The sequence below is a fragment of the Chinchilla lanigera genome, unplaced genomic scaffold (assembly GCF_000276665.1).
Source record: "Chinchilla lanigera isolate Chin_1 unplaced genomic scaffold, ChiLan1.0 scaffold00103, whole genome shotgun sequence".
NCBI classification, from domain to species: domain Eukaryota; kingdom Metazoa; phylum Chordata; class Mammalia; order Rodentia; family Chinchillidae; genus Chinchilla; species Chinchilla lanigera.
The window spans coordinates 3,905,538-4,035,139 of record NW_004955504.1 but is presented as its reverse complement, the minus strand read 5'-3'; the positions used below and the strand labels follow the sequence as shown (position 1 = coordinate 4,035,139).

Below are 129,602 nucleotides of genomic sequence, written 5' to 3'. Positions count from 1 at the left end.
TCCTCTCCTTTCCTTCCTTTCCCTTTTTTTTTCTCTTTGTACTGGGGACTGAACCCCGGGTCTTTGCACTGAGCTACATCACCAGCTTCTCTTTCTTTTATTTTGAGACAGGCTCTCTCTCACTAAGTCCCTAAGCTGTCCAGGGTGGGCTTGAACTTGCAATCCTCCTGCCTCCTCCCTCAGTGGTGGTGCTGTAGGTGTGCATTACTGAGCCTAGCCTCTTTTGTAGGGCAAAGGCAAGGACCTGCCTCCGGTGGATGCTTCTTGGCTACTGCAAACGCTGCGTCCTTGTGCCCACAGCGGTGCTGAAGAAGGGCCAGACAGCTCTGAGGGTGGGGAGGCAGCATCAGTGCCGCAGACTGATCGATGCTCACTTTGGCCGCTAAGGAAACAGCATCCAATGAACACAAAAGAGTTAACCGCAGCTCCACAGATGGACAGGCACACGTGTATGTTGCTTTGAAATATGTGAATGGGTTGGGAGGTTTCAAGGTGGTGTTAGAGAGGAGAGAACAGGGTCACACAAAGGCATGAGGTTGGGGACTCTAAGATGCCTCCCAGCTCTGGGAGTCTTTAGGAGGAGAGTCGGGACCAGAATTCTGGGTGCGATTTGGCTCTCTCAACCTTGCAACTCAGAGCAGGTCGTCATTATCATTTACCCCAATCAAGCAAGTTAGAATTTCTACCTTCTTTCCATGTTGAACAAAGGCTTCCTTTTCAACTCAAAATATTTAATGCAAGCCATGCGCTAATCTTTCTTACTTCCGATAATGACTAAAAACAGAAATATATTCTGATAGATCCCTGCATTTTCAAAAACCACTTGTATTGCCAGCAAAGAACATATTCCCCAGCCCCTGCACTCTGATAAAGAAATCATCACTGATTCGTCCTTGAACTATTTCAGTTAATTAAAGAACGTGGGGGAAGCCTATCTCTCTGGCTTGGTATTGTTAATTACAAAGATATTCAATATGCCACTGCAAATGGCGTTCTGCTAGTGCTTAATTAAAATAAATACAAAAATTTAAAGGAATTAAACAGATTTTGGCACCGGCCTGTGGTTGCAGGGCCAAGCTCGATGTGTGGATATAATGTGAGCATAGGAATAAATCATTCCCCTCTGCTCCTAATGGACTGGCATCGGGCCAGAAGCAGGGAAGGAGCCTGAGTCTGCGGAAAGAGCACCGCCCACGCTCCTTGCACCCCAAGCCCTCCATCTCTCTACCCAGGGGTGGCAAGAGGTAAAACAGCCCCAACCCCAGGGGAGGAGTGAGAGCTTCTTCCCCGAAGCCATCCTTCTTCTGATAATTCACAATGTACAGAGCAACATATTGTATTTATTCACCACGTTTCATCACAGGGCTCTGAGACATTTTTGAGATATGAGCTCATTAATCTTGCCCACTCCTTGCAATGTCGGGCGTTGGAAAGCAGGATGTTCCAGACAGACTGGCTAGCAGAGGGAAGGAGGGTGCTGTGACGGCTCCCTCACCTGGAGCTCCCACCTGGGGTAACGGGTGCTGGTGGCTAAAGCCTGACCTTTGCACCCTCGGTGATGGCCTTGCTATTAAACAGTTCAGTGGTGCAAAGTGAGTGGAGTGTTTTCACAGAAATCAAGTGGAATACCTCTTTTTTTTCCCACAGATTTCTGAGTGATTCAGGGCTGCTGTTTATACTTGTGACTTTACCCAAGTGGGACCTCCTTCCTGGGACTTCCGGTTCGCAGAAGTGTGCCAAAGTAACAGCCGAGGCTTTCATCACTGTGAGAATCGCAACTGCATTTCTTCGAAAACAACTATAATTAAATTTGATTTTAAAAATAAAGTGAGTTCCTCCAAATAGGAAAGGACTTGTTTGGTTAAAAGTTGTAGAAACCCACCTCGGCCAGCTCTCGCAGGGCAGAGGCAGTCGCTGGAAGGAGGGCTCTGGTGTCTCAGGGACGCGGAGCAGTGAGAGGACAAGGACGAGCCAAGCTGGGCTCCCAGGACTCCGGCAGCCCCAGCCCTCCCTCCATCTCCCCGTGGCATGTTTCTCTCTCTGCATTCCTGTTTCCCTACTTCTTCCCTTTCTTCTTTCCCTGATGGGGGGTCCCATGTTTTCCTGGAGTCCCATGTGAGGATTAAATATCTGGTGAGGGGTTTGCCCTTGAGCTCAGTAAGCAGTTGAAATCAGACTGAGGCCCCAAAATCATAGATCAATAGGATGCTTTGGGGCATCTATGGAAATGGAGGAGAAATTGGAAGATGCTTCTGTCTTGTCCCATAGGTACTGACACCAAGCAGGAAATCACACAGTTCCGAGGTAGACCAGCAGCCCTGTCTTCCCCTTGTCACCCCTGCTCCTGGGCTGGCGGGAGAGCACACGACAGCATCCACTTCCCTGGGGCCTAAAGTGCCCAGAATGTCTGGGCGGGAAGAGTCAGGTGCTGTCACTCACAGGGTGGCGCAGGGCTCTGTGCAGCCAGGAGGGCAGGGTCCAGGGGACACTGACACTGATGTAAGTCCAAGGGTTAAGACTAGGATGTGAGGATCGGGTGCAGTTGGGGAGAGGCCCCTGCTGGGATGAGGGATGAGGCCAGATGGAGCCCTCAGAGGCTGCAGGAGCGGGACTCCAGGGACACCAGCATCCTCATTGGCCAGTTCTTGGGGAGCCAGGATCTGCTCTGAGCAGTGGCAGAGGCCGGGCATGTGCAAGCAGCTGCCATGCAACCAGGGCATTGCTGTTGACCGTGTTTCTCCAGGGGAGCGGGAGCCCTCCCTGTGAAACACTGTTCCTCGCTCCCTCCCCGGCCCCTCCTTTCTTCTCTCCCGCCCTCCTCTTCCCTCTGCAGCTCCTTCAAGCTCCCACACCTTACCTGACCATGAGGAGAGGCGCTTCTCTCGAACAGATGGAAGCAACAATTGTTTATGGCCTGATCAGTGCAAGGCTGCAGTAAACCAGATCCCTGTTTCAGAGGGACGGGTAATTAGTGTCAGTTTTACGGCAACTTCTTAGCGCTGATTAAAAGCACCAGAGGCGAAGTGTGGATGATCAAGGCTTCACCGTGCGTTCTCCCAGAGCTGCTCATTAGAGGGGTGGGCAGACCCGGCTGCTGTCAGCATCCTTGCTGGAGGACGCACAAACGGGGGCCACTGAGACTCCTGGCTGCTCCCCTGCTGGCAGGGAAGCAACGAGGCTGGCATTGGGCATCTCCAGATGTGCTCTGCGGCTTCCTTGCGGGCACCCCGGGGCCTCGGATGGCCTGGCCCGGGCCGGCCTCTCCAATGAGCTGCTTGTTTCCCTTCCATTCCTTCCCCTCTTAGGTGCTGTGCGTTTTCTGAGCTTTCCTTCTAAAAACACTGGAATCAGTTGTGTCCTTCTGGGGAGCGAACTGTTTAGTGCTACTGAAATACCTATGCGTGGCTGTAAAAACTACAGAAATTAGGGCTGAAACCTGCAATTCGAATAGAAGGCAGACGCTCATGTGACCCAAGTAAATATGAGTTCTAAAAGATGTCCAGGATCTACATCAGAAAAGGAAGGTGGGGTCTTTGCCCACGCTTTTGCTCAGCTGGCTGAGAAGCCCTCACTGCAGAGCTGCTGCGTACACCTGACTGGTGAGAGCCCATCTTCACAGGGCGCCCAGGAGGACACTTGGGGACCCAAGACTGTCACTGCCACAGGGTCCTGTGGGCAGCAGCCGACTCAGTTCAGCACTGTGGCCACCAGTGGGGGCCTTCTGGCTTTAGGGGCCTGGGCAGGGGCCAGGAGAGGGACGTTTTTGCCAGGAGATGGTGCAGAAAGTGACACTACACTCTGCACCCAGGCAGTCTGTGACACTGGCCGGCCTGGGAATAGACTCTCTTGGGATAGAGGGCCGGCATTAAGCAGGGGACCAGAGGTGGAAAAGGGAGGCCCTGGGGTTCAGGCACTGGGGTCTGACAGTGGGCAGCAGGGGGCATGAAGGGAAAGAGGTGGGTGCCCGAATTTCAAGGGGGAGACCATAGCGCACCCTTGAGATTGGATTTGTACCAGAAGCTCAGAGCTGCCGGAGCCACTGTTACTGGAGCCACCTTCAGCCTTCTCGCCGCCGGCATGAGTGTGTCTCAGAAGGCTCCGTCTCCCTGGCTTTCCTCTCTATAGCCGTGCGGCTGACCCCTTGGGCTGTTTCCCTTGGATCCTAGAACACTATTCGCGGTGAGTTTTACGTGTGAGCATGGCCGGGCCAGGCTGTGTGTTGACGGCCTTTATGAGATGTGTTTTGGTTCAGTGATGAGGTATGATCAGCAAATACCATGAATGTTTAAATTAAGAAAATATTGCACTAAAGGACACATTGTTGTGAAACCCTGTCCTTTGAACACACCCTCCCATCTTCCGAAGCAGCTCTGAAGTCCTCCTTTGTGAGTGTCTTTAGTTGGGCTGTTGTGACCGCCCGCATGCCCTGCACTGATTAGAAACATTTACCTTCCATGGTCATTTTGACTTTGGAGCAGAGCCTGAAGCCACACAGTGCCAAATCCAGTGAATGAAGTGGATGAGGACACAGCGTCATGTTTTTATGAGCCTGGCTTTTCATCGGATGGCACTGGATAGTGGTGTTCACCGAGTTTTTTATCACAACTTGTTAAGACACTCAGGAGAGAGGACTTCTAGAATGGCTTCAGCATGTGGCATGAGCAAGATGAACATGTTCAGATCAAGGGACAGGGTTCCAAAGGGGTTAATGGCAGTGTGTCTTTTGTGAAGTAATTTAAAAATTTTTAAAATATTCTTGATATTTTGATCACACCACATATTCCTTTTAACTCAGATCAGTCTTAAGTTACCACATTATTACTTTTGGTTCTCAACTGACTTTTACTTCAATGAATAGACATTTTTTTTAGAGCACTTTTAGGTAGAGAAACAATGAACTCAATGTTCGAAGTTCCCATACAGCCCTCCCCTGCACCCATAACCCCTCCTGTCGTTAGTGTCTTCAATGGGTGTGGTGTATTTGTTGCAACTGATAAACCCATATTGATACATTATTACTAAAGTCTGTAGTTTACAGTAGGGTTTACTGTGTTGTGTAGTTCTGAGTTTTATCTTTCAAACGCATAGTATCAGACAGAATCCTTTCACTGCCTTCAGTTTTTCTTTTAAAAAAAAGACAATCTAATTCTTCAACTTTTGGAAGTATTTCTTGATGTCTGAGTTGTGTGCTGTATTACAAATTTCTTCCCCTTTCCTCTCAACTTTTATAAGTGTTTTATTTTCTTGTTGTCAAGGTTGAGAACATTTATAGTCTGTGCTGAAGTCAAGTATTATTTTTGCATATTTTGTCAATTTATATAAAAATCTGCAAATCTTTTCAGGAGACTTATATGATTATGATTCCCTGAGCACTGGGTCCTGAGGAGCCAGATATTATACTAATCCTACATTTACTTCTTAACAGATTTAGGGTCACGACCATGGTGTGATCCTACACATACCCTGTCACTCAATGGAGAATGTTCTACCATCTGTGATAGATGGATTATATTTTCTTATATTTCATTTAATTGCTTACAGTTGTGCTGTTTCATTTGCTTCCTATTTTGATCTTGATTTTGCTTTTTGTATATATCCTGCTTGTCATTCTTTTTCTGTTGCTGTTAACAAACTTTTACATTGTGTCTCTAATTTCACACATTCTGTTTTCCTAAAAGACTTATTTTGAGCGCAATATGCTCGATGCTAGTTTAGATGGACACCTTCCCACATCAGCTGTAATATGTTCTGCAGTTTCCTCATGAAATTAGATTCTGTTTTTGAACTTGATATCTTTCCCTTTCCTTGTTTGACTGGAGTGTATCCTTGAGTAACTTTCTGAAACAGGGAATTAAAACTTTCTGAGTTTTGACATTTCAGACCTGTGTTTATTTTCCTTTAAACTCCAGGGGCAAGGTGATTGGAATTAGAATTCTATGTTCAAAGGAAATTACCAGGGGTTAGTGCTGAGAAATCTGAGGACAGTCTCATTCTGTGCTTGGTGCAGAAACTGCTCTCTCTCTAGCAGCTGATAGACTAAATATTTGGTGTGTTTGAAGATACCTTAAAAAGATTATCTTTATGCTTCTTAGTAGATTCCTTTAGTGTGATGGTTTAGGCATAGTCACAGCATGGAACACATGTCTAGTCATCTTAGGATAAATTGTAAAGGATTTGTCCATCTACCTATTTCTTTAAACATTCACATAGCATAGTACTGTCTGCATATTCATAACGGTGCCCCTTAGATGAACATTTGGATCACCTCCAGTATTGTACTGTGATAAGAAATCCTTGATAGTTATCTCTGAGTACTGATTTTTTGACATTTATGTGTGTGTAACATTTCAAAGATAATTTTATAGTATATATTCAAACCTTCTTTCAACACCTAGTATGTACCTTATAACATCGTGTTGAAAGGATTAACAACAATTCTTTCAACCAAATCTCTTTTGCACACTGAAATGTGTGTGGGGTGTTCCCCAAACCAAGAAATTCTCCAGTGGACATGAATTGGGTATCCCATGAGTCTACTTAATTAAGACAGTAATGGATTTCCTGTGGACCCCACAGGTACAGGGCGTGGTCTCTGGAGCTGTCCCCACTTCTGAGACCGGTGGAAAATCCCAGGTTGTCATGTGTCCTTGTGGCCCAGGAGCTATAACTGGAGTTCCCACAATGCCTTTTAAATTTGTTGACTTTCATAGACTCTTCACTGATTTATTCTGCTCTAGGATATTAATAATGGATATGATGAAAGATGCAGTTGGAGAGCGAGACAGAAGGTATGCATGGGGTGAGGCAGGAAAAGGCACAGAGGTTCCCTGCCCTCTCTGGGGTCCCCCTGCAGGTACTTCTCTGTGTCCTCACCTTGGAAGCTCTCTAAACCCCACACTTGCAGAATTTTTATGATGACTTCATCATGCAGGCACAATGACTAAATATTGACTCCTCCAAGCTCCGTATTCCAGAGAACGGGGAGGTGGTGGAGGTCCTGAGCTCCTAACCATGCCTTGGACTTTCTGGTGACCCGTGCTGACCAGGAGCCGTCTCATGAGTACTAACCTCACCCAAAACACCACACAGGTCTGAGGACCTGTGTCCAGAACTAGGACCCAAGTTCAAACATTGGAGCAGAAGGCCACCATGGCTTCCATATTACTTAGGAAATAACAAGAGCTGTAGGCCCTCTGTACATGTGTATGGATTGCTTAGGGTGAATGTGGTCTTTTAGAGGTGCGCAGACCTCAGGGGTCCCATAGGAATAACGACTGTGGGGTTATCAGCGGGTCCAGGAGCCTGGGTAGGAAAGCCCATGTGTTGATTACCCAGAGGTAGCTCCGGAAGAGCAGGGCTCAGCACTTGGCCAGGTGGTAGAGCATGCAAAGTGGATTTTACGCTTGTCTCCCTCTCACCAGTGAGTCCACACAGCTAGAGCCCACCACCAGCCCTCAGCCTCAGATGCCAACCAATAGCCTTCGAGTGGAAAGGCCGGGGATTACTAGCATGCATGGTGCGATTCCTCAGTAGGTGAGAACTTCCACTTTCTCCCAGCCAGCTTGGAGTCCAGCACTGCCCCCTTCAGAGCGAGCGTCACCTCTCACCCTGAGCCGGGTTTCTGCCCTCCCACTCCTGCAGCCCTTGCACTGTGTTGCTCCATCCACCCTGCTATGGAGAGGGGCACCGTGGCTTTGCAGTGACTGCTGGGATTGTACCATCTGACGCTTCAGCCTCGCCTCAGATTCATAGAACCTGAATGTTAACAGCTTTTGCAGACAGCCTTGGCCACCACATGTAAGTGCCCGATTCCAGGTTTCTAATGGGCTGTGGCAGAATGCTGTCCTGAATGTAATCCCCTGGTTAAACAGAGAGAGCCTGACTGCACAAGGAAATCCCCATGAGAGTGGGAGCTCTGTCCATAGGAGTAGAAAGATCAGCCCTCTGCAGAGGGACGTCTCCTGCCCAGCCAGCTTCCTGTTCGGTCTACCTTGGGATGCAGTGCTGGACTCAGCTCTTGCCCAAAGACCATGCTGGGCACTGGCCTGGGGCCAACAGCTACTCAAGCTCTGTTTTCCATGAGGTGGGTTCAGGGCTGGTGTAGAGACACAGATGTAGGAGGTGCCGGCCAACAGATCAAGAACAGGAGACCTGAATGTCGTCACTGCTCTGCTCCAGGGGAGGAGGACCAAGGGGTAACAGAAGAAAGGAGGGGAACAGGCACGCCCTGCCCTCAGCAAGGGGAGGAGGGGAGGCAGGGCTGGCGGTGGGTCACTCTGGACAGGGCAGAGGGCAGCCAGAGACAGCTGGCCTGGAGCTGCCTCCTAGATCAGCTGGGTGTTCACCTCCTGTGTCCTGCTGAGGGAGGTGGGATGGAGCTGGGGTCCTTTGTTTCTATAGGATATAGAGTTCACCCCTGCTTCTCCCTGGCTCGGTCATCTTAAATTGCAAATTGCAGATTGGGCATTATTAATAGTAAACCACTCAAATATGTCCCTGGGAAGAGTTAATGTCAAGGTCTGAGAATCACCTTGTGGACGACACTGTAGAAGTCACCAGGGCTGCTTGTGCAGGCACCCCCCCCCCCCCGTGACATCCTACTGCACACCAACCAGATCCAGAAGGAAAAGCTTTGCCTGCAACAGCAGCTCTCATCTGTCTACACAGAAGAATCCCCTGGACGTTCCAAAGCCTGCAGTCCCTCTCCTCATGAAACCCCATCCTGGGGGTGGACTTTCAGCGCATCCTCAAGCCAGAGCAGTGATTTGACAATAGGCCGGACTGGAAGATCATATAATCTTCTCTGACTGTGACCTTCCCTCTAATGGCTCAAGCTCCCTTTGACAATAGTGATTGAGAGGTGTGGGCAGATTTGGAGACAGCCAGACCGAGGATGTGTCAGAGTGAGAAGGTAGCCAGGGCCTGTGCCCTCTGGAGCGTTTACTAGGTCTGCTTTCTGGGTAACCCGTGACCTGCCAACTGCATTCACAACATCTTTTATGGCACAGGAGACCAGTGACTGATGGCCAGACACCATCGTGTGGACACTGCTGCAAACTGGATCCTGATTAAACCCAGACAGAACCCATGGCCACACGACACCGGTTAGCTGTCAAGGAGCAGTTCTGCTCCCCTCTCTGCACCTCCCCGGGTCAGGCTTTCCTCAGGGGACCTTTGTTCTGGCCGGACTGGAAGATCATATAATCTTCTCCGACTGTGACCTTCCCTCTAATGGTTCAAGCTCCCTTTGACAATAGGATTCAAAAGAGAACGGATGGTTTCAAATGGATTTACCCAGACCCAATAAGGGGCCATGACAGCACATTAATTCTAAGCCCTTTTCCACCTGTGTCGGGAGGCATTCATCTTCTTTGGCAGCGGGGCTGGGCCTCACTCTCACCAGCGCCATTATCCTCCAGCCCTGCCCAGGGCACTGTTCTTCCACGTGGCAGCCGCTGTCGCCATCAGGACCCACTTCCCCTGGCCGTGTCCTCCCGTGGTTACCCACCCCAGGTCTTCTCTGCTGTGCATCTGTCCATTTCTGGAATACAGATTTGTCTATGTCCATACTGAGAGATCGCCCTTGTCAAAGTTGTTGGGAATGGTTTGGGGGGATCGTGGAAATGGAGGACCGCTGCAGAGGCCTGCCGGCCTCCACGGTGAGGCTGCACATGTCCCAGAGAAGGTCCCCTGCTGCACTAGGCGCGATGGCCCTTGGTGTGGAGTGGACACAGACTGGGTCTGAGGACCCAGCATTTCCATCTGTTCACAGTTGAGGATCAGGCTTATTCTAATGATTCCTCCCCCTAACCCCACTATCCACGTTTCTCTTTCTTTCGTATCTTAAAATTACATACACAGAGGTCACCTTACATTTGTAAACCAATATGTTCTCAGGACTTGAGCCTCACAGCAGGGCAACTTGAGAGCAGACACCCCCTCACCCCCGCCCTCTAGCACTGAAGGGAGGCAGGTGTCGGGGTAGCAAAGCTCTTGCTTTCAGGGCCTTTTCTAGTCGACCCTCTTTGTTTTATTAGTGTGTGTTTGCCATGCAGAAGATTCCTTCTGACCCAGGCCTTCACACATCGTGACCGTTTTCAGTCCCTTCATGTCCCTGCTCCCTGACCTGCTTCTCTCTCCCGACCTCATTCCCCCTGCCCATGAGTCTGCCTTCGCATTCCCATCATCCCTCCTTAATGAATTAGTATGTGAGGCTTCCCACACAGGAGAAACCACGTGGCTTTCAGCTCCTTGTACCTGAAGCTGCTCTCGGAGCCTAATGATCTCCACCTGCTTCCCTCTTCCTGAGCAAGCGCTCCTCCTCTCTTACCTTGCAGGCCCCTGTGTTGTGGTTTTGGCCACATATCCATTCCGGTAGCATCTCCTCTCCCTGTGAGCGGTGTCTGAGAGGCTGCCATCCTGTGTCCCCAGGCCGCGATGCCCTGAGACACCAGCACCTCCCTGGCACACAGACTCATAGGACTCACCTCTTTGTACCAAACACGTGCACCCTCGTCACCGTGTTATTACGGCATGGAATCATTACTACAAAATAGAGTAAGCAGAAGGAAATGGACCCTTTAAACTAGAGGGAGTAGAGTGGAATAGACAGGAGGAAGAACTCTGCTGATGCATGACGTGGCCTACAGAAGCGCTGGGAAGGAAAGCCCCGATGTAACCATGCCCTTCCAGGTAGAGGACGCTGAGCGCACGCTGGACACCTGAAGACGGTCACAGTGTTGCCGTCACTCTCCTTCTGCGCCATAGACAGACCCCGAGCGGCTCTCTGTTGCTCCCCAACCTTCACAATCTGGAGTCTCAGCCCAGGCACTCCGTGTGACCTCCTGAAGGGTCTCTGGGGTTGGAGGAGATTTGTTGGATGAGCTCAGACAAAGCACTGGCTTTCTGAGCTCCAGGACCTCTTTGATGTCCTTCGAGCAGAGCGGGACATCACTCCATGGGTCCGGAAGTCGCCTGTGTGAGCAATCACCACCCTTTGTTTGCATGTGACGAGCTCCCCAGCTGTGCCCATCAGGTCAGAATCTGAACTTGATTGTGTCTGGCTCTGTGTCAGGAAACACTGCCCTCCCGTCTCCGCCTGATTCTCTTCATGGCGCTGGCTGAGGCTGTCAGGTGTCACAGCCGCAGGAAGGCACAGCACTACTGTCTGCCTCAAAGTTAGCCGGTAAGATCTTACCCTCTTCAGTTTCCTGGGTATGCCACAAGCATTCCTCTTGGGTATGTGTACCTCGTCAATGAAACGGTTATAAATGCAATCATCCTAATAAATCCACACATGTATCATTGCTTGCTGTGGGTCTAGCGATTCTTTACTATATATGTATTTTATCTCTATGATTAACATGCTAGGGGTTGGGGATTTAGCTCAGTGGCAAAGTGCCTGCCTGGCAAGCGCAAGGTCGTGAGTTCGGTTCCTAGCACCGGAGAAAAACCAAAACCAAAAAAAAAAAAAAAAAAAAATATGCTATATTTCCCAAAACAGGTTGACTTTGATACCGAAAGAATGATGCTATCCATGATCCCTTTGCGGTGCGTAAGTTTAGATCAGGCAGAGGTAGCCATAGCTGAAATGTTTGTCTGAAAAATAGCCTTAAACATGGTGGAGAGATAATCCTAAACCAGAGACATCTTGACTGATCATGTCAATAAAATGAAGCAGAAGTATGGATAATCCAAAGCAATGAATAATAAAAAAGATTTTATGCTTTGGATGGAAGTATTTATTTTGCATTTTGCAAGTGATGAGTGTCTCCTCTGCTTTCTAATGAGAGAGGCCTGCGACTGCAGGATGGCCCACGGAGCTGGGGCAAGGTGACTCAGTGGAGGGCTCGCTCGGCAAGTAATCTGTGGACCCTCCAGACCATGCTGCCATCTCACGTTAGACCAGGTGATCAGTGAGAACACTGTGGTCTGGCTCACCCCACTTTGGATGTCCGTTGGATTTTCCTTGGGTAGAGAAAATAGAGGCCATGATGTGGTCAAAGGCTTGAGATGCATGGTGTGACCAGGCTTGTCCCCGGCATTTCTGTTGTCACCAAGAGAAAAACATGCCAGGTTGGCCTTGATCTTACACAGGGGGTGAGACGTGTGGCCAAGCCCACCTGCGGACAAGGTGACTGGCACGATGCTCTCCTGCTGCGAAGAACACACAGTCCTGCAGGTTGGGCTCTGGGGACAGGGCCAGCTGCAACAAGCGAGCACTCAGGTGTTAAACAGGCATCATCCCAGTTCCACCTATTGGCTTGAGGACTTCACTCAATTACTTGATATTGTGAGCCCCAATTTTCTCATCTGTAAAACAGCTATAATTATACTAATCTTCCAGGGTTTTTGTGAACATTAACTGAGCCAAAGTATATGTGTGCAAAACCCCACCATGGTTCCTGGTCCTTGGAATATGCTCAACACGGCAGCTGGTCAGCAGTAACAGCAAGACAAACTGAGTGCTGCTGGAGGGAGACGGACAGGTAGAGCGTGACCACCTGCACACTGTGTGGGAAAGAAGGGGCTGTGGCATCCGCAGGGGCCGAGCCTTAGGAAGCTGAGCCATTTATGTCCCAATACTTCCTCCTCATCTGTGCATTGTGAATTCCCAAGGGTTTCATTGTGTGATACCAGAACCCCTGGAGAGATTCCTACGTAGATGAATTCTATAGTTACCTTTGACCCTGACAAACATAATATTTTGTCACAGGCTTCCAGCCCCAGCAAGCTTTTTCCTTCATTGTGACATACGTCATAGTTCTCTGGATGAGGCTATGATCCAGCCAAACTCTGCTCCTCAAGAAAAAAACCAAAAATGAACACCTATACAATACCTACTGCTCATCAGATGTGAACTTGGAAAAGGAGAGGAACATGACGTAGCCCATTTCTGGCTCGGCTTCTCCCTGAGGGCATCTTGCTCGTCTGTGTGTTCTGGCCTGGAGAAGGGGCTCAGTCTGCATTGGTTCATAGCATAGTCCTCCTTGGTCTGTTGCACAGGAAGTCCATGGAATCTTCCAGTTCTGAAGGCAGAAGCTGGCGCTGTAAGATGAGAAATTGGCCCTGAAGATGTTTCCTGACCTCCAGGAGCTTTCTACAGAGTTCTGGGTGCTGGGTATCATTGGCAGCCCATCCACTGTGAAGGGCCAGTGGGGGAAGGTTTTATGGAAGTGCTTCCAGGTCCACACCCACAGGGAGGTGAAGGCGGCAGGTCCAGCATTTGAGCTGTTGTGCAGTTCCAGTGAAGGTCTGGGTCAGACCTGGATCCTGGCAGGGCCTCTGGCACTGAGAACAGGTCCTCTTCAGCTGCCATCTGTTGAGGAGAGGAGATGTGGTCTTCATCCTGCCTCACTGACCAGTTATGCATGGAAACACTTGGGAATGAGGTCTGACTGGGTGTGGGGTCTCTCTCCAACCAAAACCTTGTCTCAGTGCTGGACTGAGCTTCGGGCTGCCAGCTCCGCACATTGCTGAGCTGAGGTCTGCACAGCGCCCAGGCCACGAAGGGCACACGAATGACATAGGGTCTGCTGGACGTGCTCCGCAGGATCTCCACACCAGAAGGGATCTACAGGAAAGGGTGAAGGAGAGGCAGCTCCAATGGGCTGAGGGGCCTGGGCACAGTTTGTGTGTCACTTCCCCTGGGCTGAAGAATCTACCTGAAGACAGAGATGTCTGTGAAAGCCCACAGAGCGAGTCTGGAGAGAGTAGGGAGCCATTCTGTCTGGCCAGGAGGTTGAGACCCGGCAGTGGAAGGAGTGAAAAACGATCATGACCAGGCCACTGAGGCCAGAGTAAGGAGTGATGTGGAAGGCAGGCTCCACCTGTGGGCTTTGTCTGCAAAACTATAGGTCCATTTCGTGATAAGAAGTGAAGGGGACAAGTGGCATGTCCAAGCAGTGCTGCCATGGCATGTGCAGTGGTGAGAGGTGGAGAGACTTGTGACCTGGTAGTTCTAGAAGACCAGGTGAGAACATACCAAGAAAAACTGAGCTGGACCCAATTGGAAAGCTGGAAGAGGGTGAGGAGGCAGAGCATCTCCAAAGCCAGACCTAGTGCTATGCAGCACTTTATCCCTGCAGGACAGCATCAAGCTTTCACAGCTGGAGGATGCAAGATAGTTTGGCCCCAGACTGTACTATGAGGCCAACCCTTGTCAAGATGGCAGTCAGGAAGCTCCAGCCACAACCATTTTGGAATGGACCAACACTTCTTAAGCCTCCACGGAGTGCCACAAGGGCACAAAGGGTGGTCACAGACCTGCCCTTGACAGCAAAGGCCACTTTATAGTGTTTTTATTCTGTCTTCTTTAGTCGTGAAGAATTATGAACAAAATAGGTGCAGAGTGCAGAAGGGTATTTCTGGTCGAAAGCAAATTGGCCGTGCGGACAGTCTGGTGAGTGATTAGCAGTGTCTGTTTTGGAAACTGTTGTGAGCTTTTTCCCACTTTGAGCCTGGAACAGAATAGGACAATACACAGTGAGATGGAAAGATGGGTTTCCCATTTAGCTGTAGACCAGTGTAGCCAGTATTGGTTACTGCCTCTAACTGGAATTAATCAATTAAACCATTAATTTAATTTCCCGATTCATCGGCAGTAAAAAGCATAACAATGTATATTTGCCAAAATGATTTGCAACCTCAAGTTAAAAACAGTAATTCAGCAATTAAATACAAAGGAGTTGCATTAATTTTATTGCTTTTATGTAGCAAAGCAGTTAATTACAAAGTAGAATCATTAGTCAGAAATTGATACTAATCAAAGTATGAGCAGCAGGGAGAAAATGCCCAAGGAAGGAGATGACAAAGTCATTGCCAAGAGGCAAATAGTTAATATTAATATTTAATATTTAATTCATCTACCCCTCAGCAGAACAACTTCTCTCAAGGGAACGCTAGAAAGAATAGGTTCTAGCAATCATTGAAAAGAATTGTACACCTGCAATTTTCTGTTGAAATATTTGAAGAACCAACAATAACTATTTATCGTATTTCAAATCAATGCATTAAGCCCGAGAAGAAGCTCCTGGTAGTACTGAAGAAATCAGAAGTATCACTTACATCCCTCTCCATTGTTCACACTGTACTGCTGTAAGCCCTGGGGCAGCAGTGGAGGAGACTGGGAGAGGCCGTGGGCTTTCTGTCCTGCCTGGTACCTGCACACGGGGTTCCCCTCACCCATCTGCAGGGAACTGGAATGAACCTTGGGCAAAATATGAAACTGGGGAGGATGTGAAGTGTGCAGGGAACAACTGGGAGGTGGGCGTTACGAGGAAGCTGCCTCCTTCCTGGGCTAAGCAGCCTGTGAGGATCCTGGTTCAGCCCGAGAGGAGATGCCCGCTCCTCCCAGCAGGCTGGAGACAGGGTGGGTTCGAAACCAATTACATATTTTTAAGATAAGACAAAAACTTTTGCTAAATCTAAGTATCTCATTTGCCAACTGAATAAAATGATGATTTTATTATCCCGTGTGATAAACGTTTTTATTTAGTGTGTCCCTGTGGGGAAGGAGCTAATCTCTCTCCAACCTAGAGAGGAAGAATCAAGGTACGGAGCGGTGGGTCATGGTTTGAGGCTGTGCAGCTATGGAGAGGCTGAGTTTAGGTGCAAACCCTCCCCAGGGGCTCTTGAGTCTGCACCAACCAGGACTCTATTTAAAATATATTAAGGGTTTTACAACTCCACTAACAAAGATAAACAAGTCCAAAGACAAAGTGCAAAAATTTACATAGCAAATGCAGAGAGGAGGAAAATCTAAATGATTCATAAATATGGAAAGATCAGCTTCACCAGCATCAGAGGAGTGCAAAGTAACATAAAAACAAGTGTTCCACACGGAGCTAACTGACACAGAAAAATGGAGACAGCCTGGTTTGTGTTTCTGGGGGGTGTGAGGTGGTGTTTCCCTCGGCCACAGCTGTCACAACTGGGGATGCCTGTGTGTGTCTCCCCACTCTCTCTCTCTGGGGAACCCATGTTCCAGACAAGAACCCTGGTGCGGTTTTGCAGGCATAGATGGAAAAGGTTATTGCAGTGATGTGGTGAAAACCAATGATCATTTAATCGCCCGTTGGTAAGGGACTTGCAGGGCTGTGGGGCTAAGTAACCTCAGCTGCCTCGGCTACACAGACTCCAGAGCAGTGGTGACAAAGACTGCACCCCAGGTGTCAGTGGAACAGGAAGACCGCTAGGAAGTGCTGCTGTGGTACAAAAGGAAGCTGCAGAGAAGCAGGCATAGCATCTTTTGTTCCTTTGCAGCCAGCTATGTGTGATTTGTGTTTGTGTGTGTGTGAGTGTGTAAGAACACACAGAATGTGGCAACATGGTTTTCTTAGGTGCAGTGTGGGCTGAGGTGTCCACGAGGCAGAGGGAGTAGGGTGCAGAAGCAACGAGGAAAGGCAAAGAAACATGAAAAGTCTTCACTGTGGATTAGCGCCACAGTCTACTCAAATCTGTGAGGCCATAAGGAAATGTGAAAAGAGGGAGTGCTATGTGCAGATGTACATCTACCCCTTTCCTTCCTGTGATGGACGGGGATGTCCCCAGTCATGAAACAAAGCCAGGCATGGACTAATGTGCGTACACTGCACATGAGGTGTGCCTGCCCACCCGCATGGAAGTCAGGCACCAAGCTGCTGGGTTGGTGGGCCCAGGAGAGGGCTGGACAGGTGGCAGGGAGAGGGCAGCTTTTCCCTCATTCACGGTGGCCTTATTGCCCTTGGAATATCCAAATACATCCTTTGTGTGACTCCAAGAATAATACAGCCATGATTTACATGTCTTCAGATAAGACCATTGTGAATGAGCAAACTTCTTGTCTCTTGATCAGACATCTCCTGTGGGTTTTTGATAACTCTGGGTGGAGCATACAGAACTCTCCCAACTATATGCCATGGTCACATATCATATTGTCTTTTCAAATTTTTCTTGCATTCCAGATGCCAGATCCCTTCTGCTCTCAAATAAACAGCTCCCCCTGCTCCATGGGGAAAACTGGCAGTGCTGTTGGTCTTATAGCGTGGACAGTGCTGGGCAGAGAAACTCCAGCGTGGGATGACTGGAGAAAGAATCCCCATGGTGCCCACAGCTCCTGGTGGATCCCTTGCTCAGGACCAACACCCATCCAGAGGAATGTTTTTCTCTCTCCTGCTGTGGCCAGAGAGGAGGGAGTGGGGGTCTCTCTTCCTTTGGCACGGTTGCCCCTTCGGATTTCCCAGGGTGTGTGGTATCAGCTGTCTGCTCTCTTACCTGTTTGCAGGGCTTCGACCTCTGAGATCAAGCCCGTGTGGAAACTTTCAATCAGGCATTGATTTTCAGTCTGAATATTAAATCTGTGTTGAAGAAGAAATTGTGCCGAATTAACAAGGTGTCTCCTCCTTCCCTCCCAGTTGACTGGGGTAATAAGGCCGCCTGATTTCCCAGGTTCAGCTTTCTGTGCTGATCAGCAGGCGTGGCAGTGTTCTCTAGTGGTTGATTCCACTGTCGTGCATGGAGGGCCAGGAAGAACGATGTGGCCGCAGGCACATGTTCATGCTCATATGTGTGGAGTATTTTCCTCAGTGACAAGAACTCAGGTTTTTATAACTCAGTTTTCTTTTCACTTGCCATGTATATTTCAACAGGTCACTTAACATACAGAAGGCTGATGGCCTTTGCACACATGACTCACACACGCTTCCCTTCGCTCTAATGCCAGTTCTGATTCTGGATACCATAATCTGATTCTAAACTGCCTATACGAATAGTGAGTTAATGATATCTAACTGACCTGCACTACTCTCCGCAAGAAATGACCAGAATAATCTGGTTTCCTCTGAAGAAACAGCAGTCTCTCGGAGCCTGGCCCCTTTGCCCTGTGTGGACAACTAGGTGAGCTGGAGCTGTGTAGATCAGGTGCAGCAGAAAGAGGCAGCGGTTCAGACTCTCCATTGCCCAGGATCAAGAAGCCTAGGAGCACTCCATCAGCTCCTTTCCATGTTGTATGCAGGCAACCTGAGGTCACATCATGGAGGTTTTGCCCCATTCTAAAGGCCGGTGAGGCCAGCGGGACCTCTGCTTTAGAGACAGAGAGACAAGCTGGCTGCCTTCATCTCCTTTGCTCTCCATTGGGGAGCTCTGATTTGCATTTCAGATGCAAATTCATGTAAATCGGCACTTCTTTTCAGACAGAATCCAACCACCAAGAGCAATCTGGAGTCACGTCCTAATGCGGGTGTGCATTTGGTCCCCATATAATTCCTCAGCATATGGATTGAGCCTACAGTAAAGGTGGTGCCATCAGAGTGGGTATGCTAGACAACTGACCCTTAGTTTTTCAGGAAGATGGGAAAATCTAATTACAGGCCTGTCTTGGCGTGGGAGACGAAACTGGGCTGCTTTCCAGCTCAGCCAACTGGCTGCAACATGGACCATCAAGGGCTGATCAGTTACATTCTACCAGCTGTTAGTCCAAAGAAAACACCTGTCCCTGACCACTATCTTATGTGCAAGGTCTTTGGTTTTGCTAAACAAGAGAATGCGTGAGAAACTGTCCACACAGCCACTCCTCATAGGCAGACGTTACCACCTAGCTGAGTTCTGGAGTGCTGGACATGCCACTCTGATGGCCACACCTGGGTTATTAAGACAGACCAGAGCAGAAGACATTAGGAAGGGAGGAATTGTCATGCTCTGGTCATTGGTAAAGTGGACGCTGGTGACACTGTGCCGGTTGATACGTTACTGTGCATGAAAGTGCACGAGGAAAAGAAAGAGAAGGCAGTTCTGGAGGCTCCGAAAGGTTCCAAGGACATGAGTTCAGTGTATGAGAAGTCCTGCCTGGGTTTAGGTCAACTTCAGGAAAAAGTCACTGAGTCAGAAATAAAACTGGGTGTCACTAGGAAAAGCTAAGTTCCAAGTGGGATGTAATTCTAGCATCAACGACGCTTCCTGAGGAATAGGTGACTGGGGCATCCTGAAGTGGATGCAGGTGGAAAGAGGGAACCATCCGCTATGGTCCAGGTGCCCCTCCGAGACCTGTGCTGAAGTTTAAAAGTTGTTGTATTAGGAGGTCGGGGCTTAGAGGTGACAAAGCTACAAACACAGTGGAGTAGGGGAGTTACAACGAGAGTGGGTTAGTTGTGCTGTAGAAAGGGAAAGGCTCTCTCCCTGTCCTTCATCTCCTCCCATTCTCCCCCTCCCCTGCCCTCCCCCTCCCTCTCTTCCTTTCCCTTTCTCTCGTTTCTCTCACCCTGTGCTGCCTGCTGCCATACTACGCTTGAGCAAGAGCAGCTATGGTCCATCGACCTTGGATTTCTAGTCCCTACAGACCGGAGTCCAGCACGCTGCCGTTGTTTATAATTTATCCACTCTGTGGTACTCCATCATAGAGCAGAAGCGGAGTAAGGACGGTCAGAGAGGGCCTGTGGGAGCCCTTCGGTGAGTTGTGGGATGAATGAGGTGAGCCAGGAGACATCTTTCTTGGTTCTTTGGGGAGCAAAGTCTTTAGAGAAGAGCACACACTCCCTCAGCAATAGCATGAGAAATAATTCAAATGACGGTGGCCAGAGCTGAGACTTTGTTTTTGCCTATTGCAACTCTTATATTTATTTAAAACAAAACTATTTTAAAAACAGGGATGGCTATTCCTGCTGGTGTATATATTATTTTCACTTTGGAAGTACAAGAGAGGTGAAGTGAAAAGTTTGCCATGTTGTTCTGCCTGGAGTCTCGGCGGACTGTCCTGTCCCTGGACAGCTCCCTCAGGCCAGAGCGGGCAGCCAGGAGAGCAGGTGGGCCATCAGCAAGGAGGAGGAGCCCCTCATTAGTGGCCTGGGGTGAGGGCTGTGTCTATCTAAGGAGGCAGCAGCCCCCCAGAGGAGAGGAAGGGGAATTAGTGAGGCTTGGAATTAAAATGCAGACTGAAAGGCTTTAGCTAAATCTTCATGCTCATTCCCATAATGAGAGGCTAATAAACAGAAGCGTCCCCTGGAGGAGCGGCCAGCTCTGAGCGAATGGGACATTTTGGGATGGGAGGTATCTGCAGGGCACTGCTTCAGGGCTTGAAAACCTGTGACTATGAGCAAGGGGGGATGGAGATGGATGATTTATTCCAGCGATGGAATAGACATTTTTAAGGATAGAAGCAGCTGATCTGCTGAGGAGGGCGGCAGCTGTCCCTTTTTCCAGTAACACTGGTGCAAAAGAAGGGGACTTGCAGGGCAGCAGGAGCTTTAGAGCTGGGGTGGACATCCGGCTCTGAATTTTGAGACCAGAGAGAGGGCCAGGCGGGACCTGCAATAGATCCCGCCTGTTCCGGAGGAGAGGGCCTGCCTCTAATGCTAGTAGCAGTGTGGGCTGGAGGGCCAGAGCTGCCCAAGGGCCTGGGCTGCCAGGCTCTGAGACTGCTTGGGCTGGGATGGTGCGGTCCACACACACTTCAGGTGGGGTTGGGCTTGAGGGGTGGATCAGCTGTGTGGTGGCCACTCCCTCTCTGGTCCCCATCCCAGAGGAGCCCCCCAGCACCTCGGAGAGGTCTCCTGTGTTTCTACCAGTTCCTGCCCCACACTGGGACAAACTCCAGCTCAGCCTGATTGGGCCCAGCCGTCTCTCAGCCCCAGGGTTCCAAGTCTGAACCGGAGAAAGATGAGCAGAACCACATCTTAGAATCACTCTGAAGTAAAAAAGACAGCATCTCAGATTGTAGGAGCCCTGGTTACTAATTGCATTAGGATAATCTGTCTCATATTTGGAGAATGGGACTGGAAATTTGGTTCAAGCAGTGCTACACAATCGTCTGCAAAAGGTCGCAATCAGCACTCAGCTTGTCCTTGGCCCACAATGCCTGTCATTTTCTGATGGTATTTTCCTATTCTGGTGCAATAGCATGAGAGAGGAAACTTCACTTATTGAACTTTTGCTGAGGACAGGCAGAGTAAATACAGCCGCCGATTATTTTTCTCCTCTAATCTTCGTGTGGATCTGAGTCATCTCTCCTGTAATTTCACACGCATTCCTCCCTGATCTCGCCAGGCCTGCTCTGTGATTAATTTTCTCGGCAGCTATCAGGCATGGTCATGCTTGCTTAACGGGGGAGCTGGGAGCAATCAATAGATTAATCACCGAGGCTGTGCAATTAGATGAGAGAAGCAACATCTCAGCTGACCAAACGCTCCTTTCACTTGGGATTAACTTGTTTGTTTATTTCAGTGGGAAAACTGCAGGCCTCGGGTGACGCAGGACAGGGAGAAGTGGCCAGGATGCTGTAAACTGACTCATATTTCTTGCTGGTCCAAGAGCCAAAAGGAAGTCTTGTGAGCATGTGCAAGTCTTCTCAGGACAAATGATTTGGTCAATTATCTTAAGATTTAATTCACGGACCATAAAATTCAGTTAAAACCATACATTGTAGTGGTCTTTAGTATATTCAGAAGGTTGCGCAAATGTAACAATTGTTTTAAGCCACCCAAATTTTCATCATTTCAAAAGAAATACTCTACCCTTTAGCGTTACCCTCTACCCCGGTTCCTCAGCCCCTGGCAACCACTAATTTATTTCTTGTCTTGCTAGGTATACTTATTCTGGGCTTTTCCTGTAAATGGAATCATACAATGTGTAATGCTTTGTGAGTGGCTTTTTTGATTTAGCATAGTATTATGTGAATTCATTTATGTTGTAACACATATCGATGCTTCATTCCCTTCAACGGCTGAATAATATTCCATGGCATAGGTACACCACATTCTGATCATTCATTCATTCATCCATGCAGGCATTTGGATTATTTCTGTTGCTTGGCTACTCTGAATAATATTGAATAATGCTTTGAACACCTATGTAAAAGTTTTTGCATTTCGATATTCTTCGGTATACACCTAGAAATCGATTTTGCTGGGGTGCATGGTGAGTCTCTGTCCAGTTTTAGAGGAACTGCCAAGTGCTTCCCACAGTGGGTGCGGCGTTTTACATTCCCATCGGCAGCAGTCACTAGGGCTCCCTTCCTTCCACCTGGCCTATGCTTGCTGTTTTCTCCTTCGCAGCTTAGAGCCACTGTACGTGTGTGTGTGTGTGTGTGTGTGTGTGTGTGTGTGTGTGTGTGTGTGTGTGTATGATGTGGTAGCTCATTGTGGTTTTGATTTTCATTTCTTGAATCACTGATGACGTTGCGTGCCTTTTGTGTATCTTTTAGCCATGGGTAGATCTTCTCCAAAGAAATGTCTGTTCAAGTCCTTTGCTCATATTTTAATTGAGTACTTGTGTTTTTATTTTTGAATTGCAAATGTTCTTTTTATATAGCATGCATTCAAGATCTATATTAAGTATATAAGGTGCAAATTTTTTGTGTGCTATCTAGATTGTCTTTTTGCTTCCTTAATAACATCAGTGGATGCATAAAAGTTTTTAATTTTGATGAAAGCTTTGGCCAACTTTTTCTAAATAGGCTATGTCAGCATTTCTCCATATGCTTTCATTATCACTCCCCTAAGGAGAAAGTTTTAATTTAATGAGTTAAATTAAATATTAAGGAATAGATTTTGTTGGTTAGCATTGAGCTCTGAAGAACCGCAGACCATTCATTGCAGTGCAGAGGATTTCTTTCCCTCTGCATATCCGCTTTACCTCCTGTGGGTGATGTTGCTTTCTCTCTTTCATTGAGAATATGTGAGTTGGGTCAAAGTTTTGCTCCTTACCTCAAGAGGGCAGAAGTGCGGAAAGTGATCTGTCCCTGTGCTCAAGGCCACAGTCCTAGCCCTGAGGCTCAGTGTCTTCTGTCCATGAACCCCTTACAAGCAGGAAGGAAGGGAGCTCACGGTTTTGTTCTTCTCACCCAGCACAGAGTCTAATCATTCCCCTGTGTGGTTTCACGGGCACAACTTGCCATTTCAGTAGATAGTATGGCCTGATATACCGGTGATTCTATCTGCTCGTCCTCCCACAGTTAATTTTTTGCTTGATGCACATTACTGACCCTGGACACATTCTTAGAATGCCCATGTAAATTTCACTCCTTTCAACTTGGTTTTCAAATTCATTGCCTCACCATGTCTTGAAGATCTTTTCTATTCCTTTGCGAATTCTAGGCTTGATTATGGTGCACGCAGTGTGATTTAATGCTTACTACCCATGCAAAATTTGTGTTTCCTTGTCAACAAGAAATGATTACAGTGCCTTGTTAGAGTAACTGTCTGATAGTTCTTTTGTGCTGAGTGTCACTAATCCTATAGGGATGAATACCCAGGGCCAAGGGCACCTACCTGCTGTATAGGGAACCTGGTCAGTTGGAGCAGGTTGATACAACAATGACACAGGTTTCACACACTGGGAGAGGGCTCTGGGCACCCAGACTGGAATCAGGATGTGTGTCTCCCAAAGCTACTGGAACCCACAGTAGTCTAGAGTTCAGTTAGCTTAGGAAGGGGAAACAGAGTTAGGAAAAATTATCTGTCATTATCAAGCTTATGGTTCTTTAGGAGGCTGAGGGCAGGAAGCCAGGGGAGGGATGAAGTCCCAGGGTCTCTGGTGTGGAAGCAGTAACAAGGCAGATTAGGGAGGTGTGGCAGCTCAGCCTGGTGACTGTTCTTATTGGGAGGTGACCAAAGAGATTTGAAGACACAGCCTGCTCCAAATGACTGCCTGCAGCAGTATGAGACGAAGCCAGGGCATATGAGCCACCCTGGGAGTGTGTTCAACCCCAGTCCTGGAGACATGGAAGCTGAAGTGACATGGAGTCCTGCAGCAGAGGGCTGTGCCGCAACCAGGTCTCTTTGATAGTCTCACCCAGGAAACTTCAGGAGAGAAGGCCGCGGGTACCCGTAACCTCTAGCTGAGGGCTGTTGAGCTACGTGGGTCTTCATAGTGTCCAGTTTTGATAATGGCACAGCTTCATTTTTCTTCTGAACTCACCCCAGATGCCCATGGGCAACTCTATGGCATGTCGTTCATGAGATCTGCCCTTATGGAACTTGATCCAAGGGTGGGGAGAAGGGGTTTCCCGAAGGGCAGGGCTCTGAGGCATGGTGCGCGAGCTGGCTCCTTTTACCTTCCTCAGAGATAGAATGCTCTTACTCTCCGTCTCTGTCTACATGTCCCTGTCCCTGTCTCTCTCTGTCTCTATGTGTGTTTCTCTCTGTCTCTGACTCCATCTCTCTGTCTTTGTGTCTCTCTCTGTCTCTGACTCCATCTTTCTCTCTCTGTGTGTCTCTCTGTATCTCTGTCTTTCTCTCTCTCCCTCTCTCTCTCTCTCCTGCCTCTTTGCTCCTTCTCTCATTAATAACTTCCATGGTCTCCAGTTTTGGGGTCACACTTGCTTCTCTGTGTCTTTTTTCATGTAGAAAGAGGGTGGTTGATTGAGTCAGTAGAAGAGAGATGGTGGCTGTCGTCATTCTCATACTTTGTAGATCAAGAGCCTGCAGAGGCATCTGATTCTTCTCATTGTTGTGTGCAGCTCTATTAGTGGTCCTAGTCACTGGGTAATAGAAGGAGGCTGAGATAAGAAAGATCCCCTTGGCTCTGTGAAGTGTCCTCCAAGGATGGGCATGGAACAGCTGCATTTGCTGGGGACCAGGTATGCTCTACCTTTTCTGCTCAGCCTGGGCCAGCTGGCCACAGTCCCTGGAGTCACACTCCACGGGCACGCATGGGACAGTTCTGACAAACCCAGAACACTAAAGAGATATGGATTTCCTCTGTCCAAGCTGCAGAGCATCTGACAGGAGATGCTAGGTTACTGACAAAGGAGTGGACTGTGCAGCCTACAGTGACCTCCTGAGGGAAGTCGGGAGGACCCTTCTCCATCATGAGCTCCAGGGTGTCTGGACCTTCCAGTCACAGAAGAGGTTTTCTTTACATGGGAAACAGTGTAGAGTATGGCTTAGCAAGTACATGGGGCTTCCCTGTGAAAAATTAAGGGAAATTTGAACTCTTCTAGAAGATTCTTGAGTGTTCTTAGAGATGTAAGAGCTTTCCCTCCTCAACTACTAAGAGGCAGTAGAGGTGCCTGAGATCCATTACTCAGCATTGGAGCCTGGACCTGAGACTAACCCACACGTGAACCAGCTTCTGGAAATGAAAGTGGATACATGCAGAGTCTTCCCCTGGGCATGGACACAGGGGGCTCTAGCATGAGAATCTTGACTTCTCTACCTGGTTTCTCTAACTGGGTAGGAAATACCTTCAGGTGTACCAGTGTTTGACTCCTATGCTAGGGAAGAGAGAGCAGGATGGGTGTTGCAAAGTGACAGCTGAGATGCTGCTAGGTCAGCTGAAATAGTGTTCTGGAGACTCCATGACTTCCTGTTGGCCTACAGCTCTCTGGCTGAGTCCCCAGGAAACTAGTCGTGGCCGCTCAGGTAGTCCGTCACTGTAAAACCTGCCATTGCAGGAAGCATTTTCTTTTCAAAGAAGAGACAGAAAGGGTGAATTAGATGTGGGGTATACTTATAATTCATTTCCCATGAGTTCTGCCTTTAGCTGTCTTCTCTTTTTGTTGGTTGCTACAAACGATGTCTTTCCTTATCTTACAAGCATGCATTATCTGCTGCCAGAGAAAATTGAATAACAATTGATTAACAGCCATTGTAGTTTATAATTTCTTGGACCTCTTAGCAATTTCTTTGACAGCAAATATCTCAATTATGGTGTTGTCTGTCCACATTGGGAAGAAGTTGAATTTTCTTGGATAATCTCTTAAAAGCTTGAGTTGTCTTGGGGAAGATATGTGCTCCTCAGTGAGATGTTTATATACAAGATATTAGACCTGGAATGGTAGTGCTTTTACTCCATTTTACTTAAGAGTTTTCTAGTGCTGGGCATGTTGGCATATGCCTGTAATCCCAGCACTTGGGAGATTAATGTAGGAGGATCACTGTGAGTTTGAGGCCAGCCTGAACTACATAGCAAGACCCTGTCTCAAAAAACAAAAAAAGAAAAAGGAATTTTCTGGTACAATGTGTTTCTAATTTACAATTAGTTTGTCAATTTATTTAGACCCACTCTATATTGTGAATTTTATTCCTTTATAACTTTTGAAACCCAATGTGGTTATTTGTATTAATTCACCTTTATTTCATTTCAGTCCTTTTGGTTAATTACACTTTAAATTTTTAAAATTAAATAGGTCTTTAATGAAGATCAATGAGGTAGGTTAAAAAAAAGATCACTTATTACTCATTAAAAAAAGTGAGATACTCTTAATCATCTCTACCTGAATCAACTGCAGTTTTCAGAAGGATTGATAACACATCTACACTTTGTTAAATAACTAGTTATCATACATCTTGTAGAGAATCCCCTGTTAATTGCCACAAGGGCTGTGCAGTTACATGACCTATAATTTCTGACCATGGACAGCTCACTATCTAGTGCAGTAGGGTTGAAACACACACACACACACACACACACACACACACACACACACACACACACACAAAAGCAGGCAGGTCACCCTGTAGGTGAATGATGTATGTGTGTTTTAGTTGAGAGCAATTTGAGCTGCTGTGAATTAGTGTAGAAGAGGATAAAAAAAAAAGTAGAATTTAAGAAAGCAGAAGTGAGGGAGAAAATTCCGGGGTAAATGTTATACCTTAAGGGTACACAGGCAGGAAAAGGAAGAGAGAGGAGTGAGTTATTTCTGACAGCAACAGATGCAACACAGGCTTTGGGTGCACGTGGGGGTGCAGGCAGACTCCCCTGAAAAGATTTTATGTTTGCTCTGGGCAGTGGTTGCCTTGGACATTTTAAGCACTAAAATGATACGTTACCAGAGAAATGGTGTGGCAGAGGACGAGCTGGAGCAGAGACGGTAGAAAACATCCCATTGTAATGATAGAGTGAAGGCACAGCTGTGCAGAGGGTGGGCCCTGGGAATGGAACAAAAACGTGGAGAATATGGACTGAACCATGACGGAGAAGTGTCCCTAGGCCTGGTGACTGAGTGACCATGGGTGGAGGTGGGAAAGGAGAGAGGAGAATCAAAGGTGAATCAGTGTGTTATGTCTACATGATTAGAAAAATCACTCCACGTGGGAGTGGGAGGGGGTCTGACTTGCAGGAAGATTAATTGTACTTCCAAATGAAGAGTTCCAGGGGGTACAGGTCTAATGAGCAGGGGCAGGTGATGTGTGCTGAGAGATGATGAATTCTAAACGGGACAAGCAGGGAGTTGCCTTCATGCTAGTGAAGAAAAAGGGAAAGAGAGGACCAGGCCATAGAGGAACAATGGTAAAGAATCACAGGAAGGAGCAACTTTGTTCTCCAAGGCACTGGACTCTCAGCCATGAGCTCTCACCCCATAAGATGTGGCTTCCTGTTGGGCATCTCTGACATTCTCAGTGTGTTCCTCCCAAGTCCATCAGTTCCTACTTGTTCTTCTCCTCTTCCTCACTATCTCTTCTCCCCCTTCCCCTCTGTAGTTTCAAGAACAACAAGCCAAGCCAGTAAACAGGGAAGTGGAAAACATCCTGAGCCCTCCACACTCTCCTAATCATGCCTTCTAGTACGCAATGCATGAATTTAATTTACTAGGGCTTGATAGCCAACACATTATGTTCTAATTAAAGAAAGCTTACTTTATCCCAAGGTCATGAAGGTGTTTGTTGGTGTAGTTGTCCATGTGCCGTATAATTTTTCTTTTCCTTTATGGTATAGATTTACCTGGAGGTGAAGTTTTACTATATGATATGTGAGGCAGAGCTCTGATTTTCTGTTTGTCCTTCCATATGGATCTGGTTATCCTAAAAGGATTTATCAAAGGTGATCATTTCTTCAGTGGTCTCAGATGCCACCCTGGGCTTGTGTGACAAGTGCATGTATGTATTGTGTATGTGTTTATACTCTCAACTTTTTCTCATCTGCCCCTTTTGTCTCTCCATAAGTCATACTGTCATACTGTCTCAGCCTCATCTGTAATAAGCCTTTAGACAGAGTGAGTTGTTTTTCCATTTCTTTGTTCTTCTTCAAGAGTAACTTGGATATTCAAATTTGTCTAAGTCCCTGATTCAGTCAGCTTTTCATCACCTGGGACGTGATCCACTTACAAAGACAGAAGATTTACTCTGCTCACAGTTTGGAGGTTTGACCTCATGATGAGGGGAGCCTGTGCGTGGGCTCTCAGACAAGGCTGCACATCATGGAGGACATATGTAACAGAGCAAACCACTCAACTCACAGCCAGACAGGCAAGCAAGAAAGGAGAAGAGGCCGGAGTCCCACAGTCCCTTGAAGGAGATGCCCCCAGTGGTGACGACCTTACAACGGAAAGCTTGCCACCTCCTCATAGCGCCCCCGTAGGAGACTTTAGCACAGGGACCCTGGGGGATGTTGGGCATCCAAGCCACTGCAATGCTGGTTAGGATTTCACTGACTCTGTAGATAAATTTAGAAAGAACTGGAACCCTTATAAAGTGGATTCTATCAACTTATGGTTTCTACAGAGTAATTTTTTTTATATCTTAATGATGTTTCATAATTTTTTTCCTATGAAAGTCTCATGTACTTTTTCATTAGGCTTTTATTCTAGATATTTCATTTTTTTGCTATTATAATTGATATTTTTATTGTTGTGCAGTCTTTTTTGTTGTCATGTGGAAATACAACTGATTTTTATCTGCTAGGTTTTAGTAAAGTTTCCATTTTGCTAATTTTTCCTATAATCTCTAATGAATTATTTATGGGTACCTTTCTATGTAGAAATTGCTCTCATCTCCAAAGGCATATCTGCTCCCTTTGCTGCTCTTTTTTTCTCTGACATGCCTGCCGCTTTGTGGTGGCTGGGCATCTGGTATATGTTGAAAGGAGTTTGTGATATAAAGTATCCTGGTTTTGTTCCTCATCTTAAAAAATAAATGTTTCAGCTTTTTACCCATTTCATATAGTGGTTGGTGTTTATTTTTGTAAATGTTCTTTATTAGACTGAGAAAATGCCTTTTATCCTAGTTTATTAGGCCATGTATCATTTCTTTCATGAAAAGTTTTTATCAAATATCAAATGCTATTGTGCAGCTGTGACGTATATTTCTTGTAATACTTGGGTGATGTTCTTCCATTCTCAATCTTCCATTGTGAAACTAAACTTAATGTACTCACAATGCGTTCTTTTGTTTACATGTATTCTGCTATTTTAGTGTTTCATTATGGAAAATTGTTTGTATTTAATGCCATTCTTGACGTACATGAGTCTAAATGTGACATTTTACTTACTGACTTGCATTTCTTCTATAGCTTTTTCTGTTCTGTAACTTTTCCTTTTTTGATTTATATTAACAGTATTTTAAAGTCATGGATTTGAAAGTTTTACATGTTTCTGTTCTTTTAACATTTACCTTATAAATTATAAGATAACTTCTGTACAAATTCAATATTTTTTCCTTTTTCAAACAATAAAAGAAATTTGTAATACTTGAACCCAACTTACCCCCTCTTACCTTATTTTCCATTGTTTTAATTTTTTGTTATGTTCTAATCCTCAAAAGACACTTTTGTTTTCTACAGTGTAAATTTTATTTAGATTTATGCAGATATTTCCACATTGTTTACTTTTACTTTCTTCTTGCATGTGGAACCCTCTATATAAGATAATTTTTTCTAATAGACTTATATCTTCAGGAATTTCTTTTAGTCTGCTGTTGTATGCATTCACAATTTTATTATTGTGCAAGATTTTTTCAGTGAGTATAGAATTTTACTAACCTGTGCCCCAGACTCCAAACAGATTGAATTATTGAAGATGTCAGTCCTGTCTTCTGGCTTACATGACGTTTGTGGAAAATGTCAGCTATTATTTTCTTTCTTCAAGATTCTGTCTGTATATAAAGATGTGTGTGTTTGTATGAATGTGCATGTGTACTTTCTCTGCCTGCTTTTAGGATTTTTATATTCTTTCCTTTCAGTGTTTGAAGTTTCATGATGTTCTGTCTTACAATGAGCTTATTCTTATGTTTCCTGCTTACAGTGGCTTGGACTTTAGAATGTGAATAGTTAGATAAATCATAACAAAGCAGTATATGAGACCAGAAAGAGATGAGGGAGACAATATCACAAAGAAACTACAGATTGAGGAGCTGTTGGACAAAAGTAGAAGAGGAAGGTTCACCATTAGAGTCAAGTGTTTAAGAAAGGACCAGTGTGGTGGAAGGAAAAGGCAGAATTGGTAGTCACACCTGCATGGAGGTCACACCTACATGGGACTCTTGGTGGTCACACCTGCATGAGACTCTTGGTAGTCACACCTGCACAGAGCTCTTGGTGGTCACACCTGAGTGGAACTCTTGGTGGTCACACCTGTGTGGAACTCTTGGTGGTCACACCTGCATGAGACTCTTGGTGGTCACACCTGTGTGGAACTCTTGGTGGTCACACCTGCACAGAGCTCTTGGTGGTCACACCTGCATGGAACTCTTGGTGTTCACAACTGTGTGGAACTCTTGGTAGTCACAACTGCATGGGATTCTTTGTGGTCACACCTACACAGAGCTCTTGGTGGTCACACCTGCCTGGAACTCTTGGTGTTCACACCTGCCTGGAACTCTTGGTGTTCACACCTGTGTGGGACTCTTGGTGGTCACACCTGCGTGGGACTGTTGGTGGTCATACCTGCAGGGAGCTCTTGGTGGTCACACCTGCATGGAGTTCTGGGTGGTTACACATGAATGGGACTCTTGGTGGTCACACCTGCATGGAGCTCTTGGAGTTCACACCTGTGTGGAACTCTTGGTGGTCACACCTGCAGGAGTTCTTGGTGGTCACACCTACATGGGACTCTTGGTGTTCACACCTGCATGGAACTCTCGGTGGTCACACCTGCATGGAGCTCTTTGTCACACCTGTATGAGACTCTTGGTGGTCACACTTGCATGGAGTTCTTGGTGGTCACACCTGTGTGGAACTCTTGGTGATCACACCTGCATGGAACTCAAAGGCTGGAATATAAATAAATTACCTCTTTTATCATCTCATTGAACTCCTGGCACAAAGTTCTATAAAGCAGAACCTAGTGACATGAGAGTTCCAGTATTAATTCTTGCAGTTTATAAGGATGTTGGGAACTGAAAAATAAGCCTGAACTGTGAGATCACACTATAGCTTGAACTTCTTATGAATTAAAAAGAATGTTGACTTTTCAGTTTTATCATCTAATTTGAGTACATATTTTGGAAATTAGTTTAAAAAATGAGGACCTCAAACAAAGGAAGTTTATTTTCTTCACCAGTAGAACATATTACATGAACTAGTTACCTTCAAAGCCTTAGAACTGTTAAATCTTGTTGAATTGCTTTTTGTAAGAGTACAAGTAATGAAAAGTGAGTTTCATTCCAGCAGTTCAATACCCTGATTAATTAATTATGTTTAAAGACAACTTGGCAGTGAAGTATAGTGACCATTGATCGCCAGGATGTATGTAAGGTAGAGAAAGCCTGTCCAAGAGGAGCAATTTTAATATATCAGCCCATCCAGCTCTCAGAGTTGAAGCTGATCTGTATCTGGCTGTCCACTGTGCTGGCATTCTGACCTGGCTTCCATTAGTCTGCCCTCTGGCCATGGTCTCCTGCGATGGTGTGCTTGTGTCTCTTGTAAAGTTCAGGTGTTGCCAATGGAACAGTTTTAAGAGCCGAGTATCTAAGAGGTGATTATACCACGGGAACTCCTCCCACATGAATAGGACTAGGTTGCCCTTCCTAAGGGGCTTGCTGGAAGAATTTTCTCCCTCCTGACCTTATCCCTTCCCTTCTGTGAGGACCCAGCATCCCTTCCCCTCTGGGGGCCCAGGAAGAAGATCTAAGCAACCCCCAAGGGCTAGTGCCTTGGTCTTGGATTTCCCACACTCCAGAAAAGGCAGAAATATATGTCTGCTCTTTGTAAGTTACCCAGCCTCAGTCTGTTTTAGGAGATCAAATGGACAACAACACCCTTCTTGTTTATGGCAGAAGAAATGAGAGACCTATTGGGCTCTTAGAGTCCATCAAGCTTCTTTCTGTCAAATGTCCTTGTCTCTTCATTTTCTTGTATTCCCCAGGACACTAAGACAAATACACACTTGGGTAGACCAATGTCCTCAAGCTTCACTGTCTGGCCCTAAACAGCTGCTAAGTGGTGCTCTCAGCCCAGGGGGCCCAACCAGTGTAGCCAGCCAGCCCCACAAGTCCATTTCCCCTTCCTCCTCAGCCTTCCTGGGCTGACATTTCTCCTCAGGCTGCACCTGCTCTCAGAGACAGTGTCCTGATATCGACAAAGGTCCCTGACATCAGCTAAGAAAGGGATTCTTTGTAGACCTGAAGCTCTCAGAAGTGATTCAGATACCCAGGATCTGCCCCTGGAGCTGATGAGTAATGATAAACCAGCTGTTTGAAACTCATAGCTGGCTCAGAGGATTCCGCCACAGGCAGAAAAAGTCTGGACCACCTTGGTCCTGGCCTTGCTACTGCACGGTTGGATGGTCCTGGCCACAGTTGTTTTACCACAAAAAAATTGAGATCATTCTCACCTTTCAGGGTCGCCATGGGAACAGAGTGAGATCACACATGCCCAGCCCTTGCTGAGCTCATGCCAACCAGTCCATCTGAAAGAGCTGCTCTCAGACACTCCAGTGGCACAATCGGTTAGCGAGACGAAGAAAGGAGCTGCTCCTCCTGGCTAGGAAATGATGATGATCTCCTAGATGGTCTGTAAATTTCTGGCTAGTGTTTAATATCTCAACTCTAACCCTCCTGAGTCAGGGTTTAGGTGTGCATAGTCACTCATGAACACACCCAGGTTTCCAAACCAACATTTCCTTTGGGAACTCACAGAAATGCCAACTATACCTTCCAAAGGTGCTCTCTCTCTCTCTCTCTCTCTCTATGACTGTGTTCATTCAGGAATACAAGTAACTCCATTGCTGAGCTGAGGAAGCTGTTAAATACCCACTGTGTGCAAGACAGCTACGTAAATCTCATTTAATCATATTTAAAATTCCCCAAGGTTGGAATCATCAATTTCTCGTTTGTTTTGCACACAAAAGAGGTCTCACAAGTAGAACACAATGAAGCAAGAACTGGGCCCTGTTCTGCCTGGTTCCAGAGCCTGCATTTCCTCTTCTCAAATGTGCTGTGGGCTAAGAGGAGCAGGAGGAGGTAGCAGTGGAAATCCTGTAGCTGGGGGCCCAGTGCCTGCTGAGATGGCCCTGATGGTAGCACGTGAGCCGGTAACAGTCAGAGCTTGTGAGATGGGTTAAAAACAAGCAGGAGTTGGACATCCGCAGAAAGTCAAGTGGAGGATTCACTGTGCTCAGAAGGTGGGGGATCAAACAAAGGGTGCTCTTCTCTGCCTTCCTCAGTTCCTGCTTCTCCTAGAGGCTGATCCTTTGTGTCTCCCCAAAGTTAACACGTGAAAGCCCTGTCCCCCATGTGGATGGATGTGCCAGCATCAGAAGCCAAGGTTTCTGGGAAGTAATTAGGGAGCAGAGCCCTCGGACCTGCTGTGCTTTGAATATGATTCCCCACAACTCAGATGAGGTTTGATTCCTCAGGGCCTCCATGTGGGGACCAGGGCTTAGTAGGAGGTGTTTGGGTTATGGGGCCAGAGTCTCAGGAATGGACTCAAGCCTTCCCTGTGTGAGTTCTCACTCCTTCGGGGCTGCGCTGGGGCACGTGGTTATAAAGTGCATCCATCCCTCCTGTTCTCACTCTTTCTCACATGTCCAGTTGTCTTTCTACTTTCTGCAGTGAGTTGATCTGGCAAAACGAGGCTCTCACCATATGTGGTCACCTGATCTTGAATGTCACAGCCACCAGAACTGTGAGCAAAACTGACCTTTTTTCTTTGTGTATTACTCAGTCTCAGGTATCCTGTAATAGCAACAGAAAACAAATGAAGATAGTCCTCTTATAAAAGAAGACCCTGAGCACCGCTTTGTTCCATCTATCACACCAGAACACAGCTCAAATTCACCATCTATAATTCAGAGAAAGGGCTCTCAGAAGACCTTGAATCTGCCTGAATCTAGAATGTCTACTCTCCAGCACACTGGGAAATGAACTTCTCTTGTCTATAAGCCATCCTGTTTATGGCATTTTGTCATAGTATCCTCAGTGAATGAGGATATCTTTTTCCCTCTTCATGTTTGCAAAAGTTATGGTAATTTTTATTTTGTGAATTATCAATAAATAAATGAGTGATAAGCTTCTGTATGACCTTGCAATATTAGCAAAGAAGGTTTAAATATCTCTGAAGATTATAAAATATAGAAAACAAAAAAGAATTGGGCCAATTATAGGAATGCCATGCTTCAAGACTGTATGGTAAATTAGAGTAAATAGTTCAGCTTTTTTTTTTTTTTAATCCATGCTTGTGCAGGGCATTAAAAATGTTGTGACTACCAGACTTCCATCACTAAGTAGAAAGGCCTACAGACAGAAGGGAGGTGTAAGCAAAACGTGATTTGATTTACAAACATTCAGCTAAAATATTTCAAGGTAATTTCTGTGAAAAGAGCAAAGGCATGGCAGTCCAAGAAAGATGCATGTGTTGCTGACATTGAGAAACTACTGCTACTTAGGAATGCTGACATTCCCTTGTTTCTTACCTAAGCGTTTTCTGTTGGCTTCCTATCACAAGAAACTTTCATCTGGTTCTAGATTAGTAACTCATTTTCACATGTTGCAATCCTCAATCCAATTGTTTCCGACCCTCATGTGATTGAAATAGATAATTCAACTCACTATGTTTCTATGCCATGTGCCTAAGATTCTCTACTAAAGCCCCTGGCCGTGTAGCCACCATTTCTTTGTTAGTTCATTTCTTTAGGAATCCCCAACATTGAATATAACCTGCATAAGGGAACAAAGTTGACCCTATTTAAGTTCTGAAGTTGTTTAATTAGACTCACCCCGAGGAAGACAGTTTTACCTTCATTGGTTAGAATAGACTGCCATTCTTCCACGGTTTACTCTTGAAATAGGGTGATTTTAGAATGAGTGCAGTACACTTTCACCTAGTTCTAAGTATCTATCTCAAGGAAGAGTAAGTCAAATAGCCGGTAGCTGAGTTTAGAGGTCAGAGTCTGACCTGGGTGAAATCCTAGCCTTGCCACTGTAGGCCGAGTTTTCTGACTCTCGTGAGCCTCTTATCCAGCTCCCATCTTGCAGCTTCAAACTCACCCTTCTGGCCTGTGCTTTCGGGCTGAGACCTAGTAGAGCTTTGCAAATGGCTTATCTGCTTTGCCAGTTGTGCCAGCCAGGCTCTGCCAACAAGGAGTGCTGGAGGGAGATCATCAGCCTAGCGGGCCATCAAGAAAGAACTCTCCATGTTTACTCATCCAAACTACATTTTAGTTCAAGTTTCTCCTTCTTACTCACATGCCCCAAATCAGCTCCAGTACTCTCAAAGATGCCGGTACTTGTAGGACAGCACCCCCACTTTGAGATTTAGGCTCCCACTTCCATAGCTCCAAAAGTGGCTGCACAAGTGGGTCTGATTTCTACACCTTCTCATCTACTCTTCTAAATTCTAATCATCTCAGGGTCTTCACTTGGTGCCCCTAAGTCCAGAGATGTATATGCTTTCTGCATGTTCTATCTCTATGTTATGAGCCTCTTGAACTCTTCCTATTTCATACTTACTTAACTGATTCCAAATATTACATTTTCTCTGTCATCATGACTAGAGAGATTTCTATTTCCCTAAGTGGACCTGGGCTGATACTCTCACTGCCTCTGTAAGAAGGTAAAATGGCAGCAAAAGACCTTTGGCTATGGGTTTAAATGCATTGCTGCCTCCCCTTCATGTGCTGGAATCCTAATCCTTAGTACCTAAGAATGTGAGCTTCTTTGGAAACAGAGTCACTGTAGATGCAGTGTGATAAAGATGCATTGTACTGCAGTAGAGTAGGCTCTGAATCCACTGACCACTCTCCTCATAAGAATATGAGACATGGCCATCTAATGACAAGAACTGAGACTGGAGTGAGGCCTGCACAAGCCAAGCAATGTTAAAAGTGGCCAGCTGTCACCCGAAGCTAGAGCAAGACATGGGAGAGAATCTGTCTTTGATTCCTCAGAAGGACTTAGCCCTGCTTAGACCTTGATTTCAGGTTTCTGGTCTCCAGAACTGTCAGAGAGTAAACATCTATGATTTCAAGCCACACAGTGGTAGCCCTTTGTTATAGGCAACTTAGGCAATTCCTTATAAGTTGATTGTGAGTGATGAGTGATTGTATAGTTGCAACAGCATGCAGGAACACCAAAACAACACCCAGGATTTGGAGGCAGATTTATTTATGTCAATGGGAACCAACTGGGGTCATTCCCAGAATATCAGTCCCTGATCTCTGGTGGTCTAGGGCTTACATGGGATAAGCAAGCAGGATGTATAGAAGCAGAATGGCTTCTCAGTTGGGGATGGGTTTATACAATGTGCATCATAGTGACCAGCTATGCATCATAGTGACCAGCCGTTTCTGAGAGATGGAAACAATCAGAACTGGAATAGGAATTATTACCTGTGCAGCTAACAAACCAAAGTATACTGGCTGGGGTGGGGTATTTTCTGCCACATTTCTCCCCTCCTTTAGTTTACCCAGCAAATTTTGCTGGACATATTACATGTGGTCTTCTGAGACAAGGCCCAACTAGAATTTAGGCCTGCCTGTTCTGTGACATTATTCTGGCAAGGTAGTGAGGGAGTTAATGTGATCAAAGGGGGTGTCCAGTGTGTCTTGGATGCTCATCAAACCTTGATCAAGTATGTGATTGATTGTTCTATTCTCTTGGGGCAACTGTCCATAAGGCAAAAACAGAAGAAAACAAAGAAAAAAACCCCAGCTAGCTGGGGACAAGGAAAGAAGGACCGAGGTAAGCAGCCTGAAAAGACACAAAAATCAGAAGGAGTAGGTATGCAGCAATCCTGTGAACGAGGTCATCAGGCTTCAGCCATGCATGGACTGGTCAGAGTCCAGAGTGACCAGAGCAGGGCTTTGGGTGCACTGTCTCTTCAGAGTAAGCTGTAGGAGGAGGAGTTGTCCAGGTAAATTTTTCAATAGATCTAATATGATTTCTGAAACTTGTAGTTAATATGTACCTGGGTTATATGTGTGTGCAAGAATGTCTACAGGTATAGCTGGTCTTTTAACTGTTTATAAGCTGTTTACATAGGGTTATATTTTATTTCTGTGCAATCTGTCTATATATCCTTAAATAGGGAGAGTCCACTATAATGCATGGGGTCAGGGAAAGTGACACAGATGCTAAAGTCTGAGTTGGCTGTAGGGGTGTGTGTGCCAGCACTGTGGCTTGAGCTTGCAGACCAAGCAGTGGGGGCAGGTCTTGATCTGATCTTCCAGGAATACCAAGTAAAGCTTTTCTGGCTGGGGTTGATATCTCAGTCAATTGGATCCCCAGAGGGGGCTTAGGCCTCTGGACACAATTATTTTGTGTCCTTGGTGGCAGGTTTTCCAACAGCAGCAGGGATCAGTTTGCTGTGCAGAGTATCCCTGCAGGAGAGTTTTGGTCAAAATAGCTTCATCCAAGGTGACCACAACATATCTGGACTGCAGGACTCCATAACAGAGCTACTTCTATCTGTAAACAGAGTGCACTCAGCATCTGTCAGGGGTTCCATGTTTTAGGACAGTTCACCCCAGTACAGCACGTGGCATCTGGACAGTTAGGTCTCAGTCTAAGGGGTGCTTGTCAGCTTTTTTGTTCAGAAGGACAGTGACTGTTAGTACATGGAGACAAAGAGGGGAGGCAGCCTTTAGTGATCAGATACAAGTATTTGCACAGGTGGGCCACTGGGTACTCCCAGAGGCTGACAGTTTGAATAAGTGCTATTACTTTTGTGAACTCAAGGATCCAGATTTTATAGAAACCAGCAGCTCCGAGAAATTTTTGAACCAGTTTCTGCCAGATATTGCAGCAGAGTTATTGTGTCTTTCCAGCAGGGAGCTTGGAAGTGTCATTAATCAGAAGTGCTTTTTAAAGAGGGAACAAGTTTTTGAACCTCTGGGAGCTTGAGTCCAGGTCAGTTGCAAGAAAGCCTGGCTGACAAGAGCCAATAGAAGGCAGAAAAGGGCATTTTTTATGGCCAGGCAGGTGTGCCAGCAGGTTGTGGATGGCAGAAGACTGAGACAATGTATATGGAGGGCAATCATGGAGGCATTGGCAGCCTGGAGATCTTGAACTGGCTTTACAGGTAGGAGAGGGGAATTTTTGCAATTTAGCAGTCTATACTGTTTTCTCAGGAGACCATGATGGAGTTAGAAGGGACAGAGAAACCTCAGAGAAAAGGCACTGATGGCTTGATTACATCTGTTGTTAGAGCTTCCCTGAAAACAGTGGGAGAATTTTTAACCCCTTATGGCAATTGAGTCCAAGAAAGTTGGCCTTTTGTCTCAGGATTTTCCCAGTTGAAGGGGTTTATGGGAGAGACTCACAAACAGAGGAAGGCATTCTTAAAATCTAGAGCAGTCCAGAAAGGGTGTATGGGCTGAGAACCACAGAGTGGAAGGTGATGGCTGTGTTGCCGATGGCATGGAGATCTTGCCCAAGACGATTAACTGTCTATCATGCTAATGTGTGGCTGGATGCCTGTTTGTGCTTCCGATGACATCTGACAGCAGTCGGGGGTAGTGAGGCAGTGAGGCAGCATGGTTGATGGCCAGGCCCAGAGGTAAGTTCTTAGATCATACCTCTTGGAGGAGGGTTTTCAGAACTTCAGGGTTGTGGTTGTCTGTCTCAGGCTGATGCAGGCATTGTCTTCCCCTTGGGGAACAGTCAAATTTGAAACGAGAGGGTTAAAGGAGAGGGAGGCTGACTAGCTTGGTGCAAAAGAGACAGTTGCTGCTAACTTGAAGAGGAGGTCTCTTCCCAGAAGCACTACAGGAATTGACTTACATAGGAATTCATGTTTTGTGAGATGGTCTCTTGGGCTGCAAGTTTGTACCTGGCAGAAGGAGTGAGAGGCAAGAGTGCCAGTTGCCCTGGTGATGGTAACTTTTGGACAGAGGGAACTTTTGAAGGCAGAGAGTTCTGTTCCATTGTCTCCCAGGAAAGTCACAGGTTTGCCCCCAACTTTTGCAGTGACCATGGGTTCCTAGGGGCCCAATTTGATAGAGCTTGGTTTGTTCAATCTCTTCAGGCTCCACAGGGCACAACTCATTTGTCAGGGCTGATGTCCAATTTTTCCTCAGTTAAAATGTGGAGCACAGAAGGAATTGTTGACAGCCATCTCAGATGGGGGTTAAATGATGCCATCTGACCAGGACAGGTGTAACCCTGAAGCAGAAGGTTTGCGGGCAGGATCTCTCTCTCTTTTTTTTTTTTTTTGGTATCGGGAATCAAACTCAGGACTTTGCGCTTGTATCCCTGGCTGCAGGGAGGATCTCTATGGCCAAGTACAGGCAATGACTAGCTGGAACTAACTCAATTGGCTGGAATTCTCAGGAAGAATGGGTCTCTTTTTCCTTTTCTTTGAGACACAGGGAGCAGTTTGGTTTCATTTTTAATTCTGTAAAAGCCCTTTTTCCAGCATTCAGGGGCTGTGGGTTTTGAGTAATTAATTCCCATCTTTGACTTCCTATGTGTGTGTTCTATACTCTTGAAGAATGGCACAACAGACAAAGGTTAGGTGCCCCTCAGAGAGAGACCATTCCGATGCCCACATGGCTGTGCCCCTCTTGGGGAATTAGGTATGACTTAGCTAAAGAAGTTGGGAGGCCTCCATTACGCAATATGCCTTGAGAGTGGTCCTGACTAACAAGAGTTGATCAGACTCCCCTTCTGCTCAAGCTGAGCAGGACAGAGACAGACTAACTGGGGTGCCCCTGTGGGTCTTACTGGAATCAGTCAGGCAGGAAGGCAGGCAGGCAGACAGACAGACAGGCAGACAGAGTGTGTCCTCCTTTTGGGATCCAACGTGAGCCACCTGAGCGGAAAGCCAAGAATCCTCCTCCAGACCTCTGAGAGGACTGACGAAATCTCGAAGGTGCACCTTCCCGCTGGGACCTGGAGAGGTCCTTGCTCCATCCACAAGGGCCATGACCAGTGAGCAAAGAGGTCAGCATGGTCAGTCTTCATGGACAATGCACCAGATGCTATGGCAAGCAGAATGACTTGATGAGTGACTGTATAGTTGCAACAGCAAGCAGGAACACCAAAATCTGGAGGATTAGGGTTAGGGTTAAGGATAGGGTTAGGGTTCCCTGGAGGAACACCCAGGATTTGGAGGCAGATTTATTTATGTACACAGGCACTGATTGGGGTCATACCCAGAATATCAGGCCCTGGTCTCCGGTGGTCTAGGGCTTATATGGCATAAGCAAACGTGAAGTACAGAGGTAGAATGGCTTGTCAGTTAGGCATTGGTGTATACAGTGTGCACCATAGTGACCAGCTATGCATCAGAGTGACCAGCCATTTCTAAGAGATGGAAGCAACCAGAACTAGAACAGGATCTATTGCTTAGGCAACCAAGAGCTGAAGTATCCTGGCTGGAGGCAGGAGGGCATTTTCTGCTACAGAGTGACCTGCATGGGACTGGACACCTGTAAGTTATAAATAAAGCAAGCTGTTACACAGATTATGCCTGATCTACACTTGGCCTCCTATTCAGCTGCCAGCAAATCTTGTGACAGAGTCACGCTCCATGTTTGACCGGGTGTCTGCTCCTGAATGGCTCATAAACAGAGCACTTGTCTCAAGCTCCCAAGTTTCTAAGGGGTTGGTGCTGGCTCTTGTGATGCTCAGGTCCCCAGTTCTCCTTCTTCCTTTGTGTGTCTGCTTCTCTTTTTTATCAGGGCTGTCCCCAACTACCTATACATGGGCATCTCTGAGTCGGGTCCTTCTGAGCCTGCTCTATGAGACTCTGTGGTAAATATAAAGCTTTGTGTTGGAGTTTTACAAAGCACAGTTTGCATACATATCAAACTGATAGGAAACCAGTGGAATCCATAAAAATTCTTGAGATTTAACATAATTATTATGTAACCTGCTGGCTCAACCTTATCAGGTATTCAGGGGAACAGGCTGATGGCCTCTTTTGTCTAGATGGCCCCATGTCAGAAGCAAGAAAAATTCTATTTGAGAAATGCAGCAGGTCCCCAGGTTAGGGTCTCTGGCTGGTTTAAATGTCACCTTCCTAGTCCTAGACCTCTCTGGCAGTGGTCTCAGGTCAAATGCAGTATTTACCAGTCTGAGAACCTATAACCCAAGGATGTTTTGATGCAATAAATGAAATAAATGTGGCTAGATGCCAAAAAGATGCTATTCTATCTAGACAGAACTCTCTGTTGATAGTGGAAGACAGTCAATTCTAAGTGTCAATTAAAACATCTGTGTGTTTGTTGCTTTGTAGGTTCCATTTATATGTTTCATTTTAAAGATGCATTTAAAGTCACTTGTGATGGGAACAAAGATTTGAATGCTTGGAGTTCCAGATTTCCTCTGTAATGAAATAATTACTTTCTCCTGCACATCCTGTGCTCATTTACACGGTAATTCACAGGTACAATACTGGCGCTCTCCTCACAAGTCAATACAGCAATCTCTACCCTTCAGGAGGAAGCGTCGGTGTTCACTGCTTACCGTACAGATGGGCTCTGGAGAGAGATGCACGGGATGTTCTACTTATCTTAGATTGAGGGGAGCAAGGGATTCTCGAAAATGTTCTTGTCTTTCTCCTAAATTTATCCAGCTTTTTGGAGAAAAGGAAGTTAGAAATGAGTAACTGTTAGGGGTGTGGTGCAGGAGAGTGGCTTCTGAGCATTTTCTGTGAACTTCATTTTGTAATATCAACCTGAATTCTTATGAGATGGTTGTACTTTTAATAAACACTAGTACATTACGATAAAAGGCATAAACTCACTAACACTTTGAAATGCTTTGGCATTACACTCTGTAATGTCTATATATTTTGGAAACATGGACCCCAGCATTGCCCTGCATTCTGAGGCCTGTGGTTGGCAAAGATGGAAGAAGGGGACCTGGTCTCCTGTCCTGCTGTTGCACTGACTGGCTGTGTGACCTTGGAGGACTCAGTCTTCTAGTGTTTCTGCTTCCTGTCTGTAAAACAGTGTGGGATTTAGATCTGCTCCTGTCAGTGTGTCCTCCCTAGAGTCTCCTCCAAGTTCTGGTGCCTGAACTTTTGCATGGAGCAATTCTCCAGCTCCAAAGCGTGGTTTCTACCTGCTGTGTGCATAAACTGCTTGTCCTCACCATCTCTGCCCGGGAACAGCTAATGGACAAATCAGCAGGGATTGTTTGCTCCTGCAAATGTTGAATTCACCAAGGAAGTTGCTGTTCATGTGGCAGTAGCAGCCAATATCTGACCCTTGGGGGGTCCCTCTGCCCACAGTTTCTAGGCTTGGCCGCTGGTCACTGGTGAGGCCATTAGTCATCCGTCCTGTGTCTGCTCTTCCTGGACCTCCTCTGGGAGCAGACTGTGTTTTTCTGTGATTTCCTCTCTGCTGCATGCACACATTTAAGTACCAAAATGAATTCCATTGCCTTCTTGGAATTCATGCTGTGACCCAATTTTTTTTACTGTGCAGTAGAGGCAGGTAACTCTTCTCCACCTGATTTCCTGCTGGAGGCAGCAGGTCCTGTATCAGGACCCAGTGGTACAGAGCCAGGATTATAAGACGGTTCCAACTGCATAGTCCACTCTAGGACGTTTGTTTGTTTTTTTTTTGGTTTTTCTCCGGTACCGGGAACTGAACTCATGACCTTGCGCTTGCCAGGCAGGCGCTTTTGCCGCTGAGCTAAATCCCCAGCCCCCACTCTAGGACGTTTGGATTTCGTGTCCAGGATAAGACCTGCTCATCTGCTTTTTAACAACACTGAAGACTCACAGAGCCATTCCAGAGCTTATATTCTCAAACCTTGACAAAATTCACATGTACTGACTTATGAAATGTTTTCATTCCTTATTGCCTTTTTTAACCATGTGTATTAGACTAAAGTTATTTTTATTTGCATAAATTGTTTTTCTTGAAAATTGTATGTTGATGATTCTGATGATCAGTAGCTTATTGTACACATGAAATTTACCTTCTTCCGCTGAGAATTATTGTTCTTGGCTGTATTTCCATCAAGTTCCCTTTTGTGTAGCTAACATTTTCTTCCTTTTTAACCTAGTATGTGTGTGTGACATACAATAAACACATTCATCGCAGGGTACCGGCACGTGTGCACATCAGACCTAATTTCTTTTGACTTCTCTTCTCTCTTTCTTCTCTTTTGTCTCACCGTCCCCAGGTGTACATCTAATTTTTTTGGACAAAGTTTTGATAACTTTGTAAATTACTTATTGATAATCTGTATCACATGAGTGTTTAGCCTTCATCATTCTTCCTAAATAGTAATGGCAGTCATAATGCTGGCAATGGTAATTTTAAACTGAATCTAATTAATTTCTAAAACACTGTATCATTCTTATTGTTTTTGCTTTGTTTTGTTTTTGTCTATGTTGTTGGCATTTTGCTATTGTTCATTTTTAAAATTCTTTTTAAAATAAAATATTAATTTTGAGGGAATTTTGCTAATTCACAGGAGACTTAAGGCATTTTTTCTAAGAGGTTACAGAGTTTCCTTATTAAGCAGGTTTGTTAATTTTGTTATTACTGTCTCATACTCTTTGAGTCCATCTAGAAAATTACTAAGGACATATAACATCATTTTAAATTGTATAGAATGCAATGAAATGCCTAGGGATAAATTTAGCAAACTGAATTTATTGTGTACCAAAGTTTCCAAATAACTTGCTGAGAGAAATAAAGAAGATAGAAACTATGCACATGGAGCAGAAAACTCAATATTGCTAGGGTGTTATTTTCCTCCAAACTGATCTATCATGTATCTATTTGAATAGTATAAAATTCTTACAGAATAGTATACATTCTTACATTTAGGGAGATTGTATAGATTGTCTAATCCATAATTATCTAAATGTTCTTTAAAATTTTCCTTAGTGATTTTGTGGTTTTCTGTATAGAGGTCCTATGTTTTGGTATTTTCAAAACTATTGTGAATAATATATTTAAATTTTTTCTTTTCTTTTTTTTTGGTACTAGGAATCGAACTCAGGATCTTGAGCTTATCAGACAAGTACTTGTGCTATTGAGCTATATCCGCAGTAATAAAATCTTTATTTTCTAGTCATCTATTTCTACTATAGTACCAGGCAAACTTGTTAAATATATTTGTTAATTTTGACATTGTTGTTTTAGATGCTTTTAAATTTAAAAAAAAATAACCATGTCTTGGAGTAATGAAAGGACAGCTTGGTTTTTTCTTCAGTCATTACACTTAAATTTTTTTTGTCTCTTTACTTAGTGATCTAAAATTAATGTCAAATATTTAACAGCTGTGGTGGTTATGATTCAGATCTAAAATATCCCCCAACAGCTAATTGTGCTGCAGGCTTGTTCCCTGATGCAGAGCTCTCAGTGGCTTAATACACTGACCCACTTAATCCATTGAATCTGTAGCTGTTAGAAGTGGGGCCTAGTTGAAGGGAGTTACGCATGGGGATATGGCCAAGGGAACTATATCAAATCCCCAGTCCCTTCTCCTCTGCTGTCTCACTGTCTGGCTCCTGGGTGATATGGGGTGAGCAGCTCTTTTCTGCCACATGCATCTGCCATGATGTTCATGTCTTACTATAGACCTGCAAGCAATGGAGCCAGCCAGCTATAGACTGATATAAATAAATATATATATAAAATATCAAAAATATATAAATATATAATAATATAACTATATAATAAATATATAAACATAAAGATATAATAATATAACTATATAATAACTATATAAAATATATATAAATATAAATATGTAAACTATATTCCACCAACTAGTAGTTTCATCATAAAATATTTTTAATTTTAACAAGTGCTCTTTGTAACTACTGAGATAAGCATATGTTTTTCCTCTTTTCTCTGCTAATCTTGTTAAATTCAAGGATTATGTTTTCTTAGGCTAAATGAATCCAGCATTTTTACTAAATGTTGTTGTGATATATTAAGTTTTTAATATATCTCTAGTATTTAGTTGTTCGATTTTATTTTGGATTTTTCCATTGATGATTAGAACAGAATTATAATTTTACTTTTTTTAATGTCGTGTCAGAATTTAATATCAAAGTCACATGGGTTTTCTAAAACAATTAGGTTTGTTGTCTCATTTTCTGGAACTGTTTATACAAGATTGTCAGTATTACTTTCTTTCCTTATTTTTTTATTTTAAAGAGAGAATTAAACAATAAAAAGAGGATGGTATTTGCAAAAATTAACTTGTGAAACTATATAAATCTGGAGAGTCCTTTAATAAATATATGTAGCTATTCAGATTTTCCTTTTTTTATGTCTTGTCTCTTGATTTTGGCAATATTTTTTATGAGAATTTTTGTGTTTTATCTGATTTTTCATATTTTGAAATGTTCTTTGAAATTTTCCATGATACCTTTATTTTTTAATGTGTGCAGGATCTTTATGGTCATCCTATTTTCCATTCTTGATATTAGTATTTATGTGTTTCTTCTTTTCTCTTTATTACTCTGGTGAGAAATTTAATTTGGCTTGTCTTCTAAAAAGATACAACCTGCTTTTGTGATTCTTCTTTTCCAGCTCACACTGCTATCTTAATCATTTTCTTCCTCTATTTTGGGGCTTTTGCCATGTTGTTCATTTTCGAACATTCTGGAGCTGGGAAAAAATGTAGCCTTCTCAAAAAATAGTGTGGACCAGCTTGACACCCACGTGGCAAGAAGTGAACCTGATCCCTGAGTCAGGTCTCATAGAAGATGAAAAATGAATTACATGTGATCAAACCCTAAAAGTGAAAGGTGAAATAAAATGCTTCAGAAAATAACAGAGAGAAAGATCTTTCTGTCTTTGGCACCTGCAACGTCTCCCAAGCATGACTCCCAAGCCTTCACCATCACACAAAAGATCAATAAATCGCAGTACATGGAGACCCAGAAAAGACAGTGCGCAGGAGCACAGAGGAAAGCCACAGCGTGGGAGGTGATATTTGCAAGCACTTTGTTCAAAATTTATGAACTCATCCTGCAAATTAATAAGCAAAGAGTCTGATAACCCGATATAAAAAAGGATACAAGCCTCAAAGTGGACTTTCTAAAGGGGTGACACCTAGATGACCGTTAAACTGATGAAAACATCACCAGGGAAATGGCACTTACACACAGCAGATGCTCCATACCACTCCCGAGATGGCCCCAGCCAGAGCGTGACACCCAGGGCGACCAAGGCTGGGGGCCTCGGACTCTCCTCAGGCACTGTGCTCACAGTAACATGTGTCACAAGAGCTTCGACCCTGATTATTTGGCAACGTCTTCCAAAGCTCTGCCTACACACACCTGAAACACCGAGCGCTAGGTGTGGGCCTGATAGGAACGGAAATGCTCAAGCATGAGGGAGATAAGGACGGATGTCCACAGGAGTGTTCATTATAATCTCCCCAGGTAAAAAAAACTCAGAAGTCCATCAACAACCACCGGGTAAGTTGGGGAATGTCTTGGTCACTTTTCTCATCTCTGGAACACGATATTCAACACCTGGAACTTAAGGAGGAAAGGTTTATTTTAGTCCATGGTCAAGAAGAAACAACATGGCAGAGAGGGACAGCAGAGGAAACTGCTCACATCACCCAGCCAGGAAGCAGAGAGCGAGGTGAGGAGCAGAGAGGGAGAGACTCTTCCAGGTCACAACTCTCCACCCCAATAACCAGCAATTCCGACCAGACTCCACCCCCTAGTAGCACTTTTAGCTATGGAACTCTCAGTGGACTAATCACCAATGAGAAGAGTGCCCCATGATCCGGTCTCCTCCTGAAAGCCCCACCTAGGGCACATGAGGTTTTGCAGGGACATCTAGACAGAAGCCACAACACGGCACATCCATTCAATGCACTTTGAAACAGCAACAGAAAGCCAAGTTCCATATATTTGATGACAAGCACCAGACAAGCCCACTGTATAATTCAATTTTTAAAAAGCCTGTAAAGCATATCCTACCATCAGAGAGGGTAAGGATATTATATAAGAGTGCATGCAGCTAGACACTTGCAACTGTACTTTACACTTCAATACAATATATGCAGACAGGCAAAAAATGGCATATACATAATGACGAGAATAGAAACAAGCAAAAATGCAGGAGCACTCACTTGCCGAAAGTCCTCCCAGGATATCCATGTGCCTTTGGCCCCTTCTCAAACAGGCTTCTCAACTGTCTGCCCCTGGGGCAGTTGGACAGGCTGGTGCCCAAATCTGCCATCTCTCTTTTCCATTGCTGTGTGGCTTCTGGCTGCCCAGCAGATCCTCAGGCCTCAGGATACCTATCACATCCTCAGAGAAGAATTTCATTGTTTCCTGCACTTCTTTCAAATCCCTATGTGTTTATTTCATAGCATCAAAAGAAAATGCTGGTGTGCACAGGGCAGGGCCTGGGCTGTACACCAAGCAGGGAACAGTGAGGGAACTGTCCCTGCGGTCTTCTGTGGAGCGGTCATCACCCTCACTTACACGCTGGCTGCTGCCTTGATTTACCTCTCCTGCATCTGTCAGAACAGTACCATGGAGAAGCGCTTTTGCACAGGACTCCTGAGACTTGGCAGCCGCGGATCCAGGTGGGGCAGGAAGTGGGAACAAAGAGAAAGGAGACAAGATCAGAGGCAGGGGTGCTTTTACGGGAACAGCTTTTGCAATTTTATACTGAATCTGGTTCACTGGACTCACACACAAAAAACACCTTAACCCTAAATGAAGACATAATCATTTCAGCCACTCATGGAGCAGTCACCAGCTCCTGGCCAAATCCTCTGTGATTTTTCAGGCCAGGCCACAGACAATGCCAGGCCCAGTCTGTCTGACCTCATGGGGTCCTGCTGCTTCTCTCCGGACCTGTCACAGCTGTTGTGCTGTGCACTCAGAAGGGATCACTCTTCCAGGCCTATGGAGCACAGCTTTCTGGACTCCACACTTGGGGGGTTGGAGTTGGGCCTTCATCCCACTGGAGTCTGCACAATTCAGAGTTGCTTCCCTAACTCTTGCCTGCCTGGCTGCGATGGTGAGACTGTTCTGGTTTTCCTTCATGTCCTAGGCACCCAGCGGGTGTCTGCAGAACTGCACAAGGAAAGCAAACCATTTCAGAGCCCTTTGGCACAACCCCTACACCAGGCTCCTGTCTGCAGGAGAAACGTCACTTGGGCACTGCAGAGAACCCTGAATACTATCACGTGCTTCTCAGAATGTAAAGTGGGGAAGAAAAGACAAGAGTAGGGATTCAGGATTAAGAATACCATGAGCAAAAACCAGTAACACAGTTTAAGTGTAAAACAAGAAAAGTGCTTCCTGCTTCCATTTCTGACTTCGAGAAGAAACCCAGCTCACTTCTCAGTAGGCTCAGACCCATCGGCTTTGTCTTGGTGGTTCTGCATTGTTTAAACATTTGTGTTTATGTATTTATTTATTTTGCCATGCTGGGCCTTGGGCATGACAGGCAGGCATCTGCCCCTGGGCTGCACACCAGATGCACAATGCTTTCGTGAACTTCCTCTGGCCTCTTCCAACTTGCCCCTTTACCTCCGCCTGCGGGGCCCCCAGTCCCAGGGCTTTTGCTCTTCAGGCCACACCTCCTTGGCTATTCCTAACAGCTAATGGGAGAGAAGATTGAATTCTTTGTGTCCTGTGTCCAACAAAGTGAAACTGTCCTACTTGTTTCAGGGAATCATGGTGTATCGTATTCTACTGTGACTCCCTTGCGAACATCCCCTACCACAAGGGCTTTTCAGCAGCAGCGTTCCTAGATCTTTGAATTCTTGGCTCTGGAAGGCACTTTTATAATCCTGGGGAGCTACTAGGATTCTCTGTCAGGTACCCATAGTTGTATAAGATGTTCTCTCCAGTCAGGCTTGTAGGAAAAAGAAAACTTACAAATCTATTGCCCACATTAATAAGAATAGAAAATTACACAGAAAGTCCCTGCCAATTCTTCCTGCCTGTAGGCAGGTTATTTCTTGAGCGGGTTCTCTTTGCCCCTAGACTTGGCATTTATACTGTGGCTTAGTGGATAGGATGTTTGCCTATTTGGAAACAGAAAATTACCACCATTAACTTCATTCAGGATAATATTTATTGAACACTTGGTGGGTGCTGTGCCCTAAACTATCTGCTGGAGGCACCTACCCTGGGGAGCTCTCAATCTACCTGAAAACCAAGCCAAACACGCCATAGCTATAGCTCAATGCAAGGTAATAAGAGCCATAGAGGGAAATGTGCAGAGTGCCAGAGAAGTTTCTTTGCTAAAGTTTAGGCAGAAAGACTGGAATGTGCAGGACGTTTTCACAAAACAAACAGGGACGCAGCACCACTGAGCAACCAGCAGCCTGCAGAGACCCAGTAAACCAGGGTACTTTGTACCCGTGAGAAGCTTTTTCCTCACTCCCTGTGTACTGAGGTACCACTGTCTACATGAACACACACACACACACACACACACACACACACACACAGAGCTTTAGTCTTGTGCAGAGTAGAGCCAGGGCTGTGATGCTAGAAGAGCTCGGAGGTCCCTGGGATCTGGCTTCTTCATTCCAGAGTGCGAGGCTGCCCGGGGCTCTTGTTCTCGTTGTCTTACATACACATGTAGGCCAGGGAGTCTGTCATTGCTTTTCAGAAATGGAACTGTCGTCCTTTGAATGTAGCTGTGTCACCATAGCATGAAGTGGCCTGCCATGTGCTTGTGACCCAGCCCAAGCAGGGGAGGCCACTCCAACTCCACTTTTAAAACAGTTGGAATTGAGTTGGCTGGAACTGTCCCTCCTGGGCGCGCTACCCACAGAGGAGTGAGAAGAAGCAAACGTGCACAGCAGCAAAGCTTAAAAAGCACGCCTCCTTGGTGCAAGGGAAAACTGTTCTTACGCATGTGAGGTTTCTCTGTTCACATGAGGGGAGCAGAGGCCTGGTCTCCCGGAAGCACCCTGTGCAGGGTGGGGCAGCTTCCCTTCCCTGTGGGCTGGCCAGGCCCCTGCTTAGCCATAGCAGTTGACCCTGAAAAAAAGAGATACACATCCCTTCTCCCTCTTGTAGATGTCTGCAGACCTGCATCTCCTGAGTGACGCTGTCCCTCCCTTTTTTCCTCCCTCTCTCCTTCCTCCCTCCCTCTCTCTCTCCTTCCCTCCCTCCTTTGTTTTTTCTCTCTCTCTTTCTCTCTTTCTTTTGCTCTCTCTCTTTTTGTCCTTTTTTTCCTGTTTTTGTTGTTGATGTAAACCTAGCTTTATATGTATTAATGAAACCATCTCAAAGTTTTCCTGAGGAGTATATTTACTAAGTCACACTTTACCCTTTTGAAAAAAGAGATCTCCTTGAAACTACTATTTTTTCTGGCTCATTAATTGGACAAGGTGGCTACAAATACTAGTGACTTTCAATCCAGGGATTCCTTCCTAGTCAAGATGTTGTTCTATAAAGAGAAATAGCCGACGGCTTGTTTTCTTTCGCAGGCCACGGGTGGGGAGGAACATGACACCTTGCTCTGGGAGCTCACCAGGGCTGGGTGTGTGACTCTGAGCAGTTGCTGGCCATGAATCAGCCACAGGGCTGCTTGAGGGATGATGTCCTGGATCTGAGCGTCATGCACACTTCCTCTACCCCTCTTCACGGAGTGTGTGTGCTGCGTGCACATACAGGGGCACGGAGATGTGCTGTTGCAGAGAACAGACTGGCACTGCACAACTGCCTGTCAAATCTCAGCCACTTATTTTGTGTACTAGCTGTGTGACTCTTGGCACTTACCTGCCTTCTCTGGTAGGAGCTGGGGACAGTGATGCCTCACTCCCAGGCCGCTGGCATATCACAGATGCTTAGCACTGTCTCCGTCCTTGTTCCTCTCTTGTGAGTTTTCTGACACGTGTACCCAGGACGTTTTGCCCTGACATTGTCCATGGAAGTCACTGTTTAATCCAACAGCTTCACAGGGTTTAGATATAAAAAGACCCAGCATCAGCAGGGACGCAGGAAGACCTTTCATATCTGGAGAGTTCACAGGGTGATGGAGCAGCCAGTTAGAAGGGGCTTTGCAGGGAGAAGCGATTTCTCTCTCCCCTTAGACAAAGTGGTGGTGAGAAGGTACCAGTGGAGGCAGTGTGGTGAATGAGGAGACTCAGAACCCTTGAGTTAAGCCCTCTTCAGTGACAGCAGATCAACACTGGGCTTTTGTGTCTTCATCCCCGGGCTTTGCCTGCACGGTGTGACGCGAACCAAGTGGACAGTTATGTACTGGGAATTGCTACCCTCATCTTTGATCTGAGCCTGTTAGCCTCAGAGTCCACTGCCTCAGTGTTTGCCACGTGAACCCTGTGCACTGAGGCGGGTCAGCAGTTCTTCGGGTGGGAAATGGGACGGGATGGGCTCCACAGCACCGACCAACTCACCCAGGGAGAAGGTCGAGGGGTCGGGAGGCAGAGCCTACTCTATCTAGCAGGTTTGAGTCCTGTGGGTCTCCAGCTGCTCTCTTTGGGGACCTGCTGGCCTCAGGTGTCCCCATACCTCACTCAGCTTCTTAGTCCTCGTGATTTGTTCTTTGAAAATATTCCCTGGTATATTCATCACTTTCCTGTCACTGGGACAAAATATGCAACACCCACAACTTAAAGGAGGAGAGGTTTACTTGAACAGTTTCCAGTGGGTTCAGTCCATGGTTGGCTGGCTGAAGGCGGAAATGGCATGGCGGAAGGCTGTGGTGGAGGGTAGCTGCTCTACCCACAGCAACCAGGAAGCAGAGACAGAGAGAAGCCAGGGAGCAGGACAGACCCTTCCAGGCTGTGCTTCCAGGGACCCCCCCTTTACCAGCCAGGCCCCACTTCCGAACAGCACATTCAGCTGTGAGCTCATCAGTGAATTGATCACTGGTGAGTACAGTGTCCCGTCATCTGTCACCCCACAAAAGTCTCCCTCTGAACGCAGGAGACTTTGGGAGGTCATCTCGGTCTGAACTCTAACCTCTTTTTAACTGAAGCACGACCTGGGACTCTGCCAACATCAGCTGTGTGAATCCACACAGAGAGCCACATTTTTTTTTATTTGGTGACATCACACTTTAGTCTCTACCTTCCTGATTTTATGTGAGATTTACCTGCACACAAGAAAAGTATTATTTATGTGACTTGTGGCCGGTGTAGTTGGGTGAAATAGAACAGGCCTTGTCAGTGAAGAGCAGGTGTTGGCAGTGAAGAGCTGTTTCGAGGAGTCTCGGATGGTCACATGACCGTGAGCGACTCCTCTATCTCAGTCTCAGTTCTCGTCCTGTCGGATGGCTATGCTCAAGGTGGTCAAGCCACAGCATGACTGCTGGTGTGCAAGGTGACTTATGTAGCAGTAGGGCTTCGTGACTGAATGTGGGTGTGTGAGTGTGCACTGAGTGTGTTATTGAGCATGATGTGTGAAAAGGTGTGTGTATGATCATGTGTGTATGTGCATATGTGTGAGTGTGTGCATGTGAGAGAATGCATTAGAACATGTGTGTGACTGTAAATGTGAACATGTGTGATTGCATGTGAGTGTGTATGTGATACATGCATGACTGTGTGCATTTAAGTGCACTTGTGAGTGTGTGTCCACTGTTGTATTATCACGGTGTTCTAATGCTCACTTGTTTCTATATTTGGAAAAACCCATGTAATAGATGCACCTTCCAAATCTTAAAAGAATTGAAGTTTTGTTCAAAAAATGAAATAAATGTCAGACTTAATGTGGGGAAGAGACACACTGGGCAGAAAGGAAGCTGAAACTGGTGACGACATTGTCCTCAGAATGCCAGGGGCTCCTCAGAGACCTAAATCTGGGCCCTGGCATTTTCCTGGATCTTGGAGGGATGCCCTACTCAGCTCCATCCTCCTGGCTGACCCCAGAGGGTCTTCCTTTCTCAGGCGAAATGCGCCCTACGGCCTCTCTGTGCTGTACCCAGGCTATGCATTCCAGTGGCTCCAGGTTCTCCTGAGGTCTTTGCAGTTCTTATTCGGCCTGACAGCCTGCTGCCCCTACTGTGAGCAGAGCAGAGCTCCAGCCGTGTGAAAGTTGTCGTTCTTCCTCGCCATGTTGTAGCAATTTTTAGTTAGAGGTGACTAGCGTCCCCGGAATTCTGGCCTGTGGTAGTTTCAGCAGCTGAATCAGCCCACTCTTCTCTCTGAGGGGCTGGTCAGGAGAACATGATGTGGACCCTGGCCGCAGGGGCTGTTTTACAGTCATGTACCTGAACGTAGCTACAGCGTGAAGCAGGACTCAGTGCAAAGCTGGAAGAGGCAGGAAGGGAATGGTAAGGAAAGCATTCTTCCCTCTGGGCTTGGAACAGCCAAAGGTAAAGGAGCCTGGAGCTAGGATGGCCAGAGCCCTGCCTGCCTGAGAAGAAATGGACGTTCTTCGAGAAGCACATGAAGCTGTGTGTGGTAGTGCACACCTGCAATCCCAGCAGTCTGGATGGCTGAGGCAGGAGGATCACTAATTGGAGCCTAGCCAGGGCAACTTAGGGACCTAGCAAGACACTGTCTTAAATTTTTTTTAAAAGGGCTGGGAATATGGTCCAGTGTAAAGGCCTTGTGTTGGGTGCAATCAGCTATATCACAACAACAAAACAGAAAGAAAGAGCAGAGGGAGGGAGAGAATGAGGGGGGAAGGAAGGAAGGAAGGGAGGGAGGGTGGGAGGGAGGAAAAAGCAAGACCTTAAAGTACAGTACAGACTGTCTCTGAGGAAAGACAGCTGTTGGCAGACTGTGAGTTTTTTCACAATCGGAGTGTCCAGTTTACAGTACAACGCTGGTGTACCAATCACATCTAAAATATGTTGCAGCAAGAGTTGTGACTAAACCAAATGTTAAACAAGTCTTGTCTTTGGTTTACAGCAGAATGCCCATTATTTGCTTTTGCGCAAGATCACAGACTCTTCGCATTAAATGTGGTTTAACAGCCACAGGCTTCAAAGACTTCAAATTAATTCCATCTTTTTACTGCAGGATATGTGCCAACGTGCTAATTTTACATCTTTTTTTTTTTTAAATAAAAGGAGGAAAGCATTAACAGACAGACAACCTTTTACAAAGTAGCAAAAGAACAGTACAGACAATACAGAGTTACAAACAAAGTGGTAGGAAATTAACAATGCTTGTTGTATTACATATTGAGATCTTCAAAGTGGTTTCTTAGGAAAACAGATAGATACATGCAATATTGATCAATCAAGGACTCATTAACCGTTTCTTTCAGCAAAGAAATAGAAGACAATAGATCAAGTATATTAACTATTCTGTATATACAAACATACAAAATTTCTCTTTCTTTCCCATCTCTTTTCCCACATCCCAGTTGCCCTTTACCTTTGAGTGTTTTCCTATCATTTCCCAATGTTTATCATACCTCTGAGTTTATATTAACTCTTTCAGGTTTTACACTAGCGAGACAATGCGGTGCTTGCACATGCAGGTCTGATTTATTTCACTTATGAGTATGGTCTCTAGTTGTGACCATTTCCCTATAAAGGCCTCGAGTTTATCTTTCTTTATAGCTGAGTAGTATTCCATTATATAAAAGTATCACAATTTTCTTATCCAATCCTCGGTGGATGGACATTTGGGTTGCTTCCACAATTTAGCAATTACAAATTGTGCTGCTTTGAACATAGGTGCACATATATCACTGTGATATGATATTTTCAGATCTTCTGGGAAACTACCCAGAAGGTGAATAGCTGGGTTGAATGGGACCTCTAGTCCTAGCTTTCTGAGGAATCTCCAAACTGATTTCCACAGTGGTTTCACGAGTCCTGAGGAGGAGGGAGATCTTGTGTCTCCACCCTGAGACCTTGAGGGTTGTTTAAGGAGGAAGCTTTGTGGGAGGCTGAGTGCAAGGTGGAGGGAGGAGCTGAGAATCCTTTTGTTGTGCACTTGGTCTGTTGTTACAAAAATCATCAGGATTTCTCCCTACAGCCTGGTGTGTTTGACTCAGGAAGCTGCTGCAGGCCAAGTGATGAAGGGTGTGGTCTTTCCTGGAAAGAATCCAAGCTCTGTCTCCTGTATGCAGAAGGCGAGGTGTTGGGCATCTGTCAGGAATTCACAGACCTCCCTTTGGTTCAAAATAACAGCAGCAACAGCAGCAGCAACAACAGAAATACTAACAGATTGCACCCACTGCCATGTCCCCACCGCTTAAAACTTCCATCGTGTGAGAGTATCACTGTGGTCACACAGCGCTGAGATCTTTCTTTTGTCTGTCCTGGGTGCCTGATCCGGTTTGGATCTAAATGTCACCCAAGTCTCCTGTGTCCAGAGGCGGGGCTTTGGAAAAGTGACCAAATAAATTAATTAGTCAAAAAAAAATGGTAGATACATTCATTTCTTTGAATGTTACACCATGCCTCTGGTTATTGCAACCAATATGTTTTTGCTAAAGCATATTTGATGAAACAAAATTCAGAGGAGACAAATTGCCCCCAAAGGGAAAAGGAGCACCCTAGAAGTCCTATCTAATTGCAGGAAGTGGGATGCTTTTAATGTAAAGTTCCGGACCAAACAGCTTAAAGCTTAACGGAAGCAAAGCATCTGACCAAGTGCAGCAGGTGGGAAAATTCCATCTTTTGTCCTGGAAATGAGATGCTGCCTTCAAAGCCTTCAGAGGTGACAACACAGGGCTGCATCCTTCCCAGCAGGGCTGCATTCCTGGTCCTCCCGAGTTCATGCTGGGTGATTCTAGAGCTAAACTGCTCCCTGAGCCTCCAGGTCAGGCATCAGCACAGGGAAAACATCTTCGAAGTGGAGTAGGTGTCTCCAACCTGGACGATATGTGGAGAAATGCGGTATGCTCTCAATTTAATGAGTGACCACAAACTTCCCTGAGTTAACTTTATCTTTTTATTGCAGGGTATGTCTGAGCGGCTAAAGTGAAACTCTTTTTAGCTCCTAAAGAGTCTGAGAGAAGGACACCCTGTGCCTCAAGGTGTGGGTGTTAGTGGGCGCCATTGTCTTGCAAATCATGACGTCATTTAGGCTGTTTAAAGGATCCTTTGTTCTTGCTCAGGAAGTTTAGGGAATAAAAAAGGGACAAATTCAAACTGCTGTGCTTAAGTTACTTCCCTTTCCCTGTAATTTCCTCTGGGGTGGAATGACAAGTTCTTCTACCTTCATTCTGGCGAGGGCTTCAGGCCACGTACACATCTGGGTTCTTCAAGGTTCTTCAGGGAAACAGTACCAGTAGGACACACACGCACACACGCACACACGCACATACACACACGCACACACACACACACACACACACACACACACACACACACACACACACACACACACACACAGAGCCTCACTGGGAGGCAGCGCAGTCCCCCCATGACCTGCAAGCTGAAGCGAGTGTAGGAAAGTGGGTGGTGTGGTCCAAAACCAGAGAGCTGCAAGGCCAGCTGCAGGGCCGACTGCAGTCCAAATGTGAAGGTTGAGGGCCTTGAGTGTGGAGGATGGGAAGATCCCAGCCCCCGCTCTAACAGTGAGGTGGGGGAGGGGAGTCCTCCCTTCCTCCATCTGTTTGTTCTACCCAGGCCCTGGATGGACTGGGTGATGCCGCCAGATATTTACACTGCCAAGTCTTGAAATATGGTTTAAGCACATACCGGGGTGTCACCTGATCCTGTCCAGCTGACCCCTGGCTTCAAGTACAGTGAGAAGGTGGCCGGGGCCAGAAGTCCACAGCAGAAAGCCAGGGCCTGAAGGACAGAGGGTCCCTGGAAACCCACACAGGTCCTGCAGCCGGCTCTGCCTTGTCTTCTCATCTCCACCCACCTCCAGCCGGTCCTCCAGTGCAGCGTGGAGACTCAGCCTCCCCTAAGTATTCTCCCCCATCACACAGGAGGAGAGTTCAAGCTACTCGATGAGGGTAGCACATCCCTCCACGGGCCTCCACCTGCAGAACTGAACTCTTCCCCCGCAGAAGTCACTTCCTTTGGGCCGAGCCCGGCCTGTCTGAATCATCAGCCAATCGTGGGCCTTCGTGCAGAGGAGAGAAGTTTAGGGGAGCTTTCCTGACCTCTTTGTCTGTTTAGAACACCGTTGCTGGTGGGGAAGAGGAGAAAGTACAGAGAGGATGTTCAGAGCCGAGAAGCAGCCCTCACAGAAGACCCAGGTTCGGGGCTGTGCATCAGTTGCAGAGTAAGGAGAACAGTGGAGCCCCCTCCTGTCCCTGCCCTTGATCTGTGCTCATATTCTGGTGAGAAAGGCCAGCCTTGCACCCTCTGGTTCTCCAGCACAATAGCTGGGGATTTGTCCTTCTGTCAGCAAAGAATAAATCACACCACCACTGTTAACATCTCCAAGCGCTTGGGATGAATGGGTGAGGGGCAGGCACTCAGTTCAGCATTCATCAACAGATGAGGCTATTTCTTCCTTCATTTTATTTGTCTTTTTTTTTTTTGTACCAGGAATCAAACTCAGGACCTTGCACTCGCCAGGCAGGCGCTTATGCCACTGAGCTGTATTCCCGGCCCTTCTGCCTTCATTTTAAAGAAACAAATTGGTTTTCTCTGATTCAATGAAAAAAAGGAAATAAATAACAAATAGGTGCAGTTGGGCGCTTGAGGCCCTGGCAGGATTTGCTTGTAGGGGAGAGGTCCCTGGGCTGTGTCTGCCCTGATGCCGGTGCTCCAGCGACTGAGGAGAGCTCGTGTTACCTGAAGCAGGGAACACTGTCACGGTGCGGGAAAGGACGACATGAAAATCAGGAGAAGGTCCCCAGCTTCAAGAGGCTGGGGCTGTTCCCGAGAACAGTCTCTTAAAACACACACATTTTGATTTCAAGGACACTGGCGTGGCACTGGCATAGGCAGGCGAAGAAGAATAAGGTCAGCACGGGAGAAGATAAAATCGACTCCCGCCCGGGACAATAAATAGGTATTTCTGCTTCTACTGGAGGAAAGACCCCAAAACCCAAGGGGCCCCCAGTGTCCAAGGTTTGAAGCTTGGACAGGGAGGAGGTGAGGGAAACAGGCAGGACGGAAAGGACGCAGCCTCGGGTGCTGTACCCCGGGGCACCTGGGCTCAGGTGCAGGAGCTGCTCAGGAGCCCCCCGGCTGCCTGTTCTCAGGCTGAACACGTCACCCAGAGCACCATGGGCTGCACAGGACGGGTGCAGACCGGGCGGTCCCAGAAAACCAGGGCGCTCCACATTCATGTCAAGAACACCGTGAATTGCGGGTGGGGGTGCTCGCCTGTAACCCCAGCACCGGGGATGCAGGAGGATCACCTCGACTTCGAGGTCAGCCTGGACCGCATAGTGAGACTGTCTCAAAAGATAAAAAAAAGAAGAAATAAAAAGGAAAAGAAATCCTATGAACACCATCCCAACGGTAAAAATGACCCGAATATTCCAATCTTGGTTGATGGGAATGGCTGATTTTTCTTTGCCAATTATAAGTGCAGCTTTGCCTCATTGCTCTTACTTCTGGGTAGGATTTGGTAACATGCCAAACCACAGAATCACCTCAGCATTCTGAGGTCCCCCAATGCCCAGAAAAACTCAGTTTTCTTGTAACTTCCCGAACTGAACGCTGAAACCTTCCAGTGCTTTTCTTCCCTCTTTGACTGAGACTCCCTGGACTTCCCCATGGTGTATGTCCTGCTTGTTACGAGAAGGCAGCAAGCCAGCTCTGCCTGTTCACTCTCTTCTCAGTACGTGCAAGCTGCTATAACAAAAATAACATAAGCCGGGCAGCTTACAAACCCAGAAGTGCGTTTCCCACTGTCTTAGAAGAGCAGCGTGTCTGCATACTTGCTATCTTGTGAAGAGGGTTGCCTCGCTCTAATCTCACAAGGTGGACACAAAGGACCAAGGTCTCTCTGTTATCTCTTTCATGTGGGACATTAACTCTATTCACGTGGGCTATATCTTTAGTATCTGTTCTCTTCAAAGGCCCCGCTTCCTGATACCGTCATCCATGGAGTTAGGATTTCAGTGCATGAATTTTGGTGGGGGAACAAACTGAGACCACAGCAACACAGGGTGCTCATGGTGAGTGTTGAGAGGAAAACATTCATAATTTCTTGAACACCTACGGGGTGTGAGGCACTGTGTCTCGTACTCCACTTCGGTAGACACAATTGTGTTACCACAGGACCTGCAGGCTACAGAAAAGTATGGAAAAGGGAGGAGTAGAAACAAAAGAGCTCGTGATGGTGTGAAGCTGCCTGGTCCGTGAGCCCTCTCAGAGGAAGTGATGTCATTTCCGAATAGCGATGAGAAATAAGCAGAACCGTGTGATAACCAGAGATAGAACAGGGCAGAGATCCTGTAACACGGGGCTGGCAAGGGTGAAGACACTGAGATTCAAATGCAAGTCACATTTGAAATTGTCTAAATAGATAAGGGAGTGGATGAGTGAATGAACGAATGAATGCACGCGTGCATGAGCTGCTGGAGGTGGGTGGTGGCCAGGAAAGCCTTCATGCAGGCGCTGGCTCAGAGCGCCACAGTTCCCACCAGACTCTGCATCCGGCCCGTATCGAATGATTTGAGCACAAATCACTTCCATCACTTCTCCAAAGCCTATTTCTCCCAGATTGAATACTTAAGATGGCGAGTCTGTGTGGCTAATGCCTGCTAGCTCATCAGGGGAGTCCAGAAGAAAAGCAGTGGTCCTGCTCATGCAGGGTTAGCGCCCAACCAGAGGGGCTCTGAAAATCAAGTGACGGCTCGCAGAGACACCTCTGACCCATTCTCGGCCTTAAGTGCTAGGTCCTAAATGGGTTTTCTGTCTCTGCTCCGACCATTCTCTTAGTTTTAGGAACGTTGAACAAATAATAAAATGAACAAAGAAGCCACCACTTGCTTATTGTCTGATCTGTTACCACTTCCTTTTGCAAAGACATGCAGGTCCCCTCGGGTATCTGCTCATTGCTCACTGATCCTGAGAGCAGCAGACGTGCCCAGTGCTTGCTCAGTGCTGGGCTCTGGTAAGCACAAAAATCCCTGAGCCACGCCAGGGAGTAGGGGTTCCTAAGATCAGACGACTTGCCCATAACTTGGAAGGGGCAAAGGGGCACCATTAAACAGAACCACGGATCTACTGGATACCAGTAAATTTTTGATATCAGGTCCTGAGAATCAATCCCAAGACTAAACTTGCTGTATTATATTAGAGAGGAAATGTATCTCTGTATGGGAATACATGCTACACGTCAGAAGGGTTCAATCAGCCACTCTGGAATTTATAAGCATGAAGAACTACACCCTAGTAAACTTGTGGTTGGTTTTACTTTTTTAAATTTTTAATTTCAAGTCAAAATGGGACCTGGGCAGTCCCACTCCAGAGGTCTTGTTTCTGACCATTAATAGCACTTCTTACTTGATGTTGTTTGAGCATGCTCTGAACACACAAAACAGTTCAGGGATGTTCAGCTGCTGGGTGTGGTGGCGCACGCCTATAAGCCCAGCACTGAGGCAGGAGGATTGTTGGGAGTTCGAGACCAGCCTGGGCTACAAAGTGAGCTCAAGGCCAGCCTGAACTGCATAGCGAGAGCCTGTCTCAAAAAGACAAAGAAAAGAAAACAAAAGAGGGATGTTCAGCTGATGTTTTGAATCATGGTTCCGTGATGTTGTCTTGCGACTCATACCGGCACTGCCTGCAATGGCCGCCCATCCGGGTGGCCTTCAGATGGCCCTGGATGACCAGCCAGGGCTGGCTTGTTGCAGCAGCATGGTGGTATTGTTCTGGACTGCTGGTGCCCCCCTTTTGATATTTAACAGAAGCGCCAAGGTGTCCGTGTATAGTCAGTTTCTGTCTGGGGTGACAGGTCCCAAGAATAAGGTGCCCACAGATGAAGAGAAAAACAAGAGGGAGACAGTTATGGGATCAGGGAGCTTGCAGCCTCTTGGACTAAAGACTTGATGACCATCCTCCTTAGCCTTTTATTGGGATACAAACAAAAAGCAGCAACAGGGCAAGAGGGAGGAATAATTAACAGGATTGGAGAGGACAATACAACTTATTTACCACAGGAATGAGATGTGACTTAGTTAGCCATCATGCTGTCATTCCTCCCGGCATATCTCAGCAAGGCATCTAGTGTTGCCCCAGAGGCTTTCCACAGGGACACAGGTGCTGCTATCATTTCCTGTTACACGAATGCTTTTGCTACACTTTTTCCAGGTCAAACAATCATATGGCTTGGTCAGGCCCAAAGTCCCACATGGTAATACACTGAAAGATAAACTAAAGAATGCCCTTCTCCGGACCAAGGTAGGAAGGAGCTGACTTCCACTGCCTTGGGATAGGTCTTCCTTTGGAAGGCAATGGTTCTACTCCTTTCCCACTTACAAAGAGGGTAGATGTTGGGGCTAATGCACTGGGCGCTCATCCCTCTGTGAGCTCTCCCAGAATGTTCAAAGACCTAATGTGGAGATTTGAGTTTCCATCAAAACATTCTAGGTACCAGCAATATCTTTGCTTTAAATTATAGACAAGGTGCTTTTAAGTTTCCTCATGATTCTGCATATATTTCTTCAGAATGAGGAACTCTGCAGCCCGTGACCAATGAGCCAGCTTTGGTCCAAGTCACTCCCACTCCCAATGGGAGACCGTAAATGACAAAAGGAAGAACAATAGCATAGCACAGGTACATTGTAGAAAAATATGAATTTAATGAAGTGTGTTGATTTATTTAAGGGAATAAAACACCAAGCCATTCAGCACAACCATGGATCTACTGGATACCAGTAAATTTTTGATATCAGGTCCCGAGAGTCAATCCCAAGACTAAACTTGCTGTATTGTATTACAGAGGAAATTTATCTCTGTATGGGAATACATGCCACATGACAGAAGCGTTCAGTCAGCCACTCTGGAATTTATAAGCATGAAGAATTGCACCCTAGTACATTTGTGGTTGGTTTTACATTTTAAAATTTTTAATTTCAAATCAAAGGGGGCATGCTGTTGCGAATGGCCCATGCTAAAATTTAATTTGTGTATTTCCTCACCCTAATTACCTCAGGGTTGCCTCTGGAACTGCCGTCTGATAGCAAATAGAATTCTTTGAACAGCATGAGGGAAGAAAAGAAACCCTAAGTAAATTCAAAGAGATGATAATAATAAATCAGTCCACAAAATACAGAGTTTCATTAATTTCAGTGGTTTCCTTAGGAAGTCCTGGTTTACTCCTTGAATAATTGATAGTTTGCTGAATGCATAACATATGTGTGCATAGCAATGAAGTTGGGCTGCCCATTTCAGTAAGCCACAGAGAGAAGATCAGTCCTCTGCCCCTAAATGACAGAAGAGCCAGAGAGGTCTGCCTGGGTCCTGGAAGCCCAGCCTTCTTTCCAGGTCTGAAAAGTGTCCTTTGTGAATTGTGCTCCGCATTACAAAACATTAGGATAAAGTATATTTATGCAATCTTTTTATTTTCTTGCAGAGTTATGAGTGAGTGATATTGTGGGAATCTTTTCATCCAGAAAGTAGGTAGCCTTTCTTTCTGTCCTATTTATGGACAGGAAGATGACAGATGACAGGCACATGGTCACTTGCTCCCAAGGGATCCTCGCTCTGGGGCCTTTGGCCTAATTCTCAGGCAGGAGTTTGACTGTAAGCCTGGAATGGTTCACATTCTTCAAGGAGGAAACCCAAACTCCTCTGTAGGTGCTGTGGACTGGACAGCACCCGCCACATTCGTATATTGAAGTCCTGACCTCCAGTGTGCCTGTGTTAGGGGATTTGGTCCTTAAGTGGTAAATGAAGTCATAAGTGTGGGACCCTAATCCGACATCCAGGAGCAGCTGTCCACCTGCCACTGGGAGAGACAGCCCTCTCCAGACACCAGACCACCTGGCCCGGACCTTGGATTTCCAGCTTCCAAAACTGGCTTCTGCTGTTTAAGCACTCTGGCCTGTGGCACTGTTATGGCAGCCGTAGCTGGCCAGGACAGAAGAGCATGCAGCTGTCCTCATGGTCCGACTTCCGCTTAGTGCTGGATCTGCCTCTGCGTGCCTCCTACAATCTTCCCCTCGCCTATCCTCAGCACTCAGGAGCTTCTCTCCTTTCTCGGGCGTGGCCTTTTCACAAACGCTTTGTTCAGTTCCCAGCCTTCAAAACGCAGCTCTGATGCCACCTTCTTGGCTGCCTGCTCAGGCCAGAAGCACCACTGCGCACCTGGCTCTGGCCTCCACTCCCGCTGTCACGCCTTCTCTCTGTGACGTAACTGTTGGCTTCACATCTGTAGCCTTTACTGCACCTGGAGAACAGTGCTATCTATGCCTTTCTCTCTGAAATGCTCTTGTGGACTCTGAACTTGTGCCCCACTGGGCCAATAACAGGGCTGGCGTGATGCTTGGGTGGAAGGAAGGCACTGGTGACCCAGAGAACAAACAGCCTCCTGCTTTCTGGTTCCATGGAGGCTTTACGGCCCTAAGAAGATGGAGATTGGACACCTTAAGGAGAAGATGGGGTGGAGGGGTTTACTGTCCTCACCCAGCTCCATCTCAGCCTCAGGGTGTGCTCTCCTCCAGCCAGTCTTTCTTCCTGGAGGCCAAATGTGGGAGGTCAGAGACAGAGGTATGTGGAAAGCACACGTGGTTGGTGTGTGAGGTCCATGCAAGATCAGCCGTACGAGGATGGAGGCACACACTGGTCCCAGAGCCAGGGACAGAAACAGGCAGGGCTGTAGGAAGAGCCACCCATGCAGCAGGCTGCTCCTGGGGGCTGAGAGTGGCTGCAGAAGTCAGGATCAAAGCCTCTGGACCCAGAGAGTGGGATACAGTGAAGGCCTTGGAAGAAATGGAATCTTGGAAACCCCTGGCTGTGGCTCCAATCCACTGAGTGCTGCATCTTCCCTTCTAGCCTTGGAGTGGTGATGTTAATTTATTACAAAATACGTGCTTGTGCCCACTGTGCACCATGTCCTAGATGCTTAGGGACATCTGCGAATGAATCCAAAAAAGGGCTCTGCTGGTTTGGTCATATATTCTAGCAGAAGAACATAGGCAACCAAAACAGGTAATGCTTTTAAAAAGTCCATAGGATAGAAAGTGATAAGAGTAACGGGAAAAGACAGACAGAGCAGAACACAAGGAGGCTAGTGCCAGGTCCTCAGTGTGTTGCTGTTAGAGGAACGAGTGAAGTGACCAGCCACAGCCCAAAGGCTCTTCAAAGTTCCTTGACTTTGCGCTCCCCATTAGGTGGACTGCATCCTCTCCTCCTCCTCCTCCTCCTCCTCTTTCTCCTCCTCCTCCTCCTCTTTCTCCTCCTCCTCTTGGCTGCTTCTGCGCTTTGTGTCTCCAGTGCCAATGCAAAGGGCCTTGGTCAGAGCAGATGAATGGGTGGGCTTTGCCTGCAGGCTGCAGGTGTAGGCTGGCTCATATTCTCAAATGGATCATGAAGTCTAGATTCGCTCCTGAATTCTGAGCCTCCCCAGGCTCTGTCCTCATCAATCCAGGGGCCGTCCTGCCCCAGAGCAGCTGGATGATAAAACACAGCCCAGCCGGCACTGGGCACTTTGACTCACTCATTTATTCTTCAGTTCCTTCTGCAAACATTTATCATCTCCTTTGGGATTGTAGGCTAGCTATAGGCCCTTGTCTGTATTTACTTTGTCCTTGAAAAGGAACAAGGAAGGGACTTTTCCAATTGGTCCAATGAGAGAGAATGGCATGGAGATAAATCCTTGCAGTTCCACCCAGGAGACAAACCAATAACCTAATTAAGAAGAAAAGATCAGAGATGTCCTTTGAGAAGGGAGGCCTAGATGAACATGAAGGATGACATCTGTGAGGCATGGGGCCTTCAAGCCTGACTGCCAGGGTGCAGGGCCTCATCGTTTGCTAGGCCAACTCTTCACAGTGTCCGCAGCAGGCAGGTAGAGGAGGCAGGGTCTCGGTGAGGCTTGGCTTCCACCATGCACGTGGGGAGGTGGGGATGCTGCTCAGGGGGCTGCGGCTCATCAGAGACCACGGTCTACAAGTGAGGGGGCCCCTCTTGAAGCTCACTGGACTGAAGCTGGACAGGACCCCCAGGGAAGATGCCAGCAAGCGCTGGAGAGCGGGGGCGTACGTGGCCTCGGTAGATTCAGGAATGCCTCTCATCTTTCTTTTAACCCTTTTTTATTTTATGAAAAAGATTTAGTAACAAAATAAGAGAATAACAAGTTAATATGCTCTGTATCATTGTCCTCAAAGTACTCACTCAGAATACAAGACATAGCCAAAAACATTCTCCCTTACAAAGGAGAAACAAACAGATAATCACACAAAATTTTCTTTTCAATGAACTAAGAGAAAGTTATCCTATAAAAGACACAAATCAGCATGTCTATGAAAAGGTTTGAAACAATGGAGGAGCTGGTTTGGGAGCCCATGGAAGACCTCACTGTTGCCTCGAAGGAAAGGGCGCTATTCTGTAGCTTGTTCCTAGGGATAGGTACCAAATGCAGTGGCACTTTCATTCACTCTTTTATAAACAGCCATGCTGTAGCGAAATGGTATATGAAATACATATGTGTGCAAGTTCCTATTAGACACATGCATGTCAATATCTGAATGCTGTGTCATACATGAAGTCCAGTGGAACAATGGGACAGAAACTAAACACCGCTCTTCTCTCTGCCCCACTCCACACACCAGAGCATTGTTGTCTTAACCTGGTGTGCTCTCTGTGTGGGATTTGTGTGATTAGTGTTCATATTAATAAGAAAGCGGACCTCTGCAGGAGGTGCTCACTACACAGCAGATCAGGGTGTGCTATAAGGATGTGGTCCTGCTGCATGAGTGCCGTGGCATTCTACTTGGCATAGTGGCCCCTGCAAAGACACTGCTACCCTGCAAATCTGTGTCTGTCTTGGAGGGATGAGGCCAGAGCACAGGTAGACAGGTCCTCCACACCAGCGCCACAGGAGTTGATATTTATCACCATGGATCCTTTGGACCTATGGCCAGAAGTGGGTCTTCCCACAACAGGCAGATGGGGAAAGGAAGACTTGGGAGGCTGTGACTCATCAAAGAGCACACTGGGGCTGACACTGCCATAGCGCCCTGGGACAGTCTTGTCCCGTGCCCTGTGTGCTTCATCATTCTTTTCTGGACAGTAGCTACCTGGCAGAAGAGCAGCAGCACTGAGATGAGAAGCGAGTGATCATCACAGGGATGAACAGGGAACAGCTGAGCCTAGCACATTCTGGTCAGGTGGAGGCCGTGGGGAACGTTCTGGCTTCCACTGCTCTGAATGTCCAATGTTCTCTAAACGTCTGTCCCTGTGGGCTCTGCATAAAATGAGAACACAGCATGTGACATAACACAGGGACACAGAGGCACTTGTGTTCCCTAACTGGACCTGGTACCCCAGCCCTGGGAAGGCTCAGTATACCCATGTTAGCAGGGAGAGGAACACCAAATGTACTTCCCTCCTGACACTGCCATGTTTCTCCAGTACAACATGGGGAAAGCAAACCACAGCAGGAGGAACGGCTGCCAGTTTCTGTCCTATCGACCTTGAAATTGCTCACGGCCACCGGCATGAACCACAGAGATAAAGCTGTCTTGAAACACGAGCCAGACTCGCAGATGCCTTCCTTGTTGCACTCTTAGCTCTCTTCTTTCAGTAGCTCATTTCATCTAGCTAAGTGGCAGGGCAGGCTCACTGCAGCAGTGGCCCTGGTAAGGGGAAAGTGGTCGAGTCCATGAGGGCTGCCTTTACGGCTGCCTCTGACCCACCGCGGGGCTTCTGGCATAATTATCTACTCAGCCCTGGCAACAGGGTGAGATAGGCTAGGTTTTGACAAATGAGTTCTCTCCCAGCAGACACTGGGAATTATTGTGGGGCATCATCTTCGCACCATTCAGCAGTGGGTGGGGAACCGTAGGGAAGCTGGATGGGGTCAATTTAATAATGATGTGCATCAAGCCAGGGACCAGACCACTGGATCGTTCTCCAGGGTAACCCAGGAGTTGGCATTTTGGCTGCCAGCAGATGGAATCTCACTATCTCCTGAGGTTCCATAGTGCTCCTTGCCACATATTTTGCCCCTGGCTTTTTTGTGGGGCTGGATGGCTTCTTGTAGCTCTCATCATGCATGGTTTGTTGGTCTTCTCTCTCCACCTAGCCTGAGAGCCCCATGACAGTGGAGCACCATGTTTGATTCATCCACAGGACCCTGTACAAGAGTAGTCTGTGCTCTGTCCCAGTAAACTGAGTGAATAACATTCCAGGTCAGCTACACTGTTCCAGAGCTTTTCATGGCTGCCTCTTTCTCTGGGCCATGGAGGCTTCTGCTGTCTACACGGCTCTGCTCAATCTGCATGGCCACTCCTGCAGGTGGGGTGGATGTTTCAGGGTGGAACACAATCTCAGGCTGCTAGCGTCTGAGAGGAGGGTTTTCCCTCTTACTCTGCTCATTGTTTTTTTATTTCCCACATTTATCTTTACTTGGTAAGGAAGCACGGAACAATTGTGGTGTATCTTAAGTGAAAACTAAGGAAAGATCTCACCTCCTGCTGCCTGGTGGATGTAACACTTCCTTACATCCATCTGGAGGACAGGACCTCACATACCACCCAAGGACTGAGCTGACATCTCCAAGGATAGAGGCTAAAGGGTACCATTTGGTGGGATTTCTTAACTGTGGCACAACTGACACATTGGGCTGCCTAAATCTATTTAGGGGAGACTCTTGTGCATAGTAGGATGTTTAATATCATCTGTCAGTACAAGTCCCTAGCAACCCCTTCTAAATGACTGCCCTTCAAAAGCATCCCCAGATATTGTTAAATGTCCTCTGGGGGCAAAGTCATCATGTGTTGCAGACCAGTGTTTAATTTCATGTGACAATGAGGTAAAGCCAGGGAATACAGCTCTAACCCAGGGCACTCCAGGTTTGGTGGGTCCATCTGATACTTCTGAATCCTCCAAATCCAGGACACATAGGTTCTGGCCCAACCTGTTTTCTCCCTGAGGAGAAACAATGAGCTGTGAGTGTCCTACGTCTCAGAATCAAGCTCTGCAAAGGGCAGGCACTGTTTTTAGGACAGCTGCATATGTACATGGAGACTCGGGCAGGTGGAAGTGGGCCCACTTGGGAGATAATGTAGCTAACAGCGTCTTCCTGGAGACCTTGCACGTTGGTTCAGCTGCTGATTTTCACAGATTCACAGCCAGCGATGGGCTGGAATGTTTGGGGAGCAGCCCTGGGCTCCTGTGGATGGGAAGTGCTGCCTGTGTCTAGTTTATTGTTTTGCCTTCAACCGTTGGATGGAATGTGTGGGAGTGCAAGCGCCAGGGAAGAAAACAGTAATCTGAGCTGAAAATCTGGGCACTGCTAAAACACACCCCAGGGGAGAGGGTGACGGCTTGACACAGGGCCCAGGATGTACTGGCAACAGAGAAAACATGAGGGAGTGAGTTGCTAACGGGGTGATCAATGGCCCGTTAATGTACACAGTGAACCCAGATTGAAGTCATTGTTCAGAGCCCACGGAGGCATTGTTGTCCCACCTTACTGAGGCTCCCATCCAATAACCAGCTGCACTGCTGGTACCTCTTTCTCCAAGGGCCTGGACACCCACCAGAAGTACAAGGCACAGAGATCTGCGGCCTCACCACCTGTCACTGCTGAAGGCAGGAGTGATGGCAGAAGCACCAGGACGCTCTTGTGATCTGTGTACCAAGCACAGGCCTCACCCGTGTTTAGGTTTAGCCACAGTGTTCTGCACATCGGAGTCCTCAGATCACTCCTTCTGTGGGCCGTTTCCTTGTGAGTGGTTTATCCATTTCCTTAGGCTGCAAGAGCAAACACCACAAATGTGGCAGCCCAAAACAACCAACAGTCACCCCCTCACAGTTCTGGATGCCAAATCTGCAGACCTGTCCATCTGGAGATCCTTAACTTGGTTCTGTCAGCTGAATGTTTGTGTCCTGCCTAAATTTATATGCTGAAGTCCTACCCTCAAGGTGATAGGACATGGGGGTCTTTGGGAGGTGATGAAGTCGTGGTGGTGGAGCCCTCACAGTTAGGAGTAGGGCTCTTTTAAATAATATCCCAGAGAGCTAGTTCGTCCCTTTCACTTTGTGAGGACACAGCGAGAAGATTCGTCTCTGAGCCAGCAAGTTGCCCTCACAACACTCCAAATTTGCTGGCAGCTTGGTGCTAGGCTTTACAGCCTCCAGGGCCAGGAGAAACAAGTCTCTTTGATTTGTAAATTGCCCAGTTTACAGTATTTTGTCATATGCTCAAATAGATGAAGATACACATAGAGACCCTCTTCCCAAATAAGGCCACGTGTACAGGTTCTAGAGCTTACGAGGTGCAAACATCTTTTCAGAGCCCGCCTTCAGCCCAGTACAAGCAAGGGTGCAGAGGCCAAGCAGGGTTCTCTCCATCCCACAGGAGCAGGTGTGCAGGCCTTGGTCAGCTTCCTGTGGGAATATGAGGTGACTGCCTCTGGGATGCTAGGCCAGGACCAGCATGTCCCCTCAGGGAGCCTCTGTTTTTGTTGTTCACTGGGGAAGGGGGAAGCTGCATAGTGATCATCTCAGAGTAAGCAGAGGTTCAGTGGCTGCTCAGAGAGAGGCCCCTAGAGAGAACTGTACTCTCCCTGACTATGGATCTTCTTGCTTGATTGGAGAGCGTTGAGAGAATGCTGAAATTCTATAGTTCCATGCCCCAAACCCTTGGGGATGAACAGTGTGGCAGTCCAGGCTCAAGGACCCTGGCACATCCTATGAGGGCCTGTACTTCTCTCTTGACTTTGCAAGTGAACTTCCTATGAGGAGTACTGAGCCTAGGTTCCCAGCTGACAAATCTCAAAGCGTATCACTGCAGCTTGGACTCCAGTGACCACTCTTCCTACAGACATTGCCCCATTTGGTTGCTGAGAAAATGGAGGCCCAGAGAGCTATAAAAATCTGTGCACAGTCACACAGCAAATAAGTCTGCAAGTTCTGGTAGTATATATTAAGCCCACACTTCTAACTACTACACATAGAGCCCAGGCACGGCAGCAAATATGTGCTGGAAGGATTCTCTGGTGCATCTGTGTGTGGGAACATGTTCTGAGACTTGCTCCATTGCTTTTGAATACCCTGTGCCCTCTTCCATAGTAGACAGTATTTCATCTGAGAGTACGTGGTAAATAAGGAATCAAAATTAATTAATTGCAGCATGAATGAAGCTAATTCTATAATTTATCACAGTCATAGATTTTCTGTATTTCAAGTAAAGATGATGCAACTTGCTGCTGTGTGGCCTTGAACTTCAGCTGAGAAATGTAAATTCCGGCCCTGCTGACATGCACTTGCTGGAGCACCTGGTGGTGAGAGTAGGGAGCGGCCATTTGTAACTGTCACTGGGCACAGTCAGCTGAACTTCAGGGATAAATGTGATTCTATTTTGGGGTCTCGATAAAAGTCTAGGAAGCGGCTAATTTTGTCCCTTCAGATCTGGGTTACCTCCTCCTTCTCACAGCAGCGTCAGCACCCGTGGTAATGTGGCATTAAACACATAGATATCTTAGCCCCAAGCAGGAATCCTGGTCATTACTGGGCCATCAACTCCACGGAAAACCCTAGGCTCCCTTGTATAGGAAGCATCTGTGGTACTTATGAGAGTTCTCTCACTTTCTCTCTCTCCTATTCTGCCACCCCGTACCTTATGTCCCCAGACAAGCTTGTCTCAAAGAACTGTTCACAATGTGAAAAGAAATAAAAAGACTACGGTTGTGTCCAAGAGATTATTCCTAAAGAATTGGTATTTGTAGCATTAAGAGACAGATAAAGCTTGTTAAAAGTTTGGAAAAGGTGGCTGTGATATGATCACACAGGTAGAGCCATTAAAGGCCATGCAGTGAGCTAGCCCAAAACACAGGGAGGCCGTGTGATGGCGCTGTCCATGGTGGCACAGGTCTGTATGAGGTGGTGGTTCACGGGGTGTGTGAGGATCCACTGAGTGTAGACAGAGGCTCATGGGGTGGAGTGGTCCACAACAGGGTGAGGTTTAGGGTGGGGACCCCCAGGGGGTGGGGAGACCCACTTGGAGGGTGACCCTTTGCTGATGGCCTTTCTGGGTCTTGGTGTCTACTGACATCGTAGGCAGACGGTCTCAGTTAGGGTGAGGCAGGAGGCTGAGCTGTGCTCTGTCATCAGTAGGCTTTCTCCATAGTGCAGGGACACAGACACTCGCAGAGACTACCAAGGACAACAGAGATTATCTGTCTTGCTTACCTCTGTCCAGCTGGCATCGATCAGGATTTATAATTGAAAGCAATAATAATATTTTAAATAAAACTTAATTGGTTACACAATATATAATCAATCTGGAAATTTGAAAAGACACTTGCCTCTAAAAGTGATAATTACTATTGACTGAAGCTTATATATTAGACAACTGTAAATGTAATTTAAAAAAATAGATCAAATTGCCTTTCTTTTCTCAGGGCTGTGGAAATATATGTAACACAATCATCAGTGTTAAGCATGCAGTTTGACATGAGTTTCATGAAAGTAACAGTTGTCTGCTGTGCGAAAACTAGCAGGGAGAGCATAGCCAGTGTACTCCCATACTTAGTTTCAGTAGGGAAGCTCAACACAGCACTTAGAAGGTTGGGACTGTTTCAGGGAGTTTGGGGCAGAAAGTTGTTCTTTTCGTTCCAAATGGGATTTACTGCTTTCTAAGGGAGCATGTATAGGGCTGGTGTGCAGTGTATTCCACCCATTCTAAGTTGACTATTCCCAGGAAGCACTCACTGTAGGAAACCTATACCACCCACAGGAAACATTCTGCCTTGCTCAGGTAAGGCAGCACAATCATGGGATAGAGCATTTTCTTCACCCCAAAGAGTTTCTCTTGCTTCAATTTGGTAGTCAATCCTTCTGCCTAGCCTTGAACACCTGGCAAGTCAGGTTGCCATTACTATAGTTTTGGCTTTTCTAGAACATTATATAAGTAGAGTCTTATATGGTATTTTATGTGCAGATTTTTGAAATTTATTCTAATACTTTGAAAATCAATACATATTGTAGCATGGAACAGTAATGTATCTGCTATTATTACTGAGTAGTATCTCATTGTATGGATGCCATGCAATATATTTATCTATCACTCATTAATGAACGTTGTGGTTCTTTGATTTTGGCTAATTTAAATAAGGCTGTATTATGGTTTGTGTCTGCACGTCCCCCCAAATCCTCATGCAGCCATTGGGTGGGATTCTAGAATTTATGAGTGATTCATGGTCCAATGCTGGGATTATGGGTGTGAGTGCTACACCCACCCTGGGGCAGGTAGTTTGCATACAGTGTAAGGGAGGGAAAGAGGCTGCTTGCCGCAGCTCCTCCCCATTTTGCTCGAGTTGTTTTTGCTGTCTTATGCCGTCATGAACTGCTGCCCTCTGCCATGAGCCACTCTGCCTTGGAGCCAGCCAAGTATAGACTGAAACCTTCATGAACAGTGAGCTAAATAAACCTTTCCTTGCTTAATTTTGGGGATCAGGTATTTTGTGTCAGCAATGAGAAAAAAGTAACCAAAACAGGCTGGTAAGAATATACACAAACAAATGTTTATGTGAGCATATGCTTTATTTCTGTTTTTTTTTTTTTTTTTTTCCCCCTTTGCTACTGGGAATCAAACTCAGGATCTTGTGTTTGCCAGGCTTATTTCTGTAGGATAACTACCTAGGAGTGGAAATGCTAATGTCCAAGACAGGTATATGTTTAACTTGGTCAGGTACTACCAAATGGTTTCCCTGAAAATCAGTGCCATTCCTAATTGTACCAGCAGGTATGGAAGTTTCAGTTATTTCCAATCCTGACATAACTTAATATTGTCAGTGTTTTAAATTTTAGCCAGATTGTGATTTTATTTACATTCTCCTTGTGGGCTAAAGTTGTAAACATCATATAATGTATGGCTATCCTATTTGTATACATTCATTTGTCTCAATTTAAATTCTTAGGCTCAATTTAAAAAGTTGAGCTGTTTCCTAATTATTGAACTAAGTGTGTATGTGTGTGTGTGTGTGTGCTTGTGTGCATGTTTTACATTTTGGGTAGAAATACTATACTGAATATTTCATTTCTCAAGTATTTTCTTCCAGTCTGTAACTTGCCTCTTCATTTTCATAATGGAGAAATGTTGCCTTTCTTTTGAAGGCAACATTTTCTAATTTTGATAATATTGGATATATATCATTTTTTACAGTTTTTATATGTCTTATTTTAAAGATCCTTATTTTTACTTAGGTTATAATGATGTTTTTCTCTTTTTTTTGCATCTATATAATTATAGCTGTACAATGAGATGCATTATTCACTTTTGGTTAATTTTTATAGGTATGAATTAAGGTTCAGGCTTATTTATTTATTAAATGAATATTAAAGTGTTGTAGCATCATTTGTTGAAAAGATTGCTTCATTTATGAGTATTTTGCTGAAAAGAAGTTTTCCATGTGAGTATGATCTTTTAATGGACTTTTTCTTCTGCTCCTTTGTCTATATTTATGCCCAAACTGCATTATTGCCTGACTGCTTATTGCTTAACTGTAAGTGCCTTCATCACTTTCTTACTGATGAGATGAATACCTGACACTTAAGGAGAGGTTGACTTTGGCTTACAGTTTCAGAAGTTTCAGTCCATGGTCAGCAGGCTCAAACATGGAGACAGCATGGTGGAAGGGCTTCACTTGCACCTTGGAGAAAAGTTCCCCATTTCATGGCAGACAGGAATCAGAGAGCAAAAGGAGGAGCCTGGCCAGAGGTCTATACACGACTAGGTCCTACCCACTGTGGCGTCTAGCAGCAGGGACCATCTCCTAATGGCACAGTTAGCACTTCTGTACTGGATTGAAAACTGGTGGTTAACTTATAACCCCCAGCTGAACTGAGTAAGTGTGTTGCTGGGTGTGGGAGGCCCACCTGAAGATTGTTGCCAGCAGCATAAGAGGCAGAACTGGAGAAGAAGAAGTAAGGCTGTGGGGGGTTGAGAAGAAGCTGTTGGGAGCTGGTAGAAGCTATAAGAAGCAGTTGGTTCTTTTGGAGGAGCTTACCATGCTGGCTTTCCTGATGAACTTGGCTGTTCTCATCCTCCAGGGAGCTCAGGGCCTTGTTGGCAAGAAGAAAAGCCTTAGTTTATTTTGGGGGAGCTCTGGTCCTCACTGTGAGCATCACTTCTTGGCTCTGGAGGGAAGACGGTGCGTGGGCAGTCTCCTGAAGAAGCATGCTGTGTTGCCTTTCCTGATGGGAACTCAGCTGTCTTTACCATTGGAGGAGCTCGGGACCTTAATGCTGCTGAGGATGGCTGTGGTACTTTTGAGGTGAGCTCTGGTTCTTGCTTTGAGGGTCGCTTTCTGGCTCCAGTGTAGATGCCTCAGCCTACTCGCACAGATCCTTTATCCCACTGGCCTAGACTTCCTGGATTCCACCTCTGACCTTTGGGCCTTTGCAGCACAGATCCGTGAAACAGGCCTGCATGAGACATTGTTATGGGCTCTGGGCCTCAGTTGGACTTGTGAGAGGCATTGTTATGGGCTCTAGGTCTTCAGCTGGACTCATGTGGGACAGTTCTGTGGGATCCAGGGCCTTGGCTAGATTCCTTGATCTTAGTGCGGAGACAGATTTCCTGCACTCTTTGTTATATCATTCTTTGGGCGACTATAAAAATAATCTTGTAAAATATGTGTCATGTATATTATTGTTCCCCTTGCAAAATATGCCCCAAACCATGACAACATCCAATACAGTGTCCCCATGGTGCCGTTACCTGCCAAAGTCTGATCTCTGAGCACATCAGAATTTGGAGGACAGTCTTTGTACAAATGACCACAGTCAGTCTTTAAGTGAAGTAAATAGTGTGGGAAATCCAATTTTGTTCTTTCTCAACATTATTTGGTTCTCCTAGAGTATTTACACTCCATACGAATTTTCTAATTATCCTGTCATTATATAAAATATCTGCTGAGTTTAATTGGAGTTACATTGAATCTGTAGATAATTAACTTCCTAATACTTTGACTCTTCTATCTATGGGCATGGCTCCGTCTATTGAGGTCTTTATTTCTCTCATCAAATGTTCTGTAATTTTCAATAAGCAGGTCTCGAACATGTTTTATTGTCTTTATTATAATTAATGTTATTTTTAATTATTTTTCAATTCCCTTCAAATGTTTTATTTTATTCATTTCTATGCCAAAATTTTAACTTCCTAGTATACAGAATTCTATTAATTTTTCATATTGTGACTGTATCCTATAGACTTGGTTGGTAGGTACATTAATGTTTTCTAAATACAAGATCATTTTATGTTACTTTGGTGAAGACACTTTTAAAAAATTCTAAATAAAAACATCTGCTTTGAAATGTAGCTTCTCAGTGTTCCTGTGAAAGGAAGAATGGATTCTGTTCCCTCTGTGGACACAGCAGGAATGGGAGTGATTACTGCTTTGACACAGCTCAGTATCTGAGTGGTCAGTTCAGAGCACACAGTCTTGGAAGAGAAGTCTTCCCTCATATCATTTTGTCTATGTTCAGATTTCATGATTGGAAAGGAACAGGAGTGGACCAGTAAGACAGAAAGGGATCTAACTCAGCTTGTGCCTTAATGCAACTCTCCAAGGAAGGGCATCACAGGTACTTCCCAAAACATTTTCTGAGGCACTACATACAACCCAGGTAGGATAGTACTGCTCCAAGCCTTGACCCCGATTTCTGTACTAGTCTAAGAAACATCCTTCAGAATTCTGCAAAGCTGTGGTTGGCAAGAGGAGACATGGCCGGGAGTCATGAAGGACAAAATGTTATGCACTTATATGGAGCCAAGACAGTGTAATTTCAAATAACAGATTCAGTACTCTGATGTCAAGAGAGATAGAATTTAGAAAAATGAATTAGGAAGTCAAAATGTGTCATGTTTTAAACAGGCACTGATCTGGAGAAAGAAAAGCTACATGTGGCATTAACTAAGTGCCTTAGACACTTTAACTGTGTATAGTTCTTGGTATTGACTAAGCTTAATCTTCTAGTCTGAGCCAGATCTCCCAAGTGGAAATGCAGAACAATATGGCAGGATGTGCAGAGAAAGTGTAAGAACTCCTGTGGACAGTCTTCTTAGTTTTCATTTTAGAGAATATGCAATGCATTACTACAATACTATAGATGCAACACAACACACATGGAATTAGTAATACATTATCAAAATGTATCTTTCTTGAAAAATGCTCAGTATGATTAACAACTTTGTAGTCACATGGTGTTGAGAATCATTCAGTTATAGCATAAGCTCTGTTTTCTGGTACTGTGTTGATCAGTGTACTTGGGACTCTTTGTGTGTTTCAGCATTGGGAAGAGGCCCTTGGGAAACTGAGGAAAAAACCTGAAGCTGTGGTGGTCCTGCCACCTGCCATATTATTCTGGCTTGGGGGAACCAGAAGAACCTGTCTTTCCTTCACAACACCTGTTTTATACAGATTTTATTTTACCTCATTGAGTGCTTTTGTTAACTTACTTTCCCCATGATGAAGAGTGTCTGGAATTACTAATTCAATGCTGCATCCCAGGGACATTTTTTTCCTGGAGAAATAGGATATAATGGCTCAGCAAGTGCAAGCCAGCAATCTGCATGGTTTGGCCACCTGTTTCTGTGTAACAAGTCTCCACAAATCTTTGCAACCACAGTGGTGCTGTTATGTCTCCCACTTCTCTTCTTGGACTAGACTCCACTGGTGGATTTTCTGGGGTGTATCCTGAGGGAGCTTCAGTTAGATGGTGGCCAGAGCTAAAGTCACTGGAGATTCACTTGAGATGGGATGATAAGCCCCTGTAGCCTTCCACATAGCTCCAGGATCTAGCTGGAAAAATTATTCAATGACACTTCTTGAAACACAGTAAGGCAGATTCAATTTGGGATAATCATGATGGTCTTAAAGACTACTGCACATTTTGTGGGAGGGTTGGATCCTGATTTATATCATCCCCTGCAAAATCTGGTGCACTGTCTCCACAAAACATCAGTTTTGGATAACATGAATCACAGACTAGCCCAGATTCATGGTGGACAGCTACATAAGAAGGTGAATATCAGAGAAGATTTATTTTGCTCATGGTTTTCAGAGGGCTCAGTCCATGGTTCGCTGGCTAGAAGGTAGAAATAGCCTGCTGGAAAGGTATGGTGGTAAAAACTCTCCATGGCAGCGGTGAGGTAGAGAGATAAGGGAGGAACAGGGGACAAGAACACATCCTTCCACGTTACACCCCAGTGACTACCTCCAGTCAGGCCCCACCTGCTAACAGCTCACCTTCAAAAGCTCCTCTCTTTGAATACACAAGACTTTTGGGGGACACTTTAAGTCTAAACCATAACAGCTCGGAAGGTGGAGGAGGCGGGGAGAGGCTAAGGGAAGGAGGTGGCTGTGAGCCTGGGGCTAGAAGGAGCCCCACTGGAGAGGCAGAAGTGGGTGAGGACGTGCTCCAGAGAGATGACTGGAGACACATGGCCCTGCAAAATTAACATACACTCCAGAGCAGCAGTCAGCCCTGACCTGCAAAAGGTCTCACAGTATAGAGCTTTGCAGGTCCTGTGGTCTGTGTCACAACGATTCAGCTCTGTGGTCAGTGTGAGGAGGGCAATAGTCAGTATGTACATGAAGGTCATTCTTGGTATCACTGAACTTTATTGGGGCCCATGGGCCACTTCTTGTGGATCCCTGGTCTACAAAGATTCTTAGACTTGGGGTGCCTACATGTCTGCTGGGAGGCTGCTGAAAACATTATGGGTCACCTCACAGGCTTCTGACTTAGCAAGTCTGGAATGGGGTCTGAGCACTTGCATTGTTAAAAGGCTCCCAAGTAAGGCAGATGTATGCCTTTGGTCCTGCTTCCACTCAGTTCACTTATACCTACCTTCCTCTGACACTTAGTGCTCAGGATTTTGCCCAAAGCTGATACTCTGAGGTGTGGAGCTGTAGAGGTGGTCCATGGGGCTATGTACCTAGTCTACAGTGCTTGCAAAAACTACCTCACAGTTTGACGTCTTGCATCCTTGTCCCCCTCTCACTGTGCAGCTAGAACTTGTCCTCACTTATCTTCTGGCTGAGCTGGACTGAAATACCCAGTATCTGGTCCTCACTGAGAAATAGTCACAGGAGGCAGAAAGGATCTAGACATGTCATTATTTAAGACAGTAGTAAATGCAAGGATTTATGCAATATTTATAATGGCCAGGCATTCTTTTCAGGGCTTTAGAGACTCATTTACACATCCCAGTACCTACACAACTTAAGTAGCATTATTGTGCCCATTTTACTGATGGGAACGCCAAAGCATGGAGAGGTCAGTGACTCCATGGAGTAGATAAACTATGCTTTCCATTTTGCCAGTGTGTGCAACCATGCATGGAGAAGAAGAGGCTTGCTCAAGGCTCCTTGGCCCAGGGTTTGCTCATGGCCTTCTTCTCTCAACCTGGTACTTGTTTCATTTACTTTCCTCATCACTGGAACAACATACCTGACACCCACAACTGAAAGGAGGAAAAGTTCATTTGGGTTCAGTTTTCAGAGGGGTCAGCCCTTAGCTGGCTGTTGCCAGGCAAAAAGCGTGGTGGAAGGACCTGGCTGGAGGGAAACTGCTCCTGTCATGGTGCCCAGGTAGCAGAGAATGAGAGAGAGAGGGTGGGAGAAGGGAAAAGCATGGGAGATATAAACTTCCGGGTCACGCCCCAGTGCCCGCCACTTCTGACCAGGCCCTCCTCTCCTGACAACGTATTTGCCTGTAGTGACCCTGTGATCCAATCACCTTCAAGAGCCTCACCTCCGAGCACCTGCGCATTAGGATCTAAACCCTAACCCTGCCCAACCAGACGCAGGCAGAGGGCTGGAAGAAGCAGGCCTCTCTGGTGAAGCAAGCCCATCCTGCAGTCACTGAGTGGAGGAGAAGGGTCTACAGCTCTGAAAGAATGTGGAGCCCTGGCTGGTGATGGCTCTGCCCCTCAACGGCCACCTGGGTAGGTCATTTGCTTCATGGAGGACAAGGAACAGGTAGACTGAGAACCTCAGTCTTCCTGTGGAAGGCACAGGAAGTCCTCTCCCTGCTATGAACTCGCCTGAGCAGAGGTTGGCCTAAGTCGTCAGCCTAGGGCTTTCCATGATGCTGCCTACTGCTTCATGGAAACAAGCAGCAAGGAGGTCTCTCATGCACCCCGGAGCTCTTGGAATTCTGGTTTGATTGCTGCTGTATGCTGTGAAAGCTGAGGAAAGTTCTGGCAATATGGAAGTGTGCTCAGCTAACAACATGATGCTCAGTGTTTCCAACAAATGAGTTGCTACTGTCTGTAGAACACAAAATGAGAAAAAAATTGGGAACCATTATTGGAACCCAAATCAAAATGAAGACGTTGCAAATGGAAGCTGAAGCTTTGAAACTTCTCTGTCTCTGCCTGGAACTCTGAGCATTTTCTAGCAAAGTCAGTGGAGGAGGCTGCTATGGGAAGTGAGGCCTCAGAGACTGAGCCCCAGCTAAGGCACTGGATTTTATCCCATCTGCTGTAACTGGAGGCCTCTAACCTACTCTGTAACCTTCTTGCTGTGAAGAAAAACAATGAGAAGTGAGACTGTACTCTCTAGAAACTACCTCTGATGGGAACCACCAATCACGAGCATCATCAGCAGGATGCTGATCGCTCCTCTGAGTTTTTAATCTCTTAAAAGAAGTAAAAGGAGTCCTTCACTCTCTGCAGTTGGACGGAACATCTGTGTGCTGACCTTTGTGGACTTCAGCAAGTGCCTGATTTGGGTTCTGTGTCCGGTTGTGGTCACCTCTACCTCCACCCAAAGCCTCGGCTGTCTGGCCAACAGTCTGCAGGGAAGCTCAAAGCACACCGTTCTGGAGTGGGCTCCCAGGGAAGGGAGCGCGAGCACATTCAATGACATGACCCGATCTGTTTCGGGCATCCTGTTTTCACCCCTGAAAGCTTCCAGAGCAAACTTCATCTTAGAAGGGCAGAGAGAAATATTTTCTTCTTTTAAGGAAAACTACTCAACAGTCTTACTTTCGATGTGATTTTCAGAAGGGCATATTTCCCAATTCCTTAGATAACACACATTACACAATCCATTTACCACCGTGCCAGCAATCTGGCAAAGAGTCAGGAGAAGATTAAAAGAAAGTCTCCTATAACATGAGCAAAATGATCTGTCAGAAGAGCTTGACAGTTACTTTATAGGATCTTTTGTTCATAAACAGGATATTGTGCTTTATAAATCAGTTAGGCTCTGGCTGCATTCTAGGCATATATTACAGTAAGTCAATGAAATGTCACTGGAGAAAGTGTTTTAATTGAACTTGGGAGCAAAGAAAACATAACATTTGTGTGAGGTATACTAGACAGCAGAGCCTGTCTGGGTGCCAGGTGAGACTTGTGAGTATCTCGCTGCCAGGAAGGAGTCTAAAAGCACATGTGCAAATGTGGGTCATTTATCTAGTGGAACAGTTGCCCGCAGGACAACACCGCCCATTTCTCAGTAGCGTGTTGGCTGGGTGCAGAGCCTCTGAAATAAATGCTAATCCCCTCCCCTCAGATCAGCCTCCTTCCTCGGCTCCGGAGGCTCCTTACGGGACTGCACACAAGATGCAGGTATGGCAGCCTTCTGCACGAAGGCGTGCTCAGCAGCTTGGGGACAGCTTTCAGGAGGAGGGGTGGAAGGTGCTGCCTTCACCCTTCCCCCAGGCGCCTTTCTGCTTTACATGTGCCCATTTGTACATGTCTATCACGGGGTTTCAAGCCATTTACCATTTACACATTTGCTAATTGTTCCCCATTCTTCAGAGGTTTCCAGTCTCTGACGTTTTCTATCCATCTGTTCTACGAAAGTCTTTTCTATCAAGTTGAAAGCCCCTCCAAAAGATTTTCTAAGTTTTTTCCCCCTAATTGCCACTATAGGAACCTGGCTATCTGTTTGAGTTATCTTTTTACTTTGGCACTTTGTGGGAAATACCTTTCTCTGACATTACAAAAACAGCTAGTTTTAGTGCACATCATTGGGGATGCCTGAGAAATTGCAGGCAGAAGACAGGAAACTTTCTCCTTTTATCCTGTTTCTCCCTCCTTCCCTCACCCTCCCTCTTTGCCGTGATTTATCCCCTCCCTTCCTGTCTCCCTCCTTCCTTTGTTTCTGCCCTTCCTTCTGCCTCCTCCTTTTCCTTCCTTCCCCTCCCCTCATCCCTGCCTCTCTTTCTCCACATACTCATCCAGAGCCTGCTTTGTCTCAGAAACTATTCCATGCCCTGGGGTACAGCAGTAGACAACACAAAGTAAGTCTCTTCCTGGAGCTTCCATTTGAAAGGAGTGAGAAACACAACACAATAAGTGCAGATGATATATACAAGGAGTGATTTAAAAATGTGGTGTGTAAAAATATATTGCTGTCAATTCCCCTCAGAATGTGCTCCTCACTTTAAACACACTCATCCCATCTCTCTTGCTCACCACTTTGTGAGGCAGCTCTGGGTCTTCTTTCTTCATTTTTTGCTCAGTAGCCCTGTCCTGGCTGCCTCAGTGTCCTGAATGGATTCAAAACGTTTCCATTTCATTGTAATTTTTCCTTTAGGAAAGAGCTGCAAGTCCCACAGTGCCAACCCTGGTGACTAAGGCGGTGAAGGGCACAGTGCTGTGTGTTTACGAGTCTGTCTTTCCACTGGATGCCACCTGGCAGCAGCACTCACGGTCTTTCTGACCACAGTTTGCAAAGACACTCACAAAGGAGGGCTCCAGAGCTGCTGCAGAAAGCAGCAAGGACAGTGGATTGGGTGTGTTTAAAGTAAAGGGGAGTACTTTGAGGGGAATCGGTGGCAATGCACCTTTTAAGGTGATAAGCATTTCTCTTTAAACATGCAGTGTATTTCTTCATCACTTGTGTACACACTGCCCATGCGTTATGATATATACGCCTGTGTTCACATGTGGGTAGATACCTAGAGCAACACAGAGGTGCGGATGACATCCAGGTCCCAGCAGTGATGAGTGCCATGGTTGTAAATGGAGCTGTCAAGGGGGCCAAGTGCAGGGTGGGCGCAGTTCCACTTCGGCTGCTGGGACAGATCAGTGGATGTGAGCTGTGCTGGGAGTGAGTCAGCTCTCCAGGTGGCAGGCACTGCAGGAGGAGGAGGAGGGCACCGCTCCCTTAGGAGACCCAGGAAGCCAGTGTGACAGGAGCAGCGTGAGCCCGAGGAGTCAGAATGCAGCCACACAGGCCGCAGGGTTACACACCACAGCAGATACCTCGAGAAGAGGATCTCAGCTTGTCCGAGGAGATGGAAGCCCAGGAGGCAAGATGCTTGGACTCCGTAGTGAACGGTGGCTGGTGGCCTTGGGAAGAACGGACTGAGAGGCTCATGACAAGTGGAGGGAAAGCAGGTAAGAGGCTGGGTGGATGCTGCTGAGGAAAGAACGCCGTACATTTCTTCCATCGGGGAGGAGCGTGACTTAGAGGGAGGAGAAGAGCGCAGTGAGGACAGCTGCCAGGCTGGGAAGGGAAGGAAGGGCACTAGACACACTGACTTGGGGAAGACGGCAAGAACAACTTTGGAATGGCGTGGGCGGGGAGAGTCAGTCCAGTTTGGGATGTTGAAGTTTGAGAGTCTGGGAAGGGAAGCCAAGCAGAAGTGGAGGCACAGAGGAAGAGGGGACGAATTGCAGAGGGCTGTTGGAGCGAGGGGGAAGTGTGGACTGTCTAGGGAAGCACTGTCAATAGATTCTTTCCAGAACCACGCTGGTATAGTGTTACACTCCTGCCACAGCCTCTTCTTGGACTCTGCTCAGGCTCTGGTGCTGATTCTTTGAGCACGAAGTCCTTCCTTACTCCGTGCTCATCAAGGGCACGCTACACGGAACACGCATCACAGGCCCAGGAAGTTCCTCTTTTTTTTTTTTTTTTTTTTTTTTTGGTTTTTCTCCGGTACCGGGAACCGAACTCACGACCTTGCGCTTGCCAAGCAGGCGCTTTTGCCACTGAGCTAAATCCCCAGCCCCCCCAGGAAGTTCCTCTAAAAGGAACCTTAGAGCAATGCAGATGGAAGAAGGGAAATGCTCTAAGTTCAGATCCTAGGGGTTTGGGAAGTAGGGTTTAATCACTGAAGATGGAGATGTTCGAGGCTCCCAAGGCCAGAGCCCAGCCCAATGGTTGTCCCGGACACATAAGCAGTGTTGATGGAAGATCCCGTCATGATGTGATCAGTGGTTGATGGAGAGACGTTTGAAGGGATTTAATCTGAGTCTAGCTATAAGAAATGGCCTTAGACAGGGAAGCTTAGCATTAAAGGTTAAGAGAAGGTGCACCAGGCTGGACACAGCACACCTCAGTGGGGATTTCTACTCCTTTTCAGCTATAAAGCTCAGTTATTGCCCTGTCCGAGGATTTTCCAAATATCCTTAATTGCACTGCATTGGTATTCTGGAGATAACAATCATCCCCAGCTCAGTAAGACTTTGTAAGATTTTGTAAGATGCTAAAAATACTGGGCCTAGCACACAGGAGCTGCGAAATAATAATAATAATGACCTTGATAACGATAAGAATACACACCACCTATTATTGTATCATTAAGGGTTATGAAATTTTTAAAAGTAGATTCATTTTGATTCAAAGGAAGGTAGGAAAAAATCAGAGCACATTTTTTGGTATAGAAGAGGCATTAAACACAATACTTGCAATGACACTCGGGACAGGTACTGTGACAGAAAATTCGGCTTAGCTGCTCAAGCGGCCCTGAGACAGAAGTCCTGGAGCCAATCGGCAGGCCACACTTGGCGTTTTATGCTCTGTCTACTCTCTTGAGGCAAACAGAGAGGTTCAGTGCTTTTAGGGGGAATATGGTCTTTTGCATTTCAATAAGCATAACAACCATGAGCACTTGGGTGATCTGTTTAGGATCTGAAAATGGAAGAGATTTGAATTGTTTTGCTCCTGTCTTTGGGGAGGCATCAAAGAGGTCATGGGAGTTGTGGAAGTTTATAGCTTTAAAATGTGATGCTGGCATTGCTGCCTTCTGGAGCAGGCACCAAGGGGAATGGCTTATCTGAGTAAACTCAGCGGGAGCTCTTGGCTGTGACCACAAATCAGCAACTGCTATCACACGTAGCAGCCTTCTTGTCCCGGTGCTCTCAGCCTAGGGCTGTGGTGCAACCTCTGGGCTGTCCATTCTCCTACCACCTCCCCAGTTTGTGCTTCGCGTTACTGTCTTCATGGTTCTCTGACATTTTCTGTGAGTTGCTTTGAGAAGCTGTCTTTGCTACAAGCAACAAGTCCTAGAAGACTCACGACTGATACAGTCTTAATGCTAAGACCCAAGATTGCTGTGGAATCAAACTGCAGTGAGCAAGCTTGGGGTCACAGGACCATCTGTGCAGTCGGACCGCAGTGCATTCTTGGCTCACCCTCCCCAGGCTGAGCTTGAGGGGTCTACACCTGCTTCAGTGGACCCCTGTGTCCCCGACCCTGGGGCTGTGCGGCGCTGCACACACAGCTCAGCTATGCTAAGCCCGTTTGGGGAAAGGGTGTGCTAGGACACGTACACAAAGTGCTGAGCAATTAAAGACAAAATACAACAAATGAGAACCTGATTAATGTGTAAATTACATTGTAATCAATTCTACTTGTTTGCATGGTTTGAGACAGAACACCAATTTTCAGCCTTTAAAGCTATCCCAAATATAGTCATTCCTAAGAGCATCACATCGCCTCCTTGGAGGTGCCAGGGCTGAGCAGATCCGCTTCCGGTCCTTCCCAGCCTCTGAGGCATCCACATTCACTGCTATTTCCAGGCTCTGTGAAAGAGAATGGAGGCCAGAGAGTTGCTTCAACTACAGTGGAATCAAGATGTGCCCAGAGAGGAGGTAGCGGCAGAGGGAGAATAGGAAGGGGACAGGGGAGAAGGATGGCTTCTAGGTAGGAGGCGGATGACATGGACCTTCTGGGGAGGGGACAGACCCAGAGCCTGGGAGAGGGGGTGGGAAGGGATGCAAGGTAGAGGTCAGGCATCTGGGCGGGAGAAGGATGGCTAGAGAGGAGGGCAAGACAGGAGAAGCCAGAGGAGTAGCAGGTGAGAAGAATGACTGTCAATACCCACCAGGGCTCCCTGTTAGCTGGGTGTGGAGCGTGTCTGTGTGTGTGTGTGTGTGTGTGTGTGTGTGTTTCCATACTCTTCCAATGTACAGATGAGGTTGGGCTCGGTGAGGTGCAGTTACCAGCTCACACGTTAGTGGTGCTGCGCTCTGTTGTGGAGCCGAGTTCTCTTGGCTCCGAAGTTCACCTTGCTGCCTCTCAGGACCTGCTCCCTCCTCTTCTAGGAAGAGCTGGTGCAGACGTCTGCAGACCCAGCCTGGCACCATCCTCCCCTGGCTGTGTCGCGATGGCACCGTGGGTCCTCTGTGTCAGTCCCAAAGCCGAGGTGTCCGGTCAGTGGTCTGCAGGGCTGCCTGCAGGGCCCCAGCTGACCTTTCCCCTGCAGAGACGGGCTTCCGGTAAACACAGGCCTTGGGCAGCAGGTACTGATGTGACTATGACCTAACGACGCTGCTTCTACAATTATTTGGTTTTTATTGAAACAAGTCATAAGTTTTAATCATGTTGAAAATGTATTTTTAGCCCAATTCAGAACGTCTTAAATTGAATGTTTTACATAAAACTTTGTTTAATTAGCATATCTCCCCACTACACAAGCCTCTGTTTGATGCATTCTGGACATTCTTTGCTTCTCAGAACAAAAAGATTCCCCACCCAAGTCCCTCTGCCCTGCTTAGATTCTTAAATCATGACCTCCAGTCTGCATTCTGTCTCTACCGATTTCTCCTGTGAGGATTCCGATAAACAGAATCAAACAGTGTGGCTTTCCGGCTTCATGTAACCTGATGTTTCTGAGGTTCTTTCATGTTGCAGTGTGTGTCCCTGCTTTGTTCCTTTTAAAGGTTGAATAATTTTCTGCTGTCTTCATACACCACGACTGGGCTGTTCATCTGTGTGAGCAGCCTCTGTCTTTCAGCTATGGGCCCGGTGCTACTGTAAGCACTCTCTGCCTGTTGTGTTGTCAGTTCCCTTGTGCTCATACCTAGGCGGGGATGGCAGGGTCTCTTCTCACCAATGCTCCTCCTTCTGCCAACTGCGTTCTGCTTCTACTACAGCAGGGGAGCCAAGTGCTGCCCTTTTTTCTCCAAGGCTCTGGCAGATGATTGCTGACTCATCCCTTTGTTTTAACTGGTGTTAATGTCACCTTTCACTTCAGGGGATCTTGGCTTGACTCAGGAGAATGACAGCAATCGATGTACTTATTTGGAAAACTTTCTCCAGGGACCTTTCAGGGAGCTCTTTGAAATAAGGACTCCATCCCATCACTAGAGAGAGCCTTTAAAAATCAGTGTCTTCATTCTAAGGAGAGCAAAGAATAGTCAAATAATGTTAAGTAATATAAAATTGCAAGATTAAAATACATGAGCCTGAAAATCATAATTCAATTTACACATTTTACACAGTTTTATAGTGGCAAAAGCAGATTTATGGGGAGAATATGCCCTTATTCATGTGTCAGTGGAGTAGAGCTTCTGGAAAGAGCTTGAGCTGGGAATTATTCAGAGAAAGATCCCCAACTATGAGGAGTTTTGCATAATTAACACTGAGGAGTTGCTTAGGTTTTGATATCTGACATATGGTGTGTTGAAGTCATTCCTGCCCTAGAGGGAGCAGAGGTTAAATGAAGTCCCAGGTCAGTGGTCACAACCTTGACCACACATGAAATAGCTTGGGGAGCTGTCGCTAGGGGAAGCCTGCGTTCCACCTCACACATTCAGCTTTCATTTGTCTAGGAGAGTAGCTGGAGCTTTTGTGTTTGATAAAACATCCTTCTCCCCTTGCACATTCTAGGTGACTCTGAGCACGTAGCACTGAACACCCCATCCAGGGGTCTTCTAGAAGTTCTTTCAAAAAAGTTGGTTTATTTGATGCTAGTGTCCAGTGTAACAGCTGAATTTTATATACACATATTTGCTATCTCTCCACCCCTACCTCCAAAAAAGCATGTGTCAACGCTCTATGTCTTAAACACTAATTTTATTTAGGGACATATAGAAGTTTGCATCTCAAAACACGGGCCTTGGCTGGCAGCCTTATTTTGTGCTATCTCATTAGACACACAGAACCCAAATAGATAAGTGCCCTTATGACAAGAGTAGCCCATGTGTAGAGCATTAATAGTCACAAGTGTATGATTTTCTGGGACACAAACAGATGATACATATTTAGGGGAATGTTAATAGGTGTTTCCTGGACCTTATGCCCATGATCATACCAAGAATGCTGTTGAATACGGCAAAGAAATATTTGAAGATTATAGATGATGCTTCAAAACATGGCTAAGTGAGTTTTGGTTTTTATTTTTTTTGTTGTTTTTTTTTTCTGGTACCAGGGATCAAACTCATGACCTTGCGCTTGCCAGGCAGGCGCTGTGCCGCTGAGCTAAATCCCCAGCCCCAGGGCTATGTGAGTTTTGTCAACCAAAAGCACATACTTATTTTATAAGATCCAGGAGGAAGGCTAGGATTTGAGTGGAATTGCCTCTGACCCACCTACCATGTAGACTAAGCCATATTTTGTCCCCATTCTCAGCAGAGGGTAGCTTGAGAAGACTGACAAAATGGAAGACACATATTTTTCATTTTTTTACCTTCCAAAAGAGAAATGATTGCATCCCAGACTGGCCACATGTTTAGAAAATAATTCACTTTCTTGTTTTATTCATTGCCTAGTAATCTACAGAGAAGGACAAAGGATGTGGCAAGTAGTAAAAACAACTTGGAAAACTTGCATTTTATCTGTGTGGAAATATGCTGACAAAGTCCTGGATCTCAGCAAACTCAGGAGGCTTTGGTCTGCAGTATAGAGTTTAGCTAGTGTATATCAGAACTTTCTGTGGACTTATGTAGAGCTTAGATACCTTGTATGATGCCTTGCCAATAACCTTTGCTGAAAGAGAAAAACAAAATGCAGATGAGGACCCACCAAGCTGAACTGTACACTGGCCATACATCTAACAAATGGTGATAGAAATAGTGATATCAGTAAAAATTAGTAGCCTAGGTAATTCACCACAGCTCCTCAGAAGGAGCCATTTCCAAGGACTTAGACTATCTAATGGAAAGATCTCTTACATAGACACCTATTAAACACCAGAATGAATTATTAAACAACATTTCCTGAAGTCTTTTAAAGGGGAATGAATTTTAATTTGCCAGGAGCACTTTATGGGATTCTTCTCAAAGGCAGCAGGGTGACTGCAATGAATGGCTAAGCACACTTGCAGCCGCTGGGTTTGGAAATTACATTTAGGAAACTGCAGTAGAGAGGAGTCTTTGGGCAAACAAAGGAGAAACGTTAGGGGAGGTTGCCGGGCTGTCTCATTGGGTGTGGATTGTGTTAGGAAAGTGTGACTTGGGGAAGCCGAAAAAAAGAGATCATCAATTTTTTCCTGCCACATTCCCAACCAGGGCTCTTTCAAACCTTTTCCTCTCTGTGGGAAGGAAGAATAAACAAAGAGAAGAGGAAAATGGGAAGGAGGAAGCAATGAATATATGATGGAAGGAAAGAAAGGAGAGATAGGAGGAAAGAATTTGGTATTTACTGCTCATTCCTGTGTTGAAAATGGGTTTGCCTCGAGAGTGTACTCATAAGTGAAATACATCAGACTCACATGTGTAAACATCTTATTGTCTCCCTGAAGTGAGAATCTGAAAGAATAAATATGGACCAAAATGTACAATAGATATTGTGAAATGGGAAGAAACTGTTCAAAAGGAAAGAGGAACTAGGGTGGGGGAAAGGGGAAAGGAAGGAAAAGAGCTACAAGATAGTTACACTACTAGTTTCCTTTAGTTCATTGAAAAGAAAGGCTTGTGCTACTATCATGTTGAGAATTTTTTATGCCCATATCTTGTACTCTGAGTAGCTACTTTGAAGATAACAACACACAATGTATTAACTACTGTTATTCTCCTATTACTTTGTTATAAAATTTTGTTTTATTTTTTGCATATAAAAAGAAAATGGGTTTACAATGTGTATGTCTTGTAGGATATGGCTGTGTGTTATCTGCATTACATAGGCAGGAAGGCAGAGATCCATACTCAAATATCCACAGTTTACCTTGATGACATGACCCGCTGACCTCAGAGTGCAAGTCCTTTCCATGGCACCCAGCTGCCCACCCCTACTGTCTACTCTCTTCTAGTGGACTCATCCATTGATGAGATCATAATTTGTGTCATTGGGAGGTGAAAGAAACAAGGGGTGAGCCCTAGTTGGAGACAGTAGGCTATGCAGCTGTGACCCTGGCACTATATTTGGTCCCTGGTTCCTTTCTCTCTGTCTCTGTCCCTTATTTCTGCTTTTTAGCTGTTCTGAGCAGCTTTCAACCCAATGCCCTTCTACTGTAGCTTTCTGCTTCACTTCAGGCCGAGAGTAAAAGAGGTGGCCAGCCATAGACTAAAACCTCTCAAACTGTGAGCAAAATAATTTTTCCTCTTTGAAGCTGTTTCCTTAGGTATGGGAGGTTGGTAATGAAAACCTGACCAACACAGAAATTGGTACCAAGAAGTGGAGTTTTCCTGTGACTATACCTGACTACCTTGGATCAGAAGATTTTGGAATTTGTTTGTAGAAGGGATCTAGAAAGATTTGAAAACACGGGCTAGAAAAAGCTTAGAGCACTAGAAGCAGAGCTCAGTGGGAAGTTCTGGTAGAGGCTCAGAGGATGGAATGCAAATAGGAATGTAGACAGTACAGACCATGTTGAGTTTTCAGATGGAAATAATGACTTCATTGTGGATTTGATGGGAGGTCTTTCATATTAAATTCTGACAAAAATCTTGTCTATATTTTACCCATGCTCTAAGGCTGTGTGAGGCTGAATTTAAAGGTAATGAGCTAATTAACATAGAGCAAGAAATTCAAGGCAACACAACATTCAGGTGGAGGCATAGATATTGCTGGCTGCTTTTGTCAGATTTACAGTGAGAATTTGGAGCAAAAACCAGAGTGCAGACGTTTGAAAAACTTGCAGTTTGGCTATAAGAGAAATATGTTTAAGGTTGAGATTATACAGGGTACAGTTGCTAAAGAGATTAGTGCTGCTAAGGAGAAGCCAGCTTCTTTGGATCAGGATAACAGGGAGGTGTGTGGAAGTAATTTCAGAAGTTGTGTAAACCACATGTATCATAGGCTTGAAGATGTTCAAATCCCGACTCCTTGGAAAGAATTTACATTGAGAAGAGAATTCCAGGATGCCCTACTCACTAAGTGCAGCCCAAAGAAATGTATCTCTGAGTTCAACCATCCAGGCACTCAGAGGCTGCTGCAGCCATGGTCCAAAGGGGCCTGGCTACTACCTGAGTGAACATCAGACCTTGGAGTGATCTATGTGATGCTGGTTTTGCAAGCATGCAGAATGTAAGAGCTGTGGAGTCATGAAGACTTCCACCCAAATTTCAAAGAAAGGTCTGGAAAGTGAACCAATGTGTGGCAGGGCCAGACTCTCATGGATAGCTCTTGAAAGGGTGATACATGAAGCTGTGACAGCAAAGCTAAAATTGTAGTAGAGAACTCAGAAAGTTGGAGATGCCAAGAATGCAGGACATCTACAGAGGAAATCTGTGAGCAGTGAGATGAGACAGTCCAAGAGAGAGGCCATATGGGCTCCAAATAGCAAAGCCATAGTGGTAGGACTGCCTGAAACTGTTGGAACTTACGTATCACATTACCTTGTACCATGGTGGCCAGAGATAGAGTTGCAGGATGTAATGCTTGTCTTGCTGCTTTTCAGTCTTGTTTTGGTCTGATTCTTTTCTGTTCTATTCCTCCCATTTGGATTGGCAGTATTTACTCTGTACCACTGTATCTTGGGAATATGCAACTTGATTTTTACAGGGCTCACAGCTAATAGTTTACCTCAAGTCTCAGAGAAGACCTTGAACTTGGAATTTGACCAATGCTGGAACTGTTGAGACTTTGGTGACTCTTGAAGATTGACTAAATGCCTTCTGTGTAATGAAATGTACATGAGTGAGGATCAGAAGTACAATTTCATGGCTGGGATACAAAACATTCCCTAAAAAGTTTGGGTTGAAGGCTTAGTTACTTTTGGGAAATAATTATGTCATGAAGGCTGTAACTTCATCACTGGATTAGTCCATTAATGAGATTATGATTTTTATTATAAGGAGATGGAAACAGGAGATGAGGCCTAACTGAAGGGAGTGGATCTTGAGGGCTGTACCTGGTTCCTAGTCCTTTCTGCTTTTGTTTTCTCACCCCTTCTGCTTCCCAGCGCCCATGATGTGAACGGATTTCCACCACCATACCTTCCACCATCATGTTTCTTCTTTGCCGTTGGGCTAAAAGAATAATGCAGTTGGCCAACTGTAGACTGCAACCTCTGAAGTCATGGGCCACAGTAAAATTTTCACCCTTTAAATGGCTTATGTCTGGGATTTTGTCACAGTGCTGGGAATCTGACTAATACACAAGTCCTCTTTCAGCTATCAAGAAAATGATGCATTCAGTTTTGAGGCAGATGATAAGAAACCACAAACTTGGGAGATAGCAGCCAATAAATAGTCATTAGTTTAAATTACTGTATAGGTGGGTTAAGAAAACGAAAATGCTAAATTACAAAGAAACCACTAAAGAAACTTAGTATTATTATTTTGTTGCCTTAATTCAAATTACCTGTAAGAGGATTCAACAGTACCTAAATTCTGGTTATCAAGGTGTCTGTAAATTATTCCATGTCATCATGAATGGTGTGGAGTTATACTCTAGCATTTCATGATCCTGACTCACTAGATTACACTCTGAGCAAAGCCACTGTCTCCTCAGACAGGTGACTGACAAAATCTCATCCCTCCAAGTTCCAGCGGAGTGGGACCCTGAGGCTTTGCTTCCCACGCCTGAGGCCCAGAGTCCTGGCCTCTTCTATCTCAGGGCATTGGTGATCCTGGAGATTAGCCCAGGGCTTAGAATCTCACAAATTTCCAGATACTGTTTTCTCTTAACAATTCTAGCAATGCCCTTCACTTAAAGGATATGGTTAGACTATCTCAGCAGAAAATGCTATAAAATGAATGGATTATAGCATCTCTTGTTTATTATACATCAGTCATATGATTAAATATCTTGTGAAAAATAGCAAGTGCTGCTGCTTTAGGAAATATTAACTTGTTAGAGGAAAAAGATTTAATTTTAATTTCCAAAAAGCAGTGATTCTTTCATTAAAAGACATTTGACAATTGTATGACTCTGCTCACTTTTACTCAGTATTAGCAAGTATAGATAACAAGGTCATTTTAGAAAGTGCCAAGATTCCCTTTCTCATAAGTGAGTAGCCTGAACTATGATTTTTGAATTGATCCTAAAATTAAATAGCTTCAGTGATATTACATCTCATAGAATCTTTACAGGATTATAATTTATAAAGCGACAGAAATTCTTGTCAACTCAGCATCTGGAGCAAGAATATTTTGCAATGCAAATTCTCGTGCATTCTACATTTATGCCTGTGAATTAGTAAAACACACAGCTCCCATGCTGTTTGCACATGCAAATCAGAGGACGGGTGTCCCTGTAGATTTTGTATTTGGAATCTTCACTCTCATTGTGCTTTGCCTATGTGAAAAGCAAGCTTATTTGATTATGTGAGACACAAATTACCTGGTGAGCTTAAGAATGAAACTCCCTCTTTTCCTCCCAAATCCCCAGAACACCTCCACAGGGGCTGATCTTTAGCGGATGCTTGATAAGTGTCTCTTGGGTATTCAAGATGCAAATTCCGAGAATCTGTAACTTTGCTTATTTGTATTAGCTTGCTAGGGTTACCACAACAAAGCACCACCAAATGGCTTGCTGAAAGAACAGAATCCTGTTGTCTCCATTTTCTGGAAGCTGGAAGGGTGGGATCCAGGTGTGAGCAAGGCGTTCTTCCTGAGGGTTTGGAAGAGAATGCGTTCCCAGTCATTCCCCTTGTTTCTTGTGTTTTGCTGGCAATCTGACTTTCCTTGGTGGTAGTACTCTGCATTCTCTTCACTTTGCATTCTCTTTTTGTCAAATTTGCCAGAATTTAAGTTCACATTCATATTACATTAAGGCCGCCCTGCTCTGGTATGATCTCATCTTAATTCATTACATTTGTAACAACCCTATTTCTAAATTAGGCACACTTCAACTGAGAACATCATGGAGAGTGATCACCACTTCAGACCAGTTTTTCCTGGTCACTTAAAGTCCTGTTTTCCACATGAGATGTGTTTTAAAACCGAGGTTCTTAGTGTTGGCTGCATGTTACGTTAACCTGATGGGTTTTAAAAAGGTGTGAAGCTCAAGTTCCTTCTCAGCTAGTTAAATTACAATCTCTCAAAGTATGACCAGTATTTCCAAAAGCTCCTCAGATGCACAGCTGGTTGACGACCACTTGTTTTGAGTGGCTGTTAGTTGGAGGTCCTCTGGGAGTCATTCAAGCCGGACATGCCTACTGCTGAAAAGCCGAAGAGGCCTTTGATCTGGAAATTGCTCCCTGACAGTTCTCCCTCCACACTCAGATTTGCATTCAAGGGCATTTGTATGCCATGTTAAGACACAGTGTGGCCTGGCTCCTGCGTCAGAGCCAACTGGAGGCATCAGACCAGGGAAACTGAACAGACCCCAAGAAGAGGCATGAGGATGATCAGCGAAGTAGGGATTGACAGCCTTGCTTGGGGAAAACAGGGGGAGCAGCCAGTAGCACACATACATAGCTCTGTGTGAACATGTCCACTGAAATGTAAGTGGGGCAGGGAGGACACTAAAGCCGGGTCAACAGCTCTGCTTGAGAAGGCAGGGAAATGCATAATGCAATTTTGAAGGCATTATCAGGAGGAGATAAAGATAATTGTGACTGTGGGAAAGGATGCCCTTTGGGTAACTGAGGAATTCATTCCTATGAAACACTCATTTCCTGACAATACTGGATGAATTCTGTTATTTTATTGAATAAATCTGCTATTTTATTTGCAGAATTGAATGAGATTTACTTAGGCAGTGAGAAGTTTATGCTAATTATCTTATGATGTGTCTTTATTACAAGTCTCAAGTTGGCAAGATTGTCTTGGAGACTTTCCTGTCCTCGGTCATTTCTCAGACTTTATTCTACTTCCAACAATATAATAAAAGGTTGCTAAGGAGATTCACCTCAGGTGGACAGCTAAACTGAAGGTGCTTGATTGGAGCCAGACAGTTACAGCTCCTTTTCTCAGTAAGTGGGCAGTATTTGGGTCCTTTTAGGCATGGCACCTTCCCTCTGAAGTTCTCAGGGGGATTCTGGGAGGATTCATAGGGCTCTTGATAAGTCAGTGAGGGCTCTGTATTTGTTACCTGTGTGGCTGGGTGTGATCAAGGCTCCTGTGGGCAACCAACACGAAGAAAGCTTCTGAGAAAGAATGCGTACACTGCAGATATGCCCATGTTGTGTACAGGCATCTTCATGTATATGTACCAATCAGATGAGGCCAGTATAGTATTCAGGAGAACACCATCTGTTTTGCATTATTCCATCACATAAAGCAGAGTGGTTTGGATTGCAGGGTTTTCAAATTCTCCAAACAAAAGCATCAAGGAGGTATAAATGTGGTCAATAACGCTGACTAAGTGAATTTTTTTTGTTTTTTTTCCAGTTCCCAGGAATTGAACTCACGACCTTGGCTTGCCAGGCAGGCGCTGTGCCACTGAGCTAAATCCCCAGCCCAACTAAACGAATTTGAAAGACCAGTAAAAGGGAGGGAGATAAAATAAAACTTGAAGTTTTTAGTTGAAAGTTTATCTCAAAATTTTTTTTAAACAGACAATTTCTTTGGAGCTGTTACAGGTTCATAGCAAAATTGAAGAGAAAGTACAGAGTTAGTTTTTTATACATACCTGACTCCACACACGAATAGACTTCCCCACTACCAATATCTTCACACAGTGGTGCATTTATTAGAATTTATGAATCTATGTAACACGTCAACCTCACAAATATAGAATAACATGCATACACCACATAGAATCAGGTAGAGTATGTTCACTATGCTAAAATCCCCTGGGATCCACCTATGCATCTCTCTCCCAACACCTGGCAATATGATCTTTTTGCTCTTTCCAAAGTTCGGCCTTTTCCATAATGTCACAGAGGTAGAATCATACTAAGGGGCAAGCTTTTCAGATTAGCTTCTTTTGCTTAGTAATGTGCATTTAAATTTCCTCCATGTCTTTTCAAGGTTGAACATTTCATTTCACTTTAGCATCAAATGATATTGTTCTATTGTCAGGAAGAGCAACAGTCTATTCTCCATGTATCTACTGAAAGGTATCTTTTTCTGCTCCCAAGTTTTGGCAATCTTGCATAAACGGTTATGAATATCCATACACAGGTTTTTGTGTGGCTATGTTTTCAATACTTTTGGAGAAATAGCAAGGAACATGATTACTGGGTTGTGTAGTGAAAATATATGTGGCTTTGTGTGAAATTGGGGGAAAGGCTTCCAAAGTAGCTGTGCTGTATTACACTCCCTTCAGGGGTAACTGAGATTTCGGTTGCTGCACATCTTCACCAGCATCCCATGCTGTTCATGCTCCAGATTTTCTTCATTTCACTGGATGTATGATGGATTGCTGTTTTAAGATTTTTTCCCCAAACACATAATGGAATTTGTCATGTGAGTAACTCCTAGGATGATGTGTATTTTAATGCCTTTGGCCTATATTTTGAGTTTTTGTTTTCTTATTGTTAACTTTTTAGTGTTCTTTGTGTATGCGGGGCAATAGTCCTTTGGCAGAGGTGCCTTTTGCAAATATTTTATCCCAATGTCTGGTATGTCTTCTCATTTTCTTGATATTGTTTTTCATGAAGCAGAATATTTTTATTTTAGTGAAACCCAGTTTATCAACCATTTCTTACATGAATCGTGCCTTTTGTATGGTATCTGAAAAGTCATTAAAATACATAAGATTATCTAAATTTTCTCCTATGCTATCTTTTAAGGGTTTTTTTTGCTTCACATTTAGATCTATAACCCTTGTTAATTAACTTTTATGAGAGGTGTAAGGTCTGTGACTAATTAATAAATTTTTGCATGTATATATTCAGTTGTTTCAGTATGTTTATGGAAAAGGTTATATTTGCTCTCCACCTATGCGTCTCTTTTCTGGTTTGTCAAAAGTCAGCAGACCATATTCATATGAATCTGTTACTAGATTCTCTACTTCATTTCTATTGATCTTTTTGTGTCTTCTCTGGCCAATATCACACAATCTTGGCTACATTAACTCTTAAGGTTGGGTAGCCTCAGCCTGATTACCTTTTTCTCTATCAACATTATTTTGGCTGTTTTGAATATATTTGTTCCTCCTTAGTTTCTACAGCTATAAAATAACCTGCTAGGATTTAGATTGTGTTTGCTTTGTGCTCCTAGATCAATTTGAAGAAAATTGAAATGTTGATAATACTGAACTTTCTCACAGTAAAAATGCAGTCTATCCGTTTATTTGGTATTTAAATTTACTTTAGTAGAGTTTTGTAGTCTTTCTCAAACAGATCTTGTAATAATTTGTTAGATTTATCCCCATGCATATCATTTTGGGTGCTTATATAAGTGGTGTTGTATTTTTAATTCTGAATTCCACCTGTTTCTTATTGACATGTAAGAAAGCAGTTGATTTTTATATATTATCATTGTATGTACAGCTTTGCTATAACAACTTACTAGTTTCTGTTTTTCATTGTTGCTGATTCTTTCAGATTTCTACATAGATAATTGCAAATAAGGCAGTTATTCTTAGTTGTTGCAATTTGTATGCCTTCTGCTTTCTTTTTTCTTCTTGTCTTATATTAGCTAGATCTTTCAGAACGACATTGCAAAGGAGAGATGCAAGGGGACAGCTTTCTATTGTACTTTATATTAGTGGGAAATCTAATTTATTACCAGGAAATACTGTGTTGCTCTCTAATCCTAGTTTACTGTTTTCATCATGAATGATCTTATATTTTATCAAATATTTTTCTTAGATCAATTGATATGATCATGATTTTTTTTTTGTTAGAATCTTTTTTTATGCAGAAAAAAAAACACCAAAAAAAAAAAAAAAATCAGAAACAAAGAAACAAAGTTTTCCAACCACAGGTAGGATGGGTATGGCTAGGGGGAGGTATCTGTCCATCCAGCCCCAGCTCCCAGCCCATGTGGTTTTGGTGCAATAAGCAATATGGGGTAATGGCCCCCAAAGTAAAAATGGTGTGTGTGTGTGTGTACACGGGAATGAGGGTGTGCAAAAGCAGTCCGGAATGGTGGGAGGGAGGTACAGACGAGGTCAGTACTGGGCAGCCGCAGGTGGGAAGCCATTTCATAACATTTCTTGTTGATCATACCACCGTGGACACCTTCTTCGCCCATCAGCAGGACCAGCATCTTGGCGTCATGGTGACAGTGATGTTGAAGGTGCGTCTCTACTAGTGCTCTTGGTACGAAGATCCACGGTAAATTCCCCGTCCTGTAGCAGTGAGTTGCTGATCACAGCACATTTCTGGCCCCCAAGTGTCAGCCTATTCACAAGAAAACTTGACCAACAAGGACACCGACTTCAGCTGGTGTGATGTTGACGAAGGCTTTCCCAGGGACGGGGACAGTGGCCCAGACAGAGGGCGAGTCCTTGTAGTCCACGGTGGCGCGTCCTGACGGGTCCTGTCCGCCCTAAGGTTATCGATGTAGGCATTCTACACGGCCGAGGCCTTGGTGCTGGGGCTGCTGTTGGCACTGCTGCCTGGGGCCGCGGGCTGGACGCGGGAAGGCGGGCGCGGATAGGAAGAGAGCTCGGGCACGCGCTGCCGTCCGGACCTTGGCTGTGCTAGCAGTACCAGTATTTTTCTTTTTACCCTGTTGATGTGATGGATCATATTAACTGACTTTCAGATGTTGTACCAGCCTTGTATTCCTGGGTTAAAGGTCAAGTTCTTCTTAAAGGTTAAGTTCTTCTCATACCTTGTGCACTTAATTTGTGTGTTAATATTGTGTGTTATTTTGTGTGTATGTTTATGTATTATTGTGTGTATGTTCAATATGTATTATTGTGTGCATGTTTAATTTTTTATGCAGAAATAATACATAATAATAATACATAATATTACATAATATACATATACACATAATAATACATAATAATAATACATAATATTACATAATATACATATACACATAATAATACATAATAATAATAATACATAATAATTTTAAACATAAAAATTAACACACAATAAATTGTGTGTTAATTTGTGTGTTAATATTGTGGTAATGAATTTTGTCTTTATGTTCAGGAGTGATATTGAGTCTATTGTTTTATTTTCTTGTAAATGTCTTTGTTGTTATTAGGGTAATATTGGCCTTGTGAAATGAATGAAGACATATCCCTTTGTTTCAGTTTTCTGAAAGAGATCGTTGAGGGTTGTTAATAATTTTTCCCCTAACTATTTAGTAAGTATCACGAGTAAATCTACCAGGGTCTGCCACTTTCTGTTTTAGAAGGTTATTACTTATTTATTTGATTTATTAAATAGATATGGTCTATTTAGAATTTCTTGAATGTTTGGGTACATTGCGTTCTTTCAAAAAAATTGGTCCAGTTCATCTAGGTAATTTAATATTTTTTGACAGTGCTTATTAAGACAATGGAGAGTTCTCAAAGAGTTTAATTAAGACTTTTTTTGTAAACCTAGTTACTTGGGAAGCTGAGGTAGGAGGAACCAAAGATCAAGCCCAGCCCGGGCAACTTAGTGATTCAGTGAGATTTTATCTTAAAACTTTAAAAAAATTAAGAAAGGGCTGGGAATATAGTTCAATGTGAAGGCCCTAGGTGCAATCCCCAGTACCATAAAAACAAAACAAAACAAAACCTCTTTTTTTTTTCCTCCTATACAACAAACAGTACAAGTGCATGATAAGCACTGTGGTCAAAGGCATACAGTGAAAGAAAATTTTACTTCTTTTATCTTTTTGTTTACTTGATTGCTTGTTTTCAGACATTTGGCCAAGGAGAAAGATTTATTTATATAACAAAAGACATTCTGCAATAACCACTTAATGTAATTTAATAGTTATAAACAAATAAAAATCAAGGCATGCAAGCATACATACTTTGGGAAGAGTTGGCTTGACGATAGAATATAGAAAAGGAAAAAGAACAGAGGACTTAACTGACCCTAAGCTCACCAAGAATTCAGAGGGTGGCATTTTAATATTGACACAAAATTCTCAGCTGCATTAAACTAAATCAGAGAAAGAAATGGCTGTGCTTCCTTCTGCATCAGTTGTCTTTTTATTTGCAATTTTTAGGTGCTTTTTGCCAGTGAGTTAAGTAAAATTGACATTAACCTCATGCTATGAAGTCTTATAAACAGGATAAAAATATATAAAATGCAATACTTATAGCAACTATCATTTTTCTGTGAAACAAATCACCTTGTGACAAATCTCTTTGATAAGTTTCAAAGTCAAATATTCGGGTGATGCTGACATCATTTCTGCCTTCAGTGCACAGGTTTTGCATCTGCTTAGGTTTCTCCAGGAGCTCAGGAAAGGCTACATTATTAGAAATCCCTGTCTGAGTTATTAAGGGTGTTTCAGGGAGAGCACAGGGGTGTGAGGTAGGGATGGAAGGCAGCTGTGCAGGTGACTTTTGAGATAGCTGCCACACAACATGAAAAACTAACTGCTTCTTATACATCTATGCATATCTCCGCTCTCTCATTCTGAGGAGAGGGGAGAATTTAGCTGCTCATCTCCGTGGTTCACACATTTTCCTTTCAGGTTGTGTTTGGCTGTGGTTCTCTTAAGGAAGCCCTGAGGCAGGGGAGAGAGCAGGTGCTTTGCTTGGTGGGGGTAAGAAGGAAAAAGATAGGGAACAAGAGGCACTTGATTGTTTCGGTGGGGTTTATGACTTCAGTAGTTGCAGAGCCGGCTTCTGTGCCCAAGGCTGCAAATCCAGGAGATGTTAAAAAAACTGAAGTGACGTGTTAGACCTCTGGTTCATGCTTCCCAGAACCTGACACTGGGAGCAGTGTTCCTTGGCCGACGATGCACCTCTTCAAGGTATGATTTTAGAATACAAACATCAAACGTACATTTCCCACCTAGAGTAGGTGCTTTGTGAGCAGATTTCTGTGTCTTCCATTTTCTATAGCACCAGACAACTTCCCTCTAAAAATACATAAAAGAAATCAAGAAATAAATGACCATATCAAAGGGTAGAGAAGCTACCCCTCTCCTACTCCTAAGGGTACAGGAAGCAGCTCAAGAAAAGGAGAGACTGAAGGTAAATATGGCGGCCCTGGCGACCACAGTAGAAGGGCAGGCAGCTCCATTGCAAACATCCTCTCACTGAGGGTGGGTTCTCCCTTCATGCGAGTGCTATGGCTTGGATGTACTTCATCTCATGTGTTGGAAGCCTGGTCTCTGATGTGGAGTTGAGAAGAGGCTGCAGGACCTTAAAAGGTGAGGCTTAATGGAGGGTGACTGGGTCACTAGGAACATTGCACTTAGAAGGTGTCACGTTTCAGAGACCTGGCCAAATCCTCTGAAACCTGGGGCCAGAATAGAGCTCTACTTCAAGTTGCAGTTATCAAGCATTTTGTCCCATTGATGAGAGGGCACCTATGACAGAAAGGATTAAGCAGTTCTTATGGGACTCCACTAATTCTCTTGAGAGTGAGCTGTTATTATAGAGTGAGCCCCTATAGAGGAAGCTTCCCAGTCTCAGGTTCCTATCTTGCTTTCTTCCTTTCACACAAGCTCCAACCCTTTCGAAGGCCCTCCTGGAGCTGAGCAGGAACCCATGCCATGTCACTGCACCTGCAGAAGTCAGAGACAAATAAGCTTTCCTTCTTAACAAAGTATTGCACCTGGGTGTTTTGTTATAGCAGTGGAAAATGGACTAATGCAATTGATCATTTACCTTTAAGTATCTTTTCTATATTTGGTTATACAACATTCTACTTTCAACTAATGGGTTTTAAATAACCACAATGAATGTAAATGTTACATGTCATACATATGAAATAAAATTAATATTTCATAGTTATTTTTAACAGAGAAAAAACATTGTCCTCTCCTCAGGAACTCTTATGGGTTTAAATAGAGGTTTAAAAAATATCTCCCAAATTACACTTTTATGAAAGTGTATAAAACAATCTGCTTTGTTCAAATGATCATTTATTAAGAAGAAAAATGTGTCTAAATATAGCTCAAATTATCATCATCCAGTTTGAACATCTCAAAAACCAGTCATGCTCATTGATCAACCAGCGATGAAGGTGATTTTTCACACATGACTTTAGTGAAAGAAATGAATCTTTAAGAAGCTTACTTTTAAGGATTTGTCAGATATCTTAAGAAATGTGCTGGACACATGGTGATGTTGGGAATGCAATACCATCCATGCATGGAGGAATGCATTATTGTTTTCATAAAAAGTTCAGAAAGCTGAAAATATTTTTTCTGGCAAAAAAAGTCTTATTTATTTTGTAACTATGTATAAGTTGTTCTGACCTTAGCTGTATGAAAAATATAACTAAAACTACTTGGAACTTTGTGACTTAAGGTCTTAAAGACCATCCTGTGTTTTCAGCAACACTATCGAAAGGGGACTCTGATGTCCTTCCCAAACCACCCATTTCGCTGAAGGGGCTGCTCTGCAAACAAACCTTCCCAGTGCCTTTCATTCATCTCCAAGGCCAAGGGCAGCCAGGAAAAAGTGTATAGAAATAAGAGAGAACAGCAGAAGGAGCATTCTACACTGCCAAAGTATAAGTACTGGCCTTGTATATTTAAAAAAATCAGAAACAAGATAAAAAATACATATAAGTACCAGGAGTTCTTAGGGGCCATCTAAAGCTGGCAGGAGGAATGTCTTTGGCATTGCCAATTTTCGTTTCTAGTTAACCCCAAATCTGCTTCTACCTCTGTGGAATCATAGCCCATACAAATGTGAAGTGTCTGTTAAAAGCTGTCCTTTATTTAGGTCAGTGTACACCTATGCACAGGCTCGCCAGGCTGCAGGAACCACCAACCCAAGGAAAAAGCTTTCAGAGGGTCATTATGAGTGAGACAGGCATCTCCGCCCAGGCGAGGGACGTTGGGAGGGAGGGGTGCTCTCCACCTGTGCCCGGTGGACCAGGCTGTTTCTACTGAGGGCAGCGTGTTGGTGCCCCGTCATTCTGCCCCTCACACTGAGGACGGACCTCGAAGGCACATGTGTCTACCAGGACCACCTGGTGGGCTGGGGTCTGAGGGACGGGAGCCTCCTTGTGTGCAGAAGACAGGGCTGCCTTCCTGGACCTGAAGACAAGTGCTGAAGTAAGAGACTGAAACCGCCCAGACCCAACTTCCTGGGGCTCCTCAGATGGGGATGATTCTTCATCCTAAAGAAGTTCATGGGAGCAGAGGGATGATGTGTGGAGGAGAAGTTGCTGCCTTAGAGAGCACAGTGGGCCTCCAATGGCTGCGGGCAGAGAAAGACCCGCAGGTACCCAGGGCATTCATTTAGCTCTGGGCATCATCCGCTGCAAAGAAAAAGGTGGTCTTCAATATCACCTTTAATCCAGGTACCCTGCAAAGCTGTTGAGGGCTTAAAGCTCCAGGACTCGTGCATGGCCCAGATGCTGCTTCTCTTTGACTCCAACCTCTGCCGTGGACACACTTCATTTTCATGTCTCCTGTCCAGGCAGGAGAGCAAGAGACTCTCTTAGCCATGAGGGCTCTGATCCGCCTCATCCCCAGGGACTATGCAGATCTCTGACGTGTGAAACACGTGTGGGAGAGCCTTAACCAGCCAAGCACGATCTTTCTGCAGTCAGTTTTTAAAGACCTCTCAGCAGCAGCAGAGAGACACATGTCAAATAGTATGACCTAGACACACGCACATGCTCACACACACACGGGCGCATGCTCATTTGGAGGATTTATTGGCCACTTACTGGGCCAGCCCACGCTTGGTGCTTCACTTTTCTCATTTAAAATAATCTTCCAAATGGTTCTGTGACACCAGGGTAGTTATCTCCCCTTTAAATGTGATGGAGATGTTTTAGTGCTATTTCCCACTTAGCAACTTAGCTCTGGGAATTTGATTTGTCAGTGCTTTTAGGGAATTGGTCTTTATAGCTCCTCAATAAGAGAGGTGTATCCAGTTATTTCTCATATCTAAAAGGATCTGGAGGGGTCACTTCCCTCCCCAGATCACCTAGTATTTCAGGCACTTGGGTGCCCTCCGTTATTCCCTGTGACGCTGCCAGGGTGGCTTTTCTGGTCTAACTGGAGAAGGAGCTGGAGCCACTTAATTCAGCCACACGTCTAGATCAAACAGCAGACTAGGTGAGGAGGCAGCCTCGGAAATTCATCAACACATCTCTCTTGCTTCAGGCTGTACGCGGCTACTGCAGTGCAGATCTGCCCAGCCCCTGGTAAGGGCTATTGTCAAGCAGAGGCAGCGTCAGGGGCCAGGACAGAAGGGCAAAATGGTCAGGCCAGAATCAGAACAGAGAAACCCCACTCTCCTTTCTTACTGGAGCTCTGAAGAAACTGGTGGCATTTGTGATTATCTAAACTAGCAGACAAAGTGGAGGCATTGTGACAAGTCAGATGCGGTTGGATAGGGAGGGTGCCTGTGCACGCATGTGTGTGCACGTGTGTGTGCATGTGTGTGCATGTGTAGATACATTATGATGATGAAGTTGGACTGGGAGGAAGAGAAGGAGCAGGGTGGCAACAAAGGGATGGTTAATTGCAGTTCCATTTTAAGTGTTATATAACCAGCAGCCTGGTGAGTTTGCACAGTAAAGGTCTCATTTCCTCAGAAACCAAGAATCGTGTATAATCTTTCACTTTTTCTCCTTTGGAGTTCAGATTAATATATTATACCTTGGAACACACGTCTTCATATTTCAAGGATGTTAAGACGTACAAAATTCATATTAAAATATAGAATTCATAATTGTAAAATAAATACAGGAATACTCATATAGCAATTGCTCCTCATGTCCTTTCCTGTGGCCATGCTTGGGGTCATGCTAGGCATCTTTTCTGGAGGCCAGTCCATGTCACAGTGAGTGCTGGGTCTTCGCAGGGCAGGGCTCCCTCCTTGGGGGTTGTAGGCACAGCCCAACTCTGAGCTATCTCGATGGCGGGTGCAGGACTCTCTCCTTGCTCTCTTCTCCCTCTGTACTCACCCACTTTCCTGGTTCCATCTCCCTCATTTCCTTGCTCACTTCTAACCTAGGACCAGCCTGAGACTCTGTGACTGCAACTTTACAATGGCACCTCTCTGCATGCTGACCCTTACTGCAGCCCGAGCTGGAGAGGCTTGTCATGCATAACAGATGATCCAAATTGCAGTTTGTGTACCCTGTTTAATATTAATTAAACCCTAATAATTTAATGGTTAGGTTTTAATATCGGGGTGTGCCGCTGCTTGAAGAAATACAATATCATCGATGTGGGTTACACATTCTGAATTCTCCTAGCGTTTTATCAAGCACAGTCTGTAGCACACTTTTTGAATTCATATTGCTACTGGAAAACGGTAAACATAGTGTCCACCTCTTCCCAGAGATCTTCCCCAAGCCCTGCTCTGGCATCCATAAGTACACACAGCCCCTGCTGTCACACAATCCGGGTATTTTTCCAGGGCCATTTTGGAGCATGTTTTGTGGAGGAGCCATGTCAGCTCCCACATCTGGGCCCATACAGGAACACAACGCCACACCATTCGTTTCCCAGTGTGAGGGAACACTCATTATAAAGGAGAGCCACTGAATTTCTAATGAGAGCAGTAGGAAGGGAGGGTACCCAAAAACAGCTGTAACAAAAAATAGCCTCTGTCATTAAGACAGCAAAACAATATGAAAATGGATGCACTTGAGAACAGGCCCTATTTCCATAATTTATGGAAATGGCTTTTCCCTACATTTAATGGCCATCAGGAGCTCCATTAAGAACCTCCCCCCTCCTTCTTCCTTTATGCCCACAAATTAGAAATCAGGGCGGCAGTCTGCATCATTTTGTTTTAAGCCCATTTAGTTTATTGAGATGTCCTCTGCTTTGTGTGCTTTGATTGGGTGCGAGAGCCATCCCGGGCTGTGCAGAAGGCCCAAGAAAGCCCAGCTGAGATGGGCAGGGGAAATAGCTGGGGGCTGTGGTCTTCTGCTTCCAATACTTAGCTGTAGCCCACTTGTATCTGACAGCTTTCTTAGTCTTCCCTCTGGCGGAGTCGGTGGCCACTTGAGTGAGGCCAGCACCCAACCCAACCATCAGGCGGGCATTCCCCACGAGGGTTGTTTTCCTCCTGTCCCCATGGATCGTTTTGAAGGAAAGGTGAGTCTTTTGGGCACAGTAAAGACATCACCCTGGCTCTGCTGTCCACGTGGAGAAAGGGAGAGAAGGGCAAGCAGAGGCGCAGCTGAGGTCCAGCCTGGACAGCAAGGGTAGGGCAGGTTTTGCATCAGGGTGAGGCCACAAAGACCAGAGAACCCTCATAGTTCTGCCTCCCCTGTGGAGCAGTGCAGGGGCCCACAGTAACCTTGTTATTTGGCTTTGCGCCTCCACATTCCCTCCAGTGTTTGTGGACACCAGGGCAGGCAAGGTTATCCTGAGGCTCTGCCCCAAAGACTCCTGCCACTGTGACCCTGGAAGATGACTGGTGGGAGAAAGACAAGCCTGTGGACACAGGCAGCAGCTCCACTGCAGGAAAGAGCTTGGGGTGCAGTGGAGAAGGATGGGCAGCTGGGGAGAAGAAGGGCTTCCCAAGGGGAGAAGCCAGACCTTCGAGTGAAGTCCCAGGAACTGGGTCTGGTCAGGGACCGAGAAGCAGGGACCTGAGTCAGGGGAAGGAGGTCCCTTCCTGTTCTGCACAGGGGAAGGAGACAGGCAGTGAGGGATGCAGGCACCTTTATCATGCCTAACTTTATTCTCAACTGATGGGGGCCTGTTGGGCTTGAAGTCAAGGGAGATGATCAGATTTTGTCACACTGACTTAATGCAGGGACTGAGTGGAAGATGGAGGGGAGGAGGACACTGGGCACACCTTGGAACACCCAGCTTACAGCAAGGGCTGCGGGGTGTGGCCCTGGCACTGGAGAGGAGGGGCTGTGTATGGCTTCCTTGGAATTTATGAAACTCTGCTGAGCACTGAATGGGCCTGAGGAACACACTGAGATGTGTAGCTTGTAGGTTGGGGACTGAGAGTGACATTAATTAGGACAAGAATTAAATGGTGAGGAAAAAGAGGTGAAGGTGTTCCTATGCCTAACACTGGGTGAGGAGAAATGGGGTGGATATCACAATTCTTGCTATTGCTAGTCATGCACAAGTCCATAAACCTCTACCCTTTGGGAAATGGAAGCTACCCTCTAGTGAACTGGGAAATACAAAGGACCTTTGTTATAATTTAAACTGAAAATGTCCCTGAGAAGTCTCATGTGTCCAGTGGTGGAGCTTTTAGAAGGTGACTGGATCATAGGAGTGCTGTACTTACCAGTGGATGGATCCCTTGATGAGTTCACAGCTGAATGCACTGTTAAGAGGTGGAGTGTGATTAACAGAGATATGCCACTGGTGGGTGAAGTAGAGGGGAACACTCTTGTCTCCAGCTTCTTTCGCTTCTCTCTCTGCTTCCTGAGTACCATGAGGTGAGCAACTTTCCTCTGTCATAACTTTCTGCTATGCTGTTTCTGCCTTGAAATCAGCAAACCATGGACTAAACTCCCTGGAGCTGTGAACCAAATAAACGTCTTTTTGTTATGATTGTCAGGTATTTTGTCCCAGTGATGGGAAAATGTTTAATACAGACATCAACATGAAAAGAGAAGCTAACCAGAGCAGCCACAATACATGAAAGGAAAGACACACACACACACACACACACACACACACACACACACACATACACACAAGTAATGAAGATGGAGGGAACACATCCAGGTAAATCAATTAAAATGTTTATGTGTATAGTGTCCTCTAGTTTTTTAAATGAAAACATATAAGGGTATCACAAAGAACTTCTGTATAACTTTTATCAGAAACATATTATTTGTCACATTTATTTGATCATCGTATTTCCATATTTATTGCATTTCCTTTTTTTTTTTCTTTGCCTTTTTGAGACAGGGTCTCACTATGCAGTTCAGGCTGGCTTTGAGCTCACTTTGTAGCCCAGGCTGGTCTCAAACTTGCAAGAATCTTCCTGCCTCAGCCTCCTGAGTGCTAGGATTACAGGTGTGTGCCACTATGCCCAGTTTATTTATTGCATTGCTTTCAGCTAATTGTGAGTAAATAATAGATACAGTAAGACTTTATTTTTCAGAAATTCAGTGTGAATTCCCTAAGAAGAGCAACATACTGTGACAAAACCCAGTAAAATGATCAAAATCAGGAAATTCTTGGCCATCACTTAACCTATATTCTACATTCATTTTCTAGCAGTTGTCCTCATAGAGTCACTTATAGAGTCACTTCTTTTGTGCTTAGACTCTGATTCAGTATCTCCCATTTTGTGGGTTGACATATAATTAATCTTCTCCAGCCCTAAGGAGCTTCTCACCCTTCATTTCACAGGTAATTGGCATATTTGAGGTATTTATGTTGGTTATTTTGTGGTGTGACCTTGGTTTGGATCTGTTTAACACTGCCTTGTTGTTCCATGTGGGTTGTACATTCTGAGGAATATTACACAGAGGTGCTGCCTCTTGTCTGTGTTAGGCACTTCCTTTTACTGTGTGTAGCTCTTTTCTGGCAAAGTTACTTGTAATTATTTCACTAAGAAGGTGTCCAGCAAGTGTCTCCACTCTGAAGTGAGTATATTTCCAAAAACCTAATTAAGTTATCTGTGGAAAGATGCTAAGGGACCATGAACACATCCTGTTCTTTGAAGAAGTTTTATCCCCTAGTATTAGCAACCAACAATGTGGGAATTGAGGGTGCTGCTGGTGGCACTGAGGATTTATTTTTGTAAACAACTCAATAGCTGTGGTATTCTAAATTGTTATGCTGAGAGTATGCTTTATGTAGTTCTGTTTCACCTTTTTAAAAAATGCATTTATAAAGTATCTCAGTGGATGTATGAAGAAATTCATATTTAGGTAGTTACTATTATTCTTGGGCTTCTGAAAAAAGGTTTTCAGGTTAATATGAAATGAATAAACGTAAACTAAGCCCCAATTAACCCAACTCTTTTATGTTTACAAGAGATATACTGAAACAAAGTCTGTAAAAAGTAAAATGTTGAAAAAAAGAGACATTAAAAAAGATTCCAGATAAAAGTAAACAAAAAATCTATAGGTGTAATATTAATATTAGACAGATTAGAATTTAGTATTATAAATGCTAAACAACATGGAAGAATGTTATGCCAACAGCAAAAGTCACAAGTTAAGAATAAAATCTGAAAGGAATAAACACAGATATGCCAAACAGCTTAATATTCAACTTCATGTAAAGAAAAATTAGACTTACAAAGTAGTTATGGTACAAGACCTTTGTAATGTCTAATATTTCTAGTGGGAAAAACAGATCACAGACTAATTTAAATACTAAAGAGACATTATATATACATGAGAACACAGCCTGCCAGGTTATACCTTCTGTGACCTACCTCTCCCAACCAGGCCCCACCTCCACACATGTGAAACTTTTGAGTGACCCTTTAGCTCTTTACCATAACATTCCACACTTGTTCCCAAAAGGTTCATGTCCACATACAAAATGCAATTGATTCATCTCTGAAAGTCACCTAAGTCTTCACAGTTACAGCACTGCTCAAAGGTCTAAGTCCAAAGTCTGCTGTGTGTCTCAAGACAAACTCTAAGCTGTGAGCCATGTGAAAATCAGATGAACTTTAAATACTTCCAGCATACAATAGCACAAAGTAAACATTTCTGTTCCAAAAGGGAGGAATAGGAGAATAGGAAGAAATCATACCAAAGCAAGATAGAAACCAAGCAGGGCAAACATTAAATCCTGTAGCTCCATGCAAATCACTTGCAGAAGGTTAAGGTGAGATGTAGTCTCCAAAAGAGTGGGCAGCCCCACACCTATGGTTTTGTTGTTTGCAGTCTACATGGCCTCTTTCTTGAACTTGTTTTGCTCACTCGCTGTAGTTTTCTTCAGTAGATAGGTGATGTTCCAGAAATCTCCCAAGGGGTCCCCAGTGCACTTTTAACTTCACTCTCACACTTTCATGCATCACCCTTTCAGGGGCACATTTCTTAGCCTCCAAGCCAATCTAGGTGAAAGCTTCCATAACCCTACAGTTCTTACATTTTGTATGTCTGTAAAATCAGCACCATGTTGTTGATGACAAGGTCTACTACCAGCTTGAGCATTAACCAAGCCTCCTTAGATCATGGCTGCAGTGGCTTCTGAGTTCCTGTATAGCCAAACATGAAGAAATCTAAATGAGCAGTGTTATGCTTAAGCATTGTGTCAAATTGAGAAGTCTAGAAGCTTAGCTAAGTAACTCAGCAGTTCTACATCCTGGGGTGAAAAGGGCATGCCCTTACCATGTTGTTCATTGTATCAACTTGAGAAGTGTAAAAGCTCAACTAAGGTCTTTACTTTGCAAACATCCTCAGCTTATGGAAGAGGAGGGCCTGGAGATGGTGTGGGCTTAGGCGGGGTCTTGGTTACTTTTCTCTCATTGCGGAGACAAAATACCCAATGCCAAAAATTAAGGAAGGAAAGGTTTATTTAGCTTACAGTTCCTGGAGGTTTCAGTCCATACTCGACTGGCTCCAAGACAGTGTGGCACATGGCAGAGGGCAACAGTTCATGGGGGTGGAACAGCAGAGCAACAAGAGTAAAAGGGAGAAGTGGCAGCAAGATGGGTGAGCAAGCCTCTTTCCCTCCCTTACATTGTTTGCAAACTATCTGCTCCAGAACAGATGTAGCACTCACATCCATAATTCCAACATTGGACCATGAATCAATCATAAACTCTAAAAGCCTGCCATGACTGCATGTGGCTTTGGGGGGACACCCAGACACAAACCATAACAGATGGATAGCTGCCATACAATATAAGGGAGGAAAAGAGGCTTGCTCCCCCATCTTTGTGCTCTTGCTGCTTTTGCTGTCTTCTGCCACCTTAGACTGTTGCTCTTGTGCCATGCCACCTTGCTGTGGAACCAGCTGATTATGGACTGAAACATCCACAAACTATGAGCTAAATAAACCTTTCCTTCCTTAATATTGGACATTGGGTATTTTGTCTCAGCAAAGGGAGAAAAGTAGCTAAGACAAGCAGGGAACCTAGGGTTCTCTTCTCAAAGCACATTCTTTCAAGAGAGTTTATCTTTTTCAGATTCTTGTGCCTGCAAATAAGGCAGCTGGCCAAACCCTGAGATGCCTTCAACCCACCTTTCTATTGTCCTGATGCAAAATACTTGGGTTCTTTTAATGATAATCTTTTCTGTATCCATGTTCTCCTTGACCCAACTTTGCAGGCTCTTCTTTTCTTATGAAGTTGAAAATGTTTCACATCTTTCAGATCTACTTTTTTACCTGATTCTCACCATAACTGGCTAAAAGCAGCTGACAGTAGCTGTTCTACATCCTGAATGTTGCACTGCCTTGAAATTTCCTCCACTGGATCAATTAATCTACCACTTTTAAATTCAGCCTCATGCAGAACACGCACAAAACGCAGAACAGTTCTTTGTCAGAAGGAAACATACACGGCTTCTAGTCCAGCTTCCAAAAAATTCCTCCTTTCTATCTAAAATATCCTGAGCCTGGTCCAGGTTCTAGTCTTCCAAACTCCAATCAAAATCACCCAACAGCTCAGATTAAGTTTTCCAGTCCAACATTTCCAGACCTTTCCTAACTCTTCCTGAAGACCAGTTCCAAAGGGTTCTAAATCACATGATCAGAAATAGCCATAGCAAGAGCCCCACTTCTCCGGGACTACTTTTTATATTAGCCATTTTTCCATTGCTGGAACAAAATGCACAACACTCACAATTTAAAGAAGGAGAGATTTTATTGGCACAATTTCAACTGGGTTCTGTTGATGGCTGGCTCCAAGGCAGAAACAGCATTCCAAAGGATCATGGTGGGGGAAACTTGTTACCCCTGGCAGCCAGGAAGTGGACAGAGAAAGACTGATCCAGGGACAAGAACATACCTTCTCAGGTTATGCACATAGGTGACACACGCCTTCTGACTAGGCCATAGCGCTGAACACATGAGACTTTTGGGGAACATTGTAGATTTAAATCACATGTCAATACTCTTGATTGCAATGATTTTATAGAATATTCTGAAATCAGGTAATATAAATGTAACTCATTTATTAACTAACAATTTTTAAATTGTTTTCTTATTGCAGTCCTTTCCATTTCCACATACATCTTAATCAGTTTGTCGATCTCTGCAAATGTCTGCTGAGATATGCTTAGGGATTATTTTATAGCTGTAGGTAAATCGGGGGAAAATCCTCATCTCCACAATAATGAATATTCTGATCATAGAACTCAGTGTGTCTCTATGAATTCCTTTTAGTAGTTTTATATATTTTAGTGAAAAGGTTTCACAAATTTTTGTTATATTTATTCCTAATTCTTCTGATATTATAAGTATAATTTATGTTTGAAGTTTCAATTTTGGAGTTTTTGCCTAGTAAGCAGAGAAATACAGTAGTTAATTTTTACATCAATTATATATCCTACTATCTTGTTAGATTCACTTATGTTAGTATCTATTATATTCCTTAGGATTTTTATATGCTGAAGTACATTATATGCAAATAGAGATTCACTTGTTCCTCTCTGGTCTGGGTATCCCTTTTTTTCTTGCCTTCTTGCACTAGCTAGTGTTCCCTATATGATGTTGAATATAGGCATGAAGCTAGGCATTCATGTCTTATTTATTGTTACAAGGTGCAAGCACTAGTGTTCTGCTTTAAATATGTGGTTTCCTGGAGCTTTTTATAGATGCACCCTACCAGGAAAAGCATTCCCTTCCATTCCTGAGGATTTCCCCCCAAGAATTGTTACTAAATTCTGTGAGATTTTTTTACAGAGAAAGGATATGAAGGGAGTGGGGGCGGGGAGATGTGACTGCCCCAAAACTTGGTTGTTCTGCTAATTGTACAGTTACATACTTTCATCATAACTCATCAAACTGTGAACTTAAATGTTGGTGAATTTTATTTCAAATAGAGTATGCTTCGCTGAAGCTCTATAAGAGTACTTGTGAGGGACAGATTGGCAAGCAAAGCTTTAGGAAGAAATATGAGTGTCACTTATGCTAATCATCACAGCGTCTTACGGGCCTGGGTAAGTGCTAACTTCCGGTCTGTCCCTTCACTGTAGGAACCAGCACATGGTGACCCAGGGGAAGGAGGTTTGGAGTCCGTGGTTCAAGGACTGCCAAGGCAGCACATCGTATTGTCTCCTAAGATGGAGAACAATGATCTGTTGTCCTAAATTCTGTTTCAGGCTCACAGATGCCGTTTCACAAGAGCAAATGTAATAAGATCTTACGTATTCCTCATTGGATATAAGCTACACGAAGCGAGGGAATACGTGAGTGTCTCTACCAATGCTTTCCACAGTTACCCACATACCCTGCACACCCTTAATGTGCAACAAAATCTGTTTCACAGAGGAGTGACTTTCTTAATTTTGCTAACAAAAAGGAAAAAGAGAGAAAGTAGTATGCAATATTCTCTGCTTGTAAGATAGCAAGCCTGTATAATACAGTTGTTTTGATTCCTTTCGCTGCAACATCCTGAGCTGCAGGCAATTCTCGTCCCTCCATTTTCTCCTTCAGTGGGCTGATGCCAGCCTATTGACACATTGTGAACAATCCATGCTGTATCCTAGGTGTTAAAACTGAATGGGGCCACACCAAAGCATAGCTTCTCCCATTGTGTGATTTCGAAGGGAAGGGCCTAACTTCTGTAAGGCTTGGTTTGTTGCTCACAATACAGAACTACCAGACAACTGCTTGTAAGAATAAACACAGGGCCCCTGGAAAAATCCCTGGTGCAGAGTTCTTGCTCCTGTGTGCTGTGTGTGTTTCTCTGTGTGTGTTCATGCATGCCTGTGTGCCATTGAAGCAACTAGAAAGCCCCTGATAACCTAACTACACAAAGAATTAATCTTTAAAGGATTCTGTGCTTTAAACAGCTGTAGAGTGTTGCATCTACCTGACAAACACACACCAAAAGCCCAACAGTCATCCAGGTGTAATTCAGACCGCGGCGAAGGTGGCACTTGCTGACGACTCTTTTTGATTTATTATTTTATCTCATTGCAGCTTGAACCTCACAAGAAAACTCTCTTTTGATCAAATGATTTATAGCATATCTTCAGGGGATAAAAATAATTTATGAGGAATAGTTTTCCATATTTCAGCAGGTGATATCTTTTTTTAACAATAACTTCAGATGTTTTCCTGATATCTGCCCAGGACAGAGCCAAGTTCTTGTTCCCGGCTTTGGGCAAGCCCCTGGGTTTGTACACCACTGCACAAGGAGCTCTGGGGAGCTTACTGTCCACCTTTATAAACTACAACAGTTTTACATATTTCTCTTAAGCCAAATAGGGATTATTTTTGAGGGATCAGATTATGACTTGTGATTTTTATTTTCTTCTACTGCCTAAAGTTACTCTAATGAGCCTGTTTTAGCCTTCTAAACAGAATAGTACATTTTTCTTTAAAAAGTACCATTGTGAGGTTATAGACCTTGGTTACTGATAAATAGACTGAAAAATTAGAGTATGTTAAAATTTTACTTTTACCCTTAGGTCAGATAAATTAAAGTCAAATTTGAATTTTAGTTTGTAATAACTTTACAAATATGAGTACACATATGGAACATAAAACCTTTATGACATTTTGGAAAATAAGTAAATGCTGAGATAAGGGCGATAAGTGGTTTTTCACTAAATAAATAACTGAGCTTAAAACTTATATTGCTTTCATTAGCAGATTAATTTGTACTTTAATGTAATATGCAAATTGAAAATACAGGTAGCCCAGAGAGATTATCTCTTCATATATTTATCACATACTAAATCAGTTCTAAATCCTTTCTAATGAATTTACTACTTGTATTTAATGTAAATATATTGGCCTCTAGCCAGGGGAAGCTTACTGCAGAATTTGGTTGGTGTTGGGTGCAAGAGGCTGTGGAAAAATGCAAGCTTGGTTTGCTCAGGACCACTTCTAAAAGGAGGCAACTCTGTAATTTGGGAAGGTGTCTTAGTTACTTTTCTCTCGTTGCTGAGACAAAATGCCTGACACCCAAAATTAAGGAAGGAAAGGTTTATTTAGCTCACAGTGTGTGGAGGTTTCATTGTGTAATCAGCTGGCTCCAAGGCAGTCGGGGACAGCACGGGGGCCACAATTCATAATGGCAGAAGACAGCAAAAACAACAAGAGGAAAAGTTGGGGAGAGCAAGCCTCTTTCCCTCCCTTATGTTGTCATTGGGCTACCAACCCCTTGGGTGGGTTTAGCACTCATACCATCTCCATGCCTTCCTCTTGCACAGGCTCAGGATGTTTACAAAGTGAAGACCCTGGACCCTTGCTGAGTCACTTAATTAAACTTCTAACCTTCTCAAATTGACACAATGGACAACATCCTAGAGTGGTAAGGGCATGTCCCATACAGCCTAGGGTGTAAAACTGCTGAGTTACTTAGTTAAGCTTCTAGACTTTTTCAGTTGACACAGTGTATTAACCACAACAGAAGGTGAGCAAATCCACTGTTGCTTCAGAGGGCCAGGTCATGTCTAAAATTACCCAGCACTAGCTGGGCACTGGGATGCAGACCTGTAATCTCAGCAGGAGAGAGAATGCACAGGAAGAATTGAGAACTTCCTTGGTCAGCATGGCCTTTCTGGCGTAGCAACTGTGTAGACTGCTGAGGGGCAGAAGCTCCATCACTTCTTTTAAGGGGCTCACAGAGTGGGCTCTGGGAGAACAGGGATCTCTACTCCCCACCACCCTGCCCTGGGAGTCTTCTCTGAGTGGATGGAATCTTGGGGTGTTTCAAATGGTCACACACTGATCTAGACAGTGAATGGAATGGGAGATGCAGGTCACAGTCCTGAGAACTCAAGAGGAAACTTGGGATTTGATCTCCCTAAACCTTGAGTCGCATTCTTGTGTCAGCCACAGTGGAAATAAGTAAATATATGACCTGGAAAAGACAGCAGACATGTCTTCTGCTGCAGGTCATGGTTACCTAACCAGCCAGGGACAGGCACACCTGGGCGCCTCAGAGCCTGGAAGGACCAGCTCCTCCAGAAGGAATTCGGGGTGGAGGTGAGTGTCCACTTCTGTGTCCAACATGAAAAGAGAAGCTGGCCAGAACAGCAAAAATAGATGAAAGGAAAGAGAGACACACACATAAAATTAATGAGGAAAGATGAAATAATTCCAGGCAAATCTTCTAAAATATTACATGAACAGTTTCCTCTAGTTTTCATAAGTGTTTATTTGGTAAAAATGAAACTTACATAAAATATAGAGGAATGTCACAAAGAACTTCTATATAACTTTCATGACAACCTTAATTGCTACTGCTGGTCACATCTATTAATCATCAATTTCCACATACTTGTAATATTTTTCTGAGATATTTGTGAGTAAATAATAGACGTGGTAGCTCTTTATTCTTAAATAGTTCAGTGTGCCTTTCCCAAGAAGGACACTCTGTTTCATAACCACAGTAAGATGACCAAAATCAGGGAATTCTTGGCCATGAGCTAGTGGTGGTGAACCTATGGCACACATGTTATTATGCTTTGCTTTTACGACAAAAGGTGTTAATGACTGAGTTGTTTTTTTCTAAACTAAAACCTCAGGATTCAGGTTTAATTGTAGTGTTGGGATTTTGTGATAAATAAATGGGTTTAGGGTTGCGGTTGGGTGCTTGGTCTTCAAAAGTTTCGCATCACTCATCTACTTTTTTTTTTTTTTTTTCACTCATCTACTTTATACCTTACATTCATTTCCTGCCAGTGGTCCCTATGTTATTCACAGTGCAGTCCCATTCCACCATGCAGTTTCTGCTGTGAAACCAGCCAGCCATGGACTGAATCCTCTGAAAACCATGAACCCAAATAAACTTCACTCCCTTTCAGTTATGGGTGTTGGGTACTGTGCCCTAATGATGGGATAGTGGCTAACTCAAGACACCAGCCCAATGAGGCCAAGGGAAGCCAGGAAATGTGGTGCATGCCTCCTTGCAGAGTGAGGCCTGAACTTATGCAGACAACTGTTCCAGGCTGCAGTCTTTCCTGCTACAGGTCTAGATTTCTGTGCTGATGTTCCCTCAGATCCAGGGCAAGTGTGTTTTGCACCACCTAGCTAGCTATTAATTCCGGACAGCTGGTGCATCCAGAACCTCTAGACCATAGCCGACCGGACTATCTGAGGTCTGAGAGCTGCCTTCTCCCACATCTCTGTCCACTCCTCATCCTGAGGTTTTGCGGAAGACAGCTGATGTGGCTGTCTTGGGGCCAGATCAGTCACCTTAAAAGTTTGTCCTGATTATTAACATTGTTGATAGAGATGACAAGACTGCTACTTCCAGGAAAGTGACTTACAAGGGGCTTCAGATCTTCATGTGAGCATTGTGAGGGGAAGGGCAGCTATGGGTGATAGAGATGATCTTCAATGTTATACTTGGGGCTGTGTTTTCATTTCTGTGAATGTATAATTGGCTTCATTAATAAGCAAGGGTGCTTCTTTCTTTTAAAATATTCATCTGGGTACTATTAGTTCCTAATTGAATCTGCATAGGTAGCATTGTTATGGGAATGATTTGTCTGGTGTTAGGCATTTAAAAAGTGTTAAATCCTTTCTGCAAGGAACCATCCAGACTTCCAGTGAAGCTGTTGAGTTTTCACCTACTGAGAGGGCACCCTGGGCGGCAGGTAGACAGGGATGCATTCCTAGGATGCCTTGCTGGGCTCTCAACCAGGGGCTGTGACTCCTCCTTCCTCCACACAGAAGTGAGGAGAGGGATTATGCAGGGACCTAGGACATACCGGCATCACTATCTGTCGGCCCTTGCCCATGCTTGGGACATTGTCAAATCTGGCACCAAAGCCCGCTGCTCCAGGAGCAGAGACTGCTGTGCATGTGAGATTTTGGATACTTGCAGCACAAACAGACTTGGCCAGGGACAATTGAACTCTGGGTCTTATCTCAAAATCCTTGTTTTTTCTCTTCCTGAGGTGGTCTGGGAAGCTGCTCCTGGCTGGGTCCAAAAATTTTTATGTTGATAAAACACATTCAGGAAAGTGCTTTGGATGTTTGGAAATGAAGGCACTGGAGATGCAAGTCTATGCTGAAGAAGTAAAGTTCACAGCTGATAATGGAATGCTTGACTTGGGAAGTAACAGGCTGCTTGTGATCTGCAGCGTCTTCCTTTAGGGCACAGTAGTTCCAGTGCATGGAAGAAAGAAAGCCTTTACCAAAGCTGTGATAATAGGAGAAAGTGCTGATACAGTGTGGAGAGGTAGAAAATGAGCTCAGGGCCATGTGGTGAGCCCCATGAAGGTATGTGTGAGCCTCTTTCTCTTGGTCTTCCCTGGCATCCAGGGCAGATGCCTCATCAGCCAACCAGGGGTCTGTGCTTGTGGGGAACATATTTTCCTGTAGGCAAATGCTGCCCCTGACTGGGTGTGATATTCAAAGTTCCCATTACTGGGACAAAACACCAAACACCCACAACTTATAAGAAGAGAGGTTTACTTTGCTCATAGATTCCAGTGGGTTCAGTCCATGGTCTTCTGGGTCCAAGACAGCTGGTCACCCCATCACAGCCAGGAAGCAGAGAAAGGGAGGAGGAGCCAGGGACAAGAATTCATCCTACTAGGTCACATCCAGCCCTAGTGACCTGCCTCCAACCAGGCCTCACCTCCAACATCACATCCTGCCATGAACTGAGAATAGCGCCATATGGTCCAATCATCTTCCACACACATGAAAGTTTGGGGGTACATTTTAGATTTAAAATGCAACACTAGGTGAGTGGAGGAGAATCAGGAGAACAAAGAGAAAAGAGAACTTCCTAACATTAGCATGTAGTGGATGGCAGAGGACCCAGTGCAAACCCATGGACCTGGGAGGATTCTTGTGGTTCAGGGCAGGTTTTCCTTTTTAAATAATAATAATAAAAAAAATAGCAAAACCTGTTGTTCCCTGGTGGATGATAGGGTGCCAGTGTAGCACAACAGCATGGGTATGCTCATCTTCCTGGCCAGGTAAGGGCGGGGTGTCCCCCACCTGGCAGAGGCTCACAGCAGTCTCACACTTCACAGAGGGCAGTGGACAGTGCCCCTCTGCCTGCTGTTGGACCTGTCTGCATTCCTGGCCTTGGACGGGTTCCATGCCCTCCTCGCCCATTGCATGAAGGTAAGTGAGGCCACCTGCAGGCTTCTGTGACAGATGCAGGAGGTGACATGTGCATGTGACCAGGATGGAGGAGTGGCACTGTGAAGACAGCTGTCCCAAATGCATGACCCTCCACCTTCTTCCCCAGTGGGGATGCTTTCTTCACCTGCTAGCTTGGCAAGTCTACTGGAAGCTTCTAACTGAGCTACAGTATGTCCAGACCACCCCTCCTCCCCTCTAGCCGGCTCCTGGCTCAGCGTGGAGATGCCCCCCTCACCTGCCATGCCCTGGCAAGTCATGTGGTAGACACCTCCCACAGCTCCCCAGGCTGGAAGTCCAAGGTGCAGACAATCTGGACAGGAGCAGACTCAGCTCCGGGTCACAGGCACATCCTGGCTTGTAGAGGGAGCAGAGCTGGAGAGAGACACAGTGTCGGGTGGGGAAGGAAGAAAGGGAGGGAGAGGGAGAAAAAGGAGGAGGAGGGAGGGAGACAGAGAGAAAGAGAAGAATGACGAGGGAGGGTGGGAGAGAGAGAAGATGAGTTCTGGCCTCTCTCCCTCTTCATGTAAGGACACTAATCTCAGTACCTTGGGGCCCACTTTGGCACCCTGGGCAGGCCCTGCCCTGTGGAAATATGAGTGGAGCACACGACTTCCATCCCCAGCCCCCAGTGCATGGAGGTCTCAAGCACAGCAGGAGTCCCGCTTCACCTGTGCCATTCCTCCCTCTGTGTCCCATGCTGGCTGGCTTAGGCCCACCAGGTCCTTGGTTGTCCCTCTCAGGTCTGGCCACAGCCCCCACAGCCCTGCAGCTGGGCCTCTTTTCTTGCACCTAAACACTGTCTGGACCTCTGTCCTCAGTCCTGGCTGCCTCCCTCATGCTGGTGATTAAGAAACAGGCATCCTCAGGAAGGCCGGGCAGGTCCCTCTTTGCTGGAACACAGTTACCTTTTCATTGCATTAGCTCCTTGCATACAGGACTCATCTGCAGGAGACACCTGACCCCTGACAGTGAACTCCCCACTGTGTGCCTATCTCTCCTCCGTCAGCCTCCTAGTGCCCACACCAGGACACTGAGCACCGGCTCTGGCTGTGGAGACCACGCTCAGTGAGGTCACTGGTGTGTTTCAGATCACAGGCGTGCTCAGAATTGAATTCAGACCCTACAGTGCAAAAGCCTCCTGTAGGATGCTGTTACCTGCACCCCCCAATGCTCTTTGCCCAGCAGGGTCACAGTGCACGTCCCTGCCCGGGCACCTTTTCTGACGCTGCCTCTACAGTGTGGGATCGCGTCCCTGGGAAGGACAATCAGCTTGTTCTTGCCGCTCCAGGGAGTGAGGAGGAGAGCGGACAGCTTTTCCTAAGGCTTGTGGGAACACAGACTTGGTTTGGAGTTTATCTTGTGGACAACAGGGGCTGCTTCTCTCAGCTTCTGTCTGGGGCGCAGGGTGGGAACTGGGTTGGCGCAGAGCTGCAGGGCAGTGAGATTTTATCATGAGCCCTAATAAAAAGCAGAGTGCACCGAGATGATTAAAGCTACTGTCGAAGGCCCAGCACAATACCGTGTATACAGCCTGCATTCCTTCTGCAAACATTTGTTTCTTTATCCCTCAGGACTGTAGGAAATACATGCAATAAGAAAACCAAGGAAAAGAATAGGAAAAAAAACAAGATACATTTTTCCCAAGGAGTGTATGGAAACTGCATACTGGATTACATCTGCAATTTTGCTCTTCTGGCCTGACTTTTAAGATGTGATGTATGTCAGTTACGTCTAACAGTACACGCCTGTCACAGCCCTGGTGTTCATGAAGGGAGCAGTCTTGCCAGGGGCTCTGGGCTGTACTTCGGTTTGTGGGTGCAGCTCCTGGACCAGCCTGGTGCCAAGGACACAGGTGTGGGGAGACAGGGCCTACAGCAGTACTTCCCAGGGGAACAGCCCCTCCGAGTAGGCTTGGCAAACCCCAGTGGGCCTGCCCCGTGGCAGGGGTCCTCTAAAAGGACAGCATGAGGAGGAGGTTGCCACAGTTCTTTCCATGTGAGTCTTTTTTCCCTTTCTGCCCAATACACCAAGTACTGGTGAGTTCAGGTCCCTAAGACCTGGAGATTCAGAAGAACACAGGAACACTGCTTTTCAGCCCCTGCAAGTAAACCTTCACGTGGTTCTGGATGAAAGTGCCAGGAAAAGTGCCAGTTATGAAATAATATGAGTCCTAATCAAGAAGACAATGAGAGCATCATTTCAAAGCTTTGCTTCCAGGACCTGGGGACCCTGGAGGGTCAATGGGGAGCTGCAGGGTGTGTGGGAGAGGTCATACCACGAATGCAAAGCTAAGCATATCAGTCAGCACAGGATTTTCCGCGTATCTAAATCTGCACTTCAGTTTCAAGCAAGTGCAATTCACTTAACAGAAGGTGGCAGGACAACAGAAGGAAGTCAGGGTGGCATGGGCAGGGGGACTCAGGAGAAGCCAGGACAGATCACCTGTCCCCACCCGAGCCACCTGCTGTCTGCTGTGAAGCAGCAAAGATGGTGGAGGGAGGGACAAGTGCACAGTATTCCCTGTGTATCTCCTCTGTTTAGTTGCCCTTCACCCCCACTCAAATCTCACCCACCAGTTTCTGGAATTTTCGATGCAGCAGTCTCTCGCGGCAGAGCCCGACCTTTTGTGTCACTTTCAAGTGTCTTGTTCCATTTCTGTCTGAGACGGGGAGGATGGCAGACAGCTTCCCAGCAAGTGTCACAGCTTGCAATATTGCAGAGCAGAGGAAATGAGATTAGAGCCTAATGTGTCTAGACAGCATATTTAAACAACCAGAAAGGAAACACAGCTCTCTCTGGCTCACACTATCAGTCCTACGTGGTTTTGTGCTCTCTGCTCCATTTTCCTTCTTGCTTTCCCCTAAAGGGAGCCGAGAAGCCAAGCACGTGGGTAGTGCAGGGCTCGCTCTTGCTGCTCATTAGTGCTGGCTGGAATCAATTCTGCACTATCTAGAATCAGCCCTTCTCTTGCGACTTACAGATTCATTTCCTATCAACCACAGTGTACCAGCAGTGTGCAAAAACAATCTCTTCATTATGGGCCTCCCTTCCTAACGACAATCTCTTGCATTCCTCCAGGACAAGTCATTCTTAACCCTTCAGTGGTTAGTGATCCATGTTTGGAACGCCCATGACAATGGAACATACTGAAATGCATTCTCTTCAAATTCTGGTTACTTGAATTTTTCTGGGTAGCATATAAAAATTTCATGAAAAAATTTTAAAACATTAAATCCTTGGCATAAATGGGTTAATATGATAAAATATGGAGGAAAAGCCACAAGAAATAACACATGCTAAAGAATGAATCAAGTATTTCTAAATGTATTGTATATAGGATGAAAAAAATGAATTGTGGTAGTTGACTGATTTTGTCAACATAAGTAAAAATGCCCAACCACATTGGATCAGCACAGTTTCGGATGTGGCTGAGGGCATTTACTGAAGACAGAAAAGCCAGCCTGAGTGTGAGTGACAACAGCCAACAGGATTATAGTCTGAATGGACTAAAAGGGAAACAAAGAAGGAAGGTTTTTTGTTTTTTCAGAGGAGCTCCAGTCTTTGCCTTCACCTCGGACGCCATCTCATGGCTCCCGGTGCAGACTCCTCAGCCTCCTAACATGGACCTGCAGGGACACTCCGGTGGGATCCTGGCCCTCAACTGGATCCTTCCGGTGCCCAGTGTGCAGGCAGACCACTTGCATCCTTCCGCACACCACTCTGTGGGCATGCATTGTAAGCCAACTTGTAAATCCTCAGATATTTGTACGTCTGGTACTGAATCTGCTTCTGTAGTAAGCCCTGACTGATCCACAACTATTTCTTGTGAAACTCAGTTAGCTAACAGAGTCCCTGTGACCGTGAAGGAATGGTGTTGGAGGACTAGGACAGAGGTGTAGAGCTAATCTCTATGTCTCTGGAGGACACAGAGTATGGGATGTTCCTGAGCTGACAACGTGAGGACAGCATGGGTCTGGACAGAGAGGGCCTTATGACCTCCTCCCTGAATATTTTGATTCAAGGAGGAGAAGCTTCCTTTGGCCAAAACCTTGGCTTTTAGCTTGGAGAAGGATCCCATTCAAAGTGGCTGAAACTTTCCAGTGGCTGAGGACAGAGAGCGCCACCGGAAACAGAAGGCTTGGGGACATTTGGGAACCAGTGCAAGGGAAAAATTCAGAGGGCAGATCCTTGTCAGCCCTGCAGCTCATCGCTGATGCATCCATACCTTCCTGCAAATGAAACAGAGCCCAATCACATCCTGTAGCCGTCAGGGTTTACTAGAGAAACAGATATGACACAAGATATACAAATGTAGAAGAAATTACAAGATTGGCTTAGAACAGTCAGCCACAGAGCTGGATGAGGAAATGTGTAGAGGGTGTTCACGCTCTGGAGGCTGAAGAGTCCAATCTAAGGTCCAGAGTACACCGCAGCATTCTGTGCAAGTTCGTATCAGGAGGCTGGTGGATCTGTGATGGAAGGCTGACAAGTCTACAGTGGAAGGCTGAGGGATCCAAGGCAGAAGCCGAAGAGTCTGTACTAGAAGCCAGGAGATGACGTCCAAACTGAAGGAGAAGACTGGAGCTCCTCTGAAGAGTAGAAGGTCTTCTTTGTTTCCTCATTTCCCTTTTATATCATCTAGGTTACGAGCCACCCTAGGGTGAATCCTCTACACCCTGGGGTGTAGACTTGCTCAGTGAAGTTAGTTGAGCTTCTAAACTTTTCAAGGTGACACAATCAATCAGCCACTGCACATTCCACAAAGAGCTCAAAAGGGAAATATTTAATTGCTTTTTTCTCAAAGAACAGAACACAGCAAAACAAATGTTCATAGCACCCATTACAACTCTCAAAGAGATTGCATTCTGAAGGTTCATGTGAAGAGCTTTTTAGGTCAGCTGTTCTGAAGCAAAGCATTCTACATGTGACAGCTGTGTGAGGTGCGTGTGTTCACATCTATGTCTCCAAGGGTTTTTGAAGCACCGAACACATTTGCCCAAGGACTTGTTCAGCATCTCTTAACCTAAAGGACACCTGTAAGTCCAGCTGCATTGGCCTTGAATTCCTTTTCAAACTGGAAGAAAGCATCTCAGAATGACGGTAGGGATGAACTTCCACACTGGCTCTCTTCTGTCATAGCCCTACTCTTGTAGGTTCTGAACCTAGATGTGACCAGCAGGGGCTTTGTCTGTCACTGAATTACATGCTGGTCCACACAGTGAGGCAAGCTTGGACAGTCTTAGATTTCCCTGATTGTACGCACAACCTCCAAGCCGAGCCTTGCTCATCTCCCTCACACTGTTTATGATGCCAGCCTCCTGGTACATGTTTGTAGTCTCAGCTTCAGCACTTGCATAGCTCCTTTTACCTTCTACTTCGTAATTCAGGCACAGTAAGTTGGGAGGGTTGGGGGATGTAGGTCTGGTATTTTGTGACAAAAACGATGCATTGGGACAGACATAGTCACTGAAATGGAAAGAGGAATACTCGTTTTGACAAAAGAGGGAAAGGGGGGGACCTTAGCAATAGACAGACTGGAGTTTGTTACCACCACCAATGCCAAAGCTCTTTGCACTCACTTTACTCTCTATATACAGATAATATCTACCTCTCAAGGCTTATGTGGAAATTGTCCATTATAAGGCCGTTTATGCACATATTATACCAATCTAAAATGAAACTTGCATTAGACAGAGTTGAACTGATTACTTAAAATGCAGTCAAAAGAGTACTGATTATACTAAATGATATTGAAGGGGACATGTATTTCTGGCACTCTTGTAAAAATCTGAATGTCTAACAATTATAATGATAGCTGCCATTTGCATGGAGCCTGAGAATGGCTCTAAGCAATTTGCGAATGTTAACATGTTTATTTCTTCCACACCCTTTGAGATAGGAAATATTTTTCTTTCCAGTTTTCAAATGGTGTAAGGAAGGCACAGAGAAATTACCAGGCTTTCAAAAGTCAGCTTAGCATAGGACCTAGGTATGATGTAGGCTGGTGAAGCATCAGGATTCTTACTATGAGTTGCAGGATCAGTGAACACTACACTAGACTGCTTTGAAAAATATCTAGGAAAAGGGAGAAATGCTGGAAGTGCTATAGTGGGTATACTTTTTTTTTTTTTTTTTCTATTTTTTTTTTTTTGTTTGTTTGTTTTGTTTTGTTTTGTTTTTCTGGTACTGGGAATCAAACTCACGACCTTGCGCTTGCCAGGCAGGCACTGTGCTGCTGAGATAAATCCCCAGCCCTATACTTTTAAATATGTAGAAAAGATATCAGGAAACAAAAGAAAAGTCTATAAATGCCAGATTATGGGAAAGCCTTGAAAAGAAAGAGTAACTATAATTTGTTTTCTAGTACTGGGATTGAGACTGAACCTAGGGCTTTCGCACTGAGCCATATCCCTCTCCCTTTTTAGTTGTTATTTTGAGACAGGGTCTAAGTTGACCAGGCTTGCTGCTATGAACTTGTGGTCTTCCTGCCTCAGCCCCTCAGAGGAATTGTTGTCACTTTTGTAGTAGGAATGATAAGAGATGGGGAGACACGGCTGCGGGTGAGATGACGAATCTGTCTAACCCCAGCCATGGATCAGTGGAAGGTTGGTGATGCCTTCCCAGAATGACCTATTCTGTGAAAATGTGGAAAAGGAAAATACTGCATAGTTCAGAAAGCAGCAAGTTTTCTCACTTAGACTGGGCCTGGGAAGAATAAAGTGCTTCCAAAGACTGTAGCATGAGGTTGCCTACTGTTGAAACTTATACTCATGTATCCAAAATGTGGTTAATTGGCACAGACGTGGCTCATGGCCAGAATACCTCTGTGGCAAACAAAACAGAATCCTCAAACCACACTTTTGGGGTTCACTTGCAATTCTCTGCCTAGGACTTCCAAACATAATGCCCGCTGGAGATGCACTCAGAAGCCAATACACGAAGACAAGAACAGGTAATGGCAAGAGTCAGAAAACACAATCCAGTCTGGGAGAGATATCTGAGCATTTCAGAGGATAGGGCTCCCAGGGGAACTATGAGATAAGGACATTTAAAATAATTAAAGACATGGAAATCAGGATCAAAGATGTAAGAAAAATGAAAACTATAATTAACACGCTAGGAAGATATAAAAATGACAATCTGTGAAATTGAAGACACTTGAGTAAATGAGAAAGTTATACCAAACCCAGACATATAATGATTGCTGTAAGGGTCTACTCAGTATTATCTCAAGGGTTGTTTTAAAGACTAAATGACACAATGTGTATGAAACACCTTGGAAAGTACAAGAATTGATGACTATTTTTAAATACATTAAAAGTATTACACATAGAAGGGAATACTAATATATAACTCAAGATTAGTAGAAATGAATGGCAAAATTATTTTCTAGCAATATAAGCTACAGTGGAATTCCAAAATACAGAAAATGGAAGAAAAATATTCAAAATATAATGGACAGAAATATTTTAGAATTGAGGAAATATGTAAATTTTCCTAATAAGAAATGTCAATGAATGCAACTATGCAAATATAAGAGAGACACACATAGATTATCACAGAGAAACTATAAACTGTCAAAAACAAATTAGATAAGTGGGAAAAATGTTTATTTGAACCATGAAAATTCTCCTGATAAGGCTTCTCAATGTTAGTAGAAATCATGTGATAATGGAATAATCTCCCAAATATTGAAGGAAATTTATTTTCTCTGTGAAATTCTATACCCAGCTAAACTATTATTTAACAGAATGTTAAATAACATCATTTGCAGACAAAGATTAAAAAATGTACTGCTAACTAAATTCTGTACAAGAAGAGAAAATAGATATAGAAAGAAGAAAATTGAAACCAGAACAAACTGTAAGAAAGAATAATTGGTAAAGCTAAACTAGTGTCATCTGTCTAAAGCAATACAAATAATAATTCTTATTTTTGATTATTTGTGTGCCCCCGTGAAAGAGGAGCTGAAGTATTGGATATTAGTTGACACAGAAGATGGTATAAACTGATCTGAGTGGCACCTCCACTACTGACGAGAAGTATGAAGGTCATGACAGCTTACATATTTTAAGTCAAATGTTTATGTTAAAATTTTGAGTGTGACCATATAAGACTTGCAAATGAATGGGAAACTTTCATATTAATATTAGGAATAATATGGGACTGAATGATATTAGTGAGTATGAGCAAAAAGTAAAAGAAAACAGAAACAATGGAAGATTTTAATACTCTCCTTATTTATAAGATCTTGGTAATTATAACTGACTAGTTATATACTTACTATGATGTATTATATATTTATTATAAATTAACTGCAGAAGGAGCCCATAACCATGCAACAGAATAAATAAAACAAACAGTAGATCTAAACTACCAAGAACTCAGAAAGAAACTTTCTTTTATAATCCATGAAACAAAGAATGTTTCAAATTATTAGAAGGTTTTTAAGAAGTATAGAGTTCATAATGTAAAGGCAGATCACCATGAAAAAACAAGAATTTGAAAAAGAAGTAAAAAGTGCCCCTAGAAATGAACATTAAATAGACTGTTTGATGTATTTGAAGGTGTAGGGGTTAACTGGAAGACAGATTTGCAGAAATAACTCACAATTAGCCACAGTGAGATAGAGTCATGGATATTTACAAAAACAACTCAGTTTAACTTAATGGAACAAGGAAGTTAAACACATTTCCAATAGAATTCTGCATTGGAGTCAATTGTCTGAGAAATAATGGCTAAAAATTTTAAGGCTTGAACAGCAATGTGTTGAGTAGCCATATCAAATCCTAGGCTGAATCAATAAACGCACCCATAAGCACTCACCAGTGCAATTTCTTCACATCAAATATTAGGAGAAGAGGCTTGATGATGAACAGAGAGACAGAGGAGGTGCTCAGAAGGCTTTACAGCTTGGCTAACTTCAGCACTACCTCAGGCAATGAACAGATGCCGTGGAGGTGCAGAAAGCACGCCTCTGCTGACGGCATCATCAGCACCATGGAGACACAGAAAAGTGACCAGTGTCACACACTCAGTCATGAGCCACAGATGGTAACTGAGGAAATCAGTGATGAGGAAATTAGATTGAGAATGAAGGAATTGGGTGCTGGACACAACAGCAATAAAATTACATGAAGATATTCATAAATCTAAACAGGTATAGACTGAATTAAGCACTAGTGCAGCTCAGTTCAGCAGTGTTTGCAAGTAGAATGATCACACAGAATAACATCCAGGATGGACCCTGCTCCAGCCCAAGAGACCAGCAGCACAGGTGCTCTTGCTGTGCCCACCACCAGCTGCAGCATGTGTGCATGCTGCATGTGTTCTGTGAGGTTAACTTTCCTCAGCTGTGAAGTGGGGAGAGTAATAATCACTCACAGACCATTGTGAAGATTACAAAAAGGTCCCTGAACCCACGAGACAGACCCCAAAAGACACCATGTGCATCTGTCTGGGATGCTGAATTCTTCAAGAGTCCTTAATCACAAAGACCTGATCCTCAGGAGGTGTAGACAGGTACAAGTGCTGCCCGCAGGGTCTGGGCACTGTCAGATATCAGCTAGCAGGAAGGACTTCTAAGAGACTGTCCTATAGATCCACAGCCCATGCTTTATGATAACCCTCCTGTATTAGTCAGCTTTTTCATCAATGGGACAAAACAGCTGGCTCCTGTGACTTAGAGGAAGAGAGGTTTATTTGGGTTTACAGTTTCAATGGTTCAGTCCATGGTTGACTTGCTCCAAGGCAGAAACAGAGTGTGGAAGATATGTTGTAGGACAACTACTTATCCCGTGTTTGCCAAGGAGGTGAGGGAGGGAGGAACTGGTGGCAACCACCCTTAGGGACCCATATCAGTGTGTTCAGCTGCCAACTCATCAATGGGTTAATCCACTGGTAAGTATAGCACCCCCATGATCCAATCACCTCTCAAACACATGAGACTTTGGGGGGCACTTAGATCCAAACAAAAACACCTCTGAAAACGCAAACTGTTAAGAAACACTAATCTTGGATGCTTCGTGCTCAGTATTAAAGAGTGCAAGCTTCCTTTCAATGCCAGCCACTCCTCGTACATATAATGAAAGTCACACTTCCAGATGCTGTTTTTTTGTAAAAAGCACCAGGGATACATCTGTTCAGGGAAATGAGACAATCTTCTAAAACCATTTCCAGGGCTGACATTCCTTATTTTATGCACAAAAGACAGGAGGAACCTGCAGTGACTTAGAAAATTCTCTCAAGAAAGCCGCACTGGCAATCACCTCGTTCCTCACCAATTTTTAATGTCCACAGTTCCATTTAACATTCAGAGTAATGCATATGTCATTTTCTAGAATGCAACTTGTTCCTTGCAATGTGTGCTATTGGCTGAGTTCCCAGGGCACCTTTTCCCTTCCGAAATTCTCCTGTCATGACACAGAGTGTCTCTTGTCTGAAATAACAAACACTGTAATGAACCAGTGTCATGCCAACCTTTGGGAAGGCTTTGACAAAGTCTGTATTCAGTACAACTTTTCCAGTTGGAAAGACTAATAAACACTTTTATTCCTACAAGGAACAATTTTAAGTGCTGATTAACATGTATTAAAAAGTCAAATTTTGACAGGGACTAGAAAGTCAGAAAATGATATGGAGTAGGAGGGACAATATGAACACAGGCTCTGGCAGGGAGGGTGTGTAGGTAGCCATTGTGTTCTCCTCCCCTTCCTTTGTGTTTCTGCTGACTTTCTAGGATGCCACAGAGAGGTTTAGCTTCTCTTCAACTTTCTCACACACACACAAAAAAACCACAATACACCAATAGGTACTTATTTTGAGAAAAGGAAAATGCATTCATAACATAAAAGTTGAACTTCCCTTAAATAAAGTAATATTTTGGTCATTCTCTGCTAATTTATAATTTTGATGGCTCAACATGATTAATCCAGGCACTGTCAGGGAAGAAAGTCTGTGCTAACTGAATTATGCATCTAAATTTGTAGGCCTGATGTAGCACATTTTTTTTTTTTTTTTTATTTTTTTTTATTTTAAGGATAAAAGGAGGGAAACATTAACAGGCATACAACATTTTACAACATATCACAAGCACAATACAGACAATACAGA

The 129,602-nt window shown here is 45.0% G+C and overlaps 1 pseudogene; it reads right to left on the bottom strand.

Annotated features, from left to right (window-relative positions):
- Window positions 1-9,586: 9,586 nt before the first annotated feature.
- Window positions 9,587-97,948, bottom strand: LOC102023500 (annotated as a pseudogene).
- Window positions 97,949-129,602: the final 31,654 nt, after the last annotated feature.